Source organism: Mirounga angustirostris, unplaced genomic scaffold (genome assembly GCF_029215605.1).
Source record: "Mirounga angustirostris isolate CCGP_5_RB_7025 unplaced genomic scaffold, mMirAng1.0.hap1 SCAF_1, whole genome shotgun sequence".
NCBI classification, from domain to species: domain Eukaryota; kingdom Metazoa; phylum Chordata; class Mammalia; order Carnivora; family Phocidae; genus Mirounga; species Mirounga angustirostris.
The window spans coordinates 2,225,643-2,332,974 of NW_026991709.1; the positions used below are offsets into that span (position 1 = coordinate 2,225,643).

General features: G+C 57.3%; 2 protein-coding genes and 2 long non-coding RNA genes across 8 annotated transcripts; 2 read left to right on the forward strand and 2 right to left on the reverse strand.

Moving 5' to 3' along the window:
• The first annotated feature begins 16,421 nt into the window (after window positions 1-16,421).
• DNMT3L (DNA methyltransferase 3 like) lies at window positions 16,422-40,306 on the forward strand. Its single transcript, XM_064577267.1, has 12 exons — window positions 16,422-16,521; window positions 16,902-17,075; window positions 17,296-17,340; window positions 18,250-18,329; window positions 18,410-18,522; window positions 19,304-19,475; window positions 22,480-22,567; window positions 23,136-23,224; window positions 25,570-25,645; window positions 26,232-26,371; window positions 36,662-36,747; window positions 39,833-40,306. Exons 1-12 carry the CDS (start codon window positions 16,422-16,424, stop codon window positions 39,996-39,998), a joined length of 1,329 nt encoding a protein of 442 aa, XP_064433337.1. The 3' UTR covers window positions 39,999-40,306.
• LOC135362540 (uncharacterized) lies at window positions 19,705-22,392 on the reverse strand. Its single transcript, XR_010407362.1, has 4 exons — window positions 22,205-22,392; window positions 21,445-21,700; window positions 20,598-20,687; window positions 19,705-20,235 (listed from the first exon to the last, which is right to left on the reverse strand). It is a non-coding gene; the product is annotated as an uncharacterized LOC135362540 (long non-coding RNA).
• On the reverse strand, window positions 29,478-34,434 carry LOC135362542 (uncharacterized). Its single transcript, XR_010407363.1, has 3 exons — window positions 34,300-34,434; window positions 32,367-32,496; window positions 29,478-29,602 (listed from the first exon to the last, which is right to left on the reverse strand). It is a non-coding gene; the product is annotated as an uncharacterized LOC135362542 (long non-coding RNA).
• A 3,872-nt stretch (window positions 40,307-44,178) lies between the features above and the next one.
• ICOSLG (inducible T cell costimulator ligand) lies at window positions 44,179-54,349 on the forward strand. Of its 5 annotated transcripts, XM_064578084.1 has the most exons (8): window positions 44,180-44,380; window positions 46,505-46,545; window positions 47,004-47,063; window positions 47,489-47,848; window positions 48,416-48,790; window positions 50,738-50,906; window positions 51,687-51,721; window positions 52,630-52,773. In XM_064578084.1, exons 1-8 carry the CDS (start codon window positions 44,367-44,369, stop codon window positions 52,638-52,640), a joined length of 1,065 nt encoding a protein of 354 aa, XP_064434154.1. In that variant the 5' UTR covers window positions 44,180-44,366; the 3' UTR covers window positions 52,641-52,773. The 5 variants fall into 5 exon arrangements, with proteins under 5 accessions (XP_064434149.1, XP_064434154.1, XP_064434151.1 ...); XM_064578079.1 differs by lacking the exon at window positions 51,687-51,721 and having other exon boundaries at window positions 44,179-44,380; window positions 52,630-54,349; XM_064578082.1 differs by lacking the exon at window positions 51,687-51,721 and having other exon boundaries at window positions 44,182-44,380; window positions 48,416-48,709; window positions 52,630-54,349.
• The last annotated feature ends 52,983 nt before the right edge of the window (window positions 54,350-107,332 follow it).

The window sequence follows — 107,332 nt, forward strand, 5'->3', positions numbered from 1 at the left end:
CAATCCATGAGCATGGAACATTTTTCCATTTCTTTGTGTCTGCCTCAATTTCTTTCATGAGTATTCTATAGTTTTCTGAGTATAGATCCTTTGTCTTTTTGGTTAGATTTATTCCTAGGTATCTTATGGTTTTTGGTGCAACTGTAAATGGGATCAATTCCTTAATTTCTCTTTCTTCTGTCTCATCATTAGTGTATAGAAATGCAACTGATTTCTGTGCATTGATTTTGTATCCTGCCACTTCACTAAATTCCTATATGAGTTCTAGCAATTTGGGGGTGGAGTCTTTTTGGTTTTTCACATATAGTATCATGTCATCTGTGAAGAATGAGAGTTTGACTTCTTTTTTGCTATTTGGATACCTTTTCTTTCTTTTTGTTGTCTGATTGCTGAGGCTAGGACTTCTAGTACTAGTTGAATAGCAGTGGTGATAGTGGACATCCCTGCCATGTTCCTGACCTTAGGGGGAAAGCTCTCAGTTTTTCCCCAGTGAGAATGATATTTGCTGTGGGCTTTTCATATATGGCTTTTATGATATTGAGGTATGTTCCCTCTATCCCTACACTGTGAAGAGTTTTAATCAAGAAAGGATGCTGTATTTTGTCAAATGCTTTTTCTGAATCTATTGAGAGGATCATATGGTTCGTGTCCTTTCTTCTATTAATGTAGTGTATCACATTGATTGATTTGCAAATGTTGAACCACTCTTGCAGCCCAGGAACAAATCCCACTTGGTCTTGGTGAATAATCCTTTTAATGTACTGTTGGATCCTATTGGCTAGTATCTTGGTGAGAATTTTTGCATCCATGTTTGTCAGGGATATTGGTCTGTAATTCTCCTTTTTGGTGGAGTCTTTGTCTGGTTTTGGGATCAAGGTAATGCTGGCCTCATAGAAAGAGTTTGGGAGTTTTCCTTCCATTTCTATTTTTTGAAACAGCTTCAGAAGAACAGGTATTAATTCTTCTTTAAATATTTGGTAGAATTCCCCTGGGAAACCATCTGGCCCTGGACTCTTGTTTGTTGGGAGATTTTTTATTACTGCTTCAATTTTCTTGCTGGTTATGGGTCTGTTCAGGTTTTCTATTTCTTCCTGTTTCAGTTTTGGTAGTTTATATGTTTCTAGGGATGCATCCATTTCTTCCAGATTGCCTAATTTGTTGGGATATAGTTGCTCATAATATGTTCTTAAAATTGTTTGTATTTCTTCGGTGTTGGTTGTGATCTCTCCTCCTTCATTCATGATTTTATTTATTTGGGTCCTTTCTCTTTTCTTTTTGATAAGTATGGCCAGGGATTTATCAATCTTATTAATTCTTTCAAAGAACTAGCTTTTAGTTTTGTTGATCTGTTCTACTATTCTTTTGGTTTTTATTCACTGTTTTCTGCTCTAATCTATTTTATTTCTCTTCTCCTGCTGGGTTTAGGCTTTATTTCCTGTTCTTTCTCCAGCTCCTTTAGGTGTAAGGTTAGGTTGTGTATTTGAGACTTTTCCTGTATCTTGAGAAAGACTTGTATTACTATATACTTCCCTCTTAGGACCACCTTTGCTGCATCCCAAAGGTTTTGAACAGTTGTGTTTTCATTTTCATTTGTTTCCATGAATTTTTAAAATTCTTCTTTAATTTCCTGGTTGACCCATTCATTCTTTATTTTTTAAAAAGATTTTATTTATTCATTTGAGAGAGAGAGAGAGCGAGAGTGGGAGCACAAGTGGGGGCAGGGGAGGAGAAGAGGGAGAGGGAGAAGCAGCCTCCCCACTGAGCAGGAAGAGCAGGAAGACCACGACCTGAGCTGAACACAGAAGCCCAACCAACTGAGCCACCCAGGCGCCACCCCCCATTCATTCTTTAGTAGGATGCTCTTTAACCTCCATGTTTTGTTTTCCTTCCAAATTTCCTCTTGTGATTTAATTCAAGTTTTAAAGCATTGTGGTCTGAAAATATGCAGGGAATAATTCCAATCTTTTGGTACCAGTTGAGACCTGATTTGTGACCCTTTTCTAGGTTCTTGATGTGGGTGCATAGGTTATTGCTTTGAGATGGTTCCTCTTTTCTAATGTCTGCATTAGCACTATAGCATCCTCTCGCCTCTGCTTTAGCTGCAAACCACAACGTTGGGTATGTTGCTTTATTCATTTTCATTCAATTCAATGTGTTTTTGAGATTTCTCTTTAACCCATGGATTATTTAGAAGTGTGATGTTTAGTTTTCCCGTGGTTGGAGACTTTTCTGTTCTCTTTCTGCTATTAATTTCTAATTTGACTCCAATGTGATCAGAAAACACATGTTATATGACCTCACTTCTCTTAAGTTTGTTGCGGTTTGTTCATGGCCCAGGATGTGGTCTATCTTGGTATACAACTGTGCACACTTGAGAAGAATGTGTATGTGCTGCTGTTGGGTGGAATGTTCTGTAAATGTTGATTAGATGTTGGCTGTTGGCTGACAGTGATGTAAGGTTTCTCTACGTGTTTGCTGATTATTTTGTCTATTGCTGAGAAGGGAATGCTGACATCTCCAGTTGCCTTGTGGATTTGTCTGCTCCTCCTTTCAGTTCTGTTAAGTTTGGTCCCCATGTTTTTCAGCTCCATTGTTAATTGTGTACATGTCTAGGCTTTCATGTCTTCTTGGCAGATTAACCATTCCATCACTATGTAATGATAAAAGGGTCAATTTTCATTGTTCTGTCATTTTCTTTGCCTTGAACTGTACTTTATCTGGTATTAAGATAGCCATGCTTTCTTCTCGTTTTTTTAAAGATTTTGTTTATTTATTTGACAGAGAGAGAGAGAGAGACAGATAGAGAGGGAACACAAGCAGGGGGAGTGGGAGAGGGAGAAGCAGGCTTCCCACTGAGCCAGGAGACCGATGCGGGCCTCGATCCCAGGACCCTGGGATCATGACCTGAGCCAAAGGGAGACGCTTAACCGACTGAGCCACCCCAGGTGCCTCAGCCATGCTTTCTTTTGAGCAATGTTTGCATGATACATCTTTCCCTGTCCATCCTGTTACTTCCCATCTACCTACATTGTTATAGTTGAAGTGAATTTCTTGTACACAGCATATAGTCAGTCGTTTTTAAAAATCTACTCTGTGCAACCAGGCTTTTAACTGGTATACTTAGAAAAATCTACATTTAATGTAATTATTGATGTGTTAGGGCTTAAATCCACCATTTTACTTTTGTTTTCTGTTCATTCTCTCTGTTTTCTTTTTCCTGCCTTCCTATGGGTTTCCTGCATGCCTTACAGAATCCCATTGTGATTTGTCTATAGTATCTTTTTGTATAGATTTTTAGTGTGTTCTGTTATGATATTATCTATCCGTAACTCAACCACAATCTGCTGGTGTCAACATTTTACCAGTTTGAGTGAAGTGTAGAAACCTCACCTCACTTTACATCTTTTTAGCTTTCCCATTTATAATATGATTTCCTTAAATATTTACTCAAGTACATTTAGAACTACATCAGACAATGTTATAATTTTTGCTTCCACTGTCAAACATAAATCTATAAAACTCAAAAGAAGGAAGGAAATGTATTCACCCACATTTTTAATCTTTTCATTGTTCCTCCCTTCTTGTTGATGTTCCAGAACTCCTTCTTTAATCATTTCCTTTTGTTCAGATATTCTTTTAGGGTAGGTATGCTGGTGACAAATTCTTTTAGTTTTCTTCTATCAGAGAATTCCTTGGTTCCTTCTTTATTCTTGAAGGACATTGTCACTGGACCCAGACTTCTGAGTTAGTAGTTCTCCTTGTTCAACATCTGAAAAATGTTTCTCACCTCCATAATTTCTGAAATTTGGTGTTATTTGAATTGTTTTTCTTATTATAGGTAAGATGTCAGATCTCTCTCACTGCTTTCAAGAATTCCTTTTCCTTAGTTTTCAGAAGTTTTACTATGATGTGTCGCAGTGTGAATTTCTTTGGGTTTATCCTATTTGGGATTTGTTCAGCTTGCTGATCTATAGGGCTTTATGACTCCTGCCAAAATTTGAGAACTTTTCGGTCATCATTTCATGCATTTTTTAACCCCATGCTCTTTCTCTTCTCCTTCTGGGACTCTGATGACAAATCCTGTGCTGTAGCCACCCAGGCCCCTTGGACTCTATTCACTTTTCTCAGTATATTCTGTCTGTGTTGTTCAGACTGGGCACGTCTGTTCTTTTCTTTTTTTTAAGTAGGCTTCACACCCAGTGTGGAGCCCAACACAGGGCTTAAACTCACAACTCTCAGATCAAGACCTAAGCTGAGATCTAGAGTCAGATGCTTAATCAGCTGAGCCAACCAAGTGCCCCTGGTACCTCTGATCTATCTTCCAGGTCACTGATTCTTTCCTCTGATCCCTCCATGGAGTTTTTTGTTTTTGTTTTTGTTTTAGTTATTTAATTGTTATTTATTTAGCTATTGTATTCTCATTGGGCTCTTCCTTACATCTTCTATTTCTTTGCTGAGACTTTTTCTTGAGTGGGACTTGCTATTTTTCCACTTGTTTCTAACATGTTCATAATTGCTCATTGAAGCATTTTTATAATGGCTGCCATATTACTCAGAGATCTCCAGAGAAACATAACCAGTACAATGCGTATATATTATTTAAAAATTGACTCACAGGATTATGGAGGCTGAGAGGTTCCAAGATCTACAGCCAGCAAGTTGGAGACCCAGCAGAGCTGATGGTGTAAGTCCCAGTCTGAAAGCAGGCAGGTTTGAGACCCAAGAAGAACCAGTGTTTCAGTCCAGTCTGAAGGCCAGAAAAGACCAATGCCCCAGCTCAGGGTGGTCAGGGAGGAAGAGTTCCCTCTTGCTCACGAGAGAGTCAGCCTTTCTATTCTCCTCAGGCCTTCCACTGATTGGATAGCTTTTGTTGTCTATGCCTGTTGGTGTTTCTGGTTGCTGACTTCTTCAATAGCAGGCCTGGGATATGAGGCAAAAACTGAAAACAAATCAAGCCAGGGAAGTAATCACCATGTTATTCCTTGTGTTCCAACGTCCTTTGGAAGGTTGGTCTGCCTTCTCTCCACCTTTCAGAGTCTTCTTATATTCATTTTGTGTATAACACCCAGGGGTTTTCATTAGACTTAGCAGGAGGAATAGGGAAAACCATGCCTATCCCTCTTCCCACACTGACATTGCTATTTTAAAAGCATGTATTAAATGCACACTTTCCAGCCAGTGCATGGCTGCCCAAGTGGCCTTTGCTTTGACAGAAGGTTTTAGGGTTTCTGCACTTCCATTTTTGAGAACAAGGCATCAGTGGGAAGACACCAGGCATGCTCCCTCCTCCAAGATCCCAGGGGTGCTAAGTGTGCACGCGGGGTGAAGTGTGGAAGCATTTATTTAGCACTTATTCTGTGCCAGGCAGTGTTCTAGGAGAACAAAACTGACCAAACTCGCCGCCCAAGAAGTTCCTACTCTAGCAGGAGGAGACTCACAATAAACAGAATAAATGCTGCACCTAGAGGCGGTGAGTGCAAAAGAAGAAACCAAAGCAGGAAGGATGAGAGAAACGGGAACGGGGCAGGAGGGGTCAGGGTTTGCAGATATGAAAGGAGAGGCCGCCTGAGAAGACAACTCTGAATAAAGACCTGAGCAGCAGAGGTCTCTGGAGAGCAGACACAGAAGCGGCAGATGCAGAGGCCCGGGCAGGCACCTGTCCACAGGGAGACCAGTGGCTAGGAGCGTGGCCACTTAAGCCTCCCTACTTGGGGTCTGGCCAGTGCCTTCTGTTGAAAGTGTGCGGTCCCTGGAGCGGCAACATTGGCATCCCTGGGAGCATGCTGGAAATGCAGGTCTGCAGAGTCCAGCACTGTGGGGAGGACCCAGCAACCAGTGGTTTTATAAGACCCTGGTGGTGAGAAGGGGAGGAGCTTCTGCCAGAATCACTGGCTTCATAAAATGGACCTTTATTTTAGACAGGAATTCTAGAGAATGACAGTCATGACAAAACCGAGTCTGCAGACTCCTCGCATGGATTTTCCTCCATTTTGTCTTTATTGAGATACAATTTATATGGAGTGAATCGCATAGACCTTGAGTAATCGTCTGAGTTTTGACAGATGCACCCACCCGTGTAGCTCACATTTCCATTATGATATTGAACACTTGCCTCTCCCCAGAAGGTTCCCTTGTCCCACCTCCTGGAAGTCACCACTGATCTGCTTTCCATCACTGGAGATCCGATTTTGCTTGTTCTGGGTTTTTACAAAGAGAGAACAATCTCACTTGACTTCTTTCACTCAGATTATGCCTGAGGTTGGGCCGTGTCTCTGCACGCATCAGGACTGTGGTCCCTTTGTTGCTGGACACACCAAGTATGCTTCTCCACCCACCCGTGGGAGGACATCTGGGCTACCGTGAACAAAGCTGACATGAAGCTTCTTGTCCAAGTTCTTGTGTTTTCATTCCTTTTGGGCAAGTAAATACTTGCCAGGAGTGAACACATCATTTTGCATTCCCACTGGCAACGCAGGAGGATCCCAGTTGCTCCCCATTCTCGAAACCCTGGTATCATCTGGTTACAGCCGTTCTGGTGGGGGCGAGGTGACATCTCATTATTTTGATCTGCATTTCCCTGACAAGAATGTTGTTGATCTCCATGCTCTCCTTGGCCACTTGCGTGTCTTCCATGGGCTGCCTGTTCACTTCTTTTGACTGTTTTTAAAAACTGGCTGTTTGCATTATTGATTTGTAAGAGTTTTTTACATATTCCGGACACCAGTTTATGTCAGCTATTATGAAAATTCCATGCGTATTTTCTCTAATCTGGGGGTGGCCATTCCATTCTCTTAACGGCATCTCTTGATGAGCAGAAGTCTTTAATTCTGGTAAGTGCAGTGTATAGATTTTCCTTTTATGGTTACTGCTTTCTGCCCTTCCCAAATCTGTGCTTATCTCTAATGCAGAGATAATCTTCTGTTCTCCAGAAGTTGTATCATTTACTTTTTAAAAATAAATTTTATTGAAATCTTTTTTGAAAAAGCTATTTTTTAGAGCAGTTTTAGGTTCCCAGCAAAACTGAGAAGAGAGTTCAGCGTTACCATCGGCCCCTGCCCCCGCTCACGTGCAGCCTCCCGCACCGTGGACATCCCACGCCTGTCACCATCACCCAGAGGCTACAGCGCACGTCGGGGTTCCTTCTGGGGGTCGCGTGTTCTATGGATTTTAACAAATGTGTAATGACATGTAGCCACCATTAAAGGATCACGCCGAGCAGCTTCACCGCCCAAGAAACCCCGTGTGCTCCGCCTGGTCCTCCCCCTGGGGTTGACGTCTGCGTGTGATGTGAAGCAGGCAGGGACTGAGTTTTATTTTGGGGTGTGTGATTGACCAGCTGTCCCAGCACCATGTCTTGAAAAGACGGTGTTTTCTCTGTTGCATGGTTCCTGTTCCTGTGTTAAAGACCAGCTGTCCTCAGGCGGGAGGGCTGTCTCTGGCTGTCCCCTCTCTTCCACGGATCCACACATCTGCCCCCTCGCCTGCGCCTCACTGTGGCTTATTATTCCTAAATCGGGCGGTGGGTGCCCTCTGCCCACCTTTCCATCTGCACGGGAGATTTGCACTCACCCTGCCGAATGCTACACCTTCTGGTGGGGAGGGGGGCCTCTCTGTGGCTCCCCACTCAGAGCCCCCCACCCCCTCCGCCCCTCCTTGGCATTCCACACCCAGGACCAAAGTCAAGCTTAGGCCTCCGTCCAACACGCCAGGAGAAGGAGCCAGTAGCTCTGAGGGCCCCCGCCTTTATGGGCCGCGGCTGGACCTCCGCACACCCCTCAGCACCAGCCCCGCACGCATGTGGGTTTCCCAGGGCTTACAGGGCAGAGCCCCTCCTGTCCCCTCTGCATCTTCCCTCTGCCAGGCCAGCGTCCAGCGCGGGACCTTCCCATCCGACCACGGCCCTCGGTGGCCTCTCCTCTGCCAAGCCTTCCACCCAGAGCCGAGGGGTTGGGCAGTGGGGCCCCAGGAGAGCACCCCCTCTGGACCCCAGCCCTGGACGTGGACCCGGTCAGCAGCAGGGCGTGTGGCAGAGTTCCCACGACTGAGGGGTTAAAGCACACCATGGAAGCCCAGAAGGAGAAGCGCTGGGCACTGAACAAAGGGGGAAAGCACCTGGGGCGTCTGGGGTCTTGGTAGGGGCTTCCCATGGAGAGCCCAGCTCAGCGAGGAGGTGACAGACAGCAGGGATGGAAGGACCAGGGACGTGGGCTCTGGAATCAGAAGTTGGTGCCTGAGCTTTGGGGGCCGAAAGCCCTGACCACCAGATGGGAACCAATGGAGCTGACCCAGCTGGGGACATGGGGACACGGGCTTCTCGGGGCTGCACTGCTTTACTGACATTGTCCCTCAGGTGGAGATGCTCCTTCCCTGCTGGCGGCCCGTGGGCAGCTCCGGGCACCAAAAGGGAGCCTCACTGTCTTGGCCGCCCTTCCTCTGAACCCCAGCTCAGCCCAGCCTCCCAGCCGTCGGGTCCCCGTCCTCGGGCCCTGAAGAACCAGGCCCCGGCCCACCTGGCCGCAGGCTGCCACCCTGCCCAGCCCCTACCAGGGCCCGTCCTGGAGCAGGGTCAAGTCACGCTTATTGAGTGGACATGAGGGTGAGCCTCCCCACAGGCCAGGCACAGGGGACAGGGGCGCCAGCCTGGCAAGTGCTGATGGCCCAGGGCTGGGGGGAGCGAGACCCTTGGTGAGGAAAAGGGACAGAGTGCTTGACAGCAGGAGTGCAGAAAACACACTGAGTGTCTTTCTCCCCTGAACCAGTGTCCCCAGCCTCCCCCCACCGCCCTGCGCCCCGCCGGGCAGACCCTGCCACTCACTGGCCCTGCCTGGTGTGTGGTGGCATGGACCCTGGGCCACAGCGGGTTGGGGAAGCATACACGGAGACCAGTGTTCTCTGGGGACATCGCTCCCAAAACACATGGTGGGGCTGGCTCGTCCCTACCTGCCTCTGTCCTGTTGAGTCTGCAGAGAACCAGCGACAGATGTGACCTGCTTCGTGGTTGGAGGGGGGAGGGGAGGCCCCTGCAGATAATGCGTGAAGATGAAGGAACGGAAACCACCCAAGCATCCCTCCAGGCAAGCAGGTCAGAGGCCAGACAGAGCATCCCGTGGGCGATGGAAAGGCCAGCAAGGCAGCCGGGGCTGTGAGCAGGGAGCTGCCCTGCGCTATAGATGGCCACAGAGTGTGTGTAGGGTGACTCAGTTACTGTGGAGAAAAACAAGAGAAGAAGAAAGCAAGCCTGGGCATCTGGAAGGGCCCACAGGCCCCGTGAGCCCCGGGCCCGGGCGGGGTTCCCTGTACAATCAATACGCTTCGATGCAGCTGGAGCTTTATAATATGCACTTACATTCATTTTTCTATTAAAAATAGAAAATACTGAAAGATTTTTTTTTAGATTTTTTTAAAAATAGAAAATAAAAGGTAGTGGAAAATATTCACAATACCCAACAAAACATCAAATAATTAGAAATAAAGATATCTGCGACACCCACTTTTTTATAAAGAAGAAAGAAACAGGGGCGCTTGGGGGGGCCCAGTCGGTGAAGCGTCTGCCTTCTGCTCAGGTCATGATCTCAGGGTCCTGGGATTGAGCCCCACGTCTGGCTCCTTGCTCCGCGAGAGGCCTGCTTCTCCCTCTGCCCCTCCCCCTTGCTAGTGTTCTCTCTCTTTGACAAATAAATAAATAAAATCTTAAAAAAAAAAAAAAAGAAGAGGGGCGACTGGGTGGCTCAGTCGTTAAGCGTCTGCCTTCGGCTCAGGTTACGATCCCAGGGTCCTGGAATCGAGCCCCGCGTCGGGCTCTCTGCTCTGCGGGGAGTCTGCTTCTCCCTCTCCCACTCCCACTGCTTGTGTTCCCTCTCGCTGTGTCTCTCTCTGTCAAAAAATAAATAAAATCTTTTTTTTTTAAAGATTTTATTTATTTATTTGAGAGAGAGAATGAGAGAGAGAGAGCATGAGAGGGGGAGGGTCAGAGGGAGAAGCAGACGCCCCGCTGAGCAGGGAGCCCGATGCGAGACTCGATCCCGGGACTCCAGGATCACGACCTGAGCTGAAGGCAGTCGCTTAACCAACTGAGCCACCCAGGCGCCCTAAATGCATCATTTTTAACACATTCGTGTGACTGAATGGATGGATTCCTCATAGCTGGTCTTGAGACAAAGGGCAAATCATTTGCAAAAGTCATGCCAAACACCAAAAAATACTCTGATTCAAGACATAAGTTCTAAAAAATGAAACATAATGCTGAGATAAAGATAAATGTCTTTATCCTCTTGGGATGGAGAGGAACTTTTAAAGTACGATGGGAAAAGCAGAAATCATGAAGGAAAAAGCCACCAGCTCTGACTTAACGATGCAGGACAGTCGCGTATACAAATAGGGTAGAATGTGAAGATGCACGTGACAAGCTGAGGGAAACGTGAGCAGCAGACACACGAGGATGATGTGAGAGTCAGTATCTTTAATAGATAAGGAGCTCTCAGATCAGTAAGAAAAAGAGAAGCCATTAAGAGTGGAAAGAAGCAGGGGCGCCTGGGTGGCTCAGTCGTTAAGCGGCTGCCTTCGGCTCGGGTCATGATCCCCGGGTCCTGGGATCGAGCCCCGCATCGGGCTCCCTGCTCGGCGGGAAGCCTGCTTCTCCCTCTCCCACTCTCACTGCTTGTGTTCCTGTTCTCGCTGTCTCTCTCTGTCATATAAATAAATAAAATCTTTAAAAAAAAAAAAAAAAAAGAGTGGAAAGAAGCAGAGAGGAGATTGATTTTCGGGGCGGTGTCCCCAGCCCAGCACAGACTGACGTGGCATGTCCAGCCCCGTGGGCCACCGCCCCGGGCCCAAGGCTCCCCTACCACAGCTCTGAGCTGGGTGCTGTTGGGAAGGAGCGCCCTTCTGGGGCTGGGGTCTCTACAATCCACCCAGAGGCAGGGAGGAGGCGGCAGTCCCCCATCTCAGCCAGGAGAGGGGGTTGTCTGATCATTTTTGCAGGCGGCATGTGCTTACATGGCTTGGAAGGGCATCTTGTCTTCTCCACTCAGGTCACAGAGTGGCCTCGTCTGGGGTCTTTGGCGTCCAGCAGGAGCACAGGGGACCCAGCTGGGAGGCCTGGCCGCTTCCTCTCTCCTCTCTGCTCTGTCGCTGAAGCTCTGAGCCCAGCATTGTTTGTCCCCACAGCCGATGAGCCCAGCCTGGGGCCAGCAGCTTCGCCCTGTCTTCGGAAGCCCGGTCACAGGGACCTCGGGAGGGTCTGGGGGTCAGACTGGCCCGGGACATGCTGTGTGCCAGTCCTCTGCCTGGGGGTTCACGACTTCTGTCGATGCACTTCAGTCTCTGGGAAGTCCTACAGGAAATGTGCTTGGCCCTCTGTCTCCCTTAACGTGCTTAGCAAAGAACAGCCCCCTCCCTGCGCATTTGCAGACCCTGCACATGAAAGTGTGCCCACGGAGCGCCGGTTTGGGAAAGCAGCTCCAGACCCGGCAGAGGGCGGAGTGCAGCCTCTCTCCCGGGGAGCCCGCCGTCCAGGGAGGGCACCAAGGTGTGAAGTCCGTGAGCCCCTGCCGCCCGGTGCTGTCTCCGTCTCTGCCTGCCTGAGCTACAGGCAGCCAGGAGCCCCCACCTGATATCTGGAGAAAAGGAAAAAGGACCCAAACTCCAGCCCCTAGATGGACACTCGTGCTCGGTCGCTCCCCAAACATGCTTCAGGGCGGTGGTGCCCGGCGTCTGCCCCTGGCCAACCTGCTCTCCAGGTGAGGCGCGTCACGGCGCCGGCTGCCAGGCCCCCTCTCCCTGCTTCGTTTGCCCCAGAACTCTCTCCAGTTGCCTGCTGTGGGACCCCGAGCCCCTCCTGCTATTCCTGGGGCCACCGCAGAAACACAGGACAGCATGAGGGCTGGCGTGGGCTGGGGCTGTCTCTCCCCAGTCCCAGGACACAAGCGTCCAACCTGCTTCGCGCCCTGGCCCCGGGCTGGGATCCACTCTGGCTACACATGACCGCCCCCGACCCCAGCTGGGCTGGGGGCCACCGCAGTCTGGAGGACGCTCTCGGGCCCAAAGCGCCTGAACCTCCCCCTCACCCCCGGGATCGAGCTGTGGGTGACCCTGTCAGGCCGGAAGAGGGTGTTAGCAGCCACCTGAGAGTGACCCCCGGGCCAGGTGGGACCTCATCCAATGCCCACGGGGGCTCTGAGGCTGTGGGGGCTCCTGCAAAGGCTGTCAGTGTGCGTGACCTGTGCCCACGGCTGCCCGGCTGACGTCCTGGCCATGGGAGGGCAGGGAGATCAGGCATCCTGGTCTGGGTTGGGCGGGGCTGGAGCTCACCTGGAAGCTTCCAAACCGGCCCTCACAGGCCTGGATGATGCCGGGTGCATGGCCAGGGCTCAGCCAGGAATTCCCGTGGAGGTGGAGGAAGCCTATTTTAGGTCTTGCCCTTTGTTCCCACAAGGGACTCTCCACGTGTGTGATCTTAGGCTTCCTGGGGTTTCCATGGGTGAGAACAGGTGCCCAGAGATCCCCACAGGCCTAGCACCCATGGCCAGCAGAGCAGGCTTGCATAGCTCAGGGTCCGATCTTGGGGGTGGCCTGAGGGACTGACCTGGTCACCAAGAGGCCAGCTCCTCTGAGGCCTGTCTCCAGACCACCAGGGCACCCCCTCTCCATGCCCCCCCTCCAGACAGCTGCAACAGGGTGCCCAGGGACCCCAAAACTGACAGCAGGGCTCCTGCGTGGGAGCATCCTGGGGCCACACCAGTCCTTGTCCACTCACCCTGTGCAGAACCTTCCGTGAGCCTCTGCCCCACATGGTGAGGACCAGGCGCTCCTGTCCCCCAGGCGCTCTTCCTGCTGTATGATCCCAACAATGAGCACACTGTCCCTTCCGTGGAGCTGGAACGGCCCCTGGGGCCCCCCAAGGAGTCTGGCATCCTCCAGACTCCAGAACAATGCAGATGGGCCAGGGGGTTCAGGAGTGATGCAGGGGTCAGGCGGCCCCAGTCACTCCTGGTCCCTGTGATGATTTTCACTCTGGTGTCCTTGTTAAAAAACAAAACTAAGCTAAATAAGAGGAGGAGAAAGCAACAAAGACAGTTTTCACTACAAAAAAATTAAATTTAAAATTTAAAAAATTGGGGGTGCCTGGGTGGCACAGTCAGTTAGGCATCTGACTCTTGGTTTCAGCTCAGGTCATGATCTCAGGGTGGTGAGATCGAGCCCCGTGTCGGGCTCGCACTCAGCAGGGAGTCTGCTTGAGATTCTCTCTCTCCCTCTCCCTCTGCCCCTCCTGCTCATGCTCTCGCTCTCTCTAAAAAAATAAATCTTTAAAAAATTTTTTTAAATTAAAAATAAAAAATTTTAGAATAAATATTTTTTAAATATTTAGAAGGGTATCTTAAATATCCTGTGCTCATGTAACTAATATTGTTATAATATCCACATTACCCAAAACAATCTACAGACTCTGTGCAATCCCTAGCAAAACTCTGATGGCATTTTTCACAGAAATAAAACAAACTATCCCAAAATGTGTATGGAACCACAAAGGACCCCAAATGGCCAAAGCAATCTTGAGGAAGAAGAACAAAGCTGGAGACATCATACTTCCTGATTTCAAACTGTATCACAGAGCTGTAATCGTTAAAATGGTGTGATAGCCGCATAAAAACAGACACACAGATCAGTAGACAGACATAAAATAGACAGCCCAGAAATAAATCCATGCATACATGGCCAATTAATTTATGACAAAGGAGCCAAGAATATACAATGAGAAAAGATGGCCTCTTCTATCAATGGTGTTGGGAAAACTGGACATGCAAAAGAATTAAACTGGACCACTTTCTTATACCACACACAAAAATAAACTCAAAATGCCTTGAAGACTTAACCGTTAAGACCTGAAACCATAAAACTTCAAATTTGTTAATTCTATATCTGATAAGGTGCCAATATTCAAAATATATAAAGGACACATATAGTTCAATAGCAATAAAACAAACAATCCTCTTAAAAAATGGGCAGCAGGTCTCAATACTACCTTTTTTTCCAAAGAAGACCTACAGACGTCCAACAGACACATAAAAAGATGCTCAATATCACTAATCAGGGAAATGCAAATCAAAACCACAATGAGATCACCTCACACCTGTGAGTATGGCTAAAATCGAAAAGACAAGAAATGTCGTGTTGGCGAGGGTGCGGAGAAAGGGGAACCCTCCTACACCGTTGGTGGGAATGCGAGCTGGTGCAGCCGCTCTGGAGAACAGTGTGGAGGTTCCTCAAAAAGTTAAAAATAGAGCTACCCTAAGACCCAGCAATCCCGCTTCTGGGCATCTATCCAAAGAAAACGAAAACACTGATTCAAAAAGTTGTCTGCACCCCCGTGTTCACTGCAGCATCATTTACAACAGCCAAGACCTGGAAGCAGCCTGAGTGTCCGTGAATCAACGGATAGAGAAAATATTGTCTGTGTGCACAGTGGAATATTACTCACCATAAAAAGAAGGAAATCTTGCCATTTGCAACAACATGGATGGAACTTGAGCATATTATGCTAAGTGAAATAGGTCAGACAGAGAAAGACAAACACCATATGACCTCTCTTTTTTAAATTTTATCTTAATTTATTTCAATTCAATTAATTAACATACAGTGTATTATTAGTTTCAGAGGTAGAGGTCAGTGATTCATCAGTTGCATATAACACCCAGTGCTCATTCCATCATGGGCTCTCCTAATGCCCGTCACCCACTTACCCCACCCCCCCCTCCCCCTCCCCTCCAGCAACCCTCAGTTTGTTTCCTATGATTAAGAGTCTCTTATGGTTTGTCTCCCTCTCTGATTTCTTCTTGTTTTATTTTCCCTTCCCTTCCTCTATGCTCTTCTCGTTTGTTTTTTAAATTCCACATATGAGTGCAATCATATGATAATTGTGTTCCCCATATGACCACTTTTATATGTGGAATCTAAACACACACACACACACACACACACACACACCCCTGAACTCAGAGCTACAGAGAACAGGATGGTGGTTGCCAGAGGTGGAGGATGAGGGGTCGGGTGACAAAATGGGTGAAGGTGGTCAAAAGACACAAACTTCCATTTACAAAATAAGCAAGTTGTGAGAATGTGATGCACAGCATGGGACTACAGTTAACAATACTGTATTATCAAAAAATAATAATTTCAGAACAGTTTTATATCTACAGTTTGTTACAAGAGATGGAGCACCAATACGTTGCTACCTAAACTAACAAGCCACAGTGAACTCACATTTCCTTCATTTTCCCTAATGTCCTTTTCTGGTCCCAAGATCCCATGGGACATTTCATTGGCAGGTCTCCTTGGGCTCCTCTTGGCTGTGACAGCATTTTGGACTTTCTTAGCCTTTGATGACCTTGGCAGGTTTTTGAACTCCTGGGCAGGATCTTGCAGAGTGTCCCTCTACTGGAATCTTCTGGTGATTTTCTCATGGGTCGAGAGAGGTAAGGCTCATGGATTGTTGGGAGGAAGACCACGGAGGGGGAGTGCCCCCCTTGTCACAGTTGAAGTCAACCTTGGTCGCCCAGCAGAGGCGGGGGTCTGTCAGGTTCCTCACCACAGAATTACTGCCTTCCCCATTCTGCAATTTTCACAGGGAAGTCACCGGGCCCACACCCAAGTTGGGAGAAAGGGAGTTATGACCCCCTCCCCTGGTATCTCCCCAACATCTGCCCAGCCCTATAACCGTCTTGAGGCTGGGCCCCTGCAAGTGGTCCTCTGCCTCCTACTCACAGCCTCTGCGGAGTCCCCAGTAGGGCCTAAATGTGCCCGCCTGCAGCCCTGGCCCCTCACCTGCAGTAAATGCCCCCTGGCTCCTTTTTCCTCATCTCCACTATGGAAGCTACCCCCCAGCTACCTAAGCCTGCACAGAACTCCCTCACCCTGACCCCTGAACCTCCTGCCCTCCCCTGCTGGAGCCCCGCCTCCACCTCAGCCCAGAGCACTGAGCCCCCTAAGCCCCGCCCCGAGCACCCCTCCCCCGCCCAGCTCCCTATCTCCCCATCCTGCCCTAGTCTCCCCCAACTCCGCCTCCAACTCAGTGTCCCCTTACTGCATCCCCCTCACCCCACACCCTAAACCCCCTCATAGAAGTGGGCTCTTAACCCCATCCACCCTGAGGGCTCTCCTCCCCCCTCCCCCACTGGACTCCCTAACCCCCCCACCCAGCATGAATGCCCCGCATGAGCCCTTCACCCTTCCACCCAACACCCCGTGGCAGTGAGGGCTTCCTTGCCCCTCCCCCGCACCTCCCCGCCCCCGCACGTCACGCAGCGCGCGGGAACCCTGCGCACCCCCCACCCCAGTGCTCTTCTGCGGGTCTACACCCCTGGCCCCCAGTTCTGCGACCCCACACGTCTCCTACTGGTTTGTGGGAAGCCCCTTGTCCGGGTTTCATGGCCCTCTCACCCGGGGGTACCCTGAGTGTGGAGACCCTGGACCGCTCAGACTCTGACCCGCTGGAGGAGGAGCCCTGGCAGGCCACCTGTGAAATCCGTGAGTCCTTTTACTTCTCCCGGCCTCGGCCTTGGCCTCTTGTGCTTGAGGTGTCATCCCCAGAGACCACAGGCTGGGGCCTGGGGGACACTGTGAGAGGAGAGAGCATGAGGGTGTCAGAGGGACCGGAAGCTGTGGGTAGACCTGGGCCCCTCTGCCCCCCCTAAGGCCTCCTGCCCTCCCCTTTGTGGGGAGAAGCCCACAGGACCCCACACTGTGGCAGGGGCCCTGGGCGGGGAGGGACTTGCCACAAGGAACACATCAAGCCTCCTGGCAAGGTTGGCACTCACCACAGGTCTTTCTGGCCCTGGATGCTGGGTCAGGAGGAGCAGGTGGTACCATAGGAGGTGGCCAGGTGCATCCCCCATGCTGGGAGCCAGGGCTCGCAGGCAGAGGCCCACTGGCCACTTTCTTCCTCTGTACATGTCCTTTCTCCTGGCGGGGTCTCCATGTGGTTGTCCCAGTCCTGGAGCCGGACACAGAGCACAGCATGGATGTCATCCTGGTGGGCTCCAGCGAGCTGTCAGCACCGGCTTCCCCTGGGCCCCGCAGAGGTAAGGGTACTGGGTCCATCACTTAGGATGCCAACCCCAGGCCTGGGCCATATCTAGGGTCCCAGGCTTCTAGAATAGTCACACGCCTGGGGAGGGGCAGGAGGCCCTTTCCGCTGCCCCCCAGCTCCTGTGACATCAGGTCACCCCCATGACACTTGGCCATGTTTACATGAGAGCAAAGCAGGAGAGGGGACGGTCTCCTTCTTGTTTTCTTTTCCAGATCTTCTTGCATATGAAGTCAAGGTTAACCAGAGAGACATAGAAGGTGAGCCCCGGCCCTGGTAGAGGGGAAGGTCAGCTAGCTCTGGCCAGCCTTGCTCAGCCTCACGCAGCCGCTGGCCCTGGAGAAGGCCCTGGCCGTCGCGGGGGCCCTGCTCCTCTCCCTGCACCCACCCCAGGCCCCCCGAGGCTTCATTCCAGTATCTACCAGTGCAGTCACAGAGTTATGCAACCTTCACCGAAGTCTAATTTTAGGACATGTTCATCACCAAAAAGAAACCCAGGACCCCACCCTGGCCACCACCTCCCCTTTTCAGCATTAGGCAACCATGAATCTCCTTTGTTTTTCTGCGGATATGCCTGTTCTGGATCCCTTGTATTTCCATATGCATTTTTTAAAGATGTATTTATTTATTTGAGAAAGAACAAGCATGCGCAGGGGAGGGGGTGACGGGGGAGGGGGGAGGGAGGAGGGCCAGACAGAAGGAAAGAGAATCTGAAGGAGACTCCACGCCCAGCACAGAGCCTGAGGTCAGGGGCTCAGTCCCAGGACTCAGATCATGCCGGACCCAAGCCAAAACCAAGAGTCGGCGGCTTACCCAACAGAGCCACCCAGACGCCCCTCCATATGCATTTTAGGATCAGTTTATCAATTTTTGCCAAAAATCAAAAAACAAACAAACAAAACCCAAAACAGAAAAGCCAGCTGGGATCTTGAGGGGGATCTGTAGAGCAGCTGGGGAGACCTGGAGCTGTAACCAGGCTAAGTCTTCTGATCCGTACACAGGAGATCCTGAGATACCGTCCCATTTGCTTAGATCTTTCATTGTTTTCCGCAACGTTCTGTAGTTATCCGTGTACGGGTCTTGCACTTCTTCCGTTACGATCGTTGCTAAGTCTGTTGCTCTGTTTGCTGGTGTCATGACCCGTGGGGCGCGTCGGACGTCCGCGTCAGACATGTGCATCTGCTGTGGGAGCTTCCAGGTGCACACACAGCACCCTCTGTTTGAAGGGGGGATGTGCGCTCCGTGCAAGGTAAGCAGGGAGCTGAGGGGTGGCTTGCTGGAGGCCTCGGGGCGGAGGGGGGTGCCATCCTGGCTCTGCCCCTCACCAAGGACAAGTTTCTGGACTGCCTCTTCCTGTACGACGATGATGGGTACCAGTCATACTGTTCCATCTGCTGCGCGGGAGAGACGCTGCTCATCTGCGAAAACCCCGACTGCACCCGGTGAGCCCGGGGGCGCCGGCCCAGCTGGGGGCAGGGGCTCAGCGGGGCGGGGGGGCTTGAGGGGCTGGGGGGCAGTATGGGCAAAGGAGCCCCTGCCCACCATCCAGGGCTCGCCCAGCCTCTGGGCTCCTCGGCCCGCAGCGTGGGGGGATTTCCCCCCAAGATGATTTCCATGTCCATCCCAAGTGTTTTGTTTGGTATTGAGCCCTGACATGTGGGAGGTGAGGCGTCAGAAGATCTGCATTCCTGATTTTTCTCTTTATTGTTGTTAGTGCCAAGACGTGTGGCTTCCTCAGTCATGAGCGGGGAAGTGACGCAAACCCCGCTCCCCGCTCCCCGGGGGTGGAGGTCAGGGTCTTGGCCAGGCTCCAGCCAGGGGTTCTCCCCGCTCGCTCTCTCTGGGCCATCATTGTACTTCCGTCTCCCTCCTCCCCAGACCTGCCCCCCAGCGGATGTCCGTGCACTTGGGTTCCCTGGGAGACCCTAACTTCTCGCAGGCTCCGCAGGTGGGGCAGACCGGAGGCTTAGCGGATTCTGTGGAATCTGTCTTTGCCCGCTAATCACCCCCCACCTCGCTGTCTTCTGCAGATGGCTCGCTCGTGGGCTCTAGGTCCCTAGGTGGGACTGGTCCCCCTTCCCGGGTGACAGCTCACTCTCATCCCTGCCCCATGCGTGCGGGGTGAGTCTTTCTCCGTGAGCCTGAGGGTGGCTTCCACCGCTCCCTGCTGCCTGGTGGCCTTTGGAAGGCCACTTCCATGACTGGGACTCTGCTTGACTCTAGATGCTACTGCTTCGAGTGCGTGGACACGCTGGTCGGCCCCGGAACCTCGGGGAAAGTTCAGGCCATGAGCAACTGGGTGTGTTTCCTGTGCCTGCCCTTCCCCCACAGCGGGCTCCTGCACAGGAGGAGGAAATGGCGGGGCTGGCTGAAGGCTTTCTGTGACCGCGAGTCGGTGAGGGGCGGTGGGCAGGTGGGGGGGTGCCGCAGCGGCAGGGGAGGGGGGCTGGGCTCCCAGGACTGATGAGCCATGCGCAGGGGCCCTAACCCTCAGCTTTCTCTGCTACCAGTGGCAGAAGGCACCTCTGCTTTGATAGCTGATGATGAAACTAAGGCTTTTAAGCAAATGCTCTTGCCTCATTTTCCTCTTTGAGGGTGCGCTCCACTAGACGATCTTGTTTTTTGAAAATTACCATGGTTTGGCAGGTGTGCTTCTTTCAAGCCAGGGAGTGAGGCATTTGCAGCAGGTGGGCGTGGGGCTCAGCAGAGGTGCACCCCTAAGTCCAGCAAATGGGAGCAAAGACGTAGGCAGTGGGCACAGATGGGACATGGACGGGGCACAGCGGGGTGCAGACCCGGGGCACAGACAAGATGCAGATGGGGCACAGACTTGGGGCCCAGACAGGATCCAGACTCGGGGCACAGACGGGGTGCAGATGGAGCACAGACTTGGGGCACAGACTCAGGGCACAGACAGGATCCAGACTCGGGGCACAGACAGGGTGCAGACTCGGGGCACAGACGGGGTGCAGATGGGACATGGACGGGGCACAGCGGGGTGCAGACCCGGGGCACAGACAGGATGCAGATGGGGCACAGACTTGGGGCACAGACAGGGCACAGACAGGATCCAGACTCGGGGCACAGCGGGGTGCAGACTCGGGGCACAGACGGGGTGCAGACGGGACATGGACGGGGCACAGCGGGGTGCAGACCTGGGGCATAGACAGGATGCAGATGGAGCACGGACGGGGTGCAGACCCGGGGCACAGACAGGATGCAGATGGGGCACAGACTTGGGGCACAGACAGGGCACAGACAGGATCCAGACTCGGGGCACAGTGGGTGCAGACCCGGGGCACAGACAGGATGCAGATGGGGCACAGACTTGGGGCACAGACAGGGCACAGACTTGGGAGGCAGACAGGGCACAGATTTGGGGCACAAATGGGGCACGGACGAGGGGCATGGATGCGGGACCCCTCGAGGGTGGAGGCCAGGAGCCGTGAACTAAGCAGGAGCTATGGGTTCATCAAAGTGGGTTGAACTATGGCCTCCAAGTCCTAACCCCTGGTACCTGTGAATGTGGCCGATGGTGGAACTAGAGTCTTTGTGGATGTGATTCAGCTACGGATCTCCAGGTGGGATCAGCTTGGTTGGGGAGCACCTGCAAGGCAATGACAGGTGTCATAGGAGAGAGGAGAGAGGGATGGAGACACCCAGAGGGAAGCCAACCACGTGACCAGGGGAGAGAGGCTGGAGGGACTGTCTGCGAGCCAAAGAGCCCAAGGAGTGCTGGCCAGCACAGGGACGCTTGGGAGAGGCAGGAGGACCCTCCCTTAGAGTCCCCAGAGGGAGCCAGACCCGCCACATTTGGACTTGGGACTTTTGGCCTCCAGAGTAAAAATAAACGAGTGGTTTTAAGTCACAGTTTATATTCGGTGTTACGGCAGCCCCAGGAAGCTAAGACAGAAGAGTGGTCACCCTGGGTGAGCAAGCAGGGACAGCAAGGGACCCACACCCAGATCTGGCAAAACCAGGCACCCCCTCCACCTCTCAGCCTCCAGCTCCCCCCTCAGCCTCCCACTCCTCTCAGCCTCCAGCTCCTCCCAGCCTCCAGCTCCTTCTGGAGGTTGAGCAGAGTCTTCTCCTCACCCAGCAAGATTCACCCTGTGGAGGTGGGAAGAGTCCCCATGGAGCTGGCTTTCTGGGGCGGCTGCTGTGTGGCGGGAAGCAGGTGGGGTGAGAGGGCTGCCCACCGCCCACCCGGATGTGCCCTAGCCGTGCATCTCACTGGTGTCTCCCTGACGGGGCTGGGGGCGCCGGTGGGCTGGGAGAGGGTGTGTGCTGACCCTAGGGTGTTTCCCCACCTCCATGGGTTCCCCTCTCTCCTGGGGTCCGGTGCTGGCCCCGGGCACCCTTACCCGGGTTCTCGGCCACGACAGTTCTGGGAACACCCTGCACCACCTTGCTGGCCACCTGGGCATAGGGGTGGGCCCAGCCAGGTGCCTGGCACGGGCCGGGAGCCTGGACAGCTTATGCCCCATGGCCGACGTGCCTTTATGGTGCTTTTTGGAAAAGGAGGTGCATGCGATCCTAGTAGAACCTTCTTCCGACTCCATCAGTGGGATCCATCCCAGTGTAGACAGACGCCATGCTGGCCAGCTGCAGGAAATTTCCCTTGGGAAGGAAATGAAGTCGATATTCAGAAGTGTTAATGCTGGCCCAGTGCTGAGTCGGGGGGGGGCAGGGAAGAAGGAGCTCCCCACCCCACCCCAACCCTCCCCAGCTGCAGCAGGGGACCAGGACGCCCCCAGGGTCCATCAGAGCCACACCCGTGCTGGACCCCCTGCCCTCCTCACGCCCACCTCTGAACTTGCCAGCCCCCCACCCACTGGCTCCAGCCACAGACAGACCCTTCCCCCTGTGGCTCTGGGGCTCCTGCTCAGGCCTGCTCCCAGCCAGGTGGTGGCTTGATGCCCTGTTTGTGGGAGGCCAGGCACCCCCAAGTGCATCCTCCTGGATTCACGAGTGGGGGTCCTGGAAGGGGTGGGTGTGTGTCCTCCCCCGGCTCTCCGGTCCTTTGTCCTCGGCTGGGAGCTCTGAGGGCTGCCAGGTGGCTCAGGGACCACACCGAGAGCCCACACGGGAAAGGAGAGGAGTCGGGGAATCCCACTGCTGTACCTATTCAGGATCCCCCAAGAAATCCAGAGGAAGTGCTTCCTCTCAGATAGAATTGTCTTCCTCCACGATCAGGAAAAGCTCCTCGCTCCTGCCTTTCCCTTGCTCGAGATGACCCGGTGGGAGTGAGGGCTGCAGACCTCAGCCTGGGGGGCCGCGTGGGCAGAGCAGGGCCTGTCTCCCTCGATGGGGAGATGCCTCTGCGGGACCAGAAAGAATTTTCCTTGTGCCTCGCAGGCTCCGCAACCGAGTCACCATGAGAACTGTGTTTTTAATAGGAGAATCCCCTCGAGACGTATAAAACAGTGCCCGTGTGGAAGAGAGAGCCAGTCCGGGTGCTGTCCCTCTTTGGGGACATCAGGAGAGGTGAGCGTAGTGAGAGGACTGGGGGTCCTGCACTGGGGACGGGAGCCGGAGAATGTTCCCTGCGAGCCTTGCGCACCACGGTCCCGGCGGCCTCACGGGCACCCCAGCTGCGAACCTGGTGCCGGCGAAGAAGCCAGGAGGCACGGCCCCAGGCCACCCCGCCCGGACGCTGCATCCCTTGGTCTAATGTGTAAGGTCCTTCCTGCACTCGTCTTCCCACCAGCAGGCCGAGGGCTCGGTGCCCGGGGCTCCCGCAGCCACGCCCACGTGTCCCACAGCCTGGCTGGGTGACCTCAGCCTGCACACCGCAGCCTGGCGGATTTCCTAACTCAGAGCATGACACCACAGCCCCGGAAGGCCTGGTTCTGCAACAAATTCCTTGACTTAAATCAATACACAGTCGAGTTGGCTTGCTTGGTGTGGAATGTCACGAACGGCTTCATCCTCAGCCCCAGTCGCCTGGTTAAACAGAGCGTTTGCTCATGTTTTCGGGTCAGTCTTTGGCCATTTCATTCTGCGGGGGTCAAACGCTGGCCCTTCTGTGCCCTCCTCATGTCTCCCCTTGCAGAGCTCGAGAGTCTGGGCTTCTTGGAGAGTGGTTCCACCCCGGGAGGACTGAAGCACTTGGACGATGTCACGGATGTTGTGAGGAGGGACGTAAGTAGTACCGTGTGCCTCTGGGGCCAGGGTGAGCGCAGGTGTGCGGGACATCCCGTGGGGGCCGGGGCGTGTGGCTTGCAGGGATGGCAGGCACGCCACGGGCAGTGGGAGAGAGGAGAGGGTGGTTTTCGTGACCCCCACACTGCCCACAGCCCAGAGCAGAGCCGTGGGCCCGACCTCCAGCCGAGGGGTTGAAATGCCAGGGGCCAGTCCCAGCACTGGGGACGGTGGTGCCCGGACTGTGGGCTTAATCCCGCCCGCCATCTCACAGAAAGTCTTGAACTGAACAGCCGGTCACTGTTTGGGGGCATCCTCCGAACACGGCGGCAGAATGTTCCGGCTCCCTCGAAGGCTGTTTCCTGCTGGCCCAGACAGTGGCCTTGGAGGAAGTGCCTCCCGATGACTCAACAGGACACCGCTGAGCCCAGAGCCCTTCCCAGCTGGCGGGAAGGGGCTGGGAAGCCTCCTCTGGAGGCGCCGGGACAGGAGGACCTGGTCCGTCGGGCTCTGGCAACAGGAGAGAGGATTGGAGCCCATGGTCCTGCGAACCACCACCCGTGGGCAGAGGGTTTGGGGCCGGCTGGTCACAAGGAGGGGCCCGGTGGGGGTCCTGCTCTGCCCTGCCTCAGCGTTCTGCACCCCGGCCGGCCCGGGAGCCCATGGTCTGAGGAGCTAGTCCTCCTCTCTGGCCGTGCCTGGGGGAGCCCAGCAGCCTCGTCCTGCCCCGGGCTCCCCTGTCCCGAAGCCAGCGCAGGTCTCTTCACGGGGCGGGGCACACCCGAACCCCCTGCCCTTAACCTTCATTACCATGGGCCTCATCCGAGACCCCACATCTGCCCTCACCCCACCCCCTGTGGACAACCCACTGTGGGGCATTTCCGGAGCGTGCCCCCGCATGATGCTCATCCCAACCCCAGGGCCGAGTCCTCAGACAGGGTGTGCAACAGGACAGGGACATCTCCCTGCCCACTGGCTGTGGCTCCCAGACACCCGCCTTCCCTAGCGAAGCCTGCGGTCAGTAGCAAGGCGGGACATCTGTTTTCTACGGCTAGCCTGTGGCCTCTATCATTGATAGTCATGTGATGCCTACGACCATCAGCAATGTGTGCCATCATTTTTGATAGTAATACTCGAAATCTGTGTTCTCTCAGTAGCCATGGGGACAGCTGTTACAGCAACCCCAGCTCCGGGGTGCGTGGCATCACTCAGCGCCCCGCGCCACCCCTCCCACCTCACTTCCTTTCACGAGGCCTGTGACACGGACCGGACTGCTCGCAGCCCCTCCTAGAGATGGGGAGCGGCCGTCCCCACCTGCTCCTGGCTGTGGGTTTCCAGGAGATTTAAAGTGAACTCCGGCGGGTTTCTGTTCCAGGCTGGAGGGGAGGGATTTGGGGGGGAACTGGGAGTTCTCGCTTAGACTCCGTCTTTCTCTGTGCGCGGCTTCACCGTGACAGGTTTGGGGGGTCAGCGGCTAACTGTCGGGTTGCTTGTCTGGAACCGTCAGCCCACACTCGGCGCCTTGCGCCCCTGACCCGCCTCCTCTGTCCGGACACCCCTGCCGTAAGCTGGGCCAGAGCCCCGTGGCCAGATGCCCCCAGGGTCACACTCAGCGACATTAGCCCTTGGGGACACGGGGACAGGGTGGAGGCGGCTCAAGGTTTGGGGGCTTACCGTAGGATGCAGGCTCTTGCTGAGCAGTTCGGGGGACAGTCCAGGGGGCAGGGGCTATTAGGAAACCAGGGGTCCGGTATCTGGGTCTCTCGTTAATTTATTTTAGTAGAAAGACAGGGGCTGGGATTGTCGTTAGCGGGAGTCCCTCAGGCCACCCGGAGAGGAGCACCTGTTCTTGAAGAGCATCCTTTTGTTGTCTGCTCAGGCATGAGTGGGGGTGGATTTTATCATTTTCCGCGGGCCTGCAGTGACCGGCTGGCAGGGAAGGTGGCGGCCCGGCGGTTAGCTCCGGGCCGCCGGATGTCACGTCGAGGGCACACACGGATTCCACGTGAATCCTGGCGCGTCACTGTGCCAACCTTCCCAGGGGCGCTTCTGTAAGGCGCAGAGGGGTCACCTCAGACCCCGAGTGCCCTGCGGAGGGCTGGCCTCCCCTCAGAGGATGGAGGCCGGGCTCCGCGCGTCCCCGAGGCCAGTGGCGACCGAGAACCACTGCGGCAGGACTGACTGGTGGGCCTCACTGCCCCACCGGGGGGCTCTGCAGGGGCTCAGCCTCGTCGTAATCCTCCCACCTGGACACATGAGGTGCCCGCTGCTGTGGGGACACTTGGCCCCTGAAAGCCTGCAGCGGACAGGGCTGTTCCGGCAGGACAGCGTGTTGTCTCCCGCAGGTGGAAGGATGGGGCCCCTTCGACCTCGTGTACGGCTCCACACCCGCCCTTGGCCACGCCTGCGACCATCCTCCAGGTAAGAGACGGCGGTCTGCCCGCATCCGGGCCCTCTCGTCCCCACACCCTCCTGCATCCTGAGGGACAGCGGCATTCTGAGAAACAGTTGTCCTCGGCCTCACCCGCACGAGTAGCCTGCCCACTCAGCGAGTACGGTTTGGTGGGTTTGACCCACGGGAAGCCACGCTGCATCTGAGAGTTGGGGGGGGGGATCCGTCACCGTGGAAGCTGCCTGACCCTCACCCGCTGTGCTCTGTGTCCCTGTCGCAAGTGCTCTGCGTGGACACATGCACAGGAGGACACGCACGTGCGCTTTGCCCGCGGGCTTCTCTCGCCCTGCGTCGTCCCTTCCTAACGCAGGGCGCCTGGGTGAGGCTGGGGTCTGCGCTCGGGGCCACACGGACCCCGGGGCCCTTGAGGCTCAGCCGCTCTGGCGGGGACAGGCCTGCCCTGGGGAGTAGGTGGGGCCCGCAGCAGGCCAGCCACGCCAGAGCGGCCCTCCCGCAGTCACCCCTGCCCCCCAGCCCCTCAGCCTCCCCGCTCCCGCCCTGTCCCCTCACGGGCACCGCCCCCACACACGTACACACCCTCCCCCCACCACCCAGCGTGGTACCTGTTCCAGTTCCACCGCGTCCTGCAGTACGCGAGGCCCAGGCCAGGCAGCCAGCAGCCCTTCTTCTGGATGTTCGTAGACAATCTGGTGCTGAGCCAAGATGACCAGACCGTAGCCACTCGCTTCCTGGAGGTACGTGCAGCGCCGCAGTCTGGGTGGCGGGCACGGAGGCCTCCCCAGGGACATGCCAGTGCCTCCAGGGGACAGCACGGCTCATGGCCCCACCCCGGAGCCTCCCCTTCTTGGGGCTCACGAGGGCCCGTTGCACTCCCGAAGCACAGACCCGTCGGTGGCCTTGGAGGGCGTCCCCTGCACGTGGCTCCTGCACTTCTGGGCACGTGGGGATCCCGGTTGGTGCACAAAAACATCTCCATACACAGTGCACGCGGGCACACGCCACACACTCCGTACGAGCTCATGCACACGCATGTACTCCACACATAGTACACAGAGTGCACGGGTATACGCCACACGCGTACACATAATCACATGTGCACTCATGCGCACACACATGTACTCACCCTCTGGGGCTCAGACAGCTTGGGTTTTCTCCGCCTGCCTGAATCCTGACCCTGAGGGCAGCGTCCTGGGCTCACCTGGCCCGGGCCCCTCCCAGCACTGCCCCCTCAGGACAGCCCCCGCTGGGGCCTGGTGTCCCCCCTTCTCAGGACGTCTCCCCCACGCTCACAGCAGAAAGGCTCCTCGCCGCCCGGCCCTGTCCCCCTTGCCTGGTTACCTCCAGGATGCTTTATGCAAATACAGGCAAATCTGGTGAGGCCCCGCTCTGCTCTGCAGCTGGCTTTCTCCGCTGAACAGTCCCCTCGGAAACCCCTCCGCTGCACATCCACCTCCCTCGTTCGCTGCTTCAGCGGCAGTGTTCTGTGCAGTTTTACTTTGTATGGCCGCAAAAACCGTGTTCCGCCTGTTCCCCATTGATGGGTATTGGGGTTGTTGTAGTCTTGTAGGGGGACAAACAAGACCGCGATGCAGGGCATGTGTGGGGACATATGCGGGATGGATCCCAGGAGGGACATTGATGCGCCAAGTTCTGTCATCCTCACAGCCGTGCCCACCTGCCCAGGCTCCAGCCCCCCACAGGGCCCGCGGGGTGCACGCTTTCCTGTGCAGCCCAGCTGCGTTGGGTCCTGCGTCCCACTGTGTTTTCGGGACCTTCTGTTTTGCCATCTGACTGGGTTTGATGTGTGCACGACACACTGTTGATTTCTGTGCATTTGTTGGCTCCTTGTTGAGTCACCTCGCCGATTACGGTAGTTTCCGGTAGATTCGATTAGATTTTCTGGGTATTTGAGCTGGTCCTCTGCAAAGAGCTGTCACCTTTTCTTCTAAGTTTGCTCCTGAGACACCCTGCTCTTGTCTCGCGGTGCAGGCGCCTGTCGGACAGTGTTGGATCGCAGCGTTGATGGGACAGCCCTGTCTGTGTTTGCCTGTCACAGAAATGTGTTCAAGGCTTCCCTACACAGCTGGCTCCCAGGTCGGGGTTGATGTATTTCACTATGCTAGGGAACTTTCCAGAAGTTTCCACTGATTGCCGTGTTTTCGAGTAATCTCATCAAGAGGAGTTGTTGGTTTCCATCAAACGTTCTTTTTTAAGTCTGTGGAGATCGTTAGTTATTTTCCTCTTTAGATCTATGAAGAGGATATGATATGCTGATAGGGTTCCTAATAAGGAAGCAACCCCAGGATCTGGGGAAAATTCACTCATTTGGGTGCATGGTTCTTTTCATGTCTTTCTGAATTCTGGTGCACGACGTTTCCTTTGGGACATGCGCTGTGAGCAGCTCGAGACAACTGCTCTGTTCCATGCAGGTGTCCACGTGGAACCTGCTTTATAAACCTACCTGAAAAATGGAATTCTCCCATGAAACTGTGTGGATAGGCTGTTGCGGCCATTGTGCTAAAATGGGGTAGCTCTGGGACGCCTGGGTGGCTCAGTCGGTTAGGCGTCTGCCTTTGGCTCAGGTCATGACCACAGAATCCTGGCATCGAGCCCCGCATCGGGCTCCATGCTCCGTGGGAAGCCTGCTTCTCCCTCTCCCTCTGCCTGCCTGTCTGCCTACTTGTAATCTCTCTGTCTCTCTCTCTGTGTCAAATAAATAAATAAATAAATAAGTAATCTTTTAAAAAAATAAAATAAAGAAATAAAATGGGGTAACTCTTCTGCAGAAACGGCCCTACTACGATTTTCCATCTCTTCTGAGATTGGTTTGGTAAGTTATGTTCTCCTAGAATACCATCTGTGAGTTACAGTTTTAAAAGTCATTTTCACGGCAGTAAGTGAAGTGTTCTCATGATTCTCCTGCTTTCTTCCACATCTGTGGTGATTTTTCCTCATTAGGAAGTCTAATGCCACCACATAAAAGCAGCCAGAACTAGGTTTGTAACCTGCACTATTTATCAAAAAAAAAAAAACAACTTTGAATAAGTAATAGTGGGCCCAGCCAAAAAGTGCAGATTCCAAATGTGGGTGCCAGTTTCTAGCACACATAGAGGACAGCAAAAATACTGACTTTTGATCGTTTTGCACATGCGTTTGGCAGGTAGCAAGTGGTCCCAAACCCAAAGAAGTCCAAGAAGGGAGCTTCCCACATTTTCTATAACAGCTCGCATCTTGCTATGGACCTGCATTCCTGCTGCAGGTGGGGAAAACCTAGATGTGCCAAATGTAGGTACCATGTCTTTCAGCTCTGGCAGGTGACCCACGTTCTGCACAAAAGATTTACAACCGCCGAGTGTCAGCTTCCAAAGGGAAAGAAAACTTTATTATAGAAACCCAATAGAAACAGAAGACGAAATGAATCTACACGTAGATGAAGGTAATAGGGGGCAATAAATGGGAACAAGGCAAAGTTACATCAGATCAGGTGCTTACAACGCCCGACCTTATCAGCTGGGGAAGCCCTGTGGAGACACCCAGGGTGGAGTCCCCACTGAGAGGCCTGGGCGGCTCAGCCTTCCTGCAGCTGAGACTTCCCACTGACCATCCCCATAAGGGCCGTATTTATAGGGCCAACGACAGGGTCTGAGGTTAAACACTGGCTCACCTACGTGCAGTTTGGAGTGAGCTGCATTTCCATGTTCTCATGTTTCTATATCGTCAAGGAGCCTGGGCTATGTGTGTCTGCCTCCCCTCAGGGATTCCATCCTGGGGGGCCAGCCCAGCCTGGAGCAGGAGGGGATGTGAGACAAGATTCGTAGCCCTTGGCGTCCAGAACAGAAGGGCCAGTTCTGACCTGGAGGCCAAATCATATATTGTACATAACCAGGCTCCCGAGGTTATTCACGCAGCACGAGTCTCACAAACGCCATTCCTCAGCCTGCCTGTGCACATCCCGGTGGTGGGTTCTGCGGGATAAATCACACAAACATCTGTCCATATGGCACATTCAGTTCTTGAGGTACCACGCATAATCCAACACCATATATACCTGCAAAGCACTTTTCACATATCCATCAGTCCAGCAGCACATTGTAAGTAACACAATGAGCGGAATTATAAGTCAGGCATCCCTTAAAAACCCTCCCCAGTGGGGTAACCAATCAAACCAGGGCAAGTACTGATTTGGCCAATTTCATGTCTCAACGTTATTTATAAATTTATCCATTTTTAAAAATTATCAGTAATGTTAAAACAGCACGTTCGTGGAGATTCATTACATTTTAAGTGATGCTGCAACAGAAGGTAATCTACAGTAGCTCTATTTTGTAATAATGTTTCTCACGAAGCAGTTAATTCCTGATTCATGGTTGTGAGGGCATTCGCAGTATCCTTAACTATCTTAGAGGTCATGCAAGAGAGCTGTGTTATTTCATTCTGTTCACACATTATTAATCCAGGTATAGCTCAAATGCTGGCTGTGAGAGCAACATCAGCAGAAGGAGGTAACAGGGTTAGAGGATCATCACAATCAGCGGGCAAGGCGCAGTTCCTGCGAAGACTTTCAAGAGGATGCGACAGGCAGGAAGTTTCCCTATAGCACACGCACCTTGATGATGGTTAGGCGAATGGTTATACTGGAGGTTTGCACAAAGGCGGTAACGAAGTGTCGACTGGGGAGTATATATGAGAGTTACGATTACAAGTAGAAGGAATTGTAGAGCAATTCACACATTTCAGTGAAAGGCATAGGTCCCTAATATGGGAAAGGGAGGAGGCACATCAATGTTAGCAATTGATAATGGAAGATTAGTACTATTGAGGTGTAAGAATTTACTTAAAGAAGTCCCTCTGCCAATGATATTTTGTCTTAATAGGTTTTGGGGACTATTTCCTTTGAGTACACAAAGAACTGAGGTTTAACACATTAGTTGCCAGGTGTACCCAGAAATTATTTTCTCTTAAAAGGACAGTAGGATTGTTATGCACTGTTACAAGTATTGAGTCTCGTTTAAAACTGACATCAGTGGGGGTCTGCTTTCTCCCTTTTATACATGTATATTCACCATCATCGGACAAGGTGACGGCTTGTAGCCCTATAGTGAAATTATAGTTATCTTGACGAGTTTGGTCAGTGAGGTTATGAAAACGTCCCACACAGTTTTGGGAATAAATCTCATATCTATTGTGATACCAGCCAAAGAACAGTTGGTCCAACAGAGCAGGCTCAGCGGTTGTCCTACTTCAACGGAGACAGCTGCGGGCTGAGTCTGCAGGATACGGGTGGGTTGTGTCTCCCTGGGAAAGCACAGAACCCACATTCGTATCTATGATTCGTGGAGGGAAACATACGTTAAGGGAACATGATGTAACTTCTCATCACCAGAATACATTACTATTACTGTAGCATCCCCTCCTTGAGCAATTACTTCAGCAGGAGTGGGAATACTGTCGGATGGCTTTGTCACCGAAGGCTTTGCCCCCAGCTTCCAAGCATCTCTGGAGCCAAACCCCCATCTCCCCTTACAGGGACAGAGCCAGGCTGCAACAAGAGTAATTGTCCAATCCAATCATATTTTTGTATTGAGAGCATTTGCTTTCCAGAATTGAGTGAAATGACCTTTGTCTCTCCTTGATAATCAGGATCGATGACTCATCCTAATATTTGTATTCCTCTTGTGCCAATCCTGACCGCTCCATGATCTACCCAAATGTTTTGGGGGGAGGGCAATGAATTCCTAGGCTGGTAGGCACAGCCACCTGACAACTGTAATTTATTTGTGCTTCTCTCATAGAACGTAGATCTAGTCCAGCAGACTCAGGGATGGCTCTGTAAGGTAATTTAGCATCTGAATTAATACTCCAGCATATTAATGTTGATTGGAATGGTTTTGTCACATTGCTTATTTGCAAATAAGGGGTTTTCATCTGACCTAGCAGAGTTTCATTTTGACTAGTAGGTCTCTTGCTTAGGACTTTTAAAGTCTCAGGTAAGTATAGCTTCCATTTTGGTAAAGAGCCATCCGCTAATTTTTTTAAATTCCTGTTTAAGCAGTCCTTTTATCCATTCCACCAACCCAGCCATCTGAGGGTAATAGGGAATATGATAAATCCAGTCCATATTATATGAGGCGACAAAAGCTTTCACTAACTTACCTGCAGAGTGGAAGCCTTTATCACTCTGGATCTGAATAATTACATCATAATATAATAAGATAGTCTCTAAGGTTTTATCGTATTCTGTTGGGTGGTGTGGGCAAAGGGAGAAACCATGAAGTACCCCGAACAAGTGTCCACTGCCCCACAAATGTATCAACAACCTTGGAAGCGGGGTACCAGCCCCACATAACCTACTTGCCAAATTTGGGTGGAGGAGTCTTCCCCACTGAATCTGTCTTTTGTACTGTTGTGGAATTTTCTACTTCTGCCAAATCTGACAAATTGGGCTTTTTTTTTTTTTAAGATTTATTTATTTATTTATTTATTTATTTTGACAGAGAGAGAGAGAGAGAGCATAAGTAGGGGGAGCAGCAGAGGGAGAGGGAGAAGAAGGATCCCCGCTGAGTAGGGATCCCAATGAGGAACTCGATCCCAGGACCCTGGGATCATGACCTGAGCCAAAAGGCAGCTGCTTAACCAGCTGAGCCACCCAGGTGCCCCCAAATTGGGCATTTTAATATGGTTTCTTTTATGGCTTCCTGAGTGATGGGTATCCCACGGTCCTGGACCCACCTGTGAGTAGCCTGCTCTCCCAAATGTCCATTTTTCTCATGACCTCATTGCGCCAGTTTGGTGTCAGTCCCAGGCTGTTATGTTCGCTGCGATTTGGGCGAGCGAGTCAGCTACTTCGTTGAGGTCCACTCTGTGGAGGTAGACACACTGTGAGCATCCGCGTGGAAAACGGTAATTTTAGTATGGCGGGCCCATTGCCAAATGTCTTCCCATGGGGAGTCTTCCCTACATCTCTTTACCGGCAATGGTCCTTGGGTGTTTTTTCCATCATGTCATCCATCCCGCTAGACCCTTAGCCGCTGACCATGAGTCAGTATATAGGTGACATTGTCCCTCTTGTTCTTGGCTTAAGACTGTGTAAACAGCAGAAAGCTCTGCATTTTGGCTACTCACCCCATCTCCCTGTGTTCGTAATGTCTTTTTAAGATGGGGGTTGTAAGCTACAGCCTTCCAGAGGTTAGCATTACTAATAACTTCTGCCTTTCGTCAGTAAACCAGCCATGCTGTGGTTCTTCGGGTAAATGATCATTTGGCTTCCTCCCCATCATAGAGGAATGGGCTGATGGGACATCAGTAGAACATACTGACTCATTGGAATTAGTAGCCACATCATTAGCTTCTTCATGTGGGTGATATTCCTTTTATGCCAGGCTTAGCCTGATCTTGTCTATACCACTTCTGTTTCATTATACTAGCTTCCTGCGTATGTCTGATTTTATGAGTAGTCGGATTTCCTGGAATCCATACATACTGGGAATCTGAGGCCTCATTAATACATGATTTACAGTTATAAGCTCAGTACCAGCTGGTGTCCCTCAGCATGCCAATAATTGTTTTTTCAAATGAGGTATGAGAGGTACTGCCAGAAGGGAGCTTCCTAGCCCCAAATCCTAAAGGCACCCGCTTGCTGTCTTGTTTCTGCCATAAACTCCAATTAGCATTTTCCCCTTCCGCTGAGACCGGCAGCTCAACAGGCCCAGGTCTAACAGGCCATAAATCTAAAGCAGCTTGAATAGCTGGTTTCACTCGCTGAGAAACCTGTTCCCCAGCAGCACCCCAATTAAACTGATGCTTCTTTCGAGTAACTTTATAGACACGGTTTAATATCTGCCCCAGATGTGGGGTATGGTTTCTCTAGAACCCAAACAATCGTATAAATTTCTGAGCTTCTTTTTTATTTTGTGGTGATTTAAAGTTTAAAATTTTTTGATTAGCTTTGGGTTAATTCTTTTTCTTTTATCCCAGACAATTCCTAGAAACTTAACAGACTCAATCCTTGTATTTTAGAGGAATTAATGTCCCATCCCTTTCGTTTCATTTAGTATCAACTCTAAGGCCTCCTGCACCTATGACTCATGGTCTCCCTGGATTAAACTATCATCTGTGTAGTGAGGGGTTAGAATTCCAATGGGCAACTTAATTGGGGCCAGATGTTCTACTAGGCGGTGGCAGATCGTGGGGCTTTGTACATGCCCTCAAGGCAGCCGGGTAAATATAAACTGACGGCCTTGCCATGTGAAGCAAATTGAGTCCAAGACTCGGGAGGAATAGGGATAGTAAAAAAGGCATTTGCCAAATCAGTCACTGCGTACCAGGGGCCGGCACGGGCTTGGATCTGTTCAGTGAAGGTAATTATGTCCGGCAGGACAGCGGTTAATGGAGGGGTAACTTTAATTCCTTATAACGTGTTATTGGCCACTCGCCGTCACTTTCTTTCACTGACCAAATAGGATTATTCCACTCAGGTGTACCAGTACACCTGCCTGGAGGGAACCATGAACAGAGTCATTATTACCATTGTGTCCACTGGGAATACGGGATTGTTTTCTCTGCGCTACTGGAGATGCCTCGGAGCGGACAGGGGTCTACTAGCTTGCCTACGGTCATCGGTGTCCGTGTATGTGGAATGCACATGTTCCAAATTGATACATACCGTCGATTAAAGCCAGTTTGAGACCCTTGAGACTATGGATGCCAGTTAGGTATTCAGGAACGGACGCTAGTGTTATGTCGTAATCTCTCTTCGGTAACTGCCCTGTTTTTAGAGGAAGTGTTGTCTGCATCCCCGGTGTTACTCCCACCCCACCCCACCCCCGGTCCAGTCATGCTAACTAATCATCCTCGGAACTTGTTGGGGTTTCCTTATATCAAAGGGGCCTCTGGCCCAGTGTCCACAAGGGCCTGAGCAATAGTGGTTGATCCATTTTTCCAAAATATCACAAAATATCATAATCTCACTGACTTCCTGCTGAGGAAAATCCTCAATAGTGTCTTTCCTCACCCCCGCCTGGTGGTCCCCCCGCTGCTCCAGGGGCTCCTTCTGAGAGACCGAGGCTGAACGGGGCGAGCTTGCCTCTCGTCCACGCTCTAGTCAGTCCCCGTCTCATCATCGTCCTAGACGTCGCCCGGCAGAAGCCAGAGCTGGGCGCACTTTCCTAGTAACCCCCTTCCCTCTCCTCTCTTTGCATTTATCTTCGGCCATCCGTATGGCCCTTTCTCCACCACATGCTGGTAAGTGTGGACTTGGCCAGAAAGAACATCAGTCTGAGATTGCAGCAGCGCCTTTTGAGATTGCAATCGGCTACTCCTTTTCCGATTTGAGTCTTTCCTCCTGACGCTTATCACGATGCTCCGCATCCCGCCTGTATGCTGTCAAATCCCCGCCATCCCCGCGAGCTAGCGAGGACACCTCACCTGTCCCAGCTACAGTCCGCCAGCATCCAGAAGATGTGGCCGCTCAGCTGACTTTGTTTACTTGCCTGTGGCTCACACAGATCGGCCCGCTTGGACCATTCCTTTGCAGTGAGCAAAACTGTAGGTCTTCCCACCTGAGAATATCAGCGTCAGGGTGGGGGTTCCCTCCTCGAAACAGAAAAGGCGTGTCCTGAACCCTGCCGACTATGCCAGATACGTTCTGCACAAGATTCACAACCGCCGAGTGTCAGCTTCCAAAAGGAAAGAAAACTTTATTATAGAAACCCAATAGAAACAGAAGACGAAAGGAATCTACACGTAGATGAAGGTAATAGGGGGCAATAAGTGAGAACAAGGCAAAGTTACATCAGATCAGGTGCTTGCAACACCCGACCTTATCAGCTGGGGAAGCCCCGTGGAGACACCCAGGGTGGAGTCCCCACTGAGAGGCCTGGGCGGCTCAGCCTTCTGCAGCTGAGACTTCCCACTGACCATCCCCATAAGGGCCGTATTTATAGGGCCAACGACAGGGTCTGAGGTTAAACACTGGCTCACCTACGTGCAGTTTGGAGTGAGCTGCATTTCCATGTTCTCATGTTTCTATATCGTCAAGGAGCCTGGGCTATGTGTGTCTGCCTCCCCTCAGGGATTCCATCCTGGGGGGCCAGCCCAGCCTGGAGCAGGAGGGGATGTGAGACAAGATTCGTAGCCCTTGGCGTCCAGAACAGAAGGGCCAGTTCTGACCTGGAGGCCAAATCATATATTGTACATAACCAGGCTCCCGAGGTTATTCACGCAGCACGAGTCTCACAAACGCCATTCCTCAGCCTGCCTGTGCACGTCCCGGTGGTGGGTTCTGCGGGATAAATCACACAAACATCTGTCCATACAGCACAAGCAGCCATCGGGTGTTTCTCCCAGCCAGGTGTCTGGATACAGGAAGAGGTTGGTGTGTCCACAGCAATTGGGCTCAGGAACAGTCCACATGGGACCCCTCCAGCCCCCTGAGTCCACGCGGGTGGAGTCAGCCTGTCTCCTGTTGGGTGTCAGGGACCAGGTGGCTTCTTGCCTCAGTTTCCATGGCCCCTCCCTTCCATGGCTCCCCCTCCCATCGGTGGAAGGTCCGCCTCCCTCCCACCCCCTCCCCATCCTTTCGGGGCCTTCTAGGGAGACTCGGACTCCAGGATCCAGGCACCAGGCAGCCTCCTTGGCTCCCAAGGCCCCGGCCCTTCAGAAAACTCTCTGTCTGCCAGCAAAGCCTCTTATCTTCCCGAAGCAGAACAATCTTGGCTCAAAGACCAAGGACATCTTTATCCTTCAGGGGAATCCACCTCTGAGCTGGAGCGGGTGGGGAATCCTTGCCTTGTGACCTGTGGGAATGAAAAAATGGAAAATCTACTGGTTAAATTTTTACGATAGGATCTCAGCCTCTTTTCCTCCTAAGGTCATAAAGGAAGCAGATTTGACACATGAGCAGAGCAAGGTTGCCCGAGACACAGTCTGGGAAGGCCCGACGTGGTGCCCGCGGGACTGAGGCCTGCGGGCACTGTGGGGGGCAGGGGTCGTCACCCTGATCCCCAGCCGACGTGTCCACCCCACAGGCCGACCCGGTGACCATCCAGGACGTCTGTGGCCGGGCCGTCCAGAACGCCGTGCACGTGTGGAGCAACATCCCAGCTGTGAGAAGGTTCCCTGTGTGTTCCAGGGCCCGTGGGAGCTGGGGCGGGTGGGGGGGGGCGCGGACGCTGGCGCAGAGTCAGGCTCGCCAAAGAAACGCAAGTTTGAGAACACAGAGCTATGCCCGGGTCAGGGGCTGTGTCTGGTGGGCCTTTGGTCCACCCCCAAAATTCGGGGCATGCTCAAGGTCAGAAGGCCTGCTCCCACTTTGGGGACCTCTCCCCAGCTTCGTGCACTAAGGCTGTCTGAGGTGCTTCCCAAGTCCTGAGAAGAAAGTCCACACTCCCAGACACATGTCACCTGGCCACCTGCGCCCTGGAGCCCTACCCCCAGCCTCTTGGAGCTCCGCCCTGCCCTACACACCCCCACACCTGCACACACTCACACCCACCTGCTCACACTCATCCACACACCTACACCTGCCCACACATTCATGCCCATCCGCTCACAGACCCACACCTGCTCACACATATTCACATACCTGCTCGCACGTTCACACCCACCTGCTCACACTCATCCACACACCCACACCTGCTCACACATTCACGCCCATCTGCTCACACATATTCACACACCTCACATTCATCCACACGCCTGCTCGCACTCAGACCACCTGCTCACACTCATTCACACACCCACACCTGCTCACACATATTCACACACCTGCTCATACACTCACACCCATCTGCTCACACTCACCTACACACCCACACCTGCTCACACATATTCACATACCTACTCACACACGCCCACTTGCTCACACTCATCCACACGCCTGCTCACACACCCATCTGCTCACTCATTCACACCCACACCTGTTCACACATTCACACCTATCTACTCACACACACCTGCTCATACACGGACATCCACCTGCTCACATTCTTTCACACATCACATCTCACAGCTGCTCATGCTTACACCTACCTGCTCAAGCTCACACACAACTCACAGTCTTTTGCTCACATTTACACACCTGCTCATACATTCCTATTCAGCTCATGTTTGTTCACACCCTCACACCCACCTCCTAACACTCGTTCACACATCTGCTCATGCTCACACACAGGCTCACATCCACACACCTGCTCACATACCCACCTGCTGACACTCATTCACACACCCACACCTGCTCACACATATTCACATGCCTGCTCACACTCACACCTACCTGCTCACATTCATTCACACATCACACCTGCTCACACACAGCTGCTCATGCTCACAGAACTCAGTCCTCTGCTCCCGCTCATTCATACACCTGCTCATATGCTCACACCCACCTGCTCACACTCATTCACACACAGGTTCACACACACTCATGCTAACAGAAGCTCACCCACAATGCATTTCTAGGCTGTACTGAACAACAGTCCCTCAAACACACCGTGTCTCGGGCTTTCACACGTACCCCTTCTCTGCTGCCTGAACATTCTTGGGACTGTTCTTTCTCATGAACATCCTGTCTGCCTCCCGGCCCCCAGCACACCCCCAGCCCCTGCTCCCCGGCCCCACTCCTCTGGACAGCTTTCTGCTCCCAGGACACCTGCCCTCACTCTTCTGTCCTTACCTGCACACTGTGCCCAGAGCCCCTGAGGACACAGCCATCTCCCTCCCCCACACCGTGCCATGTGGCACTGCCCTTGTGTTGAGCCAACACTGACAGGATCTAAGCGAAGTCATGTCTTCTCCTCCTGACAGCGAGTTTCTGGAAACTTCTGCCCACCCACCTCCCAATCCCAGAATGCCCCTAGCCTGTAGTTCTAGAAACTTCTGCCCACCCACCTCCCAATCCCAGCATGCCCCTAGCCTGTAGTTCTGGAAACTTCTGCCCACCCACCTCCCAATCCCAGCATGCCCCTAGCCTGTAGTTCTGGAAACTTCTGCCCACCCACCTCCCAATCCCAGCATGCCCCTAGCTTGTAGTTCTGGAAACTTCTGCCCACCCACCTCCCAATCCCAGCATGCCCCTAGCTTGTAGTTCTGGAAACTTCTGCCCACCCACCTCCCAATCCCAGCATGCCCCTAGCCTGTAGTATGGCAGATGCTCATGGCAGAGCCCGCCAAGCCTTGGCGCTCGCCAGGCCCACACCCTGGCTCTGTGTTTGGGTGGAGCCCAAGTGAAGCAGCATTCCAAATGTGGTTTCCGGGAGCCTTGAGCTGACGTCAGGCTGCCTCTTCTGCTCTGCTCACTCTCACTGCCCTTCCCCCACTTCACCCCCTTGGGCGCGGCAGGTGCCCAGGGAAGCAGGGAGGCAGCTGGTTCCCAGACATAAGGCTGGAAGCAACGTCTTCAAATGGGCACTTTCCTTGAGGCTCAGAGCCTCCCAGTCGCTGCCCGACTGTTGGCAGCTACCTCAGGACAGACAGCCTCAGGCAGTAGGGCAGCCCTGGGGAGGCATTTGGGGGCTGGGATGGGCGCTGCATGTTTCTGCCTCCTCATTTGCAGCCTTAATCCCCAAAGTAAACCCCGAAGTGTTCCCCAACCCCGGCGGGGTGCCTGGGAGCCCGAGATGGGGCCGGGGGTGGGTGGTGGTGGCTGCCGTGTCCAGAAGCCACGCGGGGTGGGTCCCACCGCTTGCGTCAGCTTATAAGCCAGGCGGCCTGTGTTCTGCCCCCGCCGGCCCCACACGCAGGGCCTCCAGCACAGGCAGCCTCAGGACCCTCAGGGGCCGGGCTTGGTGCCTTTCGGGTCTTGGGTACAGGAATTCGTTGGGAATGATGCGCAGGGCAGTTAACCAGCCCTGCCCACCGAGTCCTGCCCTTTCTTCCATGTGGGTTCCCTCCGCAATGGCTTCTTCACACAGAACGTGGACCTGCCGAGCGGGGCCAGGGTCCCGGCTCCTCCCTGAGGGAAGCAGGAGGTGCGGGGGCCATCTGGTCCCCTACCGGCCAGGACTGCTTATCATCTACCACTGGCCGGAAGACTCACAAGATGGGTGAGGTCTTCAGAGGATGTTTCTCTTAGAGACCTCTGGATTACCTAGTGAGACGCACCACTGGCTTCCCAGTGTACCCCCCACCCCCACCCCCGCCGGGCCACGGGGCCCGTGCGGAGCCCGGGTTGGTAACGAGCCTCCTTCTGTCCTTGGCAGCAGGCACTCTGGCCCGGCTTCCCGTGAGGAATTGACCCTGCTGGCTCAGGACAGGCAGAGAACAAAGCCCCCCGCCCAGGGGCCCACCAAGCTGGTGAAGAATTGTTTTCTCCCCCTGAGAGAATATTTCAAGTATTTTTCAACAGAACTCACTTCCTCTTTATAAATGATTTATTTTACTATGAAGAAAAAAAGACTTTTCCTAGAACCAGGCAACTTTCCTTACATTGTTTCTTTTTTCCTTTCCAAATTATTATTTTATTTGCTTGACTTCGGATTTCCCAAGGTTGCCACAGACGTGTCTTCCCTTTGGGTGTGGTGGTGCAGGGCCCCGGCCCTACAGTGCCCTTCTGGGGAGGGAGGCGTGGGTGAAGTTCACAGCCCCTGACCGGGGACACCACCCTGATGTTATGAAGCATATTTGCTGCTGAAAATGTTTCTGTGTGCCTGTTGAGAACTTAAAAATATATTTATTGTGGTCGTTATGGGTCACATTCTCGTGTTTCTGTGTGTAAGGATAGCCTTTATTGTATCCTGTGGGACGGGGGACTGTGCATGAGGAGGATGAGCGGGACACATTGTCCGGAGCGGGTGTGGCCCGCGCTCTCTGTGTGCTGGGCCGCGCTGGCCATGCCGTGCTGGCTTGTGACCGCCGTTGGCCGTGATCGTGAAAACCACTCAGCCTGATGATAGCCGCACGAAATCGTAGAATATCACACTCGGCAAGCAAAGGGAGCACGGACTGAGCAGGCCGCGCAGAGGCCAGATCCGCTCGCGAGGCATGAGCCCATGGGTGCCCCTTACACCAGAGGGACCTGCTTGCAGAAGGCAGGATCCCTGCTCACCCGAGCCCATTGCAGAGCTGGCTTCCAGTCACTCGTAATGAATCCTAAAGGATCTTTCCCGATGAGCCAGAGAATCCCCCCAGGGTGTAGATTAGACAGTTAACAGACACAGCTCGTCCCGGGTGTCCCTGCAGGGGCAAGGAGGCCCCCCCACCCCGGGCCCTGCTGGTTCTGTTAGCAGATATGGTGAAATCAGATAGGGAGATTGTCCAGGATGAGCCGGGGAGGCCCTTAATGTGATCACAAAGGTCCTTATCCGGGGAGGCAGAGGGAGACCTGACCTCATACAGAGAAGGTCATGACCCTGGAGAAAGAGAAGCAGCGACAAGCCAAGAAAGCCTGGGGCCACCAGGAGCTGAATGCCTCGGAAGGATCCTCACCCAGAGCTCCTGGAGGAGCTCATTCCAGACCTCCAGCCTCCAGATCTTAGAGAGTACATTTCTGTTGCTTTAAGATGCCAACCTTGTGGTGACTTGGGGCTTCCCCAGGAAACAGACACACCCGCTAGGAGAAAAGATGGGCTCCCCGGGACCAGGGCTGCCCACAGGTCCCCTGTTCTGGGTTGTGCGGGAGCCCCAGGGCACTGCTCAGGACTGCCCAGGGGGAAGCCTGGGTCTCTAGCATCAAAGTGCATGCCACTCCCTTCCACGTCTGCACCGAGAACTCGCAATCCCCAGCACCAATACCGTTCTGGCTTGGTGCCCAGGGCAGCCTTGATGTTCCTCCAGTGGGCTTTTGCCTCCACACCCTCTGACTGCCGGAGAAACATGGTCACGGTCAAGGGGAAGAAAGGAAAACCTCTCAGCTGCAGGCGCCTCCGAGGGCCGTTCTGTTTTTCCATTTGTCTTAAAAGAACTCTGTGTGACCCACGGGCCAATGTCCATGTGAATGTTTTATACGTATCAACTCACAATAACCACATATGAACTCAGCTGCTTTTTGAGGAAGGTGTTGTAACTATTCCCACTTCACAAATGGGAAAATTTGGGCACAGAGGAGTTAAGTAACTTGCCCCAGGTCACACAGCTCCTGAAAAGCAGAGCTGGGATTTGAAAAGAACATGCATTTATCAGGCTGAGGCTCCTGAGGCTGGTCTTGGAGGTGCTCCTTCCCTGCACCGCCCCAGGCCTGGCTAGAAGGCCCCTTCCAGCCACCTGCATCCCTGCCCCTTCTCTACCCGCCCAACAAACAGGACGTTCCCTCGGTCCCGGTTCTGGACTGGCCTGGTAGCAGCACCTGGCCTGGGGCCTGGCGCGAGGGGCTAGTGCCCAGGAAGCAGAGCCGGGTGCCTCCCCACCAGCCCCGGCACCCCTCAGCGCTGCAGGTTAGCCCCCCTGGAGCCCCTCTCCCCATCCCTCCATCCCTCCCTCCCTCCCTCCCCGCTGCCCTGGGGCAGTGGCCGGGCTGCCTCGAGCTTCCGGCACCCGACTGGGCACCTTCCCTTCCCCACGCCTAAAAGCCCCTTGCACTTGGGGCCTGCCCCCCCTCCAACCCCGGGGGCAGCATGGGCTCTTCGTGGGGGGCCTCTGGAGGTAGAGGGCAACCCAGGCGTCGGCCAATCAATGCAGCGTAGCCCCTCCCCCCTCCCAATCAGAGGGAGTCCCGGGATTCGCGGGGTGGGGGTGGGGGGCTGGACCCGGGAAGGCTGGGAGGGGGAGGTGTTACCAACCCGCCGATCCTCCTCACCTGCGGATTTTGCACCTGCTGGCCCTCGCCAAACGGGTTCTCTGCTGCCAACTGCCGCCAACCCGAGGGGCAGCAGGGCCACCGACATCGTGTCTCCTTCCAGACCCGCGGGCCTGAGCCGGTGCCCCTCCCCCAAGTGTACCCGGCTACATTTGCTCAAGCTGCGGCTTTGGATGGCAATGGTTTTCCGGTTCCGGGAATAAGAAGCGTCCTGAGACCTCCATATGATTTGATTTATGACCACACCCTGCTCTCCTAGCCAAATCTTACCTTTCCTCTGGGCCCCCATCTCCCGGCCCCTTCATGGCGCCCCAAGTTCAGACGGCCGGTGCCCTCACTGGACACGTGAACGGAGTCCCGACCTGGCTCCCTGGCGTGCCCTCCCCACCTAAAAGGGAGGGTGGCCCCGCTTGGCCTGTTTAAATCCTGCACCCTAATTTCCTAGCCTGCCCGGAAGGGGTGAAGCCCCGAGCTCTAGGGCTGCATTCCCAGCCCCTCCCGCCGGGTTTCACCTGCAGGCCCGCCCCTCCCTGCGCGTCCTCCTTGGCGGCTCGTGGGGCCCGGCCCCTGCTTCCTCTCCCGTTTCCACAGGGATGCTAACTCCCATGGAGCAGAGGTTCCGTTTTCAGAGTTCATCCTTCGCGCTCACAGAGCACCTGGCCTGCAGTAGGTGCGCCTATATCTTTGTTGAGTGGATGGCAGGCTGCTGGAGGAGGCTGGGGTCAGGGGAGCCCTCCTGCTCAGCTCACCTCACACCCTGCCGTCTCCTGCACCCCCATCCCCAGAGGCCGGCCTCTGCCTCCCCATCAGCCTGGGTAGCGGACTTAGAGAGGGAGGGGAGGGTACTGCGAGGACACACTGTCCTTGCCAGCTCCCCGGACACCAGAGGCGGGGCGTCTGGGATTCCAGGCCCTTCCAGGGGCAGCCTCTGCAAGAAGAGCACCCTACTCCCTCTTGGCCCCACCTACCTCACCTCACTGGCTCTACCTGGCCTGCGGGGGACGGGGTGGGACAGTGACTCAGCCTGGCAGCGCAGAGGAGGCCGAGGGAACTGGGCCGGGTGGGGGAAGGGCGCAAACGGGGCTTTTAACCCACCCTCCGCGGCTTCGCGCACTTTCCCAGAGAGAAAACAGGAGAGCCAAGCCCCACAGCCTTGGAGGAGCAGACGTGAACCGGTTTCCACGCAGTGGGCCCCTAAGAGCCTTTAATACCCACATATGCTGTGGTGTGTGGCACACGATCCCCCAAAAGGATAAGGGGGCAAAGCTGGGGGCGGGCCTCCCGGACCCGGCGCCCGATCGGAGAGCGGAGCCCGCCTCCTTCCCTCCTTCCTTCTCTTCCTCCGCTCGTTCCTACACGGGGTTCTTACTTCCCCTAAGACTTGGAGGTGCTGCCTCCCGTTCGAGGGAAGCGGGGAGGAGGGAGGACGGCGGGCACTGTGCCCAGCCCAGCCCCGGGCAGGGAAGCGCGGGTTCCTGGGACCGGGTGCGAGGCAGGCGCCGCCGGGGCCCGGGCGCTTGGGGGCGCGGACGGTCTGCGCGACACCGGGGGACAGCACTTGGCCTCCCGCGGCCCCCGCAGCCGGGCAAGCCTCCCGCAGAGCCCTCGGCCGTCCTCCTCCCTGGTACCACGCACCACCACCCCACGCCCCCCAGCTCCCCGGGACACCCGTAGCGCCCAGGTCCCGGCCCAGCGTCCGTGGCTGGGGAGGACTAACGTGTGGAGCTTGCGGCAGAGCTTCCGGGCCGCTGGCCCCGCCCAGTGGGAGGGACTGGGCAGGGGGTGGGGTCAGAGGCGGGGCCCGGGCGGGGGCAGGGAAAGCACTCGGCCCGGCGACTCGCTTCGCGCTCAGAGCCTCGGAGGTGCGCGGGCGCGCGGTTACAGCTGGGTTCCGGCGCTCCGAGGGCTCCCGCGGCCCGAGGTCTCCCGAGGCCCGAGGGCTCCCGCGGCCCGAGGTCTCTCGCGCTCCGAGGTCTCCCGCGACCCGAGGTCCCGCCCCCACCATGAGGCTGAGAAGGTTAGTGTGGGACGCCGGGGAAGAAGGGGGCGGAGGGCGCCGCGGGAGCAGGGAGCAGGATCCCGAGGCGGTCGGATAGAACCCCCACTCACCTGGTGGCCCAGGCGGAATCCGTGGGGGGGTCGGCCCCTGGGAGCCAGGCGGCATCCGGAGCCCCTACCTGCAGGCGGGTGGCATCCGCCCAGGGGCGGGGCGGGTCGTGGGGGACCGACGGCAGCGCGTGGGAGGCGGATCCCCGCGAAGGAAGGAGAGCAGCCGCGCACACTGGACTAGGGGAACAGCGCCGCCGGGCCCCCCGCGCCCCAGGCCAACACCACCCCCCCCCCCGCCCCCGGGCCCGCAGCCCCCAACGGATTGCCCAGAGGCAGGCCTTGACCTCGCAGTGCCAGGATCACTCTCCAGGGCCAGCTGGTGCGCACCGTCTTGTGCCATGTCTGCCCCCCACACACCTAGGATCCCCCTCGCTCATCAGCGGAGCCTCCAGGGAGGACGAGCTCAGGCCAGCCCATCACTCCTGGTCCTTGCTAGTGGGAAGGTCTAGATGACTGCTTTCTCCCAGGTTTTTGCCAGAATACCCCCTTCAGGTCACATCATGGGGTCGACAGGCTGTGTCCCCTTGATAAGCCGGTGTGGCGGCGACACCTGGGTCCTGCCACCCAGTCTCCCTAGTTATAAATGTAGGTCCTTGAATGTCACAGCCACCCATACCCCAGAGCCTGGGGGGTTGGTCTGGGAGCCAGGTGGGACAGCAAGGGCCCAGGAGGGCCCAAGAAGAGGGCCCAGGGAGCACCGAGGGAGAAGGCAAATCTGTCTCCCTCCCCAGAACCCAGAGCATGTGTTCACGCCCCCAGGGAGCCCCCAGATAACCCCACGAGGCCCTGGCAGGCATATGCCCCCTAAGCCCTCAGCACAGAAAGGGGGCACCATGGGAGACCGATGGGGGGGTCACCAAGGGGTTTTCACAGCCTTGTGTTCTAGAAGGTAGCTCTGGCCCCAGGGAAGGGAGCTGGACATAAGGGTATGGAAGTCATCCCCAAGGGCAGGAATGGTGGCCCCAGCAGGGACAGTGACAGAAGACAGGCCTGCCTGCAGGCTGTGACATCTGTAGGGTGTGGGGGAGCCCCTGATGGCCCAGGGTCTGGCTTGGCAGGACATGCCTGAATGTGCTCTCGAGGGACGGGCCTCCATGTCCACCCAGACGACAGCTCTTGGGGCCGGGGCAGGGGTTCCCCACAGGTCCGGAGTTCACTCAGCAGACACAGGATCCTGGGAGGCCTGCAGGAGGGGGTGGCTGGGCTGAGGCAAACAGAATGTGGAGTCTCCCAGGTCGAAGGTCTGCTTCAAGGAGTCTGGGAAGTCCCCAGAGGGATTTGCTGGCCCCTGGCGGCCAAGCTGCCCGCCAGCTCTGGAAGAGCCACCCGATTCGGTTTCTGGTTTCAGAATGATTGTGTTCCTTCCGAGGGCTGCCCAGCAGCTCAGCTGCCACTGCCCTTGCACACGTTAGATCTCTCTGTCTCCCAAAGCTTTTTTTTATTAAGGTTTATTGATTTACTTATTTCAGAGAGAGAGAGAGCGAGCACGAGTGGGAGGGGCAGAGGGAGAGCGAGAATCCTTGAGCAGACTCTCCCACTGAGCGGGGAGCCAGACCCGGGACTTGATCCCGCGACCCTGAAATCATGACCTGAGCCGAAACGAAGAGTCGGGTGCTTAACCGACTGTGGCACCCAGGTGCCCCTCTGTCTCCCAAAACTCAAACGTAGCTCTGACTACAAACACCTTCAAAGTGTATTTTTCTGATTTCATACAATTTCTTGGACTCCGTGTGCAGCAAAGGCCAGGCCAGTGCTGGGTTGGAGGCTGTGACCTTGGGGGCGGCTCCCACCACCCCTCCTGATCACACTGTCGGCTTCGGGGAGCTGGCTGGTGGCTCAGGACTGGCAGCGTTGCTGGGCTGGCCCTGACCCCCCTTGAGGAGTCCCCCCACCTCGGGAACCGCCCGCCGGGCTGAGGCTGTGGATGTGGTCGCATTTCTCCGTGGGCACAACCACTCCCACCCGCGAGGAGCAGTCTGCCCGGTTTGGAAGGAGCAGGAACTCACCTGCCTTTCTGGTTGTTTCTTTCCAGTCCCGGGATGTTCCTGCTGCTGCTTGGCGCCCTGCAAGCCAGTAAGTCCGGGGGGCTCCTGGGGGGCACCTCTTACTCCAGCCCCAGGGCTGACCACTGAGGCTGCGGATGCGGGCATCAGCAGGGTCCTCACCACGGCCCTTCTTGCTTCTCTGGGGGCCCCTGAGAGAAAGCTGGGTCCCGGGGCTCAGGTAGCGAGCAGCTGAAGGCCACAAAGGGGAGTGCTTGTGCAGACCCCACAGTTCTTATTTGAGTTCGTGTTTCGCAGAGGTAGAAGGCAGCTCGTCCCACGTGTTTCAGTCCCTCTGCTTTCCCGATGAGCTGGGGCCCCCTGTATCTCCTGACCCCTTCGCCCCAGTCCACCCCGGGGAACCTGCAAAGCCACCACCTTGCAGAAGAACAAGGAACGGGGATTCGGCACTGCCGCTGAGGCCGAGGGCTCGCCGAGCCTTCCAGCCCCGAGGGTGGTGGACTGGGGACACCGTCGCTTTCCCTGCAGGCGTTCCTGTGGTTGCAGACGGTAAATCCGCTCTGGGTACAGCGCGTCAGCCTTCCTCAGGTAGTGTGAGAGGCATTAGAATGCTGTTGCTGAGAAACGGGTTTCTTGTAAATATCTGAATTTAAAAAAAACCAAAAAACTTTTATTTTGAATTAATTGTAAATACCCAAGAAGTAGCCAAAATAGTGCAGCGCGGTCCTGGGTGCCCACCTGTCCCCCCACTTCTCCCACTGTTAGCCTCTCGTGTAAGGGTAGCAGTCCATGTCGGACAATACAGTGCCTGCCAAAAACGTCTGAATTTTAAACATGCTACCGCATTCCTGCACCTATCTGATTAATACGTTACATTTCTGCTGAAATGAGTCAGAGGTGGTGTTTGAGTCTTGAGACCAAAAAGCTTCCTTCCCCCGCCAACCCCCAGTAGAGTAACTTTGCAGGCAAGGAATCAACTGCAGAGAATCAATTTTGTACTTTTCGAATCACAGCAGATATCCAAGAGCAAGAAGTCAGAGCGCTGGTGGGCAGCGACGTCGAGCTCAGCTGCATTTTCCCCGAAGGACACACTTTCGATTTAGATGACCTTTATGTGTATTGGCAAATCAGCATCTTGGGCCACCCGACCACCGTGACGTACTACCTCTCTGGGAACAGCTCGGCCGGCCTTGAGGACAACCGCTACAGGGACAGGGCCTGGCTCGCACCCGAGAGCATGAAGCACGGCGACTTCTCCCTGCATCTCTACAACATCACCCCCCAAGACGAACAGAAGTTCAGCTGCCTGGTGTTTAGGAAATCCTTGCAGTTAAAAAAGATTTTGGACGTGGTGGTGACACTGCACGTGGCAGGTAAGACCACCGAAGCTGGCGGGAGCCATCCCACCCCAGCCTTACAGCCCAGAGCACATATGAGCAAGGCAGTCCCGGGCTCATTCACCTGCTTCTTCCGTTAAGAACCTCCTAATCTCTCCTGGTGGGTTTCTCTCTAACTGGGGGTGGGGCTGAGCTGGCTGAAAACTCATCCAACTGGTAGGAAGTTTTCTGTAGCCTGAGTTGATCTGGTCTCACGGAAGAACTCCTAATCTTGCTGTCTTTTCCTTAGATTCTCCAACTCAACTCCAGCTAGGTATTCTGAATGAAATTAGGAGAGAGTGCTATAAAGCACTAAGTGAGATCAGAATTTAGGAGACAATTCAAGTCGACCAAGGACCTCAGCTCAGCAGAGACGGGCTGTGTCATCTGGAGTGGGGCCACTCATGGGCAGAACAGGGTGTGGGGGGCTGCCCAGACCACAGTCCGCCGGGGTCAAGGGCACGATGGGCTGCCTCCCCTCTAACCTGGCCTTGATGCCCTGTGCCCCTCCAGTTCTGACCTTCAGCACCTGCCTCCCTCACCACCCATCCCCTTCTCCTGCAGCAAACTACAGCATGCCCATGGTCAGCATCCCAAGCGGCCCTCTCGAGGACGAGGAGCTCACATTCACGTGCACGTCTACGAATGGCTATCCAAAGCCAAATGTGTACTGGATCAACAAGACGGACAACAGCGTGCTGACCGAGGGCCTGCAGAACAGCACGGTCTTCTTGAACGCACGGGGCCTATATGATGTGGTCAGCGTCCTGCGGATCAGGCGGACCCCCAGTGTGAATGTCGGCTGCTGCATAGAGAATGTCCTTCTGCACCAAAACCTGACTGGCATCGGCCAGGCAGGTAAGGTCCTCCGGGGTCTGCGAGAGGAGGCCAGCCCAAGACTGTGGGCCTGCAGTGACTCGGAGGACAGGCCCCTGCAAGGTGCCTTGGCGGTGGTTTCTGAAAGCTGGTTGGAAGGGGGAGGCAGTGACAGGCAGCCCTTGAAGGGTAGGAAGAGGGCTGGGCGCTCAGTGCACATTCCTTGACTTAATGTTCATTCTCAGGCTCAGCTTTGCTGACCCATTTTACAGATGAGGGACTGAGGATGGAAGGTTGTGTAGAACCAGGCAGCAATGGCATCAGGATTAAAGGCACGGCTGCACAGTCTTTGAGCTTGTGCCCCTTCAGAAGGCCAGAGCCCCGACCCGGGGTTCCAGCTGCCGGAACCGGGCCTGCTGCTGGCTCGGGGCTTCCCCGCAGGAGGGGTGCAGGCAGGTGGCTCCTTCATAGAGGCCGCGGGCTCTTCAGTCTGCGTGCCCCTGTCACGACGTTGAGATGACAGGTTCCCAGCGGGTGGAGGTGGGGTCCGTGACAGTGGTGATGCCCTCAGGACACCCCCCCAGTAACCTGCAGGGCCCCGTGCAAACTGGAGAGAAATGCGGGGCTCCTCGTTCAGGAGTTATAAGAATGCAAGATGGCAGCAGCAGAGCGTGACACCACGCACAAGGCTTCCGAGTGTGGGCCTGCAGGCCTGCGTGGGTCACACTCCATGAAGCTGGCCGTGACCCCCAGGAACTTCGGCAGGGCCGCTATCTTCCTTCCTGAAATCAGCGCACAGCCTTGTGACTCAGTGGTCACGGTCTCTGAGCCCAGACGGACCAGGACAAGGGCTGCACCTGACAGCCCGCCTCTGACCACGGCCTCTGAGCCGCGCTCTGCCCGGCAGAGCAGTCCGGGCGGCGGGTGGAGGGGAACCGGAAGGTTCTCCTAGGCAGTGGTGTCGGTTGTGGTGCTGTGGGACAACTGGGGGGCGTGTTCAAGCCCCTCACGCCCAGACCCAGTGGATTAGCACCTCTCAGCCTCTCTCAGGATGATTCCAATGCACGCTCAACACCGAGCCACTGAATGGTTTCTCCAGGTTTGGAGAAACCCGGGGCGTTTGTAACAAGCTTCCCAGGGGTGCCGTGGCTGGTCTGCCCGTGAGAACCATGTTCCAAGGGGCTAAGCCATGGGATGTTGAGACAGGAGGGATTAGCCCCCCTCGTGCAAGGGGCTGCGGCCACGGCGGGGAACAGTAATCGCAGAGTTTCCGCACGGCCCAGCCGTTCCACTCCCAGGCGCTGGCCCGGCAGAACGGAAAATGAGACATCCTGGTACATGAGCGTTCACAGCAGCAGTATTCACACGAACCAAATCATGAGCGGATTGACCCATCCATCCACACGGTGCAATGTTACTCGGCCACGAAAAGGAACGCAACACTGCCACGTGGAGGGGCCTTGAGGACGTCACGGGCAGTGAGAGACGCCAGGCGGCAAAGGCCCTCACTCTCCAGCTGCACGTACATGAAACGCCCGGGACGGGCAAATCCAGAGCCAGACGGTCGCCGCTTGGGGGCCGGGGGAGGGGAGGCAGGCGCGGCAGATGGGGTCCGGTGGCCCTTTGGAGTGAAGGAAAGGCTCTGGAACCAGATCACGACGGTGGCCATGCCACGCTGTGGACGGACGTCACTGCAAAATGGCAACATTGACGTCATGTGAATTTCATCTCGGTTTTTGGTTTTTTAAAGCCAGCAATAAAGCTGACAAAAATAAATCGCATTAGCCAGGAGGAATGCGTGCTTGCCGCCACGCCCGGCCCGGTGCGGGCGCTGCAGAGGCCGGGCTCCGGGCCGCCCGGGCAGGGGTGCCGCCGGGAAGACGGGGAGGCTCCCCTGAGGGAGAGAGCCCCTTCCCCTCCCCCCACCGGCCTCGGGTTCAAATAGCCCAAAACAGTGCCCGGGAAATGCTGTGGCCTCAGTGCCTCCCTGAAGCCCCTCTTGCTCTGTCAGAAGGCCCTTCCCTTCCTCTGCACCCGTTAAGTCTTGCGTTCCTTTCCTCTCTCTTGTAGAAACGCCCAGGGCAACCGAACCCAGCAACACGGGGAGCCACACCGGCGTCCACAGGAAGGGCCACGGGACGGTGCTGAGTGCCCTGGCCGTGCTGGGCATGGTCGTGGTGGTGGCCGCGGCCGCCGGCAGCATGTGCAGAAGCAGGTGCCCCCACGGGATCCACGCCAGGTATCAGATCAGGTGCCGGTGGTAGGGGCTAAGCATTTCTGGGGTTGGCGTGAGCCCGATGCCTTTTTCAAGATGTGGGCTCTGCGCAAGGCCGTCTCCCAGCTTGGGGTGGGGGTGGCAGCTTCTGAATTTAGAGGTCAGGATGGAGTAGATTTCTATGGAAGCCGAGCTGCCTTCAGTCCTGAATTCCGGCCAAACTCAAGGACAGATGGAGAAAGTCTGGGTGTTGACTCTCTAAAACAAAGCAGCAGAACGCACAGAAAAGCCCAGAACACGAACAGGGTCACACCCCAAGGGTCAACCAGGAAGGGCCTTGGGGGTTAAGGGACGTCTCGCCAGGTCAGCCTGATGGTAGAGGCCGGCGGGCATACCCTGAGATAAAGGGGACAAAGCTGGGGACCTTCCAGATCTTTCCGGAGGGTGGGGCCCGGACCGCTGCTGGATTAACAGGTTGGCTCCTAGCTGGAGCCCTTCCCTAAGGGAAGTTCCCATGTGCCCCCCGGGAGCCTCCAGCGTGTGGCCCATTTTGCCATCCCAGAAAGACTCCCCACAGCCTGCAGCCCCATGCCCATCCGGCCAGGCCCTGGGGAGGCGCCCAGAGCCTCTTACAGTGCCCTGAACTTAGCTCTGACAAAGCATCTTCCGGGAAAGCCGGGTGGCCTGAGGGGCCCTCCCCTGTGGGCTCACCCCTGCCCGGCACCCAGAGCCACTGGAGGTTTAGAGTGGCCCCTCCCCCACCCTGTGCTGCCCACCCTGAGCATTTCTGGTTCCTTCCCACAGGTGCCAGGCTGCAAGGCCAGAGCAGGCATTCTCTGGTGAGTCGGCCGCGAGGGAAGGGGCCGGTGGAGAGCACGTGCAGGCTACGGCAGTGGGCGGCTGGGTGGTGGCCCTCTCGGGTCCGCCTTTGGCACGAGCTATACTTGATGGCCAGGGGAATGGATGTTTCCATTTTCAGAGACACGGTGAACCCCTCGGGAAGGCGCTTCCCGCTTGCCCCCTTGGCATGTAATCAATCCTTGCTGACGCTGGGTTACGGAATTTTCCAGACACGCAAGCAGACCCCCAGGCACATCCCCCGAACTTCACCCTTTTCCCCTAGGCCCACCCTCCCCACTCCACCCCCACGGGGGGGCTCAAGTGAGTCCAGACACTGTGTCCTTTGTCAGAGAACAGCTACCCGTGGCAAGCACCCCCACTGTCCCGGGAGCCAAGGTGGATGTGATTCCTACCCAATGTGGGAACCATATCCACACACACAGCCTGCATTTCCCACATGCAGGGGCCTCGGGCTGCAAGGGGCAACGGGCCGGCGTGCACTTGACCCCTGAGGCAAGTGAGCATCCCGCTCTGAGCCCCGCCAGCCCATCCGGGCGCTGTGGCCGCCCACGGGAGGTTGGGCCCGGGCTCTGCACGAAATGCAGCACCCCCCACGAGGGGCCCACCTGTTGATCCCGGGGAGCCTGGTCCTGGCGGCTGGCCTGCGGCCCAGGATGTGCTCCTGAGGCCAGACAAGCCCGTTTCAGACAACTTGAGAACAGCAACCTGCTAAACCGTTAGGGCCTGACTGTTCTTAGGGCCAAACGAAGTGCACCGTTTGTGGGTTTTCAGTTCTCAGCCCTTTGTTTTCACCATTCTGAGCCCCGAGAAAAGCCAGCCGTCTGCCTCCCCCATGGAGGGAAGCAGGTGCCGTGTTCCACGACACCACCTTCTTTCTCTTTCTTAGACTACGTTTGACGAGAACTCACCGCCCGGGAGGTGGACAGGGCTTCTGTGAGATGCCACCAGGAGGGACGGCGGACTGCAGCTTGAGAATTGACTCGGGCAAGGCCTGGTGGCCAAGGGGGACCATCTGCCCCCATCGGCGCCATTAACAAGGGGGCTTCGTGGACACGGGGCCTCTCCGGCCTGAAGGGACACGCAGGACTGTGCCTGACCCCAAGGAGAATGTTCCAGGGGCTGCCCCAATCCTGGAATGAGGACCTTTCGAAAGAGTCAGCAGCTCCAGAACACACATGCCCATGTGGGCAGGCTCCCCAGCTCTGGGGCTTCGTGATGGCTCCCTCCCCCACCGCCCCCCTGCAGCCCATGGGGCCCTTCTCAATATCCAAAACCTGCGGGGGGTTTGGAGAGATGGAGGTTTTCTGAGACCAGAGGAGGTCGTCTCATTTAGGAAGAAGAGAGAGGGTGCGGGCTTTTCCGCGACTACCCTGCTGGGTGAAGGTCACTCAAGGGTGTCTGTGGGACACGTAGGTGCAGGACTCCCACCCCACCTGCACCCCAAGATGTAGGACCTGTGTGTCTGCACGTGTGTGTGTCCAGGATGCAGGAAGTGGTCAACACTGCAAAATCCCTGAATGACTCCTGGGAGTTTGTGTTTCTCCGGAATCTTCACTGGGAAGAAAGCCTGACCTTGTTTGTTTTGGTCAAAAGCTGGATTTCCCTCCTAAAAAGACAGTGGAATTTTTCGAGAAGACAGTTCTGCTGCTGGGGCCACCATGGCAGGAGCCGCGGCCTCCAGGGAAACCCAGAAACTCGCTCAAGCAGGAATGGGAGCTCGAGTCTCCGGTGGACACGGGCTTCGCCAGGTGGCCATCGAGGGCCTTCAAAGTGGCGCCATGACCCGCATGGAGGAGGCCTTCTCCCGGCAGAGCGGCAGCCGGTCAGAATGTGGCGCTAATTCCACCCATCCTCTGCACCTGTCACCCCTGGCCCCCCCCAGAACCCCCCCAGAACTGTTTACCAGGCTCCTCGGAGCCCCCCGGGCCCAGCAACGGGCAGCAGAGGTATGCGGCCCACAGCTCTGAAGGTTTCCATGTTGTGGCCCCAAATGAATCTAGCCACTTGTGTTTCCAGAAGGTTCTGTGAAGGAGGCTGCCAGGTCACGCGGGTGTGCGCACCCGTGGGAAACGCAGCCTGTCGTCCCGCCTGTGATCACTCAGCCCTGGTGGGCGGGCGTCAGAAGCCTGCAGGCCCCAGACCCGGACGGGACAAACACGGGGACCAGGCCCAGGGGCGGAGCTGTTATAAGAAATTGTTCGTTGTCTATTTTTGTGCCCAGAACTCCTCACACGGCTGTGACATGAGTGTGGGGAGACTCATGAGCATCAGACCACGTGAAGCATTAGAAGGGACGTGTCGCTACAGAGGGACGGGGTCACGGACATCCGGAGCAAAAAGCACAAGTGACCACCGGGTGTGGAAGGGCGTGCGGAGCCCTCCTGCAGCTCCCCTGCGGCAGACCCTGCTCGCCGGGCGCCCACCCAGGCAGGACCCCGGGGTCTCGTTCCGGCTCCTTTGGGTCTGGGGAGATGTACAGTGACCCTTCGCCCCTCAGCCTGGACGTCACCATCCGCTCCTCATGCTGTGCTTTGGGCAGGCCGGAGGCCAATGTTCTCGTGTCTGCTTCTGGAAACCCGATTTACAAGAATACAAGATGGAAGCGGCGTCTGTGTCTAGTGGCCTCGGTCAGCGCGGCAGGCGCCTGCAAGGCTTGTCTTTCCTGCTCGCCCAGGGCCCCGCCCCATCGGTGTTCGCCCCGGGGCTTGTGTCCCCTAGGGGACGCTGGGCAAGGTCTGGTGGCATTTTTCGATTGTCACACGTGGAGTTGCCACTGGCCTTTAATGGGTAGAGGCACCCAGGACGACCTGCTACAGAGAAGTACCCCCCGCCCCCGGGGGTCGGTGTCCGAGAGCGAGAATCCCTGCCCTGCGCAGTCACCTGCTCCTGGGAGGTAGGGCGAGTGGGGCTTCCTGTCCCCTGCTGCACGGGGGCTCCCGGCCCACGGCTGTCTGTGGCTCAGGACAGGGGATTCATGGTTCACGGGTCCATGCCAGGGAACGTCCCCCCTCAGGCTCCTTCCCGCTTGGCCCGGTTCCATCCAGAGTCTCGAACCATCTCACTGTGCTCAGTGCGTGGCCGGTGGGCACCCAGCCTTACTGTGGGGCAGAGGCCCCACCCAGACGCCCTTGGGAATCCTGTCCCCGGGGGGCCCCTGGCTCCCGCCACAGCCACCTACCCTGCACGTAGTAGGTGCGGTAAGACCGCTGGGGAGGAGGAGGCCGGGCGAGCACACGGGGCGGCTCATCAGGAGGGCAGGGGACGGGAGGCTCAGCTGCCTGTGTGGCCTGAGCCGACGCTTCTCCCTCCTGTAGGGTGGGGGTGCTGCAAGGAGCTGCTGCCCACTGGCCCTGCCGCTCAGATGGTCAGTGTGTTCGGCCCCCCTCCTGGGGAGGGCAGCTGCGGCTTTCGAATGGCCATTCAGGCCGGGGCCGGAGCCGGCAGGCGGGCTCTGGGCGGCGCGGAAGGTCCCCCAGCCCCACATCCCGTCCCTGCCCCCCAACCCCCAGTTCCCAGCTTTCCAGAAACAAGGCAGCCACGCTGAGTGAATCCGAGATCATTCTGTCCTTAGAGACAGGCTGCTCTCTGCCACCCCAGCAGCACAGGAACCCCTGCCCAGCTGCTCCCGAGGCTTCTCCAGCCCTGACGCAGGTGCCCCGGCCCCCCGCCTTCACCCCGGCATCCTCATTGCCACCCTCCCAGGGCCCGTGGGGCGTTAATGTCAAGAATCCAGGGGCCAGGAGTGGAGGCCTGGGGAGGGGGCTCCTCCTGCCACAGTCCCTGGTTGGGAGGTTCTGGGAAGGACCCTTGGGCCCCTCGCAGCACAAACAGGGAAGCTGGAATGCCCAGGTGCTGTGCGGGATCCTGGCCAGCCAGCTCCGGGTAGGACGGGGTCGGCCACTGGGAGCAGGGGCTCCTACGGACCTTGATCTGGGCCTTCGGGGAGTGACGACGGGTGTCTAAGCCAAGAACCGTCCAGGATCCTTGCTCCCTCCCACTGTCCATGCTCCCCCGCCAACCTCCCTCCCCCACCGTCCTCCCTCCCTCACCGTCCTCCCTCCCTCACCGTCCTCCCACCCTCACCGTCCTCCCTCCCTCACCGTCCTCCCACCCTCACCGTCCTCCCTCCCCCACCGTCCTCCCTCCCCCACCGTCCTCCCTCCCTCACCGTCCTCCCACCCTCACCGTCCTCCCTCCCCCACCGTCCTCCCTCCCCCACCGTCCTCCCACCCCCACCGTCCTCCCTCCCTCACCGTCCTCCCACCCTCACCGTCCTCCCTCCCCCACCGTCCTCCCTCCCCCACCGTCCTCCCACCCTCACCGTCCTCCCTCCCCCACCGTCCTCCCTCCCCCACCGTCCTCCCTCCCTCACCGTCCTCCCACCCTCACCGTCCTCCCTCCCCCACCGTCCTCCCTCCCCCACCGTCCTCCCACCCCCACCGTCCTCCCTCCCTCACCGTCCTCCCACCCTCACCGTCCTCCCTCCCCCACCGTCCTCCCTCCCCCACCGTCCTCCCACCCTCACCGTCCTCCCTCCCCCACCGTCCTCCCTCCCCCACCGTCCTCCCTCCCTCACCGTCCTCCCTCCCTCACTGTCCTCCCTCCCCCAGCCCCCTCTCACTGGGTCTGGGCCTGAGCACAGGGCTCCACCGTTCCCCTGGGAGAGTGTGATTCATCTCTCTGAGTCCCTGCACGGTGCCAGGTGCCAGGGCTGCTGTGAGCAGGCCACCAGGAAGGGGGAAGGCACCTGTCACATCCGCGGTGGCTCCCAGGCTGTGAGGGGGAGTTGTCACCCGACTGCCCTGGGGATCTGCACTCTGAGGGCCCAGAGGGCACAGTGTCTCAGGGAGTGCCAATGTCACGTGTGGTTCAAAATGTCACCCTGAACGGACCATGGGGGGGACAAAGGGACAGCGAAGATGCCTGCTTCAGATCCAGGCTGAGTCCCCCCTCATCACGTTCTCCTTGAGTCCAGAGAGTGACCAAGAGGTAACAGGAGCGAACACCAGAATTTGGCAAAATACAGCCCGAGAGAAGAGCTGGGCCTGGGCCCCCGGGAGCCCCGGGTGGTGAGGGCCAGGTGAAGGCTGTGAGCTCCGGGAGGGTCCTGGTGGCTTAGAGATGTCTTCTTTCCCGTTCTGGAGGCCAGAGTCCAAGAACAAGGTATCGGCAGGCCGGGTCCTGCAAGGGCTCACAGGGAGGACCCTTCCGTGCCTCCTCCAGCGGCCAGGGGCTCGAGGCCATCCTGCGTAAGCCGCACCCCTTCTCTGCTTCTCCCTGTGTCTGTCTCCCCCTCGTCCAGAGCACACCAGCCGCTGGATTTAGGGCCCACCCTGACCCAGGTCGACCTCATCTTAACTAAGATTTAGGGGGTAGAGGGACACCGTTCAACCCTCTCCAGTACCAAGAGGAGGAGGGGAAGAGGGAGAAGGCAGGGAGGGGCTGGGGAGAGGGTGAGGAGAGGGAGGAAGGGGCCGGCGTGGGGCCCAGACACACGTGCGGGGCACGCCAGTGGCACAGAGCCCCCCCACCTGGGCCTTGGCCCCCGTGATGGCCTGCATGGACACAGCCCATATTCACGCCATCCAAGGAGTGCCTCCCACGGGCCAAGCCCTGCAGGTGAGTCCTGGCCCCGACCCTGCGCCGGCCAGGGTCCTGCCCTGCCAGCCCACGAGTCCCACTGCACCGGCCCTGGCCCTGGAACCGCAGCCCCCTTCCCAAGGGCCCACTCTCAGCCAGTCTCCACCAGTGGCGAAGTGGGTCCGGCTGCAGTCTGCATCAGAGCCTGTGGGAGGGGCTGACTGGGGAAGGGGCAGCCCAGGCACCCCAGGCCCCTGCCTTCCCCTGGGCCTGCCTGAGGGCCTGTCCCCACTCAAGGACGAGCTCATAGATCTCGGCCTCCCTGCAGTGAAACCGAGTCTTCATTCTCCAGGAGGCTGGATGCGGGCTGGGCTGAGGCTGGAGGAAGTCGTGGGTGCAGGACAAGGCTGGTCTGGGAGTCCTTAGAAAGAGAAGTGGCCAACCCCAGAGGTGTGACGGGGAAGATACGGCTCGTGGCCAAGGCTGCCGGAGAGGGGCCTGGGGAGCGACAGTTGTCAGGCTCAGGCATCGCCAGGCTCCGGAGGACGGAAATCTAGCAAATCCTGTTTCACCGCAGAGGTCAGACTGTCCTCCGTGGCCCCATCCCTGCAAGGCCCGGGCCCACTGACAAAGAGCAGCGATCCACGGAGCCCAAAGGAGGTTGGTGGCCAACTTCGGCCCAGGTAGAAAAGTCACTGATTCGATTCCACTACAGACTCCCAAGTCAAGAAGGGTCAGAGCCGCACTGCAGTTTTCAAGGGGCAGAAGAGCTACTTAAAAGAAATCACTTCCTAAACATCAAGGGTGGGGAATAAACTGTAGAGCCTTGAATGGAACGGATTTCTCTGTCTTAGCGGCCGGCAACGGCCAGCGAGGCCCAGCGGTTGGCACAGAGCCACGGCCCCGTCACTCGTCTCCGGGAACCGGCCTGACCACAAACCATGCCTTGAAGGCCTGGTGTGTCCAGACTTGGAAGCTACAGCTGCTCGTCCCCTAAGACTGTGCCTCCCGTGGACTCCGCAGCTGCCTCCTCCCTTGGCATGTGTTGGGCGCACCGGGCGGAGGTGCTGCCTGGGAGCCTGGCCCCCCGAGCTCGCCGCCGACTTGGGGCGCTGCCCTCGGCCATGGACAGGCTAGGGCTGTTTGCACAAAGGGGGTCAGCATCTCAGGCTTTCGGCCAAGTTTCCCATTTACCCCGTGTGTGCAGTCAAGATCCTGGGCCTGTCCTGGTGTTTTAACTGATTGGGTTCTCTGTTCATCTTCCAACAAAACCTCCAACTTGAAAAAGAAAATCACTTCCTGAGAGTCTAAGCAGACCTGTTTGGGAAGGAAGAGAGCTCATGTCACCATCTAACTTTGGCTTGTCCCCTCTGGGGCCAGGTGGGAATGAGATGGTGGAGGGGCCAGGCTGGCTGGGCCCCGTGCCGGGGACCAGACACCGACAACGAGAGACCTGCACTGTGAGCTTCGAAAGAGAGGAACTCCCACCCACTTGGGACCATTGCTTATAAAATATTACTTAATGGTGGAACAAACTCAGGAAGCATCTTCCCTCTATAATAAAATAAAGCATCAAGCAAAGGCTAGTAGTAACATACAATAATAAAGGGCACCTTGAGGGCCCGGGTCTGGGAAAGGCTACTTGCAGACCGGAGACCCACAATCAGAGGGGAACTCATGATCAGAGGGGTTCTGCAGTCAGGGGGGACCCACAGTCAGAGGGGGACCCATGTCAGGGGAACCCATGGTCAGAGGGGGACCCACGGTCAGGGGGGGACCCACAGTCAGAGGGGGACCCACAGTCAGAGGGAGACCCATATCAGGGGAACCCATGGTCAGAGGGGGACCCACGGTCAGGGAGGACCCACAGTCAGAGGGGGACCCACAGTCAGAGAGGGAACCATGGTCAAGGGGGACTCACAGAGGACCCATGGTCAGAGGGGAACCCATGGTCAGAGGGGGACCCACGGTCAGGTGGACCCACAGTCAGAGGGGGACCCACATTCCGGAGGGACTCGCAGTCAGAGGGGGACCGACATGAGGGGGGACCCAGTCAGAAGGGGAATCCCTGGTCAGGGGGTACCCACGGTCAGAGAGGACTCACATTCTGGGGGGACCCATGGTCAGGGTAGATCCATGCTCGGGGGGGGACCCACAGTCAGGGTGACAAAAGTAAGAGGGGACCTATGGGCAGAGAACCTCACAGTCAGGGGCACCTGAAGTCAGGGGGACCCATGGTCAGAGGGACCCACGATCAGAGGGAGACCCACAATCAGGGGGAGACCTATGTTCAGGGGGAGACCCAAGGTCCCAGGGGGACCTGGCCTGCCCGGAGGAAGGGATTGTCCTGGATTGTTTTCATCGTGAAGAATCACGGCCCAAGATCGGAATTAGTGAGGGGGTCCTCCACGGAGCTGGCGTCCTGGCCTGGAGCCCTTCCTGGGGGTGGCGGGGCCGGTGTGAGTGCCAACCTCTGGGCTTCTAAGCCGGGGTGCTGGGCTTCGGGGAGCGCCGCCCCGAGCAGCCGGGCACAACGCGGGCCTTGAACCAGTGGGCATGTTCCGAGTGGGCCGGAAGCGCCCTTGATGAAGGTCGCCGAACAGCCACAGGGAAAAATCGCAATAAAACCCAACCCGGGTAGAGGAGAGAGCAACAGACTTTTAGTTAAAATTACCTCTCTGAACTTCCTGTCTGCTTTTTGGGCCTGAAAGAGGAAGCATCACTTCACGGCCTAAGAAGCCAATTCGGAAAGGGCCCCCTTGAACATGTAGGATTTCCCAGAGCCAGCCCTGGCATCCCTTCCAAAACAGGGTTCCCGTGGAGCAGGAGGGCAGCGGGGCAGCCACAGCTGGGAGCCAGAGCCGAGGATGGGGTGCCAGCCAGTCCCATCCACGCTGCCGAGCGCTCTACCCAGCGACTCAGCCCCTCCGTGCAGAGGGCAGGCGGTGAGGGGCCTCTGTTCCAGCGGCCTCTAGACCGCGCTTCCGGAGCTTCCCAGAGAGGCTGCAGGGGTCCCAACAGAAGGTGAGGGCAATAATGCCCGGTGAGGGGACCCACCTTCCTCCCGGACCCCCTGCAGAAGTGCGCCTGGGGCAGCCCAGGGTGCCAAAGGGGCCTGTCCAGGGCCACCCCCAGGGTCAGTCCCCCCCCAGACTGCAGGGTCTCCCTGAGCCCAGGGGACATCAGCGGGTGAGATTCCTGGCATCACTCGGAGACATGAGCCCCACAGCGGGTAGACCAGAGAGCCCTGTGCGGAGGCGAAGCCGCTATGTAGGGCAAAGTTTTGACCAGAAACTGCAGGCGACCAAAGGATATGATTAGATAAATACACAAACGAACTTTTAAATTGTTTGCATCAAATTCCACCATGCCTGCAATATTTTTCTGAAAAAACAAAAGATCCCCAAACAGCTGGATTCACTCCTCTAGACCGTCACGCCCACCCCCGATCTTACTCCATGCAAGAGACTGGGCTCGTTCGTTTGGACAAGAACATCTAAGAGATTGTGCCCAAACTCAGGGGCCTCAGGACCACTCCGTTGGGTTCACTAGGTGCTGCTGGTGGAGGGGCAGACGGAGGGAGAGAGAGGAGAGGCGTCGCGCCCAGCTCCCTCCAGAGAGGTCAGGCTGTGCCTTCCCTGTCCCAGACCCTGCTCCGGGTGGGACCGCTCTGCAGGTGCCTACCCACGGGGCTGAGCGGTCACGCTCTGTGGCTCGCGGGCCTGTGTCACTGGTGGGTGCTGACGTCCCCGGACTTGAAAACAAGCCTCTTGCCTTTCGCCCCATGCGTCTTCCCATACAGCCGCACCATGAATGGTGAGCATTTGCATGGCACATTGTTAGAAGTCACAGCTCAGCGGATCTTCATAATAACACTGTGGTGCAGGCAGGACAAGCAAAAATGCCCCTTCCCAGCAGCAAGGACGCTGAGCGAAATCGCCCACCCGGCACACTGCTAACAGCAGAATCTTCCAATTCCATATTATGGCCTCTTTCCACTGTGCTGGAGTCCCCGCTGCACCAGCTGAGCTCCTGGATGTACCCCCCACCCCAGGGGGTCCACTGTTGGTACACACCCCCTGGGGTCACATGAGGACTTCTGAGAGCTTTTAACCGAGTCCCATACCATACCAGGCCAATTATGTCCCAGGGTCTGGAGCGGGCCCCAGGCATCCGGTTTTTAAAGCTCCCCAAGTGAATGTTCCAGGAGCCAACCCAGCCTGGCTCTGGGGATTGGGGCGCTCATGACAGCTACAGCCAAAGGAAGTCCCACCTCCTGATTTTACTGAACGAAGACCAGGCCCCAGGAGGCTGGGACCCAAGGCAGTCCCTGAGTGTGGCCCAATTCCAGCAAGGCACCCCAGGCGACAGCCTAAGGCAGCGCTCACCCACAGGGGCCTGCACACACTTGGACCCGCCAGCACGGCCCCCTGCCGCGTGGTGCCCGTTCTGTTCCTGCAGACCCCAGGCCGTGGGGACAGTGGTTAGGTGTTCAGAAACCTTGCATCCAGTTGGGAAGGGGCTGGTAGCATGCAGCCTTCTGCGGCAGAAACCAGCTTGCGTGGCAGGGCCGGGGTAGGGCTGGACTCCATCTTGGAAAGCCTCTTTGCCACCACACGGTGCTCCCTGGTCTCTGAGCCCAGAACCCTCCCCAAATTATTCATCTCGATCTTTGTGTTTCCTGTCCAAATGTCCTAGCTGGTGAAATGCTGTTTATCTAAAGAACCCTTGGCACAAATCAGCCCAGGGCATTTTCTCTAAATAAGACGCTCTGCATGGGCCCCATAGTTTATTTGCAAAACCCAGGAATGAATCGTGTCTTTTTTTTTTTTTTAATGTTGGATGGCTGCTTTCCACAGGACCACTCCCCAACCCGACGGACTGTTGGTCATCTGCAGCAGTAGTCTCTTAAGCCTCACCCCAGGGAAACCCCCAGAGATTGCATTGTTTGCTCAAGAAATAGTCCTCAGCTCCAGGACACATCACTTTCGTGGCTTGATTTACAGTAGCTCCTTTTGATAAGGGGAATTTCCATCAGTTGGTTAAAAATGTTTTTAACGGTCTCTATTTTTAACACTTTCAGCTGAGGCCCCTTTGTCTCTGTAAGTCCAAGATCCAAGTACTTTTTCTTCTCAGGAAACTGTCTTGTTATATCAGTCTTGGGGCAGCACATGTGGTGGCTTTCTGGTCATGCATCCAGCCAGCCCTCCACCCACCCAGCATCCATCCATCCGCCCATCCATCCGCCCATCCATCCACCCACCCATCCATCTGCCCATCCATCCACCCACCCATCCATCCATCCACCTACCCATCTATCCATCCCTCCATCCATCCAGCATCCATCCATCCATCCGCCCATCCATCCACCCACCCATCCATCTGCCCATCCATCCACCCATCCATCCATCCACCTACCCATCTATCCATCCCTCCATCCATCCAGCATCCATCCATCCATCCGCCCATCCATCCACCCACCCATCCATCTGCCCATCCATCCACCCATCCATCCATCCACCTACCCATCTATCCATCCCTCCATCCATCCAGCATCCATCCATCCATCCGCCCATCCATCCACCCACCCATCCATCTGCCCATCCATCCACCCATCCATCCATCCACCTACCCATCTATCCATCCCTCCATCCATCCAGCATCCATCCATCCATCCCTCCATCCATCCAGCATCCATCCATTCATCCCTCCATCCATCCAGCATCCATCCATCCCCACCCATCCACCCATCCATCCATCCACCCACCCACCCACCCCACCATTCACCCATCCATCCACCCATCCATCCATTCATCAACCCAGCATCCACCCATCCATCAACCCATCATTCATCCACTCCTCCATCCATCCATCCATCCACCCATCTATCCCTCCACTCAACCAGCATCCATCCATCCACCCATCCATCCATCCACCCACCCCACCATTCATCCATCCATCCACCCATCCATCCATTCATCAACCCAGCATCCACCCATCCATCCACCCATCATTCATCCACCCATCCATCCATCCATCCATCCACCCATCCATCCACCCACCCACCCCACCATTCATCCATCCATCCACCCATCCATCCATTCATCAACCCAACATCCGCCCATCCATCCACCCATCCATCCATCCACCCACCCACCCCACCATCCATCCATCCATCCACCCATCCATCCCTCCACCCAACCAGTATCCATCCATCCACCCACCCACCCACCCAGCATCCATTCATCCATCCATTCAGCATTTACTACCTTGTCATTCACCCTGCCCCCCCACCCCGGAGGGTTCAAATGTTCACTGAGTGCTGAGTCAGGGCAGGAACTCTTCTAGGCAATGGGGATGTGGGTGTGCTACAGAGAGATCAGGTGAACAAGAGAATGTCAGGGTGATCAGGGCTCTGGAAGAAAATAAAGAGGATGACAGGGCAGAAGGGGGACACTTCTTTGTGTTCTTTAGAGGGTTCTGAGGAGGTGTTGTGTATGCAGACGTACCCCCTGTACCCCTGCATTCATTCTGGGCAGTGAGGGGCAGTGACCTGCTGGAGACATGACATGCTCAGCCACCAGCCCCCTCCCGGGGGTGGACCCAAGCCAGCACCTGCTGACGGAGACGCTGGGGAGAAACGAGGAACGCCGCTGCCACAGGGGTGAGGGAGGCCAGTGGAGGAGGGGCGCTTGTCCGCGGGGGCTGGGCTCGCCCAGAGGCGAGCAGGGACTCAGGGCCCCACAGACCTTCTCCCCCGGACAAAGGATGGCTAGGGTCATCTCGGAGTTGGTGGGCTTATTCTGAAGAGTTAGGACACACAGTACGTGGAGAAAGATGTTCCCCCACTGAGACAATAAAAGCTCCTGTTCTCTCTCCTCTCCCCGTGCCCGTGGTGGGTTGTTTTGCCCGAATCCTCAGCCCACTGACCTGGGAGGGCTCTTCCCGCCCCCGGGGCCCGGGTCATCGGGGCCCCGGGCTGGGCATGTCACGAGCGCCTGACGTTGCGTGCGGTTCGCACCGCGTGACCTGTGTGCATGGGCTTCGGACCCCCGGGGTGCTCTGGCGTTGGTGGGGGTGGGACAAGGCCCGGCCTGCGTGTCCGGAAGGGCGCTGCCTGGGTGAGCAGGCTGAGAGCTGCCGTCGCTCTCTGGACACCACCACCACCAGCTGCCGGAAAGGCCCGAGTCTCAGCTTCCCCGCATTGCAAGGGCCTGCCCACTGAGAGCTGGGGCTCCCAGCTGTTGGCAGAGAAGGGTAGGGGACACGGCCCCGACACTGACTCTGAGCACCTGTCCGTCTTCCCTCGGTGGGTGGAGGAAGGAGGGAGGCCTGAGCCTCTCTCTCATGCCGGACAGGAACCTGGGGAAACTTTTTCCAGAATCAGTTCCCAGACAACTTCTGACATTACGTGACATAGCTAACACCCTGTGGTTCAGCCACAGAAAGACCTAGAAATGACCCATCAGTGCCCTTGGCTTTCAGAGGGGTGGCCTGTTAGATGCCCACATGCAAGTGCTGGGAACCTGCTCTGTGGTCCTGACCGCCCCCAGGGCCCATCTCTGTGGTCTTGACCTCCCAGGGGGCCCATCTCTGTGGTCCTGACCCCCCTGGGGCCACGTTCTGTGGTTATGTTCGGACCTGAAAACATGCAAAAAATCAGGATTTAGAATGACGTGCCCAGGATAATCCCTTCAGAACAACTCTGCCTGTGGACCCAGGGAATTTGCCCCTCTGTGAGCAGGAGGAAGGTAAGGGAGGGACAGGCAGGTGGACACCCATGACGGGGACATCCTCCGGGGTGGCGTCCTGAGGTTGAGCCTCCATCCCTGCCTCCCTGGACCAGCCTCATGGCTGTGTTAGCAACCCCAACCCAACTCACAGGGCTCAATGACCAGCCAGACAAGACGGCCTCAGGTCTGCAGGGTGGGTCTGTGCCCCCTGCCCCCTTTACTTCCCCCACGGGCTCAGGCCGTCCCTGGCCTTCCAAGAGGCCTTGTCCTCACCACGGTGTCCCCTCACTTGCCCTGCCTCTCCTCCTGTCCTGCACCCACCCCGCTCACACATGCCTCAGGGCCCCCCTTTGAGTCCCCATCTCCCGCACAAACCTCCCCCACGGTCCCAGTGGTGACAGTACGACAGGGTCCCATCCCCTCTGCAGGAGGCAGAAGACCCCGGTGGGTCACCCGGGCCTGGTGTTCTCCATGGGCTCTGGGGTGCTGTGAGGAGTGGGGTTTCAGCACCGCGACCCTCTGTGGCTCATTCTGACACCGTTGTGTCTTGGGAGGGAGTACAGCTTCTCCAGGGGAGGAGGAAGGACGCAGACATGGACAGCGGGCCCATGCACCTGGGGCTGACAAGAGCACAGTGGGTTCGGGGGTGACGTGCTGGACAGGATTGGTCACAGAGAGGGCAGGGGGCATCGTGACGTCAATGAGCCAAACGCAGCCCAAGGAATGAAGTGCAAGCTCCATCCAGAGCAGGTTTCTCCCCAGGCGCCATGGACTCTGGGGCCACGTCCCTCTGTCCTGGGCCCTGTGGGGAGCAGAGCGGCATCCTGGCCCCCAGCCACGACTTGCCAGCGGGGACAACCCAGAAAGTCTCCAGACTTCGCTGAGCTTGGAGGACTCGCATGTAGACCCAGCTACGGCCCTGGATGAGGACTGTCCCAGCCGCTGGCCCGGAGGGTCCGAGGTACCCAGTCGGGCGAGGCTGGGGGGTGACGTTGGTCACGCTGTGTGTGGAGCGGGCAGCCGTCCTCCCGGTGGCCGTGACAGCGCTGGGGTCGCGCCCACGGCTGAGCGCGCCGGTGGGTGCCTGGGTGAGCGAGTGAGCGAGTGAAGGCCCCGGCCACACAGGCGGCCGCGCCCGTTTGCTCTTCGTCCCCTCGGCCCGTCCCTGCCCCCCGGGGCCTGGAGCAGAATTTGCTGTCTAACTTCGGAAAACCCCTCCAGAAAAGTCTAGTAAAAGCAGGTGTGTGGTTCATCGTGGGAGGAAATAAAGCACAGCGATGGCACATCCACGCTCGGGCAGCCGCCCGCAAAGGGCCGCGGCCCGGAACCCACCCCTGCACAGATTCGGGGGGCAGGGCCGGGCCCGGAGCCCATCTGCTGGAGTGGGCGCCGGCCTGTCCCTCTGTGGCCAGTGCTGGGCTTGGGCAGTTCCCGGGGGGCGCCGGCGGTGAGTGCGTTTGTCCCCCCCACCCCACCCCCGCCTCCAGTGGCCCTCGCGGGTCGTGGGTGTGGCGCGGGCGGCCCTGCAGCTGGGGGCGAGCTCACCGACGGGGCGTGAGGCCCAGCCCGCCGCCCCCCAGCATCACCGGCATCACTAGGACTGCCTTTGCTACTGGCAACAGCCGGGGAGCAGGCAGCAGGCTGCGAGGAGGGGCAGGAGCTGCAGGCCACAGAGGGGCCGCCCGGGGGCCGTCCGAGCACCGGCTGCAGCCGGCGGGGCCCGCGGCCACCTGCAGAGGGGCTGGGCTCACCAGGTGCTGTGGGCCTCGTTCACGGGGTCACGGCCCGGGGCCCCAGCTGCGACTTCCCTACATTGCCACCCACAGGCCCCCCCACATTGCCCTGGTGTTGGGGGTGCCCCGTGCCCTGACCTCACTGATGCGCTGCCGCCGTAGGAGAGCCAGCCCCGGCCCCCCAGACGGCACCCTGACTGCCCGACCCGGCCGTTTCCTGAGGCCCCAGTGTGTGTCTCCTCCGGGGGAGCCGCAGATCCGGGGGCCTCACCAGACCTGAACGGGCCAGCTCTCGGGACTCATTTCCTCCCAGTTTCAGAGCTGGTTGTGCCTCGCGGGATTAAAGCCTCTCTCCCAGGAGCACTTTGACTTACTTATTGTCTTTTTTTTTTTTTTTTAAAGATTTTATTTATTTGAGGGAGAGAGAATGAGAGACAGAGAGCATGAGAGGGGGGAGGGTCAGAGGGAGAAGCAGACCCCCAGCTGAGCAGGGAGCCCGATGCGGGACTCGATCCCGGGACTCCAGGATCATGACCTGAGCCGAAGGCAGTCGCTTAACCAACTGAGCCACCCAGGCGCCCTGACTTACTTATTTTCTTAAATCATGAGTAAGTAGTTGGCGCAGGTGCTTGGATCGGCAGCCAAGAGACTGATTTTATATTTTTTATATTTTTTATTTTTTTAATTTTTTTAAAGATTTTATTTATTTATTCATGAGAGACAGAGAGAGAGAGAGAGAGGCAGAGGAGAAGCAGGCTTCCCGCTGAGCAGGGAGCCCGATGCGGGACTTGATCCCAGGACCCTGGGATCATGACCTGAGCCGAAGGCAGACGCTTAACCATCTGAGCCACCCAGGCGCCCAAGAGACTGATTTCATATCCAGAAGTTTCTATTTCACAATCCGGACATCACACACATTACAAGATAGTCTTCACCACGAGGTAAAGTCCTGTCTCCTGCTGATATAAAACGAACGTGTGTTAGAGTTTTTACATAACCCATTTTAGTGAGGGACTCAGTGAGCGGCTCCAGGGGGCTCAGAGCGGAAGCGAGAAGGCAGGAATTCAGGTGGAGCAGGGAAGGGAGACAGGCATTCACCAGCGGGTGGCTCTCCGGCGGGGTTTGCTGGGGCCGCGGGAACAAAGCGCCACAGCGGGGAGCCTCCCAACCACCGGCCTGGACTGGTGCCCTCGCGGTCGGGGCCATGAGTCCTGTCATGGCAGCAGCCTTCCTGTGCCAGTCCTTGTCTGGCGAATGCACCGCCTGCTCAGGTCTCTGCCCCACCTGTCCATTTCCTCTGGGTTCCCCTCGTCCTATAAACACACCTGTCGCTGGATTTTAGGGCCCACCTTAATTCAGGGTGATCTCATCCCAAGGTCCTTAAATTAATTACATCTGCAAACACTATCTCCATTCATGGGGGCTGGGGCTGGAGGTGGGCGTATCTCTTTGGGGCCACTGCTCGACCCCCCCGTCTATGAACAGGAAGTCCCCATTTTGCTCTCAATTATGTATAATTTGCAGCAAGCGAAAGTGCGCACAGGCAACAAAAGGCTAGAATCAGAAACCCCAGAAGGAGTTACTGTTCCTACAGGACATCATCTCCGAATCTCTGTTGCTCATTCCAAGCTCCCTTATGCTCAGTTCCCAGAGAATGATTCCAGGCCCATGGGATGACAGACGTCACTGTTATGGCTGCAGACACAGGACCTGGGGACCAGGTACGCTCTGTTTTGGACATGGGGCCTATGGGGCCCCAGGGTCGCTGTCTGAAGAACCCACAGGGGCTGAGTCAGAGCCTGGGATTTGGGAGTCTGTGTTCAGGGTGGATTGTGGCATGGACGGAACTTTTGGAAAGACCCACCGAGCATCCCTTTCTCTCCCAGCCTTCACTTCCTCTTCCCTGCATCTCTCCCCTCAACACCCAAGCTGGCAGGCATCATTCCCACCCCAAAAGCCCAAACCACCACCACAAAACTCCAATCTTCTGCCCTCCGCTCCCCTCTCCTCCCCTCCCACAGTGCCTTTGTCTTGCAGAGGGCCGGCCTGCCTCAGGGCCTTTGCATCTGCTGTCCCCTCTCATAAGTGCTCCTCTGCAGGCGTCTGTAAGCACATTCTCCTCACTCCAGTTGGTCTCTGCTCAGAGAGGCCCCACCACCCTCACTCCTGTCCCTTCCCCACAGAGTCCTGGCCATGCTGTACTGCATTTGCATGGGACTATCTTTTCCATCCCAGGTCCCCAGCACCTACAACAGCATCTGTCCTGTAGATGTCACTGCCAACACCACCACCAGGTGCTCAGCAAGCAATACCTGTTGATGGATGAGGGATGAGCCTTTGCTCCTCTGGCCTGGGAGAAGAGGCTCCCTCCTTGCCTCCCCCTCCTCCCACCAGGTCCATCTCAAGTGCAACACCCCCTACGCACCCCCTCCTGGGCTTGCCTTGCGTTGAGTGGTGTCTGGGTCCCCTCTGCCTCCTCACTGGGGATAAAGAGCTGGCAGGGTCTGGGGAGGCAGGGGTGTTTACAAGGAACAAGGCTGGGTGGGAAATGTTGGGTAGAGTGGAGCAGGCAATTGGGGAGGCAGTGGGGTGGGCAGTGGTGCAACAACCAGGTATGAGGTACTCCCCCTGGCCTTGCTGCGCTCTCCATTCCGTGGGAGCTGAGGGCCAGAGCCCACCTTCTATAGGCTTCTATGCTGTTAACTCGGGTGTGTGCTGGTTCCTGGGGTGGGACACCGGGCCTCTGTAGGGCCAACTGGAAGGAGTCAGGTATAGCCTGAAGCCAACAGCTCAGGGGCATAGCAGGCAGTGCTCTGGGCCATGGCCTTATCCCTGGAGACCCACTCAACTGGAGGAAGGTAGTTGTATCATGGAGCATCTATTTGCACAAATTGATATGCAGGGGCCAAAGGGCACCGGGGAAGACGTATTGTTATGAGCTCCGAGGGAGAGAGTGGAAAGGTTGGGAGGAAGAGGGGAGTGTAAGAGAAAAGGAAAGAAAAGAAAAGAAAAGTATGTAGAAAGACCAGGAAAAACATATGGCAGTATCAGAAAAGAAATGTAATCCTAGTATACTACCAGCCAAGGGACTCTTCTGTGGTCAGGGTGGGTCTGGGGGCTCTGACAGAAACCTAGTCAGTGTCATCTGTGCTGGACGGTATCCCTAGTGACCATGGACAGAAGTAGACTGGAATCTCTGAGGAAATTCTAGGGATTTTTAGGAGACCAATGCACGTTTCTCTTCCCCAAACACAGGAAACTCAGAAAGCCCCAAAGATTGGGGCCACTGGGATTTATTTTCCAGAGAAGCACATTCCAAGTTTGCACTCTGACCTCAATTAATGGGATCGAGTCCCTCCATGTCCATGGCTCCCAGGAAAGCAAACAAGCAAAGCCCCACACGGCAGGGTCTCCACCCAGCCTTAACCCGTGGCCCCTCCAGGCAATACTTGCCTCATTGAGCAATTAATTGCTCTAGTCATCCCACTGCAAGCCTATACCAAGTGCCTACTCCATGCTTGGCGCCAGGAAATCAAGAGGCAGACAGGACAATCAGACAGACAGTCTCTGACCTAGGTGACTTCCATCTGACCCCCTTTCTTCTTCACGGAAGCCCCTCACTTTGCAGGGTTCTGTGAGAGGAAGCAGGGTACACATAATAAGCAGGAAAGAGCCCCCTGCTTCATCAGGGTCACCCCACCAGGCCTCAATGGGAGGAAGGTAGTTGTATCATGGAGCATCTATTTGCACAAATTGATATGCAGGGGCTGAAGGGCACCTGTGAGGAAGTGTTGTTATGAGCTCCCAGAGAGAGAGTGAGAGGTTGGGAGGAAGAGGGGAGTGTAAGAAAAAAAAAAAAAAAAGCATGTAGAAAGACCAGGAAAAACATAAGGCAGTATCAAAAAGAAATATAATCATAATGTACTCTTGGGCTTTGCTATAAGCAGTATTTATTTTTTCAATCAAAATAACAAATACAGTTGATTATGAATCATGATATTGAGAGAATGAAGAGGAGAAATGAGGGTGTAAAAGCTAAAATCTAATTATTCATAGCAAAAGACCAATAAGTAAGTTCTTTTTTTTTTTTTAAAGATTTTATTTATTTTTTAGAGAGAGAGCGAGAGAGAAACAGCATGAGAGGGGAGAGGGTCAGAGGGAGAAGCAGGCTTCCCGCCGAGCAGGGAGCCCGATGCGGGACTCGATCCCGGGACTCCAGGATCATGACCTGAGCCGAAGGCAGACGCTTAACCATCTGAGCCACCCAGGCGCCCCCAATAAGTAAGTTCTAAAAATGGTATCACCCAAGTGGCAGGCTCTCTATTGTGGCTGTGGGTGACGTCCTGAAGCACTCATAAAAGTGTGTCTACAGAAAGCACACACCTCCTCCAGTCCCCTGGTAGCCCCGCAACCCATCCCAGGGGCACCTTAATGGACCAGTGGCAGAGTTCCTGACTATCCATCCTCTTTCCAACACAGATTTCACCCTCAATACTATTGACATGCTCTGTGGTGGAGCCATCCTGTGCATTGTAGGATGGTGGGCAGCATCCCTGGCCTCGACCCTCTAGGTGCCAACAGCAGGTGTGTCTTCAGGTACCACCACGTGTTCCCTGCCAATCGCCCTTGGTGGAAACCTAATGTTATAGGATTGATACTCACGAACTTGTTATTATCAAATGCAAAAGTTTAAGTGTACATAAACAATGGGCTTGAAATTCTGAATCAGCGTTGTACGATGGCAACGTTCTAAGTAGCTGGAAGTAGTAATTACACGTTTATACCTAATGCACGGGAGAAGCCCACCTAGCAAGTGCTCAGATCCCACAGAAAGCCTAAGACATTTTCTACCAGTCACACTTTATATAACCAGAGCTCAGCTTCTGCGTGGAATTCAGGTATGCTTGGTACATTTTTAGACCAGACCCCTTGTTATTAATGGAAATGCTGGTTCTAAAATTTCACCCCAGAAGTTGGATCTTTCTTGTATCTATTTTTAGAAATTTTGCTCTTTTGATTCTTTAAGGGAAATTTTGTCTTGCCCAAATTTTTTATAAAATGACCATCAAGAGTTGAAAGGTGATTACCAGGGGCTGGGGGGAGTGGGAGGGGGGGAACGGGCGGGCAGATGTTGCCAAAGGGTACAAACTTCCAGTTATAAAATGAGTAAGTTCTGGGATCTAATGTACAGCATGATGATGATGGTTAATAATACTTATTATACACATGAAAGTTGCTAAGAGACCCGCTCTTAAACGTTCTCACCACAAAAAGAAGCGGTAATCACGTGAGCGCTCGTGGAGGTGTCAGCTAATAGGACGGTGTGCATCCTTTTACAATAAGTGTATCAAATCAACACCCTGTGCCCCTCAAACCTACAAAATGCTATACATCGATTCTATCTCAATAAAGCTGGGGAAAAATAAAAATTAAAAAACCACACCATGAGAAAAATGACTTTGAGTATCTCAGACTGAAATGGGATGTTTCATGCTGCTTCTCCAGTGAATTGATCGGGAGTACATGAGCACCCAGCAAAGCTTTATTTCTATTTGGCCAGTAAGAGAATCGGGTCCATATAACATTGGTCCGTGGATTCTTCTTGGCAGAGACGTTTCATAGAAAAGAATAAAAGATAGCTGGATGATCACCATTAGACTGAATTAAAAATAAATAAATGGAAGCCCCCAACAAGGCTGAGGGTCTCCAGGTTCCCAGGCAGCCGGTGTTGTGGCTGGGGGGAAACTGGCCTCTCATCAACACTGCTCCGTCTTGCCAGGAGGGCCAGGCTCTCTCCTGGAAGCGTTCTAAAGGGCATCATGCAAAACCTGGTCTGAAAACGCTTCCTTTCTCAAGAGTCAATGCAAGGTTTTCATTTTTGTTTTCTGGGTCATCGTGGATTAATTTTGTTTTCTTATGAGAGGCAGCAGGAATGTTAACAATTAAACCCACTCTCACCACAAAGAACAGCATTCCAAGGGAATTTCACATTCTAGAATGTAAGAAGTGGGGCTCTGGTTTGCCTCACTCCATCCCATAACCAGCCTCAGCGCTTGGTGCTGCTTAATTGATCCCAGCTGGGAGCGGGGCGCTGGCCTCATGGGGTGCACCTTTGACATTGAGAGCGAGTGAGATGCTGCAGATCTGAGTGCTCCTTGGGGGTGTCCAGGGCCCCCCACAGCTTCTCCTTGTCTGGACGGGGCTGCTAAGCACCCTGCATCCTGGTGGTTTCATTTCCTGGGGACTCCCTGAGCTCCCGCGATGTGGGGGCAGCTGGGAGGGAAAGTGGGGCCTCGCCTTCTGCGCTCCCCGCCCCCGCCTGTGCAAACGCCTTCCCAGCTGCCTGTGTCTTGTCCTGGAGTGGCCAACCCGCCCCCCGAAGCTGGCTAGCTGGAGCCCATTGTTCGGGGCCGCCAGGGCCTGGATGGACACACTTAGCCTGCTGGCAAGAACACAGTGTTGAAACGTCCCCAGTAATGCAACTAACAGGAAGGTCATCCTGCTCTTTTAAGTGGCAAAATAAATATCAGTGTCAAGGTCCTGGCTCGAGGCCACTTTGTTTGTTAAGACATATGCGTAGCTGTTCGTAAGGAAACTGCTTCGTTACTTCTTGTTCTCCTTCGGCTTGTCTTCGGTGTGGTCTTGTGTGAGGTTTTTTTCTTTTTTAAGATTTATGTATTTATTAGAGACACACAGAGAGAGAGAGCAGGGGGAGGGCCGGAGGGAGAGAATCTCCAGCAGACTCCCCGCTGAGCGTGGAGCCCAAGGAGGGGCTCGATCTCAGGACCCTGAGATCACGACCTGAGCCAAAACCGACCTGAGCCACCCAGGCGCCCCTTAGGTGAGTTTTGATAACCACCACCCAAAAGTCGCCGTTCTCACGCTGCTTCAGCGAGTTCGATGGAAATTTGACCACGGGAGGGTATTCGTTTCCTGCACCGCTGTAAGCAGTCCGCATGACGTAGAAGCTTACAACAGCGCACACTGTTACCAACAGTCCTGGAGGCCAGTCCACAGTCAGCCTCCGTGGGCTAACACACACGTGTCAGCGGCGCAGGGCTCCTTGAGCAGGGGCGGGAGAGGATCCATTTCCAGAGCCTGTCCCTGTGGCCTCTCCCGCCGCCTCTCCCTCTCTGCCCCCTGCTTCCGCCCTCACGCCTCCTCTCCGTTGCCATGAGCCTCCTGTCTCCTTAGAAGACCTCGAGACGACCCTGGGCCCCAGGTAACCCGGGATCACCTCCCTTCTCGAGCACCGCGGTGTGATCCCATCTGCAAAGTGCCGCGCACCTGTCCGCTAACACTCCCCGGCTCCCGGGATGGGCTGCAGGCGTCTCTGGGGGGCCGTTATTCCACCTGCTACACTGAGACTTTGTGTGAGTTTGCAGCACAGCTTTCCAGTTAAATAGGAAACTATTTGAAGATTAAAAAAAAAAAAGACAAAAGCAGAGGTGACCCTCAGAAACAGCCACAAAAAGGGTTAGAAGTGGTCATCTTGGGCGAGCACGGGGGTGGGTGGCATGGGGAACACAGAGTACCTTGTCTTTACAGACTTTTTACATTTCTTTGAGGGTTCTTTTTTTTTTGGTTTTTCAGATTTTTTAAAAACTGAGAACAATTATTATGTAATAACATTTTTTCAATTACAGAAGAAGAAGGAGGAAGAGAAGGAGAGGAAGAAGAAGGAGAAGAAGAAGGAGGAGGAGGAGAAAGAGGAGAAGGAAAGGAAGAAGAAGAAGAAGAAGGAGGAGGAGAAGAAGGAGGAGGAGGAGGAGAAGGAAAGGAAGAAGAAGGAGGAGGAGAGGGAGAAGAGGGAGAAGAAGAATGAGGAGGAGGAAGAGAGGAAGGAGAGGAAGGAGAAGGAGAAGGCAGCTATGTCGGCTGTCCCCTGTCCCCAGGGCGCCCCGTCGGTGGAGGAGACCCATATGTACGTCCCGTACAGGCGATCCTGAGGTACAGGACATTGTTCCGAGGCCAGATGCACCAGGGGGACAAAGGGCCAGAACAGAGGGGGCCCTCTAGGCTGGTGGCCTTCGAACTGGGGACACAGAAGTGCCAAACGCTTTCCCAGAGGCACAGGTAGGGGACCAGGCACTGGAGCTTCAACTCCCGAAGGGTCCTTTCTGGAGGCGGCTTGCAGAGTGGCCCCCGGCCCCCCGCTGTCGGTCCCTGCGCGGCCGGCTCCCATCCTCGCTGACGGCGAGCCCGGCTGTGCATGTGGGCTCTTGGGCCCACGCCGGGTGCTCTGAGTTCTCCAAGGGGCAAGGTGAGGTGGCGGGAGGGGCATGGACATCCTGGGTCACCCTGACGGTGGCCAGGGAGCCGGGGGGGGGAGACCCCGAGTCACCACGAACATGGCTGGGAAGAGAAGCAACCTCAGCTCGACGGTCTGGCCGCGGCCCCGAGGCCTGTGAGCGCGGGCACGGAGGTCTCCTGCTCCGCTCGCCTTCGCGCGTCCTGGACCAAAGCCACGTTCCCCGCAGCCTGCCGGTGGAGACGAACCTGCCCCCCCAGCCCGGTTCTGGGCCGGCAGGGAAACTTGACCTTCCTGTAGTGGAATCACCTGTGTGGACCCGACTGACACGTGACTCTTATTTAATAACTACGGAGCACAAGAGTCTGGTTCACACACAACGCGCGCGCACAGCCCACCTCCCCGATCCCCGACCGGCCTGCCACCCTCCCACACTCACAGTTCACAAAGGAGTACCAAGCCTGGGGTCACTCCCTCCTGTTACAAAAGGCGCATGCTTTTCGCCACGTGTCGCCACATCGCTAAAAACCGGTGACGAGACCAAGCGTGTCGTCTTGGGTTCGCGACATACGAGGAAGGCGGCAGTTAATCAGAGGAAACTCCCCGCTGGGCGTCCCACGGCGCCCGCTCCGCACCTGCACCCGTCCGCGTGGCCCCCACCGACAAACCCACCCCGCTGACCGGGTGGCGGGGGGCCGGCTGCCAGGGAGGATGCCGCGTGCTCGGCGGGACGCACATCTGCCGCCTGGTGCTTTCTGGCAAAAATACATGTGAAGCACATAAATATAGAGGTTTACTGAATTTACTTTATATGTATATAAATATACATAAGCGCTGAACAGAGAAACGTGTAAAGAAATGAGCAAGACTTTTAAACAATTTCCCAAGCTTTTGTGAACAGGGCACTCTGCTAGCCTCCACTCGCGAGAGGGACGGGGAAAACCACCAGCCACCTCGGGACTGAGCAGCCCCAGAAATTAGGGAGACAGCGATGGAACTGGCGCTGAGTGAACCCTTCTGTGAACCAGGAGACCCGGGCTCCCCCACGACCACGAGGGCCTCACAAACCACCTGCCCTGTGACTTGGAAGTCAGACACTTGCTTTTTAATTTTTAGCTGCCACAGAACCCCTTCCGGCCCCGTGTATAACATGAAGGACAGGAGCAGAGCTGGTGCCGGGCTCTGGCTCATTCTAGCAACGAGAAAGCTCTGGAAACATGAGCACAATGGAGCCTCACACACCTCCCACAGAGACGCTTTCCCAGCAAATCTGACTCGGGTGCAGAATAATCCCTCCGTGATGACATGCTGGCTGATTTTCCGAACACGCACAACCCAGAAGGAGAGCTGGAGCATTCAAAGCTTTGCGGTCCCAGCACCCAACACTGACTCCGCTTCTCCACGGACGGAGTATTTTGCTGCCGAAAAGCAAAAACGTGATTAAGAAAAGAACGTTTCAAACAAAAAAGTGTTGGAAAAAAGTCTTTTGGGAACAGATGAATGGAAATGTGACCTTACGGGGAGAAGAGGGAAAGGCGCAAAATTTCTACAAGGTGCTGACCACGTTGCCCCTGTATCTTTGTAAGTAGGCGATGGCGGCCATCGGGCCGCTACGGTCTTTGGAGACACTTACAAGACGCCATTCAGGGTCACAAATGATTTCCTTTGCACCTACTTGAGCTTTCATGAGACATCGTGGCTGTGAGAGGGGCCCACCCAGAGACTCAGACAGCTCTCCCGGCCCCACAGCAGCCCCCGTGCCCCGAGCCACGGCAGGTCACACCTCTAGTGACCGCGCAGGGAGCCAGACGGCAGCCCCCCAGCCCCTCGTACCAGCCACTGACCGCCTCCAGCTCCGCACCAGCTGGAGCCCTGCCCCTACCCAGTCACATGGGTGCCCGCCCCCAGCTTCCCCGACCCCCAGTGACCAGCCCCTGCCTCCCTGCCCCCCACACCACCCACACGGTGCGGGGGGGGGGGCACACCCTGACAGAGCGAGCTGGAAAATGGCCTTGATTTGGGTGGTCTTTGTTTACTTGTGCAGTTATTGACTTCAGAATGTGCTGGGGGGCTCGGAGTTCCTCAGCATGCGTTCAGGACTCTGTGAACCACGGGGCCTCGAAAGCAAACTGCTGGTCCTGGTCGGGGGGCTCGGGAGGGCCGGGGTGGGCCGAGGAGGGTCTGGGGCCTGGTGTGGGCAGGGGGGCAGCAGGCCCAGGGACACCCATACATCATGCCGTCAGTCGGGGGCCACCGCAGGGCTCGCGGGGTGGGGGCGGGGGTGCCGACCCGGGACACCCGAGGGAGACGAGGCAGGTGTGTCCCCTGGGAAGCCGGAGGACGCCTGAGGTCACACCCAGCGCAGGTTCCAGGTTTTGCTCTGAGCGGTCGGAGTCTAGAGCAGGTGGTGTGCAGGACCCAGACGGAGCTTAGACAAGGGAGGGCTTTAGGGCCAGGCCTGGAGGTGGCGGGTATCACTTCTGCCCCTAGTCCTCCGTCTGCACGCAGACACCCGGCTGTACCCAAGTGTCAGGGGCGCTGGGAGGTGTGGGTTCGCTGTGCTCCCAGAAGAAAAAGGACAACAGCTTGATCCGCAGACAGGCAGCCACTGTCCCAGGCAGGACTGAGGACGCTGGTCCACACCCCACCTGCCCCTCGGCGGCCCCTCCCAGCCAAGCCAAGGCCCCGTGCCGCCGCTAGAACAACCTCTGTCTCCACCAGGAACCTGAGTTTGAATTCCAGGCTCCTTCCTGTTCCCCAACCCTGGGTCGCATTCCCAAGCCCTCTGCCTGACTGTCACCCCCCACCTCGCTTAAGTCACCACCTGTCACGGGACACAGTGGACTCTGCCCTCAAAATAAATGTAGCATCTCCAATTTTACCCTTACTTATTCCTTCCTTTGGGACATTGTATTGGTCAGCATCTGCTGCAGTGACAAGCAGCCCCACATGTCAGAGGCTCACGACACAGTGTGTGACATGCGAGCACTGTGGGCCCGCCGCAGGTCTGCCGGCACGGCTGGCCTCAGAGGCCCGGCTGGCTCCAGGGTCGTCCAGCCCCTGTTCTCCTGGAGGACCGCTCCAGTAAGTGGGGAAGAACCAGACTCGGGTGCGGCTACCTCCCGTTGGCCAAGGCAAGTCACATGGTCAAGCTCCAGCGCAGCGGGGTCAGGGAGCTGGCAGGATGGGGGCAAGCGATACCCTCTACCCCCGTGAGCACTAGGCCCTCCTGCCACCGTGGCTGTCTTCTTTCAGGTTATGCCCATGTCCCCACCAGCAGAGAGTGGATTATGGTGCTGCTCACTCCTTCCTGCGCACCCACCGGCAGGTCAAGGAGAAGGGACAGCGACAGCCAGGGGCAGGGTAGGCCCCCGGTGGGGACCGGCCAGGGCCTCCCTTGTCACCACTGGCATGGTTGCTCTCCCCTGGAGTGACGTGAGAGGATCTGTTCCCACGGCTGAGCAGCCAGGAGCTGAGTCCCTCAGGTCTGGGTTTGCCTGGGTGGACCATTCTCCTGCAGGCCTGAGGGGTGGCCCAGGGGCCAGGGGAGGCCCCCGAGGCCCCGGGGGTAGGCAGCAGACCAGAAGTCAAGAAGGAGCCACACAGAGATCCATCCTGGGACATCTCCCTTCTTCTTGGGGTTTTCCCGGGACTCTCTGGGGACAGAAGAGAAAGCCTGCTTGCTGCTCCAGCCACTCCCAGCATCCTTTCTGGACAGCAACTCATGGCTACCGGGCCCTGAACGGTGATGTCCTAGCCTGTGCGTCTGGGAGGCCCCGTGGGGAGCCACGGCCGTGCCTGCAGCTGCTAGACGTTCTGAGAAAGAGGCCGGGTGGGTGGGCAGTGGAGGGCAGAGAGGGGCAGGCAAGACAAGCCCCCATCCAGGCAGCGGGGGCAGAACCTGCCGCTGCGAGGAGAGCGCCTGTCACCTTCCCCAGGTGAGCCCCTACATCTGGCCACCACCGTGTGCTGTGGGACTGAACTGAGCCCGCTGGGGGAGGGGGGCCTGACCGCGAACATCCAGCTGGGAAGCGGAAGAGCTGGTCTTGCCCCGCGGCCCCGAGACGCAGCTCCACGCCGTCCCCTTGCGCGGCGTGACCTGGAAGCTGCGGGCTAGTGATTGCTAAGGTCCAGAACAGCCCACCTGTGCGGCCATGTTGCCAAGCCCCTGGGACATAAAAGTCCACGGCGAGGGGAGGAGGGGGAGCCCCGTGCCCGGGAAGTCCCAAGTCCTCCGGCCTGATGCCCAGGCGGGAGTCCTTGAATGGCGGAGCTCAGAGCTGCCAGGGCAGAGGCGGGAGGTGGAGGCCCGGGGAGGCTGTCATGGTGTCCGGTTCCGGCTCCTCGGCCGCAAAGCTGGCGAGAGACCCAGCCGGCTGAGGGTGAGGGTGTGGAGTGCACGTTGGCCCTGCCGCTTACCTCCGCGGCCACTGTCTTCTCTGAGAAATGAGCATGGGACACGCGCCTAAGTGTGGCTTCACCGTGTTGTCACATGCAAAGGGGCAGAGCACAGCTAGACAGGGCCCGTGTGCCCGGGTGTTGAGCGTCCTCACTGCAGCCCCACCTGGTTGATGCACCTCTGCCCAGGCTCACCCACCCTAGACCACCCGGCGCCTTCGGGCCCGCTCTGCCCTCAGTCACATGACATTGTTACCTGGGGACCCATCAGCATGCACCAAAGTGCCACAGCAGATGTCAGGGGATCCCTCAGCGCTGTGTCTGGGGGGGAGGGGTTTCTCCCATTCCCAAGGGCTGAGGCTTCGACCTGGCCCCCAGACCACAGAAGCTGTCCACTCCCTGCAGACTCCAGAGAGCACTCGAGCCCAGACATGTAAGCCGTGTGTCGTGCAGCCATCCCAGGTAGCCCAGGGGACCAGGACAGGCGACCTGTCATGGAGAGCAGGCCAGGCGGCCCGGCGGGGCCCCGGCCCAGACACGTGGCTGAGCACCAGGGGGCGGCGGGCCCAGGGGGACTGCTTGGTGCTAGTCTCCTGGCTAAGGGACATTCCCAATCCCTTGTGGAGGAAACACTACTGAGCTTTCTGACTCACCCGTCTACCCGGACAGGGAGCTGCACATGGCCCTCAGCCTTTCTGGACAAGGCCACCTGCCGAAGTCCCGACTCACAGAGCCTTCTTGGCCTGTGATCAGGTGTCCAGGTTGGCGGGTCCCACCCGACCTGGCAGTCAGCGTGCAGATGCCATGCATGGGCAGGGCTCGGCTCTACCTGGGTGCACATGGTCTACACCGGCCCCCACCCTTGTCCCAGGCCCCCCACACGTGCCACACACCAGGAACGTGCCCGGTGCGGCCCAAGCTGCAGACGGGGACAAGGAGGATAACAGGCAGACCCCTTACCCTCAAGGAGCATCGGGCCCAGCAGGGAAGGGAGGCCCACACCTGAGCCAGCTGAGGAGCTGCCTGACGGGAGGGAGGGAAGCCAGGGGGACGCTGGGAGTGATGCTTGCCACATCCACCCACGTGGGCACGTGTGAGCACAGACTCCTTCACAGCCGTGGGCAGGATAAGTATGACCGGGGTCAATGGACGAGGGAGGTCCACAGTCCACCCAGCAAGCCCCGCAGCGGGGCAGTGACCCAGTGAGAGGGCAGGAGGGCAGCGCTGCTGGTTCTACGTGCAGATGGGCGGGAGGGGCAATGGGCCTCAAGACCGCTGACCTGGGTGCAGTCACAGTGACAACGGGGCTGGAGCTCATGCCCTCAACCGCCTTCACATCACCCTGGGGCATGCCAGAGCCATGTGCCCTGGTAGCCAAGATGACTCTCACATTGTCAGATTTCCATCCGCGTGCGAATTTTTATTGTTTGTAGCTCAGATTTATCAAGTGGTTTCGCATGTCTGTCCCCAAGGGTGGTGGCTGGCAAATTCAAGCCAAGGTTAAACAGATGGCCTTAGGTACACATTCCTTCTGCCCCAGCTCCACAATCTGCCGAAAGTGCAGCCAGGGGCAGAGCAAAACAAGAACACAGGGCAATCTCTGGCGTGAACGTGGATAACTCTTCTTGAAAAAGCTCACCGACCCATCCAGGTGCAAAAGAATGAACTCACACCAGATACAAAAATTGACTCACACTGGATCCAGACCTAAATGTAAGAGCTTAAACTATAAAACTCTTAGAGGAAAGATGTAGGACAAGCTTCATGACACTGGACTGGGCAGCGATTTCTTGGATATGACACCCAAAGCACAAACATCAAAAGAAAAAAATAAATGAACTGGACCTGCATCAAAATTAAAAGCTCTTGTGCATCAGAGGACATAGTCAACAGGGTGAAAGGCAGCCCTAGAATGAGAGAAAATATTTGCAAATCATAGATCCCGTAAGGGGCTGAAAGAATATACAAAGAATTCTCAGTGCTCAACAAAAACCAAAACAAGCCTGATTTTAAAAATGGGCAAAGGACTTGAATACACATTTCTCCAAGGAAAATATAAAAGTTGGCAATAAGCAAAAGATGCTCTATATCACTGATTGCTAGGGAAATTTCACATCTAAACCAAATGAGTCATCACTTCACACCCGTTAGGATGGCTCTGATTAAAACAACAACAACAAAAAACACAAAACAAGAAAACCAAAGGGCTCAAGAAGGGATATATGGGAATTCTCTGTACTTTCTGCTCGATGTCTCTTAAATCCAAAACTTCCCTAAAAAAGAAAGTCTATTAATTTTTAAAGTGTATACACAAAAATAAAATTAAGAGCTTTAAATTTAAAAAAAAGGAAAAAACACAAGTGTTGGCGAGGATGAGGAATAGTTGGAACCCTTGTGCACTGTTGGTGGGAATGTATGATGGCAGAAAATGGGGGGGGCTCCTCAAAAAAATTAAACAAAGACCTACTACATCATCCAGCAATCCCACTTCTGGGCATATGCCCCAAAAAAGCAAAAGCAAGAAGTTGAATGGGTATTTGCACCCCCTGCTCACACAGTACTCTTCACAATAGCCAAAAAGTGTAAGGAAACAACCCAATGTCCAAGAGCAGTTGGGTGGGTAAATAAAATGTGGACAGTACAGACGATGGAATAGTATCCAGTCTTAAACAGGAAGGACATTCTGACACCTGCCACAACACAATGAACCTGGAGGACACCACGCTGAGTGCCACGAGCCGGTCACCAGAGGACAAATCCTGTGTGATCCACGTATCTGAGGGACACAGAGGAGTCAGTTCAGAGACAGGAAGTAGGACGGTGGGTGCCGGGCACGTTTCATGGGGATGGGGTTTCAGTTTGGGAAGGTGAAGAGTTCCAGAGGTGGGCAGTGGGGACGGCTGCACAGCTGAGCAAATGTGCTCAGTGCTGCTGAGTTGTGCGCCGAGAAATGGCTAGAATGGTAAATTTCATGTCATATACAATCTACCACAACTTAAAAAATAAAGATCCTCCACGTGACCGCATACGTACTTTCATAATAAAAACGTTAAGCTCTATGGTTCCTTAAATTCTTTGTAGACACATCGTGATGCGCACCATGCTCTGCCACATCCAGAGACCTCTCAGTAAGGACGCACCAGATCGGCCGTCCCCGTGTTGGTTATCTTTAAACTCGAGGTAGGAATAACCTGGTATTTCTGTGAGAGTTGTGATTTTAAGCTAAGAAACATTAAATAACTTGAGTTTGTAAACTGATAGTAGAATATGTAAGTGAACTTGATTTGCTATAAGCTCATTTATGAGACAAGTAAGAGCAATTTAAGTGTCTGGGAAGTTTGGTTTGCTTGTGTTGTAATGTTTCTTGCCAGGGGTTTGACTTGCTTAAAAAGAGAAATGAATACATTAAATTATCAGAGAACTTCTTAGAGCACTAACGGAAAGTTAACTTGAATAAAGAGCCAATCCACAGCCATCAGCGTATGGAAAAAGGCCAGAGGTCACCCAGTTTGATGGGCCTGAACTCCACCAGCCCGCTGAACCCGCGTTCCAGCATAAGACGGCATCTGGTGAGACTCTCCACAGTGGCGGCCGGGGACAGCATTTGCTGATGAAGACGGCTATATCAGAAGTAAATCGTGTGTGCACGGCAAGGGCCCCGAAGATCCCCGCCGCTCACCTCTCCGGAAAATGTCTGCGAGCGTCATGCCGGGGCCCCCAGGGGACGGCGGAGCCCAGGGTGGGCGTAGGGCTACTCCAGGACTTTGGGGGCTGAAGTGAGGGAGTCGAGCCCACCCCCATGAAAATTGGGAGCAAACAGCTGCTTTCCTAGCAAAACAGAAATGGCCAAACCCAGTCCTAGAACTACACCCGAATGGTTCAACTTCCGTCGGAGAAGTTAGGAAGGTGGTTAAAGCTCTACCTTTGGAAAACGTCAGCCCGACTGGCTTGTATTTACTTCTTGAATAGCTATTTCAGTCTTGTATAAACTCTTCTTGGTCACAGAAAGAGGCGGAAAGCCTCCTTTAATTTTTGGAAGCGTAACCCCATGAAGATAGCCCCGGGGAATGATGCCACTCGGGTGTGCCCGCAGACACAAACACTCCCAACACAGCGGCCCCCAGTCCCCGTGCTGACGTGTCCGGTCACCACACTGCCGCCAAGCCCAGTCCAGGCCAGCAGTGGGAGCACGGCTCGGGAGCAGGACGTCACCAATGCCAAGAAGGAACACAGGCAGGAAGAAGGGTGCAGAGAACCCGAGATGTGCGCCCTGAGAGCGAAGTCCCCCTTGATGGGAGGCCTGAGCCGGGGGTCAGCAGAGGTGGGTGCAGCGGCGGGAGTGCGGGGACCTGCAGGGACCAGCAGGCACCAGCGGGTGGGCGCCCAGGGGGTCAGGAAGGCATGGGGAGGCAAAAGGTCAGGCAGATCCCAGGGACGCCCACCCCCAACCCCACTTGCCTCCGTCCTCTCTCCAGTCCACACACCCGAGGAGGGGGCTGGCAGGCCTTCCTGGGCCCGGTGCCCACTCTGGGCAGAGGCAGGGCCAGACTGCCCCACGGTCAGGGACCAGGAGTCCGGGCAGGGGATGGGCGGTTCAGAGATGACCCCCCTGCCCCGTCCTCTCGTGCCCCTCCAAGGAGACGGGCAAAACTGCCAGGCAGGTTGAGCTAAGATCACATCGGCCAAGCTTATCCTGGGGTCCCAAGTGAGCTGCCATGCGTAAGTCTTTGGTGGTCATGATAAACAGCAGAAAGAAGCTCAACAGCTGAAGAATCTGGCAGCAAATCAAGACGTCGTGCCATCATCCCTCCCTGAAAGGCTGTGCATATATCTGCCAAAACTACAAATATTTCGCCTGAGCCAAAGAACATCGTCACACTTAACAAAACCAAGATGAGTTCTTTCATGACTGATCTCCAGTTCGTGTTCGTTTCCCGAACTGCCGAAGACCATCGTCTTTAGCCCGTCTCTGCGAAGGGGGGTTTGAGGGAGCCCACACATGCAGTTGTTGTTAACCCCGAGCGTCGCATCCGGGACCGTGCTGGGGACAGGCAAGCTGTCCCAGAGAGCGCCCGCGGCCGGGTTTGCCTGCTTGCTGGCATCCCGTCGTTAGGTCAACAGTGTTGGCCAGAGTGCCATGCAGCTGGTGTCATGGTGAGGAACCCTGTCCCCGAGGGGAGACGAGATCCGGTTTTCACCCTGTCGCGGGCTCAAGACCGAGTTCAGGACCAATCTGGTGATTTCAGATTAGTACGCTGAAATTGACCGGGTGACTCAGGGTGGAAAAAAAATACATCACTTCCTTCCCAAAAAAAGAGTGTTATGTAATCAAAACCCAGCCATTTGACTCTGCAGTAATGGGTGTCAGAAATCCCATAAAATCCCTCATTCTCAGCTTCTCTTGAAGAAAGCTGACTTGGCTTTCACACCAGAGAAACTCAGCAGGAAACCAAGCACAGCTCCGTGTTAGCAGGCACCTTCCCAATCGCCGCCTGACCCTTGTGGCCCTTCCCGCCTTCTGGTGACGCCCGTTGGGGCCCTACCCCTGCTCCTGGGGTCTCCTGACGGTGTGTCACGGGATCCCCACGCCCACACCTGGAGCCCGTCCCATCGGAAGCTCTAGCAAGGAAACCCCGGCACAGAGCAGGCCCCATGGAAGCTCCCCCTGCTTCCCTCGGGACTAGGCTTCCCGAGTGAGGGCCCCCTCCTGCCGGGCGATGAGCACGGAGCAGGGATGTGCGGGACCAGCACATGGGCACAACTGGGGTGGGAGCCATGTTTGACTGCAGGGCCAGGACCCCAGGCTCCAGGAAGCCACTCAGGCCCTGCTTTCCCCGTGGGGCAGGGGGCAGGTCTCGGGGGGACCTTGGGGTCCACGCAGGCTCCACCTTACCGGGTACCCTGCTCAGCAGGATCCTTGGGCTCAGAAGGCAGCACCTTGAGCTACTCTCCTGCCCTGGAGAGTGCACACGAGGCTGCCTGGGTTGTGACACACACTCAGATACACACGCACACTCAGATACACACACGCACACTCAGATATACACGCAGACACACTCAAATACACATATACTCAGATACACGCACACTCAGATGCACACTCAGATACACATGCACACTCAGATGCGCACACACTCAGATGCACAGATACACACTCAGATGCACACACTCAGATACACGCACACTCAGATATACACACAGATACACTCAAATACACATATACTCAGATACACTCGGATGCACACTCAGATACACACACGCACACTCAGATGCGTACACACACTCAGATACACATGCACACTCAGATGCGCACACACTCAGATGCACAGATACACACTCAGATGCACACACTCAGATACACACATACACACTCAGATGCACACACTCAGATACACACACGCACACTCAGATATACACACAGATACACTCAAATACACATATACTCAGATACACCCAGATGCACACACTCAGATGCACACTCAGATGCACACACACACACTCAGATACATGCTCAGATACACACGCACACTCAGATACACACATGCACACTCAGATACACACACTCAGATGCACACACTCAGATACACACGCACACTCAGACACACACACACACACTCAGATGCACACGCACACACCCGCACATAAACGGCATCCGGAGCCCGGCAGCTGGGCTCCAGGAAGTGCTGTTCGGACAAGGCAGGCATTAAGCGTGGGGTGGGGACAGGAGCACCTGTTGGCTGAGGGCCGGGGGTGGGGTCAGATCCTGTTGGAGGAGGGGGTGGTGTGAAGTGTGTGAGCCGGTGTGGACCGCGGAGTCAGCACCACGCCGAACAGCCCCGCAGGTGACTGGCGTCCCTTGCTTCCGAGACGCGCTGAGGTGGACAGGACTCGGGTGGCGGGGCTAGCAAGCCAACAACACCATGGTCAGCAAAGGGCCTGGGCAGGCAACTTCCAGGACGGCACACGCGGTCTCTGCCCCACGCCGCTCCCGCGACCACGTGACCCGTGGCAGAGGGATCCTAAAGATGTGAGTCAGTGACGCACCGGCCGACCTTCCTGGAGGGAGGCTCTCGGGGGGCCTGGTCTCCTCAAGGCGGGCCTGGAGAACACAGTCTTCCCTGGGCGGCGTGGAAGGGAAAGGCAGGGTCCTGCGCGCCGTGCGGGCTTGAGGACGGAGCCCCCGCTGCCCCCGTCCCCAGCGTGGCCTCGGGGACGGGCGGAAGGAAACAGGGCCCGTGGCCCTCGAGCACCAGCGCCTGGGTCCCGCCGCACCCGGAGCCAGGCTGCCCGCGGCCCGCCGGCCCCTCATCTCGGCCCGGTGAATCGAGCACGGGCCCACCGTGCGGGACCTCTGCCCACAGGCGGAGCGAAAACGCCGCTGTGGGTTCTTCTCGTGTACTTGTTTATCTTTGTTGTGCTAAAACACACAGAAGGAAATGTACCGCTTTGTGGATTTTAAAACGCATCAAGTACCTCTGCAGTACGGTGACCATCACTTCTGTCTGGCCACAGACGTTTTGGTGAACGGTGGCCCCCAAATCCAGGTCTCTGAAAACTCACCTGGAGAAAGTTGTGGGTCTTGGCCAGAGGCCACGGGCGCCGCGGGAAGTCCCGACGGCTGCTCACCAACCAGGCCACCATGTAGACCGTTTCCTCCTGGCAAGCCCCACGTGTGTTTACTTTCTCCAGGCCGCCTGGGGAAACTCCACACCCAGCCCTCCAGGGCCAGCTTTTGCCTGAGAACATCCCGCCCACCGCAAACCTCGCTGCGGGGACGTGAGCCCGGAGACCCTCAAAGGCCTGCTATCTGGTGGGGGATGGTCTGCTCTCGACCTGGGGCACCGAGGGCCAGCAGGTCTCCTTCCCCAGGCACTCCCAGGCATCCTGGCTGCCACCCGAAGCCCTGGAATTTTCCAGGGGGAGGATCTGGACTCCAGGCAAGTTCGGAGGGTGGGGGCACTGGTCTGCACGTGGCTGTCTTTGCAGCAGGGTGTGGACTGACCGGAGCTGCAGGCACTGCCTCCAGGCCAGACACCCGCAAGGTTGCAGACCCCAGATTTTCCCCAGCACCTGCCACCGGGGTTATATTGGGTCTGCTAGGCCGCAGGCCAGGGTCCAAATAAACATGCCTCCTTCCTGGAGAGGAGTTTCTGGTTCTGCAAAATGCAGCTGCCCTCTCTGACGTCACCATGAATCCATCCACCCACACAAATATGAATACATATTCATATAAATGCAGATGCACACAATGGGCCTCAGCAGCCCCCCACTGCACTGACGACCTGCCTTCCCCTTCCCGGAGCCAGGCAGACATGGGGGGGTGGGCGTGGGGTGGGGGAGGGGCGGGAGCATTCCGGTTCTTCTTTGTCCACACTAAGGCTCATCCTAGAATCTTCTTTCTGCCCATCAAATAACGGGAGAGATTAATCACGTCCACCACCCTGGCCCCTTCAAGTCCGCAAGCACTAGCTTTCTTAACTTGAGACGTTTCATCTCTGCAGGAAACCCAAAGGAAGGTCCAGCCCCTCCCTCAGCACTCAGGACTCCGCACCTGCCACCCTCACCCCAGGGAAGGGCCCCGTGAGCCCCTAGCTGGCGGGACGGCATTGGGGAGGGATGTAAGTGGGATCCAGGTGCACGGGATGAACTGGGTGGCTGCCGTGAGGTCCGATTACACGTGCGGACGAGCACGGCTCCCACACGTTTCCACTGCTCCGAACCCCAAAGCCGTTGTGAAGCTGTCACTGTAAATGGTCCTACAGCGGGTTTGATTTGGGAGCCAAACCATGCCCAAGTGTAGGCGACACCTAACATGTCGCAGCCCCACTCACGAGCACACTGCTCTCTGAACGACCCACTTCACACTTGTCACCTGGTTGTGCTGCCTCCCTCCCGGCCCGAGGGACCCCCGTGGGGGATGAGGTAGGCCCCCGGCTGCCTCTCAGGAGGGCCGTGCGCACACACAGGACACACACAGGACTCGCAGAGCTGGGCACGGTCGGGGCGGGGGCGGGCAGTGGGAACCAGGCCTGGAGTGGGCTCGGCTGGGCCACCCCTGGAGCACAGGGGTCTCCCACAGGCAGGCTTGAAGGCCTCTAGGTTCTTCTCCGAGTTGGTTATTTTATGGAAATCAAGCAGGTGTCCCTCTGAAGAGGACATGCCGCTGTCCCGGCCCCGTGGGAAGGCTGTCTCGGGAGGAGGCTGGCTGACCCCCAGAAGGCGGCGTGCCCTACTTCCCAATGGGCTTCAGGGGCCTCCTGGCCTCGACTTGAGGCCCACAGCACTCGTTGTCTGGCTGTCCTCTGCCGGGGGCTTGGCACCTGCTCCCACGGGGCCAGAGCGCCTACCCTGCCCGCTAACGTACCTTCCACCTGGCCCCGTGAGCGCCCGGGGACCCCGCTCCTGGGGTGGGACAGGTGGGGCGGCGGCAGACCCACACCGCAGCGGGAGAGGGCGGGGGGGTTCTGGGGGCAGGAGTCATAGAGGCCCCGACCCCCAGTGTCCACCCACAGCCATCCCCACCCCAGCAGCCAGAGGCTGCGGGTTCCACAGAGGAAGCAGGCGGGCGTGTGCAGGAGGCGGCCTGCTCGCGTCCCGGGAGTGGGGAAGCCCCAGCTGCTGGGCCGGGTTCGGAGCTACCCACCCCACGGACAGCCCGCCTTCCAACCTCCCCGACCCGACAGCCCAGGGGGTGTGCCCCCCAGCTTGCCGGGACACCAGACTCCGCACACGGCGCTCTGGCCAGCAGGGTGGTGGGCGTCCCCACCCCTAGTTTATGGCCCCGGTCTGGGCTGCAATATTTCCCTTGGCAGGACGCTGCCCTCTGCCACCCACAGCTCACTTCCTCCCAGCCCGGCCTGTCTCAAGGTCAGGCTCCCACGTGGAGAAACGAAAAGCCAGGGCAAGTCCCCTGCTGCTTCCCAGGAAAGTCCCCACGGAGCCCCGCTCCCGCCCGACATTTCCACGGGGCTCAGTTTAGCACAAGCAGGAAAGGGGATTTCTCTCTCCTGAGAACCCGAGAGTCTGACAGGCACCCCGGTGCCCGTCACATCCCCTCATGCTGCCCTGGTGGCCGTCGGGCTCCGGGGAGAGGGCCCCTCGCGCTGGACGGGCTGCACGAGAAGAGGCGAGGGGGCACCCCACACACCCCGCCACGGGGCGCTAGGACCCCAGCCTGCCTCATGCCTTCTAGAGCTTTCCTGGGGCAAAAGGGTCTGCAGGTACCTTCCAGGAACCAGAGGCCCCTGCAGAAAGGGGCCTAGAAGCAGGTATATTTGGGGTTAGGGCAAGGCGATGGAACAGAACAGGATGGTGTTCGGGGCTCCAGCCAGTGGAGGGGGGACAGTTCCTGGAGGAGCCCAGGACACAGGCATGGGAGGTGCGCTCGGCCCTCCTCCCTCTCAGCCCCGGCCTCACAGCATCTCTGGGCCTCCCCGGAGCCTTGTAAGGCCGCCTAGTCCCAGTCCCTAAGTCCAGCCCTCCTGGACCCTCCACCGCCAGAGTCCCTCTCCCGTGGCCCCGACGCCCTTTCCTTTGATCTTTGCTCTCTTCAAGTTTGAGCAGTCTGTGCTGCTCTTCACTGACTTTCATCCAATGAGCCCGTGATGGGCGTCCACGCCGTGCTAGGCAGCCCCCCCCGCACAGGCCCTCGGGAGGAGGCATGGGGACAGCCCGTGCAAAGGCCCTGGGGCACAGAGGTGCTTGGCCAGCAGAGCAGCCGAGCTCAGAGAGGTCCCAGGTTGAGGCAGGGCCAGGCAGGGCCTCCAGGGATGGGCCTTTGGGAGTGTGAGCTGGCCACACCCCCCCCTGGGTGTGAAGAGGCGCCCCCCTTCATCTCTCAGGAGGGCAGCGGTCCCCTCCCGGCCCTGCTTTAGCCAGCATTCTCCCTGCTGACCTGGGTGACTCCACTTTCACATGGGGTTTCCCCAGGGCCTGTGTCTGTGGCAAGGAGCCTGACCAGGAAATTCCCAGAGCACAGTCAACGAGGGAAAACGGGCCTCAGGCCAGGCTTGGCAAGGTCAGGTCCAAGGAGCCTGGCATGGACTCCCGAGGCCCCTGGAGGCCAGGACTCCAGCTGCTCCCAGAGCAGGAGAGCGGGGCGTCCCTGCATCACCACGGGCCTCCCCTGCAGGGACCGTGCCCGTCTGCCTGTGCGCGGCCAGCCCACAGTCGTGCAGTGACCTTCAGGGACGCGGGCTGGCCCATGGGTCCAGGGGAGAGCAGACTCGCTGTGGCCAGCAAGGGGCAGGGGGCAAAGCAAGGGTGCTCAGGCACACGAGAGCTGCGTCGCTGTCTGGGAAGTGACCCCGACTCTGAAGGCAAGAGGACCAGGCAGGGACGGAGGGCGGTCGCAGAGCAGGGCACAGTGCCCACAGGGGTCTGGAGCTCGAGGTCACCAGCTGCCCCCCACCCGTGGGTGCAGAGCAGGTGGCTGTGGAGGGAGGGGCTCTGAGCTGGGAGGGGTGCAGGAACATGGGGGGGCACAGAGAAGTCTGGAGGGGAGGGAGGTGCAGGGCCGGGGCCCCAGCGGAAGGGGGCTGCACCCTGGCCTCACTGAGAATCGACAGAGCCCGGGGCGACGGGAAGCCCACTGATTCTTGTCCGTTCCATGCAGTTGCAAGTCTCTGCGGTTGCCCTGCACCAGAGGTCCGGCCCCCACCGGCTGCACCCCAGGTTGGTCTGTGCCCGTGAGCACCGGACGGGCCATGAGGCTGCGCATCCCCAGTAGGGCGGTCCGGTCAAGTTCATGCCCCAGGGCAAACGGCCACACATTCCTGCGTCCTGGCACTGCCCGGGGGGCTCCACAGAGCGCGCGGCGTGAGGGGCCGTGGCTGGGGCGCGGGGCGCAGAGGTGCTCGTGTGCTGGAGCCCCCTCCGTTACGCGCTCTCGCTCTTGTGAGACGGGGGTGCCTGGGGTCATCGTCGGGGAGGGAGTCTGAGGAGGGGGCACAGAAGGCGCAGGGGCACCGGACCCCCTGGAGGAGCCCCCCACCAGAGGGGCTGCCGAGCTCAGGGCAGAGGAGGCCGGGTCTCCTTGCCACCCCTTTGCAGGCCGGCCAGTGGTGGGCACTTAGTTCTCGCCCCCGGGCTGCCCACTGGATGCTGCCTGACCTCCCGTGTGCCTCCCCCTTCCAGGCGGGGCCTCCCTAAGCCCCTTCATTGTCCCCACAGCTGACCGACACCCTTCCCACTCTGGTCCCTGCCCCTGAGGTCAGGGTCCCCCCAGATCCGTGGGGCCCACACAGAATCCACGCCTGTTCTCCCAAAGTGACCCCACTGACCAGGGTCCCCCATCGCAGCCCCCTCTCCTGCTGGGCCCGGGACATAGGGTCCTCTCTGACCACCGGCCCCCACCCTGCTTGGGCCAACCCCTCCCACACTCTCCCCTGCTGCTTCTCTTCCAGGAAAGACTCCAAAATTGGCGTCCCAGCCCCCGATGTCATCTCAGATGGACCTTGGCGAGAGCCAAACCCCCATCACCCCCAGAACCAGCACTCCCACAGCCCCTCATTTCTGCTGGTTGGCATTCTCGGCCCCACCGGCCACCGCGGGCCCACTCCTCCCTGCCCTCACCTTGGCATCCCTCCACGGCCGCCAGGGGACCCTCCAGTTGCCATTCCACCGTGCCCCTCCCTGCTCTGGCCCCCGGGCAGCTCCCCAGAGCCTCCAGACTGCTCAGGACCCCCGCCACAGTCTCCCTGTGCTCTGGCCCCTAGGGCAGCTCTCCTCCTCCCCTGTCACCCCACCTGCCTGCCCCCCGCCTGTGCCCAGGTGCGTCCGCTCATGGGCAGTGTTCTCTGGAGTCCACTTGCTGATAGCCCAGCCACACCCTCCACGCCCCTCACCTGCCGCCCCGGCCTAACCTGCCCTAACCTCTGAGCGCCTCCAGAAGTAGCTTCTTGATTCTCCCCGTTTCGCAGGTGAAGAAGTTGAGGCCCAGAGAGGTGGGCAGCCTGCCCCGGACCACACAGCACAGGGGATGTTGCTCACTCAGAGTGAAGTGGCCCTGCCTGGCCCCTCGCCGTGCCAGGCCAACTCAGCAGGAAATGCCCCCCAGAGGGCGGCAGCTTGGGAGAAGAAAGCCCAGGCCGCCCACACGTTCCTGCTGACACAGACCTAGGAGGCGGGATGGGTGGCATCCCGGGCACGGGCAGATGGTGGCAGACGGGCAGCCGGGGGGTCGCAGACAGCAGAGCAGGAGGACAGCTGAGAGCCAGGGCCCCGGCCGGGCCTGCTGCAGCCCTGCAGGGACCCGGGGGAGCCCCCGGCACACGTGGGCGGCTGGGGCCTGGCTGCAGGTGCGTGGAGCGGCCACGGTCCCGCAGGAGCGTCGCGGGAAGGCAGGGAGGAGGCGCCAGGCTGGAGGGCTCGCGGCACAGCCCGGGCCCCAGGGTGGGCCGAGGAGCCGTACCCGAAAACACTGACACTGTCAAAACGTTTTCAGGATTTGAAAGAAAAAAGTCCACGTGCGGGTTATTACTCTTGGTACTTTGAGGAAACAAAGGCAAATTTCAAATCATCACCAGCCAGTAACACGCCCGTTCAGACGCGTGCCTGCGCACGACGCGTGTGCCCTGGGGTCGTGGCCCCCGCTGGCTGTGCCGGGCGGCAGGTGAGGAGCGGGGCCCGGAGCTCGAGGAAACCCGCCGGGCTCGGGGCTGCGGCCGCAGAACCAGGGCCTCCAGGAGACCAAGCGATTGAGTAATACAGCGACTGTCTTAGAAACCGAGAGTTTCAGAATACGACAGAGGTGTCACAGATACGCGGCGAGCGAGGTCAGCAGCCCTCCCGGCACGATGCTGAGCATGGAAACGTCCACAGTGCTTGCAAAGGTCCCGACGCCTTCGCTACATTCTCCATCTGTCCGCGGCGCGTCCCACGAATAACCTAGAAAGCGCACCGCCGGTCACGTGTGGTCTGGCCCGGGCCCCGGTGTGGAAGTGTCACGGGAAGGAACCGGAGAAGTGGCGAACCCAAGCCCGCGACGGGCCAGGCGAGGCTGGAAGGGGCCGGAACGCCATCTGGGGGCTGAGCTTCGGACACGCTGAGCTCCACGCACCATCGGGGCTCTAGTTCGCAGTAAACACCTTGAAGGATAAAAATCCATACACCCAGAGAGAAATTTTATTAAACCTAAAACCGAAACTAAACCAAAAAAGCAAAAGAGGCTGAGAAGGGGAACGAAAGGACGGGCAGTCAGTAAACAGGGGCGCCCGTGAAACCAGAACACGGTCCCCTGCAGCCCCCACTGTGGTCCCCGCCTTGTCCTGGGACCGCTGGCGGTGGTGGGGGCCACCAGGAGGGGTCGCTGGGGGCAGCGGCAGGGCGCCCCGCGGGACTCCATAGTGCACCTGCACCGGGAGGTGGTGACAGCCCCGCGGCCGGGAGGCCCGAGTCCGGGGCCCCGTGCTGGGCACCTGCCTGCTGGGAGCAAGCACCCACGGGGCCCCGCTCGGTGAGCCTCTGGACCGGGGTGCTTGTCCGCAGCGCTGCTGACATTTGGGGTGGCCCCCTCTGCGTGGCGGGGGCCGCCCTCCACCCTGGGGGCGCTGAGGGGCACCCTGCTCCTTGTGAGGCCGCTGCCGTCCCCGGGCGTTGGCACGTATCTCCAGAGGGCAGAGTTAAGGTTTGGAACGGCTGCTCCAGACCCACCCCCAGGTTACAGGAAGCCGGGGAGGGGACCCCAGAGGGGCAATGAGGCCCAGGGTGCGGGTCGCTGCCTGCAGCAAAGTGAACGTCCTCAAGAACGGAGTCCAGGCTCACAGAAGCTGGTGGGAGCCAGGGTGGGGCCGGGAGGCATTTGGGGAACAGCAGAGACATGCCCATGGGAACTCCTACAGAATGTTCTAGGGCAGGGAGGCCGTTAGGACACCCTCCTTATCCCAGGAGAAGTGCCCAAACGTCCACAGCTTTCAAAACAGTACATCACAAAAGAATGTACACGTCAGGTGGGAGAGAGGCAAGGCCAACGCGCCATGGCGCTCCTGGGGGGAAGGTGTGGGCGCTCACTCTCCCAGGCCTTCAACTTTCCTATACACACTTCACAATTTCCACAGTGCACACCCATGCGGACGGCCACTGCATGGACGCCAAAACGGAAGGCGACAAGAACCCCGCGCACGGATGCAGAGAACATGGAGCCCCACGCACAGCTGGCCAGAACGTCGAGGGGCCCAGCCGCCGTGGAGACAGCATGGCGGTTCCTCAAAACATTAAAAATAGAGCCAGTCTGGGGGGGCCCAGATGGCTCAGTCGTTAAGCGTCTGCCTTCGGCTCAGGTCATGATCCCAGCGTCCTGGGATCGAGCCCCACATCGGGCTCCCTGCTCCGCGGGAAGCCTGCTTCTCCCTCTCCCACTCCCCCTGCTTGTGTTCCCTCTCTCGCTGTCTCTCTCTGTGTCAAATAAACAAAATCTTTAAAAAAAAAAAAAAAAATAGAGCCAGCCTATGACCCAGAAATTCCACTTCTGGGTATTTATCCAAAAGAAGCGAAAGCAGGATCTCAAGGTCGCATCTGCACAGCCTGGCTCTCGGCAGCGTCATTCACGGCGGCCAGGATGTGGAGGCGGCCCGCACACCCGTGGAAGGAGGAAGAAGCCGGCCGTGGTCCGTCTGCCTTGACGAGGAAGAAGTCCCGGCACCTGCTGCCACGGATGAGCCTTGAGGGCCACATGCAAGTGAGACGCACAGGCCACCAAAGGCCACAGGCCGGGTGGTCCACTCACGGGAGGCCGCCAGAGGAGCGAGGGCCTGGACCGAGTGGACGGGGGGCACCAGGGGCCGGGGAGGGGGGGACGGGGAGGCGGCGTCTCCTGGGGACAGGGCTCAGCCGGGAGATGGAAAAGTCTGGACTCGGGCGGCGGGGACGGCTGCCCAGCCGTGCGAAGGTGCTGAGTGCCACGGAAATGTGCACTTGAGAGGGTCCAAGTGGCATTATGTGTATTTTGCCGCAATTGGAACGAGGTAATGCTGGTTCCGGAAGTAGTCTTGACAACCAAATGTGGGAGCGACCTCCCACGTTCTGACCCAGAAACCCCAGGCATGTCCCCGAGCGCGTGTGGCTGCACAAGGCTGTCTGTGCGTGGGGAGGGGCTGAAAGAGGAACCAGGCCCGTGGCCGCTCCTGTCACTGGGCCGCCACGGGGCTGGGGGGCGGCGGGGGGGGGACTTCCCCTCGGTCCCAGGCTGAAAGCTGCCGCTCAGTCATCCTGAAATTCAGGCCTCCCAGAACTTCCTGAATATTTCCTGAGACCGAGGCCTCGGACTTTCAGGTCCGAGAGGGGCCGACGCGGGCCCGGGATGTGCGAAGTCAGCCGCCCCCGCTCCAGGGGCTCTTGGGGTTTCTTCCCACTTCTCTCCAGAGCTGCCTCCCGGTCCACCGTGGCCTGCGGCCTGGGCTCCATCCCTTGGCTCACCCCAACCGCGGGGGAGCTCGTGGGGCCAGGCAGGTGGGGGTCACGGCCCCAGGACAACGTGGCAGGGTGCTCGGCGTGGGGTCAGCAGGTGAACGCTGCCCACCAGGCGGCCTCCGGGGGGGCCCCCTCGCAGCCCGGTCCTGGCGCGGGCTGCCCCGGGGTCAGGCCATCCCCGTCTCTCCACCCCTGGGGTCCCTCCGGCACTGCCTGCAAGCGAGCATCACCCCCCCGGGTCCCTCCTGAGGCCCGGGGGACGGGGTTCTGTGTCCCGCTGAGGAGCCCCCGCTGCCCCACCCGCTTACCCCGGGGCTGTCCCGGGCAGCACGGGCCCCACTGCCACTCGGGACAGGCCGCAGTCAGGCTGCGGTGTGGCTGTGGCCGGACTCAAAGTGTGAGGGGTCCGCGTGGCACCCAGGCGACCGGGGTGACCCGATGCTGCGGGGTGCGGGGCAGGGGGGCTGCTGGAAGAGGCGGACCCTGGGAACTGGGGGCTGGCGTGTCCCCTTGCCCCCCACAAGCTTGGGGGCCCCACTGAGCCAGGTGGCCCCAGCCCGGGAGGGGTGGAGGGGGCAGGGCTCCCGAGACGGGCAGTGAGTCATGGCACGGCTTCGAGGACAGGCGACCCTGGTGTGGCCCTGGGCCTGAGCACCTGAGGACAGGAGGCGTCTTCCTGAACCTGCGTCCCTCTGGGTTTCCTCACATCACTGGGGGAAGCGAAGAAACGGGGGCCCCAGCCCGGGAGGGGACGCGCGGGGTTCTGGACAGCAAGTGTCCCCTCCGTGGTGATGACTTCAGGGAGGGGCCTGCACGCGGGACTCCTGGTGGCGGAGGTGGGGGTGGAGGTGCTGGAGACGCAGAGGAGACCCCCGAGTAGGGGTGAGGGGGCGTGGTTGGATGCAGCCGGATCGGGTGTGTGGGGGGGACTCAGCAGGGATGGACCCGGAAGCCCCAGGGCGAGCCCAGCGAGCAGAGATGCCAGGAGCCCGGTGAGGTGTGGCTAGAGGACCCCTGGCCAGCGCATCGCCAGGCCGCAGCGTGAGCAGGAACACGTCGAGTCCCTCCCTGCACAAAGGGCAAACCCAGGGCGAACCCAGGGGCCAGGGCTGAGGCTGCGGCATGGAGGTGGTGCAGTGCATGCAGGGCAGGGGTACGCAAGTAAGGAGAGTGGGGGACACAGGTCAGGGCGGAGAAGCTGGGTCTTCCTGCCGCCAGTGGGCACCTCAGTCTGCAGAAGCTTCCAGGAGAATGAGTCTCAGGGAGAAGGGACACAGAGGGCCATGCGTGGGGCAGCCCCCTGATCTCCAGAGAGGCCCCAGGAGCCCCACGGTGCCGAGCCTGAGAGCTGCCACCTGCCCCAAGTCAGCAGGAAGGTGGGCCGTGGCACACGCGGTGAGGGGCCCCGCTGAAGTGCGCTCAGCACAGCCCCGGTCCTGACCCAGCCGCCGCCCTCCGCTCCCAGAGCTGAGCCCACCTTCGCCTGCTGGCCGGCCACCCGCCCATCAAGAGAAGGTCCAGTCAGTGTGTTGAGAACCTGGTGGGAGCCTCCACCCGAGAGGCAGCTGAGCTCCAGTGGGGCCACCCGCCCGAGCCCAGGGAGTGCAGAGGGAATGTGCTGTGGGAACTCCCACCACTAGCCACCAGCCACGCCACAGCGACGGCCAGAGCAGCCCGCGAGTGGGGCTTCCCAGGAGAAGGCCATCTCGCCGCAGAAGCCCCCAGGGAAGGCCCTGGGGACCCTCCTACCCGAAGCCCCCCAGGGGAGGGCCCTGAGCCCGGCCCACAGGACCGCAGGGGTCCAAAAGCATCCACGAGAACAGCTCACACCCCGAGACTTTCTGTACGGCAACTCGGCTGTAAGACGTTCCTAAGCTTGATTCCGAGAAAATGCCCTGAAGGAAAAGTCTTGGAGACCAAAACGTTCTATCTTCATTTATTTATTATTTATTTTTATCTTTTTAAAGATTTGCAAAAGAGAGAGAGGATGGGGGGAGGAGCAGAGGGAGAGAGAATCTCAAGCAGACTCCCTACTGAGCCCGGAGCCCGACGGGGGCTCGATCCACGACCCTGAGCTCACAGCCTGAGCAGAAAGCAAGAGCTGGACGCTGAACTGACTGCGCCCCCCAACTTCATTTTAATCAGGAAAAGTTGCAAACAAGCCCACCGTCAGTTCAAACAACGGGGTGGGGAGGGGCTGCCATGCAGGTGCCCCTGGACACGGTGCCGGGCGGCCACTCGGAGGTCGGGAAGGAATGGCGACAGCATGCAGGGCGTGGAAACGTGCTGACCCGCATGCCCCGAATTACCAGGGCTGGGAGCGTTCGCGTCGGCCCCGGGCACACACCACCACCAGGCAGGGCCGCTCGAGGCCGGCGGGGTCGGTGCTTGCTCTTTCCTCCCTCCACGTCCAGCAATCCGGCTGCAGGCACAGCGCGGGCAGTGTGAGCGCGCAGGCGGCTCCTTCCGTCTCCTTCCCCACGCCGCTGTCCTCAGTGGGCTTTTCCCCGCCGGCACCGGGGAGAACCACCTTGGGGTAACGAAGGGCTTTTCCACAGGGACAGTGAGTGGCCCCCCACTGCCCCTGGACGAGCACCCCCCTCCAGGAGGGGCAGTGCGCCCCACGGCCCACGCTTGCCGCCAGCGTGGCCTCCCGCGGGCCTCACAAAGGGGAGGCCAAGCCCCTCGTCGGACAGCAGCTGAGTCCTCATGCCCTCGGGCTTGGCCAGTAGGGGGTGGCGCAGAGCTCGGGCCGGAGGCCAGCGTCCCCTCTCCTGGCAGACACCCCCAGGGGCACGTCTCTGGGCCTCCACGCGGCCCTGGCGGTGCTTTGGTCCCTGCTGTCGGCCTCTGCAGGGGTGGCGGGGGGAGAGGGCAGGGGCTCACCAGATCAGATGCTAGACACAGAAATAATGCGCCTCTGGGCCTCCGTGGAACAGGTGCCATGCAGGAGGAACCCCCAGACACGGTGCCCGCCCGCTGGGAGCAAGCGCCGGGCTGAGGAGGCGTGCCTTCGCCGTCCCTCGGCAGCCTAACGGCCCCACGCGGCCACTGTGCCAGGGCCCAGCTTGGGACCCGAAGATGTGGGGCCTCCCTCTCCTCCAAAGTGACTCATTTACTACAGGACAGACCTTTCAGACCCATTAACCACTTTCAATAAAAGCGGGTCCCTGGCTGGAAATCCCCCTCAAAATCCCCTACAGGGGCCAACTTCCTCCACCAGAGACAGCGGAGCACCTGCCCGCACTCCGGACCGGGTGCTGGTCCTGCCCTATGGGAGCAGCCAGCAGGTGGGAAAACCAGGCTGGGCAGCAACCCCCCCGGCTGCTGGAGGGATGGCGTTCCCGCAGCGCGCCCCCACCAAGGGGCACCTGGGAGCTGATGGACAGGGTAGGGGCAAGGAGGCCTCTGCTCACCCTGCCCTGCAGGCAACCCGGAGCCTAACTCCCCCCTCCAGGGCCCTGTGACCCACCCCCCAGCCGTCTCCCCCACCTGCACAGCCCCCTCCGTAAATCTCCTGACCCCCCGCTCAGGTTGGTTCTGGAGAAACGGTCTAGGATGGCCAGCTGGGGGCCCCATGGACAGAGCATCCCCCCCGGCGGGGCAGCCACGAGGGAAGGCTGAGGGCTCAGGGGAGAGGTGGCCATCCACAGCTCATCCAGATGCCTCCGCCACGCTCAGAGGACGGCCCTGGGCCCTGGCTGAGGTCCCAGCGGTCAAGGCAGAGCTGGGATCCGAGTCCCAGACAGCCTCTTTCTTCAGTTTCTTCTCTGAGGACCAGCTCAGGAGGGTTTCCAGGAACCGGAACAGTTTCCCAAACCCACCATGACCCAGGCTGGATGAGTCCCTAGAGGCAGGCAGGGGGCTGCTGGGCGGGTGACGAGGGTCTTGGAACCAGATGCTGGCGTGGCCCCCCATTGCTGACTGCCCTCACGGCCACTGAACTGTACAGTAACTCTTACGTGTCCTTTACCAAATTAAAAACAATCCGCGTACCTCCTGAAAACCTCCGGACTCGGGAGCGCCAACGCCTTCCCAGCCACGCGTCCTGCCCCTGGGGCCTGTCCGCAGGGTCCTGGTCAGCTGCCTCACGCGGCCCCCAGGACACACTGTGCTCTGTCAGGGTCAGGGTTTAACCCACACGGTTACCAGCTTCACCTTCCACCCCTGCATGGACTTAAAAAACAACAAAGATGGCCTTGTGGGCTGAACTGTGTCTCCCTGGTATCTGTGTGTCGAAGCCTGGGCCCCCAGCTCCCCAGAGTGGGACGGCAGACACGGGGCCTCTACAGAGGGGATCCGGTTAAAGCGCGCTCACGGGGGTGGCCCTAAACCCGTATGACTGCGTCCCTGTGAGGGAAGGACAGACGCGCAGAGGGACGGCCACGTGAGGGCGCGGGACAGGACAGTGTCTACCAGCCAGGGAGAGGCCTCAGGCGCAGCGCCCCTGCCCGCCTGGCCCTCAGACGTCAGCCTCCAGGACCGGAACTGTCCGCTGTCTGACGCGCCCATCTGTGCTGGGCTGCGGCCACCCCAGGACATGACACAGACGGGCTCCTCCGTTCCCCCAAGCTGTCTCGTCCCCGGGCCGGGAGCGGGTCCCTCCCGGGTGGAGAGTCTGAGCGCACCCGTGGGACCCCCGGCCATGTGCACGGAGCCCAAGGTGGACACAGAAACTTCTGGAGACACGTTTCACGGCACTTCCTGTTTCGGGCCAGACCAGAAGCACCATGAGATGCTTCAGGAGTATTTCAGTACTTCTGCTATCTGACCGCAGCCCAAACCAGGAAGTGCAGGGAAGCATGAAAACGCAGAAAATACTGAAGAGAACACTGAAAAAAGAGTGATGTTTACATTATCTGAAGACGATCCCACAGATTTCTTCCAAGTCCCTGCTGTACCCCCCACCCCAGCAGAACACCCTTTCCTGTCGGAGCCAAGAGCTACGGCCACACTGGGGCGCGAGCGCAGAGCAGGGAGGCAGGGGGCCACGGCTAGGGCAGGGGGCGGCCTCCACGTGGGGAAGGAACGGACTGGGGTCCAGAGCGGTCAGGTACCCGGGGGTCCGTGGTGCAAGGAGGGCCCCACGGCCCTACTTCTCAGCAGCAGAGGGCCTGGGCCTGGGGCTGGGCCTTTGAGGAGCTTCCGGGGTCCTGGGAGACTCTGAACAGACTCGAGGCCCACGAGCTTGAAGTGGAGGTCCTCTCAGGGGAGCCCTGACCGCATGACCTTCAGCCAGAGCCACGGGGGACCTGAGGGCAGGGCAGCAGACAGCGTGCAGGCTGCCCAAGGACCAACCACAGACCCTGACCCCGCGACCCAGGAGGGCCTGAAAGACACGGCAGGGCAGGCGCACAGAGAGCACCTCTCCTTGGAGCTGTGGGGCCTCTGGAGGGACTCTCACTTTGCGCCTCAGATTCTCTCTCATGAGCGAGATCCTAGTGCCTCCTGCGATGGAATGTGTCCCCCCGCCCAAATTCATGTTGGCACCCTAAGCCCCAGCACCTGGGGAAGTGACCGTATTTGGAAACAGGGTCTTTGCAGATGCGATGAAGCTAAAATGAGGTCACCAGGGTGGGCTCACACCTCCTAGGACTGGTTTCCTTATGCAACGGGGAGGTGTGGACGCAGGCGCGCAAGGGCGGGTGCCACGGGACGGTGCAGGCAGAGATCGGGAGATGCTTCCACGAGCCAAGGAGCCCCAGAGCTTCCAGCAAATGCCCTGGCCCCTGTGATCTCCAGACGGCGAGGACGAAGGTGCCGCGTAGTCCGAGCTGGCCTGTCACGGCGGCCAGGGGGGAGCACTGCGCCTGTCACAGGTGTGCAGAGAAGAGTCCACTGCATCAAGTGTGGACAGTGCCTGGCACATGGGGGCATGCCCTGGGGGAGGCGTGGTCACGTGAGCAACGGGGGCCCGGGAACTGGAAGGTTCTGGAAAGCCTAAGGGAGGGGAGGCAAGTGTGAGCGGATCCCTAAGGCTGACCAACGCGTAAAACAAGGCCTGTGCCTGCTGGGCCCGAGGGCCAAGGTCGGAGCCTCTGCAGCCCCGCACAGCAAACTCCAAGGTATCCCTGGAAAGGGTCTCAGCAGCGGACACGGGACAACTGTGACCCCTGAGCGCATCTGTGTTTGCAGAGTCGTGGTTTTCAAAGCACCGGTGAGGGTGTGACCCCACTTGCCCCTCAGAAGCGCCTGGACGGAAGGGTGCCGGCGGCTGCCGAGGACACTTCTGCAGCGGCCCGTGGACAGGGCAGGCAGGCTACCCACCAGCTGCAGGCCCACCACCCTGGGTGCCCCTGAGCCCTGGGCCACCGCTCTCGTCCCCACGAATTAAAGACGCTCCAAAGCAGGCCCCCAGCTCATCTGGGCTGTGCCCGTCAGGACCCTTGTGGCTTCCTGCTCGGCACGTCCAGTCCCCCCGAGTTCTGCCCCTCCCGGTGGAGAGTAGGGGTCCCAGGAACTGCCCAAAGCTTTTCTGAGCAAGGCGGAGGGGGATGGGAGGCCCGGCCTGCTGTCGCCACAGCAAAGCCCTGTGGTCAGAAGTGGCATCCACACTGTCCCTGTCCCTTGCTGCCCCCTGCATGGTTCTGCAGAGCTGGGCCACGGGTCCGGGTCTCCACATGACTGGCTGGGGCCCGTTCTCCTGGGGCTGCGCTGGTTTCTAAGAAGGAGACTCATACTGCAAAGTAATCAATACACAGCGTGGACGCAGTGCCTGTGGGCTGGCATCTGCCTGACACCATCCGAGAGGCTCGCACGCACCCACTCAGCCCTGCACGCGTGTGTAACACGTCCCGCATGCACACACACAGCCTACATACGTACCCACACGAGCACACACCACCACGCACACCGCAAGCCCCCGTGAGCCCCGTGAGTGCGTGCTCTCACCTCCGCTTCTCTATGGCCACGGCAGTCTCGGGACCTGCCCGAGGCGCCACGGCGCAGGGTCAGGAGCCAGGGCCCTGGCCGACACCACCCAGGAAACGAGAGGCGCCCTGGGTCCCGGGCAGCGCCACCGGTGGCCACGGACACAGGCTCTGAGCACAGACCAGTGGCACCACCTGACTACAGCATACGCCTGCATCCCTCTAGGGCTGCAAGTCTACTCTGTCATCAGAGAGGGACATCCAGCACCCTCTCCGATATCCCCAGCAACACGCCCCTGGCTCCCAAAGCAGCTCCCAGAGGACACGCGTGACCGGAACACAGGGCTCAGGGCCTGACTGGAGCCCCACGGCCACCGGGACAGGCATCTGGGGGAGCCGGGCCTGCCTCGTTGGGGACGCCTGTTCTAGAAAGGCCCCCTGCACACATGGGTGGACCCCAAGCACATGAACACCTAGGGTGTTTCCTCCCCACCAAAAACCTCTGTTTTTCTCTTGGACGATGGTTTTGGCTTTTATCCGGGACCCCCTGAAGCCCCGCACAGACACCTCCCCCACAAGTCCCATGGCCGCCCCTGCATCTGCAGCCCCAGCCGTGCACGCTCCCTGGACGCTTACAGCCGGGGTGAGCTCAGATGTGAGTGTGACTCTGAAGGAGTCTTTGCCGGCCTGGAGGACCCCACATTCAGCAGCTGCTCAGCAAAGAGATGAATGATTCACACAGGGTCACAGCTGGGGCTCCGGGTCACTTGGTGTCCAGCAGAGCTCATGGGCGGGGAGAGCACATCCACTGAGAAGTGACGCACGAGGTCAAGAGCGGCTCCTTGGGGAGCACTGTAGTCAAGGCCCGGCAAGAAGCCCCCAGGACCACCCCGCACGCACTATGCTGGCGATTATCGGGACGGGACAAGGAGGTGCAAAGTGGGGCGGCCGCTGTGCACGACAGTGTGGGGTACCTCAATAAATCACACATGGAACCACCGTGCGGTGCAGGAATCCCACCTCTGGGCCCATCCCCCAAAGAACCGGGCAGCCACCTGGCATCTGGACACGCGCGTTCACAGCAGCATGGCGCACAAAGCCTACGGTGAGGCCAGCCGGGGGCCATCACCTGCCCCAACAACCGGACAAACCAAATGCTGAACGTTATCCAGCCGATCCGAGGAAGGACGGTCAGACACCTGCGACAACGTGGGTGAACCCTGAGGACATCGCACTCAGGGACGTCGGCCGGTCACCAAACACCCTCCTACGAGGTGCCAGGGCAGCAGACTCAGACGCAGAGTGGGCGGGGGCACCAGGGGCTGGGGCGGCGGTGGGGAGTCAGCGCTTTCCCGGGACCGAATCCGGCTTGGGAAGATGACGTGGGCCCTGGAGGCGGGCGGTGGGGACTGCTGCCAGCGGTGTGGATTTACCTACCCACGGAAGGTACATTTTAAAAAGGCTAGAATGATAAACTTCATGTTGTGTACATTTTACCACAGTAAAAAAAAAGAACGTTTAAGAAGAAAGGCTGACGAGACAGCAGCCTGGCTCGGAGCTGCAGCAGGGGGACCCCTGCGCCACGCAGCCCCGATGGCCACCCGGCCGCGGGGCCCCCAGCAGCACTCCGTGTCCCGAGCCTGCGGGGGAGGGGGGCAGGCCCAGCCCGACCTGGGCAGGTCTGACGCTCTCCGGGAGCTGTAGCCCACCCGTCCCGCGGTGCACCGCCGAGCACTGGCCTCTCCCGCACCCCAGCCACGTCCTGCCTCCACCCACCTGGAGCTGCAGGTGCCTGCGAGACCGGCTGGCTTTCCCCAGACCCCCTTCCAGATCCCAGCCCCCGCTGCCGGGCAGACTAGTGAGGAAAGGCTCATCGGGGGCAGCTGCCCAAGTGCTGGCGTGAATTTACTCGTGCCGCCCACAGGTGCCCACTCGGGGCTTACGTCACACCAGGCCCCGGGCAGGGGGCTCGGCCCCGAGATGAGCGGGAACTGTCCCACCCAGCCCCGTGGGGCTCAGCCAGAGGCACAGACCCCGTGACGCAGGCAGCCTGCTGGACAGGCCTCCCGCCCAGCCTGGGCAGGGGTCTATCAGTTGCCTCTTCTGAGTAACAAACTACCCCAAAACTTCGGGGCTTAAAACATCATTTTATTTGTTCACGGTTCTGTGAGTCCACCACCTGGGCTGTTCGTGCCCCGTGATCACCGCTGCAGCTCGGACACCCCAGCCAGCTTCTGGGGGCGGGACCTCCGGCGCTCCTGCCCCTGGTCTCGGGAGCACCGCCTCCCACAGCTGCAGCGCCGTCCCAGGCCAGCGCGTCCTCCCTCGGCGCCCGCCCACTCCTTTCTCACACAGAGGAAGCGGCAGGCGCCAGGGAGCACTTCCAGATCCGACGAGAACCAGTGAGAACATCCAGCCACACAACCTCCCTGCAGGGGTGCGGCAGAGAGAGCACACCGCGGGGCTGCTGGACCGATCAGTCCAAACAGCCCTCGGCATAGAGCAGTTAAAGGCGATACGCCGAAGATCTACAGCTAGGCCTATCACATTCACACCACAGAAGAGCAAGATAAAGTCTTGAAAGAAGTTGGAGGAAAAAAACACCTTATCGAGGAGCAAAGAATGACTTCCAATGTCTCCTGAGACACCATGTGAGCGGGAAGACAGCCGGGTGAATACTTAAAAGTGCTGAGAGGAAAAAAACCCACCAACCTAGATTTCTCCACCCTGTGAAATTGTCTTTCAAAAGTGAAGGAGAAACAAAGACTTTCTCAAACTAAAACTGAGGGAACTGGCCAGCAGACCTGCCTTGCAAGAAAGCTTAAAAGAAGTTCTTCTCAGAGAAGTAACGTGGGCCAGAAACTCAGATTCACATAAAGAAAGGAGAAGTGAAGAAAAAGTAACAACTTGCTTTTCTTATTCTTACTTGATCTATCAGCAGTTCATTCAAAATAACAGGCACGACGTCAGTCAATGATCATGACTTGCAGGTAAGGAAGTGCGTGGCAGCAGGGACACGAGGCATGGGGAGCTAGGAATCAGGATGACCACGTGACCAGAAGGCACTCCTAACACCTGGGAGCTGACACGGTATTATCTGAAAGAAGTGGATTAGTTGTAAACGTACTGCAAGCTGTAGGGCAGCAAGGAAAACCAGTGAAAAAGTAGTTTAGCTGATTCGCTACAAAAGGAGAGAAAACGGAACCATATAAAATGCTCAATTAAAACCATGCAAGGCAGAAAAAGAGGGGAAGACAAAAACAGGACAAAGACCAAAGGCAACAAATAGAGAAGAGTCACGGGTGTGGTCGACATTAGTCCAACGGTATCAGTCATCACTGTGACCGTCAATGGTCCAAACGCACCTATGGAAAGACTGACCATCAGAGTGGATCAAAGACACAGCTCAACTGTATGTAGTCTACGAGAAGCCCACTTTAAATACAGGCACATTTAGCTTAAAAGTAAGTGGATAAAGGAAGATACGCCATGTTAACGCTCATCAAAAGTGGGAGTTGCTTTATTAATTTCAGACACAGCAACTTCAGAACAAAGGAAGTTACCAGGGATAAAGAACGGTATTACATAATAACAAGAGGGTCAATCCTTCAAGAAGAAGTAACAATCCTTAACACATAAGCACCTAACAACAGAGCATCAATTACGTGAGGCAAAGGGTGACAGAACTGCAAGGAGAAACAGATGAACCCACCATTACAGCCGAGGGCTTCCACAGCGGTCTCAGGAAAGGACAGATCCAGGAGGCAGGAAATCAGGAAGGACACAATCCAACTCAACACCACCATCCACCAACGGGATGTAACGCGAATCCACAGACCACTTCATCCAACAACAGGATACAATGCCTCCCAAGCTCACGGGGGGCACTCACCAAGACAGACCATGTTCTGGGCCATAAACAAACCTCAACAAATTTAAAGGAATAGAAACCACACAACGTCTGCTCTCAGACCACAGGAGAATGAAACCAGTAACTGAAAGGTGATTGGAAAATCCCTAAATAGTTGGAGATTAAACAACACACTCCTAAATAACACACGGATCAAAGAAGAAGTCTCAGGAGAAATTTAAAAATATTTGGAACTAAATGAAAATCAAAATACAACTTAATCAAAATGTGTGAGATGCAGCAAAAGCAGTGCTCAGAGGGAAATTTACAGCATCAGATGCATATGTTAGAAAAGAAAAAAGATCTAAATGTATAACCTTAGAAAATCTGGAAAAGGAAAACATATTATAAATCCAAAGCAAGCAAACAAAAATAACATATAATAAAAATCAGAGCAAAAATGAATGAAATAAAAAAAAAAAAATCAATGAGACCAAAAGTTGACTCTGAGAAAAACCAGTACAGATCCATAGACAGTGAAAGGATAATAAACAAATACTATGAACAACTCGATGCCCATGTATTTGGTAACTTGGCTGAAATGGACCTGTTCCTTAAAAGACACATGAAGAGGCCTATATCTATTAAAGAAAAATTGAGTCAATAATTAATAACCTTTCAGAACAGAAAATACCAGGCCCAGATGGGTTCACTGGTGAATTCTACCAAATATGTAAGAAAGAAATTATACTAATTCTCTACGATCTC

What these genes read in the sequence shown, in the direction of transcription:
- DNMT3L (XM_064577267.1), top strand. Translation starts at nt 16,422, where the DNA reads ATGGCCCTCTCACCCGGGGGTACCCTGAGTGTGGAGACCCTGGACCGC. An exon ending in GAAAACCCCGACTGCACCCG is followed by an intron (nt 18,523 to 19,303) that starts GTGAGCCCGGGG and finishes GCTTGACTCTAG; the next exon opens with ATGCTACTGCTTCGAGTGCG. An exon ending in CTTTGGGGACATCAGGAGAG is followed by an intron (nt 22,568 to 23,135) that starts GTGAGCGTAGTG and finishes CTCCCCTTGCAG; the next exon opens with AGCTCGAGAGTCTGGGCTTC.
- ICOSLG (XM_064578079.1), top strand. An exon ending in AGCGCGTCAGCCTTCCTCAG is followed by an intron (nt 47,064 to 47,488) that starts GTAGTGTGAGAG and finishes TTCGAATCACAG; the next exon opens with CAGATATCCAAGAGCAAGAA. An exon ending in GGAGGACAGGCCCCTGCAAG is followed by an intron (nt 48,791 to 50,737) that starts GTGCCTTGGCGG and finishes TCTCTCTTGTAG; the next exon opens with AAACGCCCAGGGCAACCGAA.